The sequence below is a fragment of the Bos mutus genome, chromosome 14, assembly GCF_027580195.1.
Source record: "Bos mutus isolate GX-2022 chromosome 14, NWIPB_WYAK_1.1, whole genome shotgun sequence".
Taxonomy (NCBI): domain Eukaryota; kingdom Metazoa; phylum Chordata; class Mammalia; order Artiodactyla; family Bovidae; genus Bos; species Bos mutus.
In genome coordinates this window covers 60888048-61032226 of record NC_091630.1, presented here as the reverse complement: position 1 = coordinate 61032226, position 144179 = coordinate 60888048, and the positions used below count along the sequence as shown (strand labels likewise).

The 144179-nt window shown below is 43.9% G+C and overlaps 1 protein-coding gene across 1 annotated transcript; it reads right to left on the bottom strand.

Moving 5' to 3' along the window:
• Window positions 1-54053: 54053 nt before the first annotated feature.
• ST18 (ST18 C2H2C-type zinc finger transcription factor) lies at window positions 54054-113635 on the bottom strand. Its single transcript, XM_070382840.1, has 18 exons — window positions 113448-113635; window positions 105164-105958; window positions 99389-99523; window positions 98174-98264; window positions 97120-97224; window positions 93931-94118; window positions 91224-91435; window positions 81808-82053; window positions 72293-72408; window positions 68009-68071; window positions 67178-67246; window positions 66539-66601; window positions 66358-66438; window positions 65289-65510; window positions 60154-60242; window positions 57730-57833; window positions 57481-57624; window positions 54054-56445 (listed from the first exon to the last, which is right to left on the bottom strand). The coding sequence occupies exons 1-18, from the start codon at window positions 113557-113559 to the stop codon at window positions 56305-56307; spliced, it is 2976 nt and encodes a 991-aa protein (XP_070238941.1). The 5' UTR covers window positions 113560-113635; the 3' UTR covers window positions 54054-56304.
• Between the last annotated feature and the right edge of the window lie 30544 nt (window positions 113636-144179).

Here is a 144179-nt window from a genome sequence, read left to right as displayed (position 1 = left end):
ACTTGAAAGGTACAGTTGCTAGGTAATAAAAATGTTGAACTGAAATCATTTAGTCACTTCAAAGACAAGGACCCTTTCTTTAGTCCCATATGATATTTTAAAGTCTCTAAAAGGAGAGCTGTTGAGAAAGGGCAAATGGGGTGGGAAATCTGACTTTCTTCATGGCCATGCCACAACGCACGTGAGGTCTTAGTTCCCACGCTAGGGACTGAACCCCTGACCCCTGCATTGGAAACTCAGACTCTTAACTACTGGACTGCCAGGGAAGTCCCTGGGTGGGAAATTTTAAATGCTAATGATTCAGTTCTTAGTTTGAAGCTACTTTAACCTGGTGAGAAGGTGCAGAAACACTGGGGCTGGCTGTGGAGGTATCCGAAGATGATGCAAAAGGAGATGAGTGGAGAGGAGCATCATGGGAAGGCACGGGAGGATGGATGTGGCTGGAAGGATGTGCGAGTACCAGTCCAACAGCCCTGGGACTTACGTCAGCATCAAAGAACCTAACAGCCCGGGAGAGGGGTAGCAGCTTCCTTTGGGCTTGGTGACCAAAAAGGTAGACAATCCAGCCTGGAGCACTTCTGAGAATAAGGGGAGTCTCTAAGTTTAAAAAAATTGAACTCCCAATGGCTCTATTATGGTGACAGACTTGTAAAATAATTGCATTAAAAATTATGTTAAAATGTACATTTTCTAAAAAATAAAAAATAGCATATATTTGCATATATTAAAGAAAAAACTTAAGCTACTTTATACTGATTATCTGATCATTAAAATGACAACAGCAGGATCATTATTCTTGGTATATATTCAAACACTTCAATTTTTTAGATCTATCTTTTGTTTCTAAATACCATGGCACTGGTACTTCTCTGAAGCATGTTTTACAATTTTCTTATTTTATAAAGTTTTTAAAATGAAAATTGCCTGCAGATGTGGGCACAGAGGAAAGGATTCTGAGTCGCTTGTACCTGAAGGGAAGGGAGGGGATGGCAGAAGGGCCAGGGGACATTGCTCAGGGCCCAGGTCAAAGGGTGGACTGAGTTTCATTTTCATCTCCTTCATGAATAACTTAACTTGGCCTCATTTAGAAACTCATGGGCTTCCCAGGTGGCTGAGTGGTAAATAACTTGCCTACTAATGCAAGAGATGTAAGAGATATGAGTTCGATCCGAGTCAGGAGGGCATGGCAACCCATTCCAGTACACTTGCCTGGAGAATCCCATGCAGGCTACAGTCCATACGGTAGCAAAGAGTCGGACACGGCCGAAGCAACTTAGCACGCACAGAAACTCTTCGTTTCTGCGAACAGTTCCAAGAATGACCTGAGATCGCTTTGACTCTACCTTTGTGGCCGCATCTGCCCTCTTCTCTCTGAGCATCAACCCTGCACTTGGGCAGCCCCTGGCCCAACCCACCTGCTTCACAGGAAGCAAGTCGATTTCCTGATCCCTCTATGGGTGTGGACCCCTCTTTAGACTGTCCCCAGCCTGGGTGCCAGGCTTGGTCGGGATGCGGCTGTCCCTGGTTGTCCCCATGGATATGATCCTCATAGGGTCTGAGTGTCTGGTCACTTTTGGGGCCTAGGTGAGGTCTTCTAGAGGACGAGGGTGGCGCCCACAAGCCCCAGGGTCTCTCCATTGCTTTCAGCATCCGCCAAGTGTGACAGTGGGGCTGGGCCGTGTTCAGTGCAGATGATGGTGTCGGGTATTAACTAACCCAACACCCCTGCAAAGACATCATGGCCCAAAGACAATGACACCAAAATAAACACGAGCTGGAAGTAAGAAAAGGGTAGCGCTGTCCCTCTGATCCTAAAACAGGCAAAAAAAAAAAGTCAGATCTGGCCATAAACCATACAAAATTGAGATTATCAATAAGAAAACTTTGAAAAGTATATTTATAAATGTGACAATAAGCCTCGGCCCAGTATCTTGTGAGGCCCCAACAATAATGTAGAACCATCCCGGAGAGTGGAACATGTACCAGTCAGACACCCAGACCATGAAGACACATGTCTACATCTTTGTAGACAGTGTCTCTTGTTGGCTGTTAGAAAAGGAAAGTTCACATGGAAAACAAAAAAGAAAAGAGCAAATACAAATTCGAGCAAAATAAATGATGATCTTCAATGTTGGGTTTTCTAGACAAACGCTGAGATTCCTTCTGAACAGAAGTTTGCCCATCATAATGACCAGGCCACCCCCTCCTCCTTCTGGAGATTTGGGGGCCCTTTGCTCTTGCAGCTCTGGGAACTGGTATAGCCTGTGAGAACCCCCACATTGTGGGCTTATGAAAAATGCAGCGTTAAGGTTACCTAACTTCTTGCTGGGAAATAATCCCCTTCTTGCAAAGCAGTTCTGGACAGATGACTGTCGATTTTATATGTGATGCCTGCTGTGGCCTTCATCTTCATCAGTACTTAATTCAAACTTAAAAGAAATTATTGAGTTAGATGAACAAGTGATTAGAAGCTGTTTTGCGAGTTTTTGTTTTTAATAACAAAAGGCAAAAGTCTCATGATGTTTGAGAACCACTGAAACCCCTTGGAACACAACAGGGACACACAGGCTGAGGAGGCTGGGTGACTGCTGCTGGCAGCCAGGAAGGGAGCGTGCCTTGGGGAACAGCGGATGTCTCAGTAGGGGTGCTGGAAGAAAGGACTGTGGGACTTGGGCTTGTGTTAGATAATTTGGGAGGAAGGTTTCTGCTAAGGCATGAGGCTGTCGGAAAGCAGGGACGACTCTCTGACTGCATATCCTAGGAAATGAGGTCTTGCTTCTAGGGCAAAGCTAGGGCCGGGATCTGTGCAGAAGCCGCATTACCTATCCTGGCCAGCAGAGAGAGATGTTTGGTCATTTGTGCTTGAACGGCAGATGTTCTAAGTAGACAGTGATTTTGCTTTTGCCTTCTTGGGTCATGGCCTCAGAATGGCTTGTCCGATATTGGTGAATGTCCTGTAAATGGTGGGAGTTCCACAGGACACCAGCCTCTCCGTGAGTGCCAAGCATTGGTTATCACTGTTGTGATAGTAATTGTGTCCTTACTATGAAGGATTTTGTACTTTTAAAAAGTTGTTTATTTATTTATGACTGTGCTGGGTTTTCATTGCTGCAAAGGCTTTTCTATAGCTGTGGTGCACACGCTTCTCATTGCAGTCGCTTCTCTTGTTGCAGAGCATAGGCTCGAGAGAACAGGCTTAGTAGTTGTGGCAAAAGGGCTTTGTTGCTCTGTGTCATGTAGGATCTCCCTGGACCAGGGATCAAACCTGTGTCTCCTGCATTGGCAGGTGGATTCTTTACACAGAGTCACCAGGGAAGCTCCAGGATGCTGTACTTGTTAATGGTTATTTTTTACTGTCAGTATGGAAAATGTATTTTTATACTATGTAGATACATAGTTATATGTAGAAACGCAGGCCTCGGGGCTTATGTATCTATATGTTTCACTTTGGCAACATGGAAACACCAGTCTGCTTCCTGCCAAATGGCTACATTCAGTCCCTGGTCCTCAGCTTTGAGATGATGAGTGTTGATACAGCAGAATAGAACTAGCTCGCTTGTTTCCCTGGTCCCATGTCCCCGATGGTCCAGGAGTGGATGGCTTTACCACCACCTGTTTCCTCAGGATCCCGAGACAGACTTCTCAGCGACCCTCTGTCCGTGTTGGGTCCTGGCCTTGCAGTGTCTCCTCACCCTGTCTCTGTTCTCACTCGCCTCTCCCCTTCCACATGGCCGGGAATATCGTTTTCGTAAAGCACAGCTCTGATCATGATGCTGCTTAGAAAGCAAGGAAGCACACGGGGGACACCACGTTAATCCTGATTCCCTCATGACCTTGAAGACTGTCCCTGGCTGGTTGACATCATCTCGCGTCTGGGCTAAATTTTTAGCCCAGTGTGAAATATTTTTTCTTCCTTTCTCTGCTCAGCACAGTGTGACATTTCCTCCCAGTGGTCAGTGCTTGCCACCTCTCCAAGGGGAAGTGAGTCGCTGGCTCTTCTCAGACCCTCATCATGTGTGTGTGAAGCCTGTGCCCTGCTTGGGTGCCTGGCCCCTCTCAAGATCCTGGTGTGACCAACAAAGGACAGGCCGTGGGGCAGAGGGTTGATGCCAGCACCGCAGCTTGCAGACTCCTCGCACCCCCTCCTTCCACGCCTCCGACTGCATCTCCCCAGGGGCTGCTGTAGTCATAAGAGCAGGTGCATTTCTCTCCACCCTCATGGCCAGACCACAACCTCTTAAAGAACACTTGTCCCAGCAGGCCCAGCACAGGCACTGGTGTATCATAAACTCAAATATTTATAGAATGTATGAAACAATGTGTAAGCAGAAATTAAATAGAGGCATCAACAGAGATTACAATGAAAATACTTATGATACATTCTATTAGTACAAAGTCTTAAAACTCTAGTGGGCTGTAAAGTACTGCTAAAGCGGTGGCCAAGCCTCGTCTTGCCACTTTCATAACAACATATTGTGGATTTGACTTCTGATTAGGGAGGCAAACCAAAAAAGCAAATTCTGTTTCCTTGATTAACTTGTACAGGATAATTTCCAGGATGCAACAACTGGCTTCCATCCTTGAAATTCAGAATTTATAACTCATAGGTCCTCAGTTGTTGGAGATTTGGTTAAATACAAAATCAAACCTAATTCAGACCATTAATTACGGAGCTCCTGATGTTCTATTCATCTCTGATAGCTGTATTCTCCTGAAGAAAACTGCATTTATAAAAGAGTTATTCGTATTGGCTTGGAAATTCCAAGTTCTTTGGGATTTTACCCAACTCCACAGTTATTAAACCCTATTTTTCCCCATGTGTTAAGAACGAGGTCCATTGGGTATTTGCGTGGGTTCGCTTGGATTACCTTGCATTCAGCATCGTCACAGATAGGCAGATCCATGAACCAGGAGGAGAGAACACACGTCGCTGTTCCTGCCCAGCGTCTGTTTCTTCTCAGGTCATGACCCCCCACCCTAATCCCCACTCTGCCTTGGTCTCGCCAGGACTGTACGTCAGTGTTTCCCCATCCTGTGCCATCAGTGGTGACTTGCTGGGCCAACGAGATGCTCTCTCTGCATCGCAGACTCTGCTCCCAGCTGTCCAGGTATCTAAGCATCCCTGGCCCAGGTCTCCAGAGTTGTCTAAAGCCCAGGTCTTCAGCGTCTCTTCCATCCTGGGAACAAACTGAGGGCTTGGCAGGAAGTCCCTTTTTCCCTTGTTATGCAGAATGGGTTCCTGTTGCTCATAACAGAGAATCCTAGCTAACACATTTAAGGAAATTTGCATTTAAGGGAAACTATTTTAATCTCAGCATCATGTTAATCGATGTCAAGTGACCATCCTCCACCCACCATCTCATGATGGATCTCTAACTATAGATGGGTCCTCTGTCACTGGGGGTGATCTGCCACCTCCCCCTCAACATCACCCAGCCTTGACTTTTGCATTTGTAAAATGATAATGGTTAAACATCTCATAAAATTAAAACTATTTCCATTTTCTAACCCAACAATGTCACTCTTGGGAATCCAGCCTTCAGAAAGAAAATCACCATGAATTAAGGAGTTATATTAAAGGTATCTCCTGTAAGACTGTTTGCAGGAAACAACTGGAAACAGAATAAATACCTTATTACAAGGACATGGCTGGACTGCGTATGAAATACTCACACCAAAGGAACACATGCAGCCATGGAAAAAAAGAATGAAAATGCTGTCAAGGGACTTGGAGGAATTTCTACAAGATGAAGAAAGTGTTTAACATGATCTTTTTTGTTAGAACAAATAAAAATAAACAAAAAACTCAAAAAAATAAAATTGATGAAGTATTTTCTTGAGCAAAGCAAAAGCAAAACAACAAAAACAGGCAGTGAGACACCCGTTTTTCATAGACTTGCTGTAACAGCAAGGTTTTTTTGTTTTTGTTTTTTTAAATACAAACTGTTTTTCAAACCACAAAGGACTAAGACTTTTATTTATCTTTTTCTTTTAACAAACATTTCTCAAAAAACAAACTGTTCCTACAGAAAAATCTGCCTTGGGGATAGCTTAGTGTTCACAGCGCATGTTTCAAAGAAAAAACCAACTGTTTTTCTAAAGTGTGCATCTGGGTATCTGAGCACTGACTAGGGGCTAAGCTTGCAGACTTCGGTCTTTCTGGTCTTCTGGTATGGACGAAATTGGACTGCAAATCCACATGATCATGGCTGCCTGGCACTCATGTCACAAATGAGCGGTGTCCTTATTTCTGGGTGAAGGGAAGGAACTTACGAATTCTGGTCTTCAATTCAAGTGAAATATTACAGTTTAACATGATTCACATGGAGATGTTTGTTACATAGTCTCTTTTAAATCATTGTCAGGACTTAGGTAATTAATTATTTTTCCTTTTTTTGTTTTATGGAACATTTTGCATTGTTCTGTTCTTCAAGCTAATGGAGGAAAAACACCCTGCTGGACATGAGCCACGTTGGACCCACACTCACTGGGCTTGGCAAAGGGTGAAGAAATCAGGAGAATGGAGAGAAATTCCACAGGTGGATGGCAATGTGCCACTTCAGCTCTGCCTGGTGCCTGGCATCCCCTCCATCTGGGACATGGCGACCCTTCTCTAAAGAAACCCAAAAGCTTCAGGGAAATATCAAGACCAGGGAGGGACCAGAGGCCTCAGCTCCCTGCTGATTCCACTTTAAGTCCTGTCCATTGAGAAGGGGTTGCAAGAGACTTGTTAATGTCTCTTGTTTTGTTTTTCTTTTTAGTTGCTTTAATATGGGCATCAGCTACATATTAAAAATAAATATTTTTTATTTTTTCGGCCACATCGAAGGGTATGTAAGATCTTAGTTCCCTGGTCAGGGGTTGAACCCACGCCCGCTACACTGTAAGCTTACAGTCCTAACCACTGGACCACCAGAGAAGTCGGAGTGTTTCATTCTTAATTATGAATTAACAACCAGCAACCACCAGTAGGGTTTCCTGGATGGCTCAGCAGGTAAAGAATCTGTCTGCAACACAGGAGATGTGGGTTCAGTCCCTGGGTTGGGAATATCCCCTGGAGAAGAAAACGGCAACCCATTTCAATATTCTTGCCTGGAGAATCCCACGGACAGAGGAGCCTGGTAGGCTACAGTCCATGGAGTTGCAGAGATGGACTAAATAGCAAATCGCCAGAAGTAAGGTCATACACTCAATGATTAAAAAAGTAAAAAGGAGCAAAATAAGAAAATAATAAAGAAATTTAGTAAGAAAATGATAATACAGACGTTAGCCTAAAACAGTAAAACTACACTTAAAACCCTTAGAGAAATAAGAGATGATATTTTATTCAAGAAAATTATACCATAAGGCACAAAGAGGAAACAAGAGCTTTGTACAACAGAATATGTGAGAAATGAAACTAAAAAACTCAGTTGGAAATTTGGAAGATAGAGTAGAGAAAACCTACCAGAAGAAATGAAAATATAACAGTAAAAACCAAAAAACGGGACAGAAAAAATAAGAAAGTAAGAAAAATAGTGCTTAGTTGCAATGTCTTCTAAAGAATTTCATTAGAAGAGAAAGAGTGGGAGTGAGAAAAAGACTCTTTTAAAATGCAGTGTTTTTTTTTTTTCAAAGTTGAAGAACATTAGCTTCTGGTTTAAATGCCTCTCCTCCCACTAACCTGATTCCTCAAGACAATGAGCAATAAAGCGAAGAGTCTAAATATACTGCAAGATTAAAACAGGCGCTGACAGCAAGCATACAGGATCAGAATGCTCTAATACTGGAATTGATAAAGACAGTGGAGACATACCTCCTCAACATCAAAGGAGATCAGTTTCTCTGCCCCAGCAAGGACAGAGAAAATGAACCGCTAAAATGGGTCTCCGGACTCCAAGGAGCTCCGGTTCTCTATGTTTCAGAGCTAGAAGAATCCAGCAGGAGGCAAAGTGAGAGAAAAGAAGTGACTTATTAGAGTAGGACCCTTGTGAGGCCTACAGGCAGATGGGTGGAGAGGGTGCTGCCCCGAGAACTCGGTGGGCTACAGTCTTACAATCAAAGGGAAGTGGGGAAGGGGAGAAGACCGCCTTTTTCCTCCTTCCTGAGTAGATGTCATGCTCCCCTCATCAGCTCCTCCTCCACGCTGGGTGGGGGTGTTTTCTTGTCCTGATGTGGTCACGCCAGGACTGTCACGCCAGGACTGTCACGCCCTGGTGGAAATGAACAAAAAGGCAGTCACATATGCTAAAAGTGGTAAATCACTCAGAAAGGAAAAAAGCTCAAAAAAAAATTTTTTTTTTTGGTTGTGCTGCTTGGCATATGGGATCTTAATTCCCCAACAAGGGATAGAAACTGCGACCCCTCTGGTGGAAGCAGAGTCTTAATGCTGGACCACCAGGGAAGCCCCAAAAGCTCAATCTTGGAGGTCCACTAGCGTGTTTAGGGGGTCCACCTGGCAGGGGGTGCAGGTGTTATTTTCTGACTCAGAAATACCAACCGTCCAGTTGCAGATGTCCCCGGCACCCGCCTGTCTGTCTGTTTCCCAAGCCCTCCTGTGTCCTGTTCTGGGCTTTGGACCTCAGGGTGGGGGCCCAGCTTGGGAACCTGCTCCAGCTGTTGGAGACAGGTGTCGCCAGAATCACACCTGGGGTCGTCATATCCAAGCTCCCTGACTTCTGGGACGATGGGCTGGCGTCTGTTTGGGGTCCATGGATCTCTTTGGTCTTGTGAGCAATATGTATCCCTGGCGTGGTGACAAATCGTCTGTGATCATGCTGGTGGATTATGTTCCTGAAGGATACACTAGAGATGCGGGTTCAATCCTGGGAAGATCCCCTAAAGTGAGAAATGGCAACCCACTTCAGTATTCTTGTCTGGAGAATCCCATGGACAGAGGAGACTGGTGGGCTACAGTCCATGGGGTCGCAAAGAGTCAGACACGACTGAGCAGCCATACGCACATATTTGGCCTCACCCATAATGATAGCTCAGTTGGTAAAGAATCTGCCTGCAGTGCAGGAGACCCCGGTTCATTTCCTGGGTTGGGAAGATCTGCTGGAGGAAGTGGCTACCCACTCTAGTATTCTGGCCTGGAGAATTCTGTGGACTGTATAGTTCATAGAGTTGGAAACGACCAAGTGACTTTGACTTTCACTTCACTTTCATAATTATCAAGTCGGATTCAACACAAAGAGACGGTGAGATGCATAGAAATCATTCATGGCTCCTTCAATCATCCCAGGCTTTTCTTGTCTTTGCGTTCTCACACTTAAATTAGTGTTGGAAACTTTTCATCAAATCATTCCTCAAATATTTGAGGATTAACTATATGCCAGCTCCTACAAGCAGGGGAGAGGTGTTCCCATCCCCCCAGGGCTTGCTGTGACAGATACAAGAACAGCTGTGGGATTTTGCAGGACGACCGCTGTGAAGCAAAAGGGGTGCCAAGACACTGATTCATTACCTGAAAAGTTTTCTCACCTCAGACTCAGAGTGTCTGTGTTTTTCCCTTGTTTATTTTGGCTCCTTTAAAGCTCTGTTGGGATGGTTACACAGTAATCCACATTAATTTTGTGAGGAACAACTAAAAAAATTTTCCCTTAAAAGAGTTTATCACAAATGCTGGTAAGAAGATGGTGACTCAAGTCCTGCACTGGGAAGTCAAGACATCTGACTTCCTGGGTTTTTCAGAAGCAGCTGCAGAGTCTCCTGGAATCAAATAGTTGCTTTTCATTAGGTATTCTTTTTATATTATTTATGTACTGAAATGTGTCCCTTTTAGTTTAAGCAGTAGAATAGATATCTCCACAGTCTTTAAGAAATAATGGTCAGGGCTGTGGGTTCTGAAAACACTGTGTTTTTCAGATTGTAACAGCTGTGGACGGCAAATTGTCCTTGCCTCTGAGGTGAGCAAACAGTATTCAACTACTTAATCCTATTATCAAAGTGAGTTAACAGGATTCAGTTTAAATAGCACCAGTTCATCATTGTTGGTACAGACCTGAATAATGAATGTGCAGGTCTTCTCATGTCTCTGGCTCTAAGACAAATACTGCTGGTTTCACATTGTCTAGTGTGATTCTGGGAAACTGATAACCCACGTCCCTATGTTTTTACATGTGAGTGTGCTTATGTGTGCATGTTGTGACTGGGTGTGCATATGTATGCAAGCACGTATGTGTGCATGTGGGAGCGTGTGTGTGTGTGTGTGTGCATGCACATGTCTTGTATGTATGTGAGTGTGTGCATGGGGGACGTGTGTGCATGTGTGTGTGCACATGTATGTGCATGTTGTGTGTTAGGGTAGTGTGTGCGTGTGTGTATGCATGCATGTGTGGGATGTGTTTGTTTGTTCAGCATTAAATATACCCCTGACATTTGATTGGCTTTCCTTTTTTCATCTCTTTTAAGATAATGCAAGTCCTATTCCAATAGCCAGGTCTGCTCAGCTGACTAGTGTTTAAATTTATCATAGTTTTTAGGAAGCAAACTGAAATGCAGCTATCCACCAGTCGGTATTGATTCTATGCCAATATCTTTTTAACAGACACTTACTTTATTGTTATTGAAAAACAGTATAATATATGAAGGCACGTTAGATATGCCATGTTTGACTATATAGAAAAAATGAGAGAGAATGAAAATTAAGTCAAAACACAGTGCAATAATAATAGTTAAAATACAAAAAAGGGATGATCAGTACATTTTATAGGAATTCAGAAGTCACAATCGGAAGTACAACTTACAGAGAAGCAAACACGTGGCCTAGTAACAAATCTGAACTATATTTTTATGTTATCTTGAAACAGTCATAATTAACTTTGTTTCAAAATTATAAATGAGTCAACATGACTAAAAGGTGTTTCAACATTGAGAGTTCTTTTCTAGAGGAAATAAATTTGCCTAATTTTTGACATACTTAAAATAGAATCAGATTTTAAATGAAGTCAGCAATGACTTGGCATCAGGTTTTGGAAAAGTTTGATCACGTTGTTGAACTAGCAGCAACAAATGAAATATTTTTTATTTTTAAATTAAAAATTAGAGAGTGTATATGAATAAAATGGGAGACCTGTGTTCAATCCCTGGGTCAGGAAGAAGGGTCCATTCCTTCCTCATCCCTTCCATGAGGGTCCATCCCCATGGAGAGGGAATGGCAACCCACTTGCCTAGAGAATTCCATGGACACAGGAGCCTGGCAGGCTACAGTCCATGAGTTCACTGTTCATCCTTCAGGCAAGTGGTACTATCCAAGGCTCCCTTGTCTTTGGATGCTCACAGCCTGTGTTGAGGTAGGAACCCAGACCCCCCCACCACATTGCTGTCCCCTCTGTGGCTCATCTCCACTTGTCATCCTAACACACCACCCTTCTCTTCCTGCTGCCACCGCCCTGCCTGACTCACCATCTCCCACCTGGCGAATCCCCACAGCCTCCAGGCTGGTTTCCATGCTCAGATCCACCCACCCCAGGACTTTTGCTGCAATGCTAGCAGATGAACGAGCTTCTAAAACTCATCCCAAGCATGTTACTCTTCTGCCTAAAATTCTTCAGTGGCTCTCGACTGGGCAAACTCTAAAACCCTTCACAGAAACCCTTGAGAATCGATTTTCTGCCCTGCTTTGACCCTGCACTAGAGCCAGCGCTCCCCAGGGCCCTTCCTGATGACCTCATGGGGGTCTCTCCGCTTGGGGACCTCAGCCTGTCACTGGGAGGCTTGCATGACACCCCTGCTCTGTCCCTCTACAGAACCTCACAGCAGGTTTTTTTTTTTTCATCCCGTACTAGAGTAGATTCTTGTTTCAGTCAGTCTGAATTTCCTGTTAGAGACTAGACACGGAGCCCTGTGCGAATGGACCATCTCTCACTATGTTGCATTTGTTTTTGTGTATTAATAACACAGTAAATTCTCAAAATTTTTAGTAGATTAATAATATATTTGTGAAAATCTGAGGTCAAAAATATTCCCAATATCCTTTCTTTGGTCATCTGATTATCAATCATCATTTGAGTCACTGCGTTATTTACATGTCACATCTTTTAAAAAAATATGGAGTTTTCTAATAAGAAATCTACATCATGTCATTACAGTGAAGCTTACACAGTGGGAATTACACGGCCTGAGATGATGCCATCTCGACCGTTGGGGAAAAGCACGGATGAAAAGGCAAAAAATAAAAATACACAAAGAATTACCTATGGCGGAGTGTTATAGCTTAGCTTTTAAACCTTAAATATCAAAGAGTCCCTTTGCAGCTACTGTGCTTTTTCTATCAACTGTATCTCCACGTCTCCCATCAGACGAGGATGGTGTGAAGATCCTGGTGAGGCGTGTCTCAGCCCCCAGAGTCCACTGGGGTCATATTTAGAACTTGGCCACAGCAGAGACTTGGCGCTCACACCCCCCAGGCCGGCATTCTGCTTGGTGGAGCCTGCCAGGTGCCTGATTGCGCGAGCTGGGATGGGATCGCTCAGTGTGACAGTCGGGGGAGATTTCACAGATCACAAGTGTTTGGAGAGCCTAGTCGCAATCCAGCCATGGACACGAGGCCTGCCATGTTCCCACTAAACGGCGGTGGCCTGCCAAGCGGGAGGCCAAGGTCACAGGGCGACACCGCTCCTTTGGATGACCGCCTTGGAGGAAGAGATGCCTTGAGGCGAACTGCGGGTGGGTACCATTTTTGGAAAAAAAATTTCCAGACTCTTCTTTACCTGATCAGCCGGCAAGCAGAGGGAAATTGGAGTTCAGCATCACTCGGTGGATAATAAGCCTTTAAGTAATGACATTTTTACAGGCCGTCCTCAAAGGAGTCCAATGCCAACTTTGTTGTGAGGCAGATGGTGGGGAAAAAGGTGGATGTGAATCTGATCATTTAGCAGGCAAATTAATTTATGTGACAATAACCAGCCTCCAAATTGGGTTTATTGACTCATTACATTTTCTCCCTATGAAATTTAGTAAAATGCCAAACTCTACATTTTAAAGGAGCTGAAGGTTATTTTCTCATTTTAAAGGGGGCACATTCAACATTTGTTAGAATCTATATTAACAGTATTCCCAGAGCTTCAAGTGAGCTGGTGATTTTTCTGTAGTTTCTTGATAGTATGTGTATAATAAAATTATGGTACCCTCAGCAATCCTTAATTAATCTTAGAAATACTCAATTATTTAATTGCTGGGTCACTTTATTTAGGAGACCAGGTTATTTTTTAAAACTTAATTCTCCTTTTTTAAAAGTTTTTATTTTACATTGGAGTATAGCCAATTAACAATGTTGTGATAGTTTCAGGTAGACAGCAAAGGGACTCAGCCATACATATGGATGCATCCATTCTCGCCCGAACTCCCCTCCCATTCAGGCTGACCTCTGACATTGAGCCGAGTTCTCTGTGCTATACAGTAGAACCCTGTTGGTTATCCCTTCAAAATAAAAGGAGCCCAAGTTAATTAAAAAAAAACAAAACAGTAAAAGCTCAAATTATTTTGATAAGTAAAAAAAGAAAAAATGAAAGGAAAGAAGAGTGAGATGAAATGTTAATATCATTTTTTCGGCTCCTCGAGTTTGCAAGGTCTGCTTTATAATAGAGAGGTCGTCTTATGTGATCTTCTAAAGCCTAAGTTTGAGCAAATTTTCCGGGAGATGGTGAAGGACAGGGAAGCCTGGCATGCTGCAATCCATGGGGCCACAAAGAGTTGGACATGAGTTAGCAACTGAACCACAACAGAAGTCTAAGTAATGAAAAAGAAGGATTTTCTTACTCTAGAAAATCTAGAAGAGAAACAGTCTGTGGTTTGGATGAAACCATGGACTGGGCACTGAGTTCTTCTAACCCAGACCTTGACTCATGGGCTGGCCCTGTAGGACCTCATCAGACGCACCTCTCTGAGGCATCTCTGCAGGTGTCTGGGGCCGGCGGCTTTGTTTTAGTGGTAGCTGGGGGATCCTTTGGCAAGTGCTTCAGCACCCCCAGCCCAGCCCAGCTGCAGATTCTTGGACTTGCTCTTCTTGAGCTTTAAAAAGCCACATCTTTCCCAGACTTTCTCAGTCTACCTTTTGCTCATCTCCTCAAGTCAAGGAAATTTTGCTAGAGGTGTCCGTTTTGTTTGCGAGACAAAAGTAATTGGTATGGGAACCATGCTTTTAAATACATCTTTTTTAAAAAATCACATAAATACACTTTCGTTGGCACCAACGTGAGAAATGTGGATAGATCTAGGCTGCTGAGTGCCTGCTCCCGGTCCTCCAGGGCTGATTCTAGGTGGTGTCTTTGTACTTGTCCACGGGGGTCTGTGGGGCTGAGGCTGCCTGTCTGTTTTCTAAATGTGTAGCCAGTTGCTTTGATGCTGTCTGCTGCCTCGCATGATTCATGTATGCCTGCTCAGTCATGTCCTACTCTTTGTGACTCCATGGACTGTAGCCCGCCAGGCTCCTCTGTCCATGGGATTTTCCAGGCAGGAATACTAGAGTGGGTTGCCATTTCCTTCTCCAGGGAATCTTCCTGACCCAGGGGTAAAACCAGCATCTCCTGAGTCTCTGGCATTGGCAGGTGGTTTCTTTACCACTGAGCCACCTGGATTTTGAGCTCTTGGAATGATGCTAAATCACACAACCTTTTCACAGCTGCATAATATTCCAGGTGTGACTGCATCTGTTTTGTGCATCTAGGCCTCTTGGTTTCCTCCCCTGAGAGGGAAGAGAGAGGACACAGTTTCTTCTGGACAGAAACTCTAGCTGCACCATTTTTCTTATGGCCTTAGGCAAGATCTGCCAGCAGACATGGGAAAATAAGCATAATAAAGCATGACTAGGGTCAATAATTGCTAATTTGTTTAGAAAGCAGTGTATCCAGCAAACTACTTTTGTAAAATGCTCTGAAGCTGGTCCACTCAATATGTCCCCTAAAACACACTCCACTGCTCCCTCTCCCCCCAACCGTGGGCCACCTCCTGGGCCGGGGTCTCCCTAGGGCCCCCTGCCGCTGGTCTTCTGCCACTCCCCAGCCTTGAGCAGGACCCCAGACCCTCGTTCCTGGGACCTGGGTCTTGGAACCTTGTGGGCAGAGATCATTAATGGCTGTGTTAGCAGTAGGGTTAGGGTGGGCTCTGCACCCCTGCAGTGGTACCCACCGCCCCCACAACCCAGCCCCAGCCAGAGCCGGGGGGTGGATATCCCGACCCGCCTCAACCACCGGCCAGCCATAGGCTCATCCATTGCGTCACTGGCCCTCCCCACGTCAGCCCCTCGTGCACAGAAGGAAGTGTCCTGCTGTGTGATCCAGGTGGTTCTTCTTGGTTGTGAGACTCAGCCCATCTCAGTATTGATCAAAGAGCAGGAGAGCTTTGTCTGCCATGCCAGCTCTCAGATCAGCTATGTATTTCATCCTCACTTCAACAGTTTAAGATCTTTTGAAGGATTTTGCTTCTGCTTTAAGCATGTGAGTAGGGATGGTTATTGAAATCCCCAAGCCGCCAGGACCTGGCTCGCTCACACCCTGGCACTGTTCGCCGTGACTGGCAGGAGGTGCTTTGGCCAACAAGGCCTGTTCTAATCAAATGCTTTCATCTGAGATGCAATTCACCATTTCTGAGTGGCAAAGACTCCTTGCCCACAGGATGGACGTACAAAGGAGCAAAGCTGAGCTCTTCTGATACTTCCATCAGGAGGGAAAGAGCCTTCTTCCAGAAAGCCTGCATTCACTGCTCTTCGGAGCCACTGTCCTAAGACTCAGGGTGACTGGACTGTGCTCCCAGCCCCGTGTGGCTTTGGGTCCAGTTGTGGATAAGCCAGCATCACTGCACTGTGATAGAAGACGGCGAGGTCACTCTAGAAGCAGAGAGTTCACAAGGGGCAAGCGTAGTGGTAACCAGGGTGAGGAGACCCTGAATGGAGGTTTCAGAACTCTGATGTTTCCTCCACTAGCCTTGCTCCAGCTTCCACGAGATGGGTCCCCTGCCGCCAGGTGGGCCCAAATCTCCCAGGTAGATGCCAGTACTGGCACAGGTACACAAGCACCTTCTTTGCTCCAGGACCGTGTGGTTCTGAGTGACAAGCCCCTTCCTGCTGTGTCTGCAGCCCCCGTCCTGCCCAGCTGGGTGGTTGAGTGTAGACCTCCAGACATTGTATATAATGCAGGCAGAAGGCCAGCTGAACATGTTCCCAGCAGAGTAAAAATGCTCCACCTGTGATCACTGTGAATCCTGCACACGAACAGATCTCCAGGGAGAGAGGAGAAACCAAAAATACACCTGCCGGGTTTTTATTCCTCTCGACCTCAGCCAGGAAGTCTCCGCCATGACCCCTGGTAGTGGTGCCTCCAAGCTTCATGCTTTCTTTAGCACCTTAGAAGTCTAATCAATCAATTCAAGACAACACACATCTCTCATTGCTTCTCTTCCTGAAGAATCATCAAGAAAGCCTTAGGCCAGGCAGGTTCTATGGCAATAAATCCCCAGACCATGGAGATTAGGTACCCAGGATACAACAGGATTTTCTGAAATACAGTATGCATAAAATTCCATTTTCCCCATTCATGGAAATGAAAACGGCAGAATTATATGTTTTATATGGAATTGTTCCACTCGGATTTGAGGCCTTCTGGAGAAAGTGGCCTCAGAGTGAAGACAGGCGCTGCCCCTGGTCCCCTCCCAGAAGGGACATGGCCTGTGCCTGGAGGTGGCCGAGGGGGACAGCCCGGATGCAGGGCTCCAGTCCCTACCTTCCTTCTCAGGGTTGTGGGGATGCTCCGGGGTCATGGGGACGCTCCCGGCTCGCAGAGGCAGGTCTGTGCTTAGCCGAGGCCTTGGCTCGGCTTGGTTCAGAGACACACTGGGCGCATGCCAGGCAGCCTTAGGGAATGAAGGTGAATGTTTTCTTTTCAGCTGAATAGCCAGTAATTTGTTCGTCTTTCTGTCAATATTTAGCAGATTCTTTGGTTCTGCTGTGCTAGATAACACTGAACCAGAATGGAAAGTGGGGATAAAAATCACCCCCTTGAATTAAAACACAAGGGCTTCCTCCAGCAAGCAGCCCTTGAGCCCTGTCCTCCAGCCGCCCATCAGCAACCAGCTTTGCAGACAGGCTGTGCAGCCGTTGGGGCCTGACTCATGTTCCCAGATTATACGTGATGAGGCCCTAACCGCAGTCCCTGAGAACAGAACTGTGGTTGCAGGTCTTTAAAGAGGCGATCAAGGTGAAATGAGGTCATTGGGTGGGTTCTCATCAACCTGACTGGTATCCTTGTAAGAAGAGGAGATGAGGACACAGAAACTCAGACAGGAGCACCCAGAGGGGAGGCCGAGTGAAGCCATAGGAGAAGAAGCCCCATGGCCGCCCGCCAGCCACGGACAGGCTTCCCGAGAAACCAGCCCAGCCTACACCCTCAGCTCAGGCCTCCAGCCTCCAAAACTGTGAGAAATGGATTTGTGTTTTTAAGTCGAACAGGCTGTGCTGTTTTGTTACTCCCACCCCAGGAAACTAACAGAGTGACTCACATGTTTGATTTTTCATTTTTGTTCTGCGTGAACAACAGGTAGTGAATCTGATTCGACCTTACAATCTCTCTTTGTCTAGGAAACTAAGGAGAAAATTTAGGTTTACCTCTGAGTCCTCTTCTCCTACCAAGTATTATATTTTGTGAGAAACCCAGTGAATCAGTCATAATTCTGGGTCCATTCCAAAGTATAAAAGAAAATATTATGATTCATTCACAGTTCTTTAGAAAATAGACATGATGTATACATTCCGGTAAATGAAAGAATGAAACAGTTTCTTAGTTCCAAAAACAACTTCTAACATACCGAAGCAAAACATACAGAGAAAGTGTTTTCCGAATCAGTCAAATATTTTCCAAGATAAATCAACCCATGTTCATAAATTGGCGTGTAAATACGCTTTGCTCAAACTTCTGCAATTGTTTCTAATGAGGATGATTTCACAAGAGGTTTTAACAGACACTCGAGTGATTATTTCAGCTTTAGAACAGATTACAATCAGAACTTGTGCTGCAAGCTCAAACTTCCAGTCGGAATGTTGGGAGTGCTGGATCCTGAAATAACTCCCTCTCCACTAAGTGTCAATGGCCGGGTCCCAGGGTACCTCTTGATTCAGAAAGCCTAAAAATGACCCAAATGAAATGACTGTTTTCAACATTCCTCGTCTAATGTTATGTGAATTCATAAAAAGAACCAGATGTTGTAGTCATTCATTGTCTAAATAGCTAATGAATGACGAAAGAAGCCTAGGACATTTTTAAAGGTAATTAACAATACCCTAAAAGCTTCTCTTAATGTGCATTCACCTGTGAATGTCAGAGATCAAGGTTTGGGACAGATTGATTTTAAAGGGATTGGGGTGGGGGGCAAGTTTTTGATCGCTTGCTTTTGAACAAGTAAAAATAAAAACACAGAGTAGCCGATAGCAATTATGACAGAAAGTCTTCAGCTGGGCTGAGACACAGGCGAGGGAGGAAGGTCATCTGAGCCAAGGGTGTGACCTGAACTTTGGATTCTAATTTTTGCCCAGGCAGTTTTATCAGACTTCTTGTCATGTAATTAAAATAAAGCCCAGGGAGCAAATGAAATCAATGTTCAAACATCTAGGAGCAGAATGTGTCTGTACTGTCTGATTTCTCAGGCTGAATTCGGGGTATATGAGTGTTTATAAAATTATTCTCAAAACTATCACTGTATCTATCTGAAATATCGCATAACAAAAACAAAATGAGAAGAAATGTCTTCTCGGCACTTTAAAATTTCCTTGGGTTGTGGATGATGACCAGTGAACCATCCCTCCGAATGTGGAGGGTCCCCTTGGCTGGGCAAGCAGGAGGCCTGATGGCCAGTCCCCAGAGCCTTAGAAGGGCTGAGAAGGGCTGCATCCTTTGGGACTGGCCAGACCCTGCAGTGCCCATGACTTCTCTTCTGTTTATGCCGTCATGTAGAAACGCACTTGGGCACTTTCAAGATAGGGAATCTAAAAAAATTTTTTGATAATTGGGAATCTCCAATGCTTCAGGAAGCTCTTGTGAGATTTCAGAGGTTCAAAAGAGGGGATCCTTTGATGCTGAGATGGGAAAAGTTGTCAGGAAGTGCCCTTGTCACTGGTTAAGGCAGACCATTCTGTTCAGAATGTTGGAAACAAAAGCATGTTAAGACTGGAAACCTTCACTCACAGACATAGAGAATAGACTGTGGTTGCCACAGAGGAGGGCTGGGCGGATGGAGTGAGAGGGTGGGGTTAGCAGATGTAAATGTTTATATGTAGGAAGGATAAACAACAAGGTCCTACGGTAGAGCACAGGAAACTATATTCAACATCCTGTGATAAATCATAATGGAAAAGCATATATTAAAAGAAAACACAAAACAACAAAAAAAGATTGCAAAGTTTTACAGAGGTGATTAAATTAAAGTAAGTCATGTAGGTGATTAAAGTGAGTCAGTTCAGTTCAGTTCAGTCGCTCAGTCGTGTCCGACTCTTTGTGACCCCATGAACTGCAGCACGCCAGGCCTCCCTGTCCATCACCAGCTCCCAGAGTTCACCCAAACTCATGTCCATCGAGTCGGTGATGCCATCCAGCCATCTCATCCTCTGTCGTCCCCTTCTCCGCCTGCCCCCAATCCCTCCCAGCATCAGAGTCTTTTCCAATGAGTCAACTCTTCGCATGAGGTGGCCAAAATATTGGAGTTTCAGCTTTAGGATCAGTCCTTCCAAAGAACACCCAGGACTGATCTCCTTTAGAAAGGACTGGTTGGAACTCCTTGCAGTTCAGGGGAGTCTCAAAAGTCTTCTCTAACACCACAGTTCAAAAGCATCAATTCTTCGGCACTCAGCTTTCACCACAGTCCAACTCTCACATCCATACATGACCACAGGAAAAACCATAGCCTTGACTAGACGGATCTTTGTTCGCAAAGAAATGTCTCTGCTTTTGAATATGCTATCTAGGTTAAAGTAAGTCAAGAGGTGATTAAATCAAAGTAAGCCCTAATCCAACCTAGTAAGAAGAAGAAGAGACACCAGGGGTGCACCTGCACAGAGAAAAGACCTTACAAGGACACAGTGAACAGCAGACCGTCTGCAAGCCCAGAGGGGCCCCAGTGGAAACAAAGTATGTTAGCCGCTTCAGTCATGTCTGACTCTTTGTGACCCCATGGACTGTTGCCGGCCAGGTTCCTCTGTCCATGGGAGTCTCCAAGCAAGAATACTGGAGTGGGTTGCTATGCCCTCCTCCAAGGCATCTTTCCAACCGACAGATCAAACTCAGATCTCCTGTGTTGCAGGCAGATTCTTTACCATCTGCAAGCCAAGGAGAGGGATCTCAGTGGAATCAAACCTGCCCACATTTGAACTTAGTTTCCAACCCCCGAACTGTGAGAAAATGCATTTGTGTTGTTTTGGCTGCCCAATCTGTGGTATTTTGTTATAGCATCTCTAACTGACTAATATAATAACTGTTGTAATTATCTTTTATCATCAATATCTTTCTCCAAAAAGTCTGAGCCAACACTATCCTACCTCCTCCTATTACCACTAAAAAAGAGCCAAAACAAAATAAGAGAAATCCTGGCGGTTTTTTTCCCCTAAGTGGAAGTTCTGAGAGGGACAGCTCCTCTTTCAGATGATTTTCTCTGTCCTTTTGGGTGAACCTCCAAAAGAACCAACACCTGCTAACTCACTTCTCCGCAAACTGGATGGTATTCCAGGCTTTTGGAGGGTTTACAAACCACCCTCCCGCCTGAGTGCAAACACAGCTCCTGCAGGTTGAGAAGCAGGAGTGTGAGCTACTCGAAAAGCTTCAACCTCCTTCATCTTTCTTTTTAAAAATATTAATATATTAATATTCGATATGTTTGCATTTACTTCGAACTTTTTATTTTGCATTGGGGTATAGCTGATTGACAATGTCATGGTGGTTTCAGGTGAATAGCACAGGGACTCAGCCCAACATATATATGTATCCACTGTTATGTACCAGCCCGGATGGGAGGGGGCTTTGGGGGAGAATGGATACATGTTTATGTCTTTCTTTTTATTTTTATTTATTTATTTATTTTTATCATTTGTAATATAATTGAAACATTGCTAATCATTTTTAAAGTCTTTCCTCATAAGCACCAAATTTTAATATCTATATCAATTTGGATGGGAAAGAAACTCCATGAAGAACTCCCCTCCAGAAGGAAACAATGATGTTCACTCCTGCAAACAACCAAATTCAGAGTCTACCAAAATGAAAACAAAACAAAACAAACAAACAAAAAAGCCCACAGAGAAAAATAGAAACAAAAATATGTCTTTCTTTTTTTTTTTTATGTCTTTCTTTTTAAATCATTCTCTTTTCAAAGGCACTATCTAGTATGAAGTGTGCCCTTTGCCCTGTGGGACAGCTCCTGAATCATTCAAACTGCTGATAAACATTGTTATTTTGTATTCTGTTCAGTTCTAGAAAATAAGGTGTTGCCTTCTGACTTCATTCTGCCAGATTTCGTCCTTTCATTTGCCCTCTGGTTTCAGAGGGGCCTCTTGAGTGAACGAAAGATGGATCAGGGGTGGGGTTCTGCCAGGAGGCTTTTTTTTTTTTTTAATTATGTGTTTATTTACTTTTGGCTGTGCTGGGTCTTTGTTGCTACGACGGCATTTCTCTAGTTGTAGCGAGCAGGAGCTACTTTTCGTTGAGGTGTGAGGGTTTCTCATCATGGTGGCTTCTCTTACTATTCCTGGAGCATGGGCTCTAGGGCACTCGGGCTTCAGTAGTGGCTGCAAGAGGGCTCACGTAGAGGTTCCTAAGCTCTATAGCACATGGGCTGAGTTGTTCCACGGCATGTGGGATCGTCCTGGATCAGGGATGGAACCTGTGTCTCCTGCACTGGCAGGCAGATTCTTTACCACTGAGCCACCAGGGAAGACCCAGCCAGAAGGCTTTAAAAAATTATTTTGGCTGTGCTGTGGGGCACATGGGATCTCAGTTCCCCAACCAGGGATGGAACCCATGCCTTCTGCATTGGAAGTGCAGAGTCTTAACCACTAGACCATTGGGGAAGTCCCTTGTTACAAGCCTTCGTCCTGTCTGAGGCAGCCCTAGACAGTCCTCAAGCTGGGTCTCTGCATCCCTGGCAGTGATCTGGTGTGAGTGGTGTGAGCATCATCAGATCCCGCTCCTACTGTGGGACAGAAGGTCAGAAATGTGTGAACTGGAAAAAAAAAAAAATGTGTGAACTGGAAACACGCTTCTGAGTGTTTCAAGCCTATCAATGCGATAGGCTCCTCCATGACTTACATCTCATAAATGGAATTAACAGTCCAAGTCTGGTCTCACTGCTGAGCAGCAGTATTGTGCCATGTGCTCCAACACCATAGTTTTGGGAATTTCTGTGTGGTGTGCTGAAAGATTGTTTTAAGGCGAACAGTTCATAGTGAAGTCTACTGAGAGCGCCTCTGCACTAAAACAATTCGATATTTATAAATGCCTGGGAGGCGGATGGGCTCCTGAAATTGCATTCCCACCTTCGGAAACATTTTTAAAGGGCTTGTTGAATATTAATGTGGTGTACAATGACTTTTGAGCTCTTGCCAAGAATGCCGGAGTAATATAGGATACACATGTCCCAGGGTGCCTGAAAATTATTTTAATTTACAAAACCCAACCCAAGCTGCTGTTGGCAGATTTGAACTTGAGGGCAGATTCTGCAGAAGGGGTAGAACATTTGCAAACGTCTGTAAAGAGGCATTGAATGCAGCCCGGGACTAAGAGCACGTCGAAGCACACGAGAGCGCAAGTGCAGGGAGAGAGAGCACGTGATATTCAGAAGCACAAGGTGCTTCAGGACCTGCAGTTTTTGCGGGTGAGTCGCAGGTGGCTGCAAGGAAACGGGAGGCAGGGAGCCCAGATCACCCTGCTCAAGGAGTCCTCACGTCTTCACCTTTTCTCCTGGTCCTGTGCTACTCGACTTCTCTCTTTGGATTTTTCTATCATTTTATTTCATTTGTTTATTTATTTTTAGTTCCCATTGCTTCTTTTTCTACTATTTTGTTAAGCTGAACAATCAGCTTTCTTTGTCCACCTCCTTGGGGACCTTACCTTTCCCCTAAAACACATTTCCCTAAACTGGTGGCTTAGCAGTAAAGAATCCACCCGCCAACTCAGGAGACTTGGGTTCAGTCCTTGGGTCAGGAAGATCCCCCAGAGAAGGAAATAGCAACTCATTCCGGTATTCTTGCCTAGAGAATCCCATGGACAGAGGAGCATGGTGGGCTACAGTCCATGGGGAGGCAAAGAGTCAGACATCTTAGTGATTAAACAACAACAAGAGCCACCTTCTGTACGATATATTAAGTACCTTTCCTCATGTTTTATCAAATAGCTTTTTTCCTTATCTCTACATCATGTCAACATCCTCTCCTGTAAAATGGGATGCTTTTGTATTAAGATCAAGTCCAAAAAATGCAGATTATTATTATATTGAAAGAAGATGACATAACGTTTAAAATATAAATAAGCTAAGCTTGAATTGAAAACTCTGACCTGGAGCACAGGCATCTTTGTTAATTATCTGTTGGGTTATGCAGACAGTGTTTGCACAGGGACAACAGAACGTCAGTTTTCTCTGAAGTTCTGCCACGTATTGGCTAATTCATGCAATAAGAATTTATTCTGACATTCTGACAAAAAGCAACCATCACAAAATGCCTTTCTATTCATGGAACGGAAAATAGTGCATTCTTTGTAGAAAAGGCAAAATTTCAAAAGCTGTCCCTACAACAAATAGATGAATATAAATTTTAGTGCCAGTGCTTGTGGTTTAGTCCCTAAGTCATATCAGACTCTTGCGACCCCATGGATTGTAGCCCGCCAGGCTCCTCTGTCTATGGGATTCTCCAGGCAAGAATACTGGAGTAGGTAGCCATTTCCTTCTCCAGGGGAATCTTCCTGACTCAGGGATTGATCCTGGATCTCCTGTATTACAAGCAGATTCTCTATCGATTGAACCACTAGAAAAGCCCCTTAGTGCCAATACAAGAACAATTACTTTTAGAAATATTTTGTTCTCATAGAAGTTCTGACAGAACTAAAGAAAAATTGAATAAGATTGTAATAAATATCAGAACATTGCATCTGATGAACCAAAAATGTTATCTATAATGATACAGGAATTATTATTATTTTACAGGAAAAGGAAGTAGACTGCAGGGAAGTTACCTCCAAAATCACACAGAGAGTCATCAATGAAACCAGGATTTCTCTCCACTCTTCTCAATTCCAAAGGTCGTGCTCATGCAAACAGGAAAAACTGTGTTTACAGGCCCTGCATTCTCAGCCGTAGTCAAAATAGTCACTTTAACATATAGATACGTCTAAGAACCTCTTAATGAGGGTGAAAGAGTAGAGTGAAAAGGTTTGAAACTCGGCATTCAAAAAACTAAGATCATGGCATCTTGTCCCATCACTTCATGGCAAATAGATGGGGAATAAGTGGACACAGTGACAGATTTTACTTTCTTCAGCTCCAAAGTCGCTGTGAATGGTGACTGCAGTCTTGAAATTAAAAGACACAGCAATCCAGGGCAGCGGTGTCAACAGCAGCCCAGGCTCCCACCTAGAGCGGCAGGCTCTTGACGGTGCTCTCAGAAGTAGAGGCTGTGCGTTGCCTTCTGTATGTCCCTGTCCTGTGTGTAGCAGACACAAGATGTTGTTCAGCTGCTAAGTCAAGTCCGGGTCTCTGTGACCGCATGGGCTGCAGCACGTGAGCCTTCCCTGTCCTTCATTATCTCCCAGAGTTTGCTCAAATGAATGTCCATTGAGTCGGTGATGCCGCCAACCATTGCATCCTCGGTCGCCCCTACCCCTGCCATCAATCCTTCCCAGAATCAGGTTCTTTTCTGATGAATCGGCCCTTCACATCAGGTGGCTAAAGTATTGGAGATTCAGCTTAAGCATCAGTCCTTTCAATGAAAATTCACAGTTGATTTCCTTTAAGACTGATTGGTTTAATCTCCTTGCACAAGATATTATGCAGTTAACCCGTGAAAAACAAGCATTAATAACTTAGTTGTGTTTTTTTTTTTCCAGTTGCCATGGGAGAAGCCCATGAACAGTATGAAAAGGCCAAAAGATATTGCACTGAAAAATGAACTCCCTAGGTCAGTAGGTGCCCAATATGCTACTGGAGAAAAGTGGAGAAATAACTCCAGATAGAATGAAGGGATGGAGCCAAAGCAAGAACAATACCCAGTTGTGGATGTAACTGGTGATGGAAGTAAAGTACAATGCTGAACAATATTGCATAAGAACCTGGTATGTTGGGTCCATGAATCAAGGTAAATTGGAAGTAGTCAAACAGGAAATGGCAAGAGTGAACATCGACATTGTAGAAATCAGTGAACTAAAATGGAGCAGAATGGGTGAATTTAATTCAGATGACCATTATATCTACTACTGTGAGCAAGAATCTCTTAGAAAGAATGGAGCAGCCCTCACAGTCAACAAAAGAGTCCAAAATGCAGTACTTGGGTGCAGTTTCAAAAATGACAGAGTGATCTCTGCTTGTTTCCAAAGCAAACCATTCAATACCAAAGTGATCCAAGTCTATGCCCCAACCACTGATGCCGAAGAAGCTGAAGTTGAACGGTTCTGTGATCACCTACAAGACCTTGTAGAACTAACACCAAAAAAAAAAAAAAAAAATGCCTTTTCATCATAGGGGACTGGAATGGAAAAGTAGGAAGTCAAGAGATACCTGGAGTAATAGGCAAGTTTGGCATTGGAGTATAAAATGAAGCAGTGCAAAGGCTAACAGAATTTTGCCAAGAGAACGCACTGGTCATAGCAAACACCCTCTTCTAACAACACAAGAGATGACTCTACACATGGACAAAAGTAGATGGTCAATTCTGAAATCAGATTGATCATATTCTTTGCAGTCTAAGATGGAGAAGCTCTATGCTGCTGCTGCTAAGTCGCTTCAGTCATATCCAACTCTTAGCAACCTCATGGACTGCAGCCTACCAGGCTCCTCCATCCATGGGATTTTCCAGGCAAGAGTACTGGAGTGGGATGCCATAAGAAAGCTGAATATGGAATAATTGATGCTTTTAAACTGTTGCATTGGAGAAGACTCTTGAGAGTCCTTTGGACTGCAAGGAGATCCAACCAATCCATCCTAAAGGAAATCAGTCCTGAATATTCATTGGAAGGACTGATGCTGAAGTTGAAACTCCAATACTTTAGCCTCCTAATGTGAAGAACTGACTCACTGGAAAAGACCCTGATTCTGGGCAAGATTGAAGGAAGGAGGAGAAGGGGACAACAGAGGATGCAATGGTTGGATGGCATCACTGACTCCATGGACTTGAGTTTGACCAAACTCTGGGAGATGGTCATGGACAGGGAAGCCTGATGTGCTGCAGTCCATGGGATCAAAAAGAGTCAGACACAACTGAGTGACTGAACTGGACTGACATGGGAAGTTATTGAAGTGTTGCATGTTGGGGTTTGGGAGTAACATGATCTGACTTGTATTCTATAAAGATCATTTTGGCTCCTGAGAGCTGAATGAAATAAAGAGCTCTAAAATAGAATCTTGTTAGCAATCTAGGCAGGAGAAAAAGTAGTAAACTGGGGATTTGTCTGGGTTCATGGAGGAGTTCACGATGCCCCTTGGTTTTTAGGTTTAGCAATCAGGACTGAATGACTTCACTTTCACTTTTCATTTTCATGCACTGGAGAAGGAAATGGCAACCCACTCCAGTGTTCTTGCCTGGAGAATCCCAGGGATGGGGGAGCCTGGTGGGCTGCCGGCTATGGGGTCGTATAGAGTCAGACACGACTGAAATGACTTAGCAGCAGCAGAAGGTGCTGACCACAACTGAGGTTGTAAATTCTGTTTAAGGGCTTATATGTAAGAACTGTGCTTGCGATGTGTTAAGTTTGAAATGTCCGTTAGCTAGTTAACAATAGACATCAGGTATGCGATTGAATTTGATGCTGCAGCTTTGGATTACATCAGAGCTGGAAGCATAAATTTGGGAGTCATCAGCAAAAGGTGGTATTTAATGCCTTTGGATTCTGAATGAAACATAACAGGTGTTTGATAACTGTAATTATGTGGTGGGTGAGTGATGCCATAACAATATGAGGTGGGGGGTGGGGAGGAGAAGGAGGGCAGTGCTCACAATTATCAACGGTAGAAACAGTCACTTTATGAAATGCACACTCTGCACAGCTGAGATGATTGGGCTAATAGAAAAGCACAAAATGGAGTAAACAATGTTAGGGATGTTGTATTTAACTAAAAGGGTGAACCACAATCTCTGATTCTAAAATGACTTATTTCACTCTCTTATGATTTATTGCTAGTGTATAATTTTTTGAATGTTATTCATAAAACAAAATTTCAGAAAACAGGCAAGATGCATTTATCAATATTCAAACCAGAAAAATTCATTTTGATGCTGCTTACCTAAGAAGAATGTTTCAAAATGTATTGAAGGACAAAGTTCTAAAATATAAGGGAACCAAAGGATATATAAAGTGCTATGGAAAATTAGGCATTTTTTTATCATTTCAGAAATATTTGCACTCACTTAGGAGAATGAATAAAAAAAAATTCCCAAAGTCTTTGCCATATGAAATTGAATTTTTTTTAACTGTAAAAAATTAGCAGCTTGATAATAACATAAAGGGATGAAACATTTTTTTCTAATGATGTAAAGTGGACTGAAACCATCACAACCACTGCCAGGAAAATTTCTACAAACAGATTGTTCTCCTCTTATTAGATTGGTGTTAATAATTATCCAGGCACCAAATGGCAGTTTGGAGAATTGCTGGAAGAAGACTTTCAGACCAATTCTTCCAATTGAGACATTCAGAGACTAAAAAATGTGTGGAATTGAATTAAAACACTGGTAAAGCAATTTGTTTTCTCTTCTCTGTTACAAATAAGCTCATGGAGTCTGCGAGTGACTCTCATAGCTGGTTGGAGGGACTGGGCAGAGGAGGTGACATTCACCAAGACCAAGCTCACCTGGCCCAGGGCAGTCAGTGTGGGTGGCCCCTCTCAGCTTCTATCCTAGAGGGAAAAACTTTATTTTGAGAAGACTTCTTACCACAAACCCAACGAACAAAGTAGTGTCTGCAAAGAGGTGATTACAGATTGTTGTTCACAGATTTGCAGGTGAGAAAACCCTGACCAAAAGCAAAGGTGTCCTCTTCCAGCTCCTTTATCCTTTAGTCCACCCATCACAGCAGCTGGTAAACTGTACATCACGAGTATCACAGAGACCCTTGAGAGGCAGACTCTCTTCCTTTCTCAGGGAAGCATTCCTATGTGATGGGAAACTGAGACTGTTATCTATTGTCCTGTAAATTAATAACATCAAGGTTTTTAACATCTTTCCCTGAATTGTTCATTGTGCATATTGCAAAAATGAAATTTGAATTTTCTGGATATTTCCCTTTAAATGTTATTAGAGAAGAGGGAGGAATTTGTCCATAAAACATCACCCAAATATGAATGATTGGTTGTACAATGGCTCTTCATTTCTGCCCCAGTGGAGGGAATATATAGGTTTCCCAGGTGACTCAGTGGTAAAAAATCCACTTGCCAATGAAGGAGACACAGGTTCTATCTCTGGGTCAGGAAGATTCCCTGGAGGAGCAAAAAGCAACCCACCCCAGTATTCTTGCCTGGGAAATCTCATGGACAGAGGAGCCTGGTGACAGGCCATCGGTCACAATGACTCAGACACGACTGAGCATGCACACACTATATGGTTACATGTTTCACCCTCTGTATTTGCCCTCCAAAGGAGGTGAGGCTCAGAACCAGTTTCAACTTTTGAGAAAAAAGAAAAGAAGAAATCTCTCTGGCATATGGCTTAAATGAAACCAACAGAAAGCTGGGCTAATGAAAATAATATCTATCAATAAATGTTGAATCACATTTTGGGTACAAGATACATGTGTAATAAAGTCCTGGACTTCTCTCAGTCTCTTGTTATCATAGAATGTCCATCTTCTTGTTTGTTTTCAGAGAATCAATATATTTAGCTTAGCTTAAAGAGTTGAGACACCATCAATTTTGACCAACGCCAAACGTATCTAAGCATAACATTAAAAAAAAAAAAACACTTATGGTAGTTGAGTTGAAATATAAATACTACTTTTCTCTATACAAATAATGTCACAAAACCAAGTTTCTTTCTCATAGTATAAATCAGAAGAAATTTACCATTTTAGTTTGTCCATGGGCTTCCCTGATAGCTCAGTTTTTAAAGAATCTGCCTGCAATGTGGGAGACCTGGGTTTGACCTCTGGGGTTGGGAAGATCCTTTGGAGAAGGGAAAGGCTACCTACTCCAGTATTCTGGCCTGGAGAATTCTATGGACAGTATAGTTTATCCATATTAGTTAGAAAATGCCCACTTTCTAGGCATTTCAACACATATTGCAATTCTTTTCTACTTTGAATTTGAAATTCTAATATAATCAATTGTTACTAGAATGACTTCCCTCAGGTTATCTTACAAAAGAGGCTGAAAATCTGAAATGAAGATGTTTTTATCTGTTTTTGCATAAATAGCTCTCATGTGGTTCAGCTCCAGAGAGAAAATGCTATTAATGTGGAATTATTAGATTAAGTGAATTTACTGGTTCCAAAACAATATTCTTGATGGATGCAGAATTTCTTTTGTTTGTTCCAATATGTTATTTAAGGTAAACTCTAACCTTAATTTCATTTTTATATGCCTTCTTCAATATGAAATGTACCTGGACCTGATGACTTCTATTAAGAGAATTATCTTCTATTACTAGAACTAGTGTTAAAAAGAAAAGTGCTTTTGATTTGTGGTGTTGGAGAAGACTCTTGAGAGTCCCTCAGGCTGCAAGGAGATCAAACCAGTCAATCCTAACGGAAGTCAGTCCTGAATATTCACTGGAAGGACTGATGCTGAAGCTGAAGCTCCAATACTCTGGCCACCTGATGTGAAGAGCTAACGCATTGGAAAAGCCCCTGATGCTGGGAAAGATTGAAGGCAGGAGGAGAAGGGGAAGACAGAAGACAAGATGGTTAGACGGCATCTCCGACTCAATGGACATGAATTTGAGCAAACTCCGGGAGATGGTGAAAGACAGGGAAGCCTGGGATGCTACAGTCCATGGGGTCGTAAAGAGTCAGCAACTGAGCGACTGAACTGAACTGAACTGAACTGAGCAAGAGATACAAGAAAAAATAAAGTAGCAGTAAGATGACTGAAGTAGAAATTGTTTCACTGGGAGTATTTTAACAAAATGTCTTTAGAATAAGGTCCCCAAGAGATCATCTAATCCAACTTCTTATTTTTTTGTTGGAGGAAGACAAAAAGAGATAAAATCATTGGATAAGAAATATCTTGCAGATCAAAGGCTAGAATGTATGTCAAATGAGTTTAATTCAGTGTCTTTTCCACCTTGGCTCATATCAGTTTTACTCTGTACTACGTCTGTATCTATCATGTATCTCTCTATCTATAGATCTGTCTATTGATTTATCTATGGATCTGTTTATCTATTGATCTATCTTCACCTACATCTATGCCTATATAATCATGACTTTCTATGTACATGTGCTTGTATAGTCTCGTTCTCTAAAAGCATTCAAATTTGGAAGAAAGTTCAAAACAGCTTTTCCCACACCATGTCATCTAGTGTCTTGAAATAAACTGAGAATTTTAAATAATATGTAAATGATGTCCTAAGGAATTAAATTGAATTATGCTTAATTGGGGATTTAAGTTATACATCACCCACATTAACTTATTTTATCACTTATATAAGTCATAATTAACTTTTTATAAATATTTTGTTGCAAAGTAAACCCAACCCATTAAAGAAATGAGGTTATAGTGGCAAGGCTGGCCAAATAAGCTTCAGTTCAGTTCAGTTGCTCAGTTGTGTCTGACTTTTTGAGACCCCGTGGACTGCAGCACATCAGGCTTCCCTGCCCATGACCATCTCCTGGAGTTTGCTCAAACTCAAGTCCATCGAGTCGGTAATGCCATCCAACCATCACATCCTCTGTTGTCCCCTTCTCCTCCTTCCTTCAATCTTGCCCAGCATCAGGGTCTTTTCCAATGAGTCAGCTCTTCGCATCAGGTGGCCAAAGTATTGGAGCTTCAGCTTCAGCATCAGTCCTTCCAATGAATATTCAGGACTGATTTCCTTTAGGATTGACTGGTTTGATCTCCTTGCAGTCCAAAGGACTCTCAAGAGTCTTCTCCAACACCACAGTTCAAAAGCATCAATTCTTAAGTGATCAGCTCTTTTTATGGTCCAGCTCTCACATCCACACATGATTACTGGAAAAACCATAGCTTTGACTAGACGGAACTTTGTTGGCAAAGTAATGTCTCTGCTTTTTAATATGCTCTCTAGGTTGGTCATAGCTTTTCTTCCAAGGAGCAAGCATCTTTTAATTTCAAGGCTGCAGTCACCATCTTCAGTGATTGTGGAGCCCAAGAAAATAACATCTGTCACTGTTTCCATTGTTTCCCTGTATTTGCCATGAAGTGATGGGACCGGATGCCATGATCTTCGTTTTTTGAATGTTGAGTTTTAAGACAGCTTTTTCACTCTCCTCTTTCATTTTCATCAAGAGGCTCTTTAGTTCCTCTTTGCTTTCTGCCATAAGGGTGGTGTCATCTGCATATCTGAGGTTATTGATTTTCTCCCACCAGTCTTGACTTCAGCTTGTACTTCATCCAACCTGGCATTTTGCATTATATTCTCTGCGTGTAAGTTAAATAAGCAGGGTGACAAAATACTGCCTTGACGTACTCCTTTCCTGATTTGGAACCAGTCCATTGTTCCATGTCCAGTTCTAACTGTTGTTTCTTGACCTGCATACAGATTTCTCAGGAGGCAGGTCAGGTGGTCTGGTATTCCCATCTCTTTAAGAATGTTCCACAGTTTGTTGTGATCCACACAGTCAAAGGCTTTGGCACAGTCAATAAAGCAGAAGTAGATGTTTTTTTTGGAACTCTCTTGCTTTTTCTATGATCCAGTGGATGTTGGCAATTTGATCTCTGGTTCCTCTGCCCTTTCTAAATCCAGTTTGAACATCTGGAAGTTCACGGTTCATGTACTGTTGAAGCCTGGCTTTAAGAATTTTAAGCATTACTTTGTTAGCATGTGAGATGAGTGCAATTGTGTGATAGTTTGAATGTTCTTTGGCATTGCCTTTCTTTGAGATTGGAATGAAAACTGACCTTTTCCAGTCCTGTAGCCACTCCTGAGTTTTCCAAATTTGCTGGCATAGTGAGTGCGGCACTTTCACAGCATCATCTTTTAGGATTTTGAAATAGTTCGACTGGAATTCCATCACCTCCACTAGACTTGTTTGTAGTGGTGATTCCTAAGGCCCACTTGACTTCACATTCCAGGATGTCTGTGGCTCAGATCATGGACTCCTTATTGCAAAATTCAGACTTGAAGAAAGTAGGGAAAACCACTAGACCATTCAGATATGACCTAAGTCAAATTCCTTATGATTATACACTGGAAGTGACAAATAGATTCTAGGGATTAGATCTGATAGACAGAGTACCTGAAGAACTATGGATGGAGGTTTGTGACAGGCACCGTGATCAAGACCATCCCCATGAAAAGGAAATGCAAAAAGTCCAAATAAGCTACCTGAGGGGAAATGCTTCAGAAAAAAATGCCAGAAAAACTTAAAGATTATAATAAGTTGGTGGTGGTTTAGTTGGTTAGTCGTATCTGACTCTTTGTGACCCCATGGACTATTGCCCACCAGCCTCCTCTGTCCATGGAATTCTGCAGGCAAAAATACTGGAGTGGTTTGCCATTTTCTTCTCCAGAGGATCTTCCTGACCCAGGGACTGCAGGCAGATTCTTTACCAACTGAGCTACCAGGAAGCCCCTATAATAAGCTAGTGATAGATGAACAATCTCCATTTGATTCATACGTGCATTTCGCACTGGCTCAAGTCGAGTTTTATTAATATGCTTTTACTTTAGATGTTGTAAATGATGAACTTACTTCTCATTTCCTAACAACAATAAAAGTAATAAAATATTAGTACTCAATGTGCCAAGCACTATTTACATGGTTATTGTTCAGTCATGCCTGACTCTTTTATGACCTCAGGGACTGTAGCCCGCCAGTCTATGGAATTTCCCAGGCAAGAATAGTGGAGTGGCTTGCCATTTCCTACTCCAGGAGCACTGTTTTACTTATACAATCAATTAAATTAGGAATAAGAGAGCCTTTACTATTTTCTTTTCACTGAGGCCTCTGTTCTGACCGTCCATCCAGGGACCGTCCCCAGCCAAGGGACCCCTTCTGGTCCTGTGCCCTGACTCGTCAGAACTCAGTCAACCCTGGCGGGGCCCTGAGTAACTGGTTCTGCGGCTGCCCGTGCCCTCGCTGGATTCTGGTGCATCTTTTGTTTTTATGGGCCATCCACGTGCTGATCTAAATGCAGTGACGGTTTGTAGAGATCATGCGTCTTTTGGATGAAAGAGGATAAAGAACCTGATTTAATAGTCTCTCCTGTTTGTTTGCTTTGTCTGTCTGGAGCTCAAATCAATTAAGGATTCATACACTTTGGGGAGCTGACTGTGGCTCAGATCATGAACTCCTTATTGCCAAATTCAGACTTAAATTGAAGAAAGTAGGGAAAACCACTAGACCATTCAGGTATGACCTAAATCAAATCCCTTATGATTATACAGTGGAAGTGAGAAATAGATTTAAGGGACTAGATCTGATAGATAGAGTGCCTGATGAACTATGGAACGAGGTTCGTGACATTGTACAGGAGACAGGGATCAAGACCATCCCCATGGAAAAGAAATGCAAAAAAGCAAAATGGCTGTCTGGGGAGGCCTTACAAATAGCTGTAAAAGAAGAGAAGCGAAAAGCAAAGGAGAAAAGGAAAGATATAAGCATCTGAATGCAGAGTTCCAAAGAATAGCAAGAAGAGATAAGAAAGCATTCTTCAGTGATCAGTGCAAAGAAATAGAGGAAAACAACAGAATGGGAAAGACTAGAGACCTCTTCAAAAAAATTAGAGATACCAAGGGAACATTTCATGCAAAGATGGGCTCGATAAAGGACAGAAATGGTATGGACCTAACAGAAGCAGAAGATATTAAGAAGAGGTGGCAAGAATACACAGAAGAACTGTACAAAAAAGATCTTCACGACCCAGATAATCACGATGGTGTGATCACTGACCTAGAGCCAGACATCCTGGAATGTGAAGTCAAGTGGGTCTTAGAAAGCATCACTACAAACAAAGCTAGTGAAGGTGATGGAATTCCAGTTGAGCTATTTCAAATCCTGAAAGATGATGCTGTGAAAGTGCTACACTCAATATGCCAGCAAATTTGGAAAACTCAGCAGTGGCCACAGGACTGGAAAAGGCCAGTTTTCATTCCAATCCCAAAGAAAGGCAATGCCAAAGAATGTTCAAACTACCACACTATTGCACTTATCTCACACGCTAGTAAAGTAGTGTTCAAAATTCTCCAAGCCAGGCTTCAGCAATATGTGAACCATGAACTTCCTGATGTTCAAGCTGGTTTTAGAAAAGGCAGAGGAACCAGAGATCAAATTGCCAACATCTGCTGGATCATCGAAAAAGCAAGAGAGTTCCAGAAAAACATCTATTTCTGCTTTATTGACTATGCCAAAGCCTTTGACTGTGTGGATCACAATAAACTGTGGAACATTCTTAAAGAGATGGGAATACCAGACCACCTGATCTGCCTCTTGAGAAATCTGTATGCAGGTCAGGAAGCAACAGTTAGAACTGGACATGGAATAACAGACTGGTTCCAAATAGGAAAAGGAGTACGTCAAGGCTGTATATTGTCACCCTGCTTATTTAACTTCTATGCAGAGTACATCATGAGAAACACTGGACTGGAAGAAACATAAGCTGGAATCAAGATTGGCGGGAGAAATATCAATAACCTCAGATATGCAGATGACACCACCCTTATGGCAGAAAGTGAAGAGGAACTAAAAAGCCTCTTGATGAAAGTGAAAGAGAAGAGTGAAAAAGTTGGCTTAAAGCTCAATATTCAGAAAACGAAGATCATGGCATCTGGTCCCATCACTTCATGGGAAATAGATGGGGAAACAGTGGAAACAGTGTCAGACTTTATTTTTCTGGGCTCCAAAATCACTGCAGATGGTGACTGCAGCCATGAAATTACAAGACGCTTACTCCTTGGAAGGAAAGTTATGACCAACCTAGATAACATATTAAAAAGCAGAGACATTACTTTGCCAACAAAGGTCTGTCTAGTCAAGGCTATGGTTTTTCCAGTCATCATGTATGGATGTGAGAGTTGGACTGTGAAGAAGGCTGAGCACCAAAGAATTGATGCTTTTGAACTATGGTGTTGGAGAAGACTCTTGAGAGTCCCTTGGACTGCAAGGAGATCCAACCAGTCCATTCTGAAGGAGATCAGCCCTGGGATTTCTTTGGAAGGAATGATGCTAAAGCTGAAACTCCAGTACTTTGGCCACCTCATGTGAAGCGTTGACTCATTGGAAAAGACTCTGATTATGGGAGGGATTGGGGGCAGGAGGAGAAGGGGACGACAGAGGATGAGATGGCTGGATGGCATCAGTGACTCGATGGACGTGAGTCTGAGTGAATTCTGGGAGTTGGTGATGGACAGGGAGGCCTGGCGTGCTGCGATTCATGGGGTCGCAAAGAGTCGGACACAACTGAGCGACTGAACTGAACTGAACTGGACACTTTGGGGAAGAGAATTGCTCTTTGGTTTGAGCAGTGAGTTTCTTAATCCTGTGTTTACCTCTGACCCATGTCTGAAATTCTGCACCAAAGCTAGAAGCTTTTTCATAGGTTTCTACGTCTGTGACTCAGAAAAGCCTTTATCTCTCACTGGTGAGTATGTAATATTTCCCTTTCTTCTGATGATATTACTAAATTAGATTATAAATCCCTTAAAGGAACTATGCTCTGATTGCACCCATATAAGTCAAATATTTGTAAAAATTCCAGAAATGAAGGAAATGTAACTTTTGGTACTCTCAATGTTCTCTAAAACTGTATTCTTATAGCCTGGCAGGAGCCTCTCTCCTTGGAATTCTCTAGGCAAGAATACTGGAGTGGGTAGCCATTTCCTTCTCCAGAGGATCTTCCCAATCCAGGGATCAAACCTGAATCTCCTGCATTGCAGGCAGATTCTTTACCATCTGAGCTACTAGGGACTCCATATTCTTACAGAAATCAACCCAAACAACACTTAACCTATTTAATAAGCTGAATGAAATCATAACTTTCATTGTCCAGTGCATTTTATCCTTGACACCAATGATCTACTTTCTGGAACTGGAGTAGTTTTCATGTTCTGGAATTTTGTATAAATGAAATTTGTCCTTTTTTTTTTTTTCCGGTCTGGCTTCTTTCAGTCACCATTATCGTTTCAAGTATCAGCACCTCACTCCCTTTTATGGCTGAGGAGTGTTCTATTACATGAATAGGCCACAATTTGTTCATCCACTCACCTGTTGCTGGATATTTGGGTTGTTTCTGGTTTGGAACACTCATGCACAAACATTTTCATGGGCATATGCTTTCACTTCTCCTGGGTCAATAGCTAGCAGTGAGAAGGCTGGTTCTGAGCAGATTTCAGTGTTTAGCTCTAATGCTCTTCTGTTAGAATGTCTTGAAATTGAACCCTTCTTTTTATGTGGCCAAGGGAGTGATTTTAAGCAGAAATTTTTCACAAGAGAGATTTTCCAAAGCTCACAGGATGACCTAAACAATACTTTTGACAAGAACAATGAATTTGAAAAATCTGTGTGGCTTCTACAGGTTTTATTCAAAAAGAGAGAATCTAGGTTGCCTGAAATATCTGTAAGTTTCAAATAATATTTCCAATAGCATAAAATTATCCCAATGAGATGCTGTTAACCAGAAATTATACTAGTGATGGTCATAAACACAAAGGAATAGATCAGAAGCTTCATTGATACAGGAAAGTAATATTTTGAGGGTGATTGTGGGGAATGTAAGATACAGAGTTGAAAGAAGATGAAAGAGATTAAAAAATTATTTCAGAACTGTCATTTAAACACATTTCTTAAAAAATTTTTTTGGGGATGTGGACCATTTTAAAAGTCTTTATTGAATTTGTTACAGTATTGCTTCTGTCTTATGTTTTGGTTTTTTGGCCACAGGGCATATGGGATCTTAATTCCCTGACCAGGGATCAAACCTGTATCTCCTACATCCAAGGTGAAGTCTTCACCACTGTACCGTGAGGGAAGTCCCTAAGCACATTTCTTTATAGACAGTATCTGTGCTTCCAATCAGCTCCTTCCTATGGGCCTATAATCATGTTCAAGACTTTTCCCTGAGAAAAAACCAGGACACTTTGCCCCTGCCCTCCCCTATGATCCATCCCCCTTCATCTTGCAGAGCCAGTTCTTTGTCAAGTTCCCACTGGACTGCAGGTGGCCTTCGGGAGAGGATGGGTTTCCATTCCATGTTCCTGCTCAGTCATATCCGACTCTTTGCAACCCCATGGACTATAGTCTGCCAGGCTCCTCTGTCCATAGGATTTCCCAGGCAAAAATATTAGAGTGGATTGCCATTTCCTCCTCCAAGGGAACTTCCTCATCCGGGGATCGAACCCTCAGCTCCTGCATTATAGGTGGATTCTTTGCCCAGGGAGCCATGGAGAAGCCCTGGGTTTCCATTATCAGCAATATCAGCAATTATCACCAACTGCTCCCCTCAATACTGTTCATCACATGCTTCCTGCTTAGCCGTCTGCTGCCCTGATTCTGGGGTCCTGCCTTCTGCCCAGTGATTCTCCTGCATCCTCACCTTTCGGGTGGACTTCTCCCTTCTCATAAACCTCAGGGTCCTCACTGCTCTGTCCTCTCTACACATGCTTGCTCTGACGCCGAGGTGAAGATGTCAACTTCTCGAGTGAACAACAGACTCAGGAGCCCCTGAAAGAGGGTGAATTAGGAAAAAGCAGCCCGCCCCCTCCTCCCTGCGGAGGCACAGCTGAGCCCAGGGCACGAGGGTCCTGGAATCTGTGCCCTCAGGCATCACCCCCAGACACCCGTTTTCCTGCTCCGGGTGTCTCTTTGCTTCTAGCTGGTTCTCACTGTTTCAGGAAATGCAGTTTAAAATGTTCCTCTGCACTGCAGGTCTCCTCCTTTAACTCACGGCCCCATCATTCTGCTCTGATGAAGGAGACTGGCGTCTGTAATTACAAACAAGATTCACCTCCAACTGGCATGTTTTCTGAGAACAGCAGGAAGCACACAAGTACTGATAGTAATGTTTTCTGGATAAAATTACAGGGTTTTTTTTTTTTTCCATTCAGAGTAGCTTATCAGAATAGCTTTAACTAATATGATTCCCCACTCATCTCTTCAATGATATCATTTTAATAAAAATGTATGTGTATATATATGGTAGGAAAATTATTGGAGAAATACTGGGAGAAGGTGAGAAGGAAGTTGCTACCAGGAAATGGTCACTGATGATGTGTTCATTTAAAGATTAATATTTCACAAAATCTCTCTTCAATATTTCTTTGTATTTCTTAATTTTCAGTGCAATTTTGTCTGTGTTGACTTGCTAATGTATTTGTGTGTCAATGAAGAATAATTTGCAAGAAAAAATACAGCCCAATATTAAATAATAACAAACAGCATTGCTGTTGTTTCCACTAGAGGTCAGACAAAATAAACGTGCCGCAGACTTTGTTCCTGTGTCCTTCATGAAATATAATAAAGCTGGGCTATTTCCAGTGCATATTAAACACATGCTTTGTATTTCTCCTAGCTTTTCCATGGAGCCAGAAGAGAATGCATCTATTACTCTAGATTATGTAGTCGAAATCGTATCCGTTTATTACTCTGACTTTTTAAATGAAATGAATAGTTTATGAATTAGTAACGAAATTGTAAGCATTTACAACATTATATTCCTTACCCGACTGTTGCTAGCTCAACTCATAAAGATATATGAAGTTTCATGTATATTTTAAAAAGACATACAATGTGAATCAGTGAAAGGATTTTGCCCAAGATTCTTTTATAGTAACTAGCCTTAGTAATGAGCATATTTTATACATTATACTATCTTCTTTATAAGATATGTTAGAAATGGACTTACAAACACAGAGAACAGACTTGTGGTTGCCTAAGGGAAGGGGAGGAGAGGGCAAGGTGGATTGGGAGAGTGGGGTTAGCAGATGCAAACTCGTATATTTAGGATGGATAAACAACAAGGTCCAACTGTATAACACAGGGCACTACAGTCATTATCTTGTGATAAACCATAATGGAAAAGAATATGTACAAGAATGTATGTATATGTATAACTGATTCACTTTGCTATACAGCAGAAACTAACACAACATTGTAAATCAACTATATGGCAATAAAATTAAAATACAGATATATTAAACACTGAAGCTCAGTAAAATCTCTACTGAGCACCAAGAGAATCTCCCTCTCCACTCCCCATCGCCCAGCCACCTCCTACCCTTGAGTCTTTACTGTGAAGATGGAATGGACAGGCCTGGGGGCAGGAGGACCTGGCTTTGATTTGCATCAAAGCTGTGACCTCAGGTAAGCTCAGCAAATTCTCTGAGTCATGGCCTGTGTTCACAGTTGGATGGAGCCGTAAGGACCAGGGCCAGCAGCTGCAAGGGCTTGGTGGGGGGCGGGTGGTGACTGAATTGTGGAGGCAGGAATTCTTACAGTGACAGGTCCTCAGAAGAGCACAGACCCTCTTAGATCCTAATGGGTTTGGAGAAGGTGCTGGAAAGCCTGTAGATTATGGGGCAGAGACTTGAATTAAATCACAGTTTCCTTTAATATCCAAACAACACAGAAGCTAGAACTTGAGGATGTTTATAATACTTGTAAATAATGCTGCCTCGAACTATTTTACCTTGTGAAAGACAGTTAAGTAAAACACAGCTTACAGGTGAAATACCATTAGCTGCTCATACCTCACTTCCGAGAGTTGTCCACGTGTTGTGGCTGCGCCCTGTGGACCCCACTACCTCTGCATCCCAAGTCTTGCTCGCCCTGCTCTCGTCTACTCTCGTTTATGTACCTGTTCCAGGTGATGCCCCTGTATCACCTCTGCGCTAGTCAATCAATATAGGCCCCCCATCCTGGGCTCCATCCTGCACTTCATGTGTCTCTTCCTTGTCTCCTGCTGGCTCCTGTGTACAGGTATCCATCTCCCATCTCCTCTCTGTGATTCTGTTCATCCTTCAAGTCCCAGCTCAACTATTACTGCTTGGAAGTGAAGGGCTGGGGGTGCACTCTGGCCAAAGCACCCTCCCCAGCTTCTGGGAAATGTGTGCCCCCCACTGAAGGGAGCCCCCTGGGCCTGGCCACACCCTCCATGGGCTGCGGGGTCTCAGGACTCCTTGGAGGTTGGTGATAGGTCCCAAAGGCCCATCCCCTTGGCTTCAGCATGGACCAGCTCTGCAGTGCTAAGCCATCTCACCAGTGGAAGGGCAGTGTCCCAAATACTGGAACTCCAGGGATGTCCCTACTACCAGTATATTTAGAAAAAGCCTTCAAATATTTTAAGGACTATTAAAAGACTTCCCTGGTGGCTCACATGGTGAAGAATCTTCCTGCAATGCAGGAGACCTAGGTTCAATCCCTGGATCAGGAACATGCCCTTGGAGGAGGGTATGGCAACTCACTCCAGTATTCTTGCTTGGAGAATCCCATGGACCCAGGAGCCTGCCAGGTTACAAACTGTGGGGTCACAAAGAGCTGGACACAACTGAGGGACTGATACACACACACAAAGGACATTATCAAAATGAGAAAATTTTCCAAGTCTACAAAATAGAGGCTGCAGGTGAATTGATTATAAATCGACTAAGCAGAGCTTTTGACCAAATTCAATCAGAGAATAAATTGGACTATCTTCAAATAGAATATTGTGTAGGTTTGACGGGAAGAGTATCATGAGTGCAGAAGAGATGGAAGAAAAACAAATTAAAACAAGTTGTTGAAAGTTGTCATGGTCCGTGAGATCCATGTAAACCCCTCTCCATTTCAGTGAGGCCCACCATCGCCCCCCCCGATGCCACCCCCACCGTAGGTCCTGTAAACCAGCCCTTCTCCTAAAGAGTAACAAGTCAGGTGCTGCATGGATCAAGTACAGAAACAGCCTCAGAATCCTGTGGGGACATTCAGGAAGAAGATGCGCGTGATGATAGGAAATGGTTTTGGAACCGAGCGCATCGTGGGAAATGTGTGTAATTCAGCCACAGGAACAGGCTAAAAAAGGCTATTGAAAAGTTGATTCACTCATTGTGTGGGGCCAGATCCAAGTGTAATTGCAGTGGAGAAATTAGCATTCCATTATTGCAGAGCGGTTCTGAAAAACTGTGTCTTGGCCAATTTGTTTCTCAAATCTGTGTAACATTATCGAACGTGAGTCAGGCGGTAATATTTTTCAGGCTCTGCCTACTTAGTGCCAAAACCCCTAGATGCAAAGTTAAAAAAAAATTATTCATACAGATGCAGATGTTTTTAGCTCTATACCAAATATTTCACCTACAGTTTTCACTTTTATGAATAATAATTTTACAGGTTTTGGGTGAAAAAAAAAACCCCACTGATTTGCCTGTTAAGTAGGATTTTTCAGGGTGGAGAGGGGAGGGTGACTGTCCTGCCACTGGGCTGTCTGTGGGCATTTCAGGATTGGAGTCTTTTAGGAATTGGACTTCTTAGCCCCTTCAGATTTAGTCATATCCATAAATACATATAAACTTGGGACATATGCAGTCCTTTTAAAGAGTGTCTAATAATTTCAAATGTCCATTTTTCAGGAAGAAAAAAGACTTATCAGATTATAAAAATCAATAAATTCAAAGTATTTTCAAAATAATGATTTTTAAAATTGTGGTCAGAGGAATGCTATTATTTGAAGAATTCTTGCACCCAATTCTGCCCTGGATAAATGAGTCACAGGTGATGTTTCTACATCAAGTGGGCTCCGAGGTAGAAAATGAGAGCTATCTACCTCAACATCCATTCTCTTCTTTTCACTGAGTGACAAAACTCAAATTCCAACTCTTGGCTACATACGTGTGCATGCTCAGTCACTTCCGACTCTTTGTGACCCCATGGACTATAGCTTCTGTCCATGGGATTCTCCAGGCAAGAATACTGGAGTGGGTAGCCATTCCTTTTTCCAGGGGATCTTCCTGACCCAGGGATCAAACCTGCCTCTCCTGGTGTTTTCTTTACTGCTGAGCCACCAGGGAAGTTCCTTGGCTACATATGTTATTATACAAAATGAAAAACTTCCTCTAGCATTAGTTAAGTCCATGTGACTAATTCTGGTCAATGAAAGTAAAGTACAAGTGTTATACGTGGTATGTAGGATGGACAGTTAAGGGCATATGCTAAGATTTGTGGCTCGATTTTTGCTCTTTTGTCATTCTTGTCATTCTTCTGTTAGTCTAGAACGCAGGTGAGATGGCTGGGGTGCTAGTAGCCATCCTGGCTCCTGTGATGACCCCGAGGATGCAACCTAATGATAGGATGATAGCTCAGAAAGGTTGATGAAACTAGAGCCGCATTGAATTGTCTGCCATCCACCTTCTTGAAAAAAGAGAGAAAGCAGGACAGAAAAGCCCTTTCTATCCTTTGTACTGGGATTCCCAGGTGGCTCAGTGGTAAAGAACCCACCTGCCAATGCAGGAGACACAGCAGACGGGGGTTCAATCCGCGGCTCAGAAAGATCGCCAGAGGAGGAAATGGCAACCCACTCCAGTACTCTTGCCTGGAGACTCCCTTGGACAGAGGAGCCTGGTGGGCTACAGTCCATGGGGTTGCAAAGAGACAGACGTGACTGAGCACACATGCACCGTCACTTGTACTAGAGTTTTACTGTTATGTTCAGATGATCCAAATCTAACACAGTGACTCTCTACATGGCATCTGGTCCCATCACTTCATGGGAAATAGATGGGGAAACAGTGGAAACAGTGTTAGACTTTATTTTTGGGGGCTCCAAAATCACTGCAGATGGTGATTGCAGCCACGAAATTAAAAGACGCTTACTCCTTGGAAGGAAAGTTATGACCAACCTAGATAGCATATTCAAAAGCAGAGACATTACTTTGCCAACAAAGGTCTGTCTAGTCAAGGCTATGGTTTTTCCAGTGGTCATGTATGGATGTGAGAGTTGGACCATGAAGAAAGCTGAGCACCGAAGAATTGATGCTTTTGAACTGTGGTGTTGGAGAAGACTCTTGAGAGTCCCTTGGACTGCAAGGAGATCCAACCAGTCCATTCTGAAGGAGATCAGTCCTGGGTGTCCATTAGAAGGACTGATGCTAAAGCTGAAACTCCAATACTTCAGCCACCTCATGTGCAGAGTTGACTCATTGGAAAAGACCCTGATGCTGGGAGGGATTGGGGGCAGGAGGAGAAGGGGACGACAGAGAATGAGATGGTTGGATGGCATCACCGACTCGATGGATATGAGTTTGGGTGAACTCCGGGAGTTGGTAATGGACAGGGAGGCCTGGTGCGCTGCTATTCATGGGGTCACAGAGTCGGACATGACTGAGCAACTGAACTGAACTGAACTGAAAATAATTATAAGTCATTAAGATAACAGTGATTTTTTTGTGGCTCTGGAAAAAAGCTCTAGATATTCGGATTGAACATGGGCCTAGAAATAAAGGTGAGATTTTTCATTTCTTACTAGTTTCCGTGCTTCAAAGGTATCACAGTGACAAACACCTGACACTCCGACATGGAGGCTTCAGCATTAACTTGGATGGTATCTGGGAAGCTGGGAGTGAGTACCTAATCCATTCCTTGGGTGTGCAAGTCTCTGGAAACCCTTTGGAATGTATTTGATCTTCATTCTACTCTCTGAAATGTTTCCTTGAACTTGGTCTCCTCCCAGTTTCCTGCACGGTCGCCTTTGCTCAGAGCCTCACCATCTGCTCAGCTTTGCAAGAGCCCTGGCATCTGCCCACGCCCGTCCCCACCATGTACTTCACCCCCCATCCAGATCTGAGATTTTTCTCAATCATGGATCAGATTCAGCGTAATGAGGTGGGAGAACCACGGTGTTCAGAGTCAGACAGACCTGAGTGTAAATTCTAACCGTTCTACTTGCCAGCTGGGTGATCGTGGACAAGGTGTTTAACTTTGGGGAGCCTTTGGTAAAATAAAAACACAGTGGCCTGCCTCATGGAGGGACATGTCCTGAAGTCACACAGGTCCAGCATTTGGTGGCTCTGGTTTTCATTAGGCGCCCCTCCCACAGGTTCTGCCCCAGCCCTCTGCTCATCAGTTTCACTGTACTCAGGGCTCTCGTGTACCAAGGGCGAGGAAGCGGTGTGCTTTCTGATCCGCCCATTTCACGGTGTTCGGGTTGAAGCCATTGTCACCGGTGTCCTCCTGCTGTGTTCTGAGAATGTGCCGTATCCCCACACCCAGGAACTCTCGCTGACTCTGGCCACCTGGTCCCCACACCTTCCCTGAAGCAGATTCTAGCAGCTCCAGCGCCTGAGGGCTCCTTTAGTCCACAAGGAAGTCTAAATTTACCCTAGAGAGCAGACCCCACCCTCCACTTTTGTCATAAGAATCACCAGGGCCTTCCTACTGCAGTGTCTTTGTGCATATGGCTTTACTAATCCAGGCACTGCCATCCAGAAGATGAAGCTGCAAATAACTACCTTGTTGGTTTCAGGAACTTCCCCCAAATCCACTTATATGGACATTGGATTGGTCAACTTCAGGTTCCGTTTACTCTCCAACACTCCCTCCACAGCTCTCCCCTCCTAACTGGGGGCCACTGTAAGCAATTACACCCCACACCTTACCCAATCAGGCCCTTGCTCAGAAAGAGTTACCTAAGCCAAGAAGAGCCACCTTCACCTTCCCTTCAGGATCAGAGGTCCTCCTGCAGTGGAAACAATGAACTCAGATTTGAAATGCAAATCAAACCACCAAGAGTTATCATCTCACACTAGTCATAATGGCCATCATCAAAAAATCTGCAAACAGTAAATGCTGTAGAGGGTGTAGAGAAAAGGGAACCCTCCTGCACTGTTGGTGGGGATGTAAACTGATACAGCTGTTTTGGAGAACAGTGTGGAGATTTCTTTTAAAAACTAGCAATAGAATCGTTAGGGGAAGCACACTGATTGAAACCGCCCACCCTGGCCAGGCACCATAGTAACCATTTGCATGAGTTGTTTTATGACAGGAGATCCGGATAAGGAATCAGGAATAAGCCACCACCAACCGGAAGAGTTCGGGAAAGGTCGAAAGGAAACACCGCGTGTCAGTCCACTTCCCAGAATCCCTCTTGCTAGCATCCATCTTGGCTGAGCGATGCCTGCACCACCAGGAAAGACTCTGAATGAGAATGATTGTCCAAAGACCACCCAGAAACTAATCCCATCACCATAAAACCCGAGACTGCGAGCCAGCGGCAGAGCAGTTCTCCTGGGTTCCCTTACCCTGCTGCTCTCCACCCGGGTGCCCTTTCCCAATAAAATCTCTTGCTTTGTCAGCACATGTGTCTCCTCGGACAATTCATTTCCGAGTGTTAGACAAGAGCCCAGTTTCGGGCCCTGGAAGAGGTCTGCCTTGCTGCAACAGAACTACCATATGGCCCAGCAACCCCACTCTTGGGCATATACCCTGAGATAACAATAATTGAAAAAAAACACATGTACCTCAATGTTCATTGCAGCACTATTTACAATGGCCAGGACAAGGAAGCAACCTAGATGTCCATTGACTAAAAATGGATAAAGAAGATATGGTACATATATACAATGGAATATTACTCAGCTAGAAAAATGAATGACTTTAAGTCAGTTCTAGTGAAGTGGATGAACCTAGAGCCTGTTATACAGAGTTCTGTTAAGTCAGAAAGAGAAAAACAAATATCTATAATAATGCAGATATATGGAATCTAGATAATGGTACTGATGAGCCTATTTGTAGGGAAGGAAAAGAGACACAGATACGCTGAACAGACTTGAGGACATAGAGGGGCATGAAGAGGGAGGGGCAAAGTCAGAGAGTAGCGCTAAAACATATACATTACTGTGTGTAGAGTAGCTAATGGGGAGTTGCTGTCTAACACAGGGAACTCAATGCTGTACTCTGTGACAACCTAGAGGGATGGGATGGGAGGGAGGTTCCAGAGGGAGGGGATGTATGTATTATGCCTGATTCACATTGATGTATGGCATTAACCAACACAACTGTATAAAGCAATTATCCTCCAATTAAAGATAAAAATTTTTTAAATAAATTCAAATTCCTCCCCCACAAATTGTCACTTTGCTTAAGGAAAAGAAGTCCACTGGATATTTTTTTGGTTCTCTAATTTCAGACTGGTTCCCTAAACTTCCAGTTCAGCCTTGTAGGCAGATATGTACCCAAAAAATTATTTCAAGGTCTATAGTGATCTTTTAAAACAGAATTTGGTTGTGTAGATTGGTAATTGTTAAGGGAAAAAAAAGCTAAAATGAGTAAATTTTCAGGTTGTATGAACACATTCAATACATTTATAGATTTAATGGTGTGATTAGCTGCTTTGCTTTCTTGCCTGAACACATAAAATTTATAATAGGTCTCAGATGTTTTCATAATTTGGCAATTTCTCCCTCAAAAAAACAGAAAAGGGAGGAAAAAAGCACTGCGACTTCTCAGCTGCAGAAACACACTCATGGTTTTTCTGCTTGAACAGTCTTCTGGCTCCTCACAGAGGAAATGGTCTGATGATGACTTCCAGGAGATATGCAATGAGAGCGACACGCAGACTTCACATTTTCTAGAAGTTACATTAAAAAAATAAGTGTAACAAAATGAAACCTAATTTTAAAACTGTATTTTATTCAAGCTGTTATGTGCAGCATGTGTCACCCCATGGCACTAGCCAGGACTTGAGCCGGCTGCTCCCGCACAGGGAACAGGAGGGGGATAAGAAGGTCAGGTGGGTGAGGGAAGTATGGATAAGCATAGTCTCCAGGCTGGGAAGGGGCCCATGGACAGCGGGTCTCAGCTGAGCTCCCGTGACTCAGCCCCTGGGTGACTCCTCTTTAGAGTGTGCAATGATTGCAATCATTCATAGCTCTCAGAATTGTAGTCAGAGTTAAATCACGTATGCAAAGCCCCTGGGAAACCCCTGGTGAATGTTCAGCACTGAATAAATATTAAAACAGACACGTGTGTGTGCACACATGCTGTAGTGGGCTACAGTCCATGGTGTTGCACAGAGTCAGACACAACTGAATCGACTTAGCATGCACACATGTTGTCCATAAGGAATTTGCATTCACTCTTCATTAATTTTTTCATTAAAATATTTATTTTCATTTATTTATGTTGCTTCACAGGGCCTTTGTGGGTTTGGAAGAGATGCTCCCAGTGAATCAGAGGAGACAGAGGGCATCTTCAAGCGTGAATGGTCATTCTGGGGTGTCAGTTGTTCTGAGAAGGAGTGTTTCCACCGAGAGCATGGCAAGTCCTTCCCGATGTGATATGTGTATAGTTGAGAAGCTGCTGACAAATACTGAAGATGCTAAAAAGACTTTCTTCCTGGACAAGGATTTCCTGGAGTCAGGGAGACACTGGTGGTCTAGGTGTATCAGAGCACGGCATGGCCAGCACTGAGTGTGCAAGCTTCTTCCTCTCTGGTCCGAAGTATTATTTGTTTTTTTATTTATTTTCTTGGTTGCCCTGGGTCTTTGTTGTTGCTTGTAGCTTTCTTTGGTTGAGGTGAGCAAGGGCTACTCTCTAGCTGTGGTGCGTGGGCTTCTCATTGTAGGGGCTTCCCATTGTGGAGCATGGGCTTTAGGGTGCATGGGCCCCATAGATGTGGCAAATGGGTGGAGTTGCCCCTGTCATGTGGAATCTTCCCAGATGAGGCATTGAACATGTGTCCCTTGAATTGGCAAGTGGATTCCCAATCACAGAACCAGCAGGGAAGTCCCCTCAGGCCTTATTTCTGAAATTCAAGGACGCTAGTCTTGGTGAGAAATGTTCACAGCGATTTCCAATGGATAGATGTTTGATCCTTCACAAGCTCTGTTAATGTCTGTCCCCAAAGTGCCATTCTTCCTTCCAAACATCTAAACTATTTCCTCGTACACTCAGTCCCAGATTTCATGCCAGACAGAATAAGGTAATCGGTCACAGAAGGAAAATAGCTGCATTTATATATGATAATACATATTTGAGCGGAAAACTGTGAAACAGCAGATGTTTCTTAGAGCAGGGAAATGTCTTCTCTTTATGTTTCTACATATTTAATCACTGATAAAGGTCGGCACAAAGTGTCCTTTACTCATTGGAGGCCAATGTGAAGCTGTCACTCCTACACAAGGCAGCTTTGAACCCAACTCAATAATTATGTTGTTCTGCCTTAAAAACAACAGCAAATATAAGTCATTTATATTTTCCTTATTTGGGGGCAATTTGAAGAAAGTAGGGAAAACCACTAGACCATTCAGGTATGCCCTAAATCAAATCCCTTATGATTATACAGTGGAAGTGAGAAATAGATTTAAGGGACTAGATCTGATAGATAGAGTGCCTGAGGAACTATGGAATGAGGTTCGTGACATTGTACAGGAGACAGGGATCAAGACCATCCCCATGGAAAAGAAATGCAAAAAAGCAAAATGGCTGTCTGGGGAGGCCTTACAAATAGCTGTGAAAAGAAAAGAAGCGAAAAGCAAAGGAGAAAAGGAAAGATATAAACATCTGAATGCAGAGTTCCAAAGAATAGCAAGAAGAGATAAGAAAGCCTTCTTCAGTGATCAATGCAAAGAAATAGAGGAAAACAACAGAATGGGAAAGACTAGGGATCTCCTCAAGAAAATCAGAGATACCAAAGGAACATTTCATGCAAAGATGGGCTCGGTAAAGGACAGAAATGGTATGAACCTAACAGAAGCAGAAGATATTAAGAAGAGGTGGCAAGAATACACAGAAGAACTGTACAAAAAAGATCTTCACGACCCAGATAATCATGATGGTGTGATCACTGACCTAGAGCCAGACATCCTGGAATGTGAAGTCAAGTGGGCCTTAGAAAGCATCACTACGAACAAAGCTAGTGGAGGTGATGGAATTCCAGTTGAGCTATTTCAAATCCTGAAAGATGATGCTGTGAAAGTGCTACACTCAATATGCCAGCAAATTTGGAAAACTCAGCAGTGGCCACAGGATTGGAAAAGGGCAGTTTTCATTCCAATCCCAAAGAAAGGCAATGCCAAAAATGCTCAAACTATCGCACAATTGCACTCATCTCACACGCTAGTAAAGTAATGCTCAAAATTCTCCAAGCCAGGCTTCAGCAATATGTGAACCATGAACTTCCTGATGTTCAAGAAAAGGCAGAGGAACCAGAGATCAAATTGCCAACATCCGCTGGATCATGGAAAAAGCAAGACTGTTCCAGAAAAACATCTATTTCTGCTTTATTGACTATGCCAAAGCCTTTGACTGTGTGGATCACAATAAACTGTGGAAAATTCTTAAAGAGATGGGAATACCAGACCACCTGATCTGCCTCTTGAGAAATTTGTATGCAGGTCAGGAAGCAACAGTTAGAACTGGACATGGAACAACAGACTGGTTCCAAATAGGAAAAGGAGTTCGTCAAGGCTGTATATTGTCACCCTGTTTATTTAACTTATATGCAGAGTACATCATGAGAAATGCTGGACTGGAAGAAACACAAGCTGGAATCAAGATTGGCGGGAGAAATATCAATAACCTCAGATATGCAGATGACACCACCCTTATGGCAGAAAGTGAAGAGGAACTCAAAAGCCTCTTGATGAAAGTGAAAGTGGAGAGTGAAAAAGTTGGCTTAAAGCTCAACATTCAGAAAACGATGATCATGGCATCCAGTCCCATCACTTCATGGGAAATAGATGGGAAAACAGTGGAAACAGTGTCAAACTTTATTTTTCTGGGCTCAAAAATCACTACAGATGGTGACTGCAGCCATGAAATTACAAGACACTTACTCCTTGGAAGGAAAGTTATGACCAACCTAGATAGCATATTCAAAAGCAGAGACATTACTTTGCCAACAAAGGTTCGTCTAATCAAGGCTATGGTTTTTCCAGTGGTCATGTATGGATGTGAGAGTTGGACTGTGAAGAAGGCTGAGTGCCAAAGAATTGATGCTTTTGAACTGTGGTGTTGGAGAAGACTCTTGAGAGTCCCTTGGACTGCAAGGAGATCCAACCAGTCCATTCTGAAGGAGATCAGCCCTGGGATTTCTTTGGAAGGAATGATGCTAAAGCTGAAGCTCCAGTACTTTGGCCACCTCATGCGAAGAGTTGACACATTGGAAAAGACCCTGATGCTGGGAGGGATTGGGGGCAAGAGGACGACAGAGGATGAGATGGCTGGATGGCATCACTGACTCGATGGACTTGAGTCTGAGTGAACTCCGGGAGTTGGTGATGGACAGGGAGGCCTGGCGTGCTGCAATTCATGGGGTCACAAAGAGTCGGACACGACTGAGCAACTGATCTGATCTGATCTGATAATCCATATGGAGAAGGAAATGACAACCCACTCCAGTATTCTTGCCTGGAAAATCCCATGGACGGAGGAACTTGGTAGGCTACAGTCCATGGGGTCACAAAGAGTCGGAGACGACTGAGCGACTTTACTGACTTACTTAAAATCCATATGAAGATTTTCAATCCCAATTTGTCAAGTTAATGATTAGGGTGTCAGATTTGCATGATGGGTCTGTACAAGGAAAACACATCACAGGGGTGTGGCTGAAATGCAAAAATGATGCTTCTTTGAACAACTTTTTCCAGATTGGTGGTGACACTGACCCCTTCTCCCCTCAGGCTGTTGGGATGTCGGCTGGGAAGTCGGGGGTTGGCCTACAGGAGGGACAGGGGCATCTCTGGGGGTCAGAACTGGGTTGAATTCTGACCCTGGACTTCTCTCTGGCATGTGAGGCAAATTATTGACTCTCCAAGTCCTGCAATGCTGACGGAAACCTTTCCATGCGTTGTGTCTAAGAAGGTATGAGGACGAACTCAGGACCTCAGGACACCAGGAGAGGCTGTTGTCCCATCAGGATTTAGGGATAGTCCACATATCTGGGCTTCCCAGGTGGTTCTAGTGGTAAAGAATCCCCCTGCCAATGCAGGAGACATAAGAGATACCAGTTCGATCCTGGGTTGGGGCGATCCCATGGAGAAGGAAATGGCACCCACTGCAGTGTTCTTGCCTGGAGAATCGCATGGATAGAGGAGCCTGGCTTGCTGCAGTCCACAGGACTGCAAAGAGTTGGATATGACTGAAGCAACTTAGCACACATGTGTCTGGGCCCAACAAATTTTTTTTTTAAACATTCAACTTTGGAAAAGCACATGGCAGTATTTATTAGAGCTGACCCTAAAATCCTATTCTTAGTTTTAGACCTGAAAGAAATGAGTGAATACCAACAGATGTCATAATCTTGACTAATTCTTGTTTTCTTTTTTCCAGTTGAGACAACAGCCAACATGTGAGTAGATAGAGCCCCATGGCCGAGATATTAAAAACAGTGGAAAGTGGTCCAATCTGACTGTACCTTTTCCTGGTTTTCTGATCTTGGACAACTTACCCACTTTCCTGAGCAACAGTTTCCTCATCAGTGTCTTTGGGCCTTGGGATGTTTACTCCATAAATGCGCTTGAGGATTTCAGGACATGACTATATGGGCATCAGTGATGGGATCTGACAGTGTCACCAGTGATTAACCAATTAAATCTGCTTGTGTTGTAATCAGCTGCTCAATCATGACAGGAAATAGCAAGGTACTGCTCCCAGACCACAATAAAATGGATGTGATGGGTGGAAAGAGACGTAGAAAACACAGTTTTAAGATTAGTAGAATATTTATGTATCATGACATCAGTTTTAAAACATTTTCTAGGGAGCCAAATCAAAGACTCATTTACCCTCTTCTTTTTGCTCAGAATTTAGTTACAGAGGAAGAATTTACTTCTCTGCCTAAAGGCTCCAGGACTTTTCACAGGCTGGTGACAAGGTTTTCACCTGAAAACAACCACAGCAAAACTCATCATCAGTTTTTATTTCCTACCAAATATCAGAGGTACAGCACTGAACACAATTGTGTTGCCTTCAGGTAAGAAATTGTAGGACTTCCCTGGTGGCTCAGACGGTAAAGAATCTGCCTGCAGTGCAGGAGACCTGGGTTCAATTCATGGGCTGGGAAGATTCCCTGGAGAAGGAAATGGCAACCCACTCCAGTATTCTTGCCTGGAGAATCCCATGGACAGAGGAGCCTGGTGTAATTGTTTGAATGGATGGAACAAATTGTCTTTAATGGAGATTTGATCCTTCTTTGGTTTTAGATCTTTCTTTGGTATTCTGGAGTCTGTGTGTGGAAATTATAATTCTTTAGCACAGATGTTTATAAAATGGCCCCCTCTCCCACTTACCTGGGCTTCTTGCTTCTTATGGCCTCACTTCTCACTAATTTTTGGATGTTTAAATACCTGTTTGGTGGATGACCATCTCATTGTCATCTTCTGTAGATGCTTCTCCACACTGCCTGCAATGTCCTTCTTCCAACTGCCAGCTCGTCTGTAACCAGCACTTCTTTCCAGGGAATCGGAGTCAGGGTGGTACCCTGCTCACTGCGTCCACAGGAGGCTGTGTCCCTGTCACCCACTGCCTTGTCCCCCGCGAGGCTGAACTCCCTGGGAGCGGGCCTGGCACACACATCTTCTGATAAAACACCCGTCATCTGAACGTCTCTGATTCGCCATCCTGTCCTGTTTCTCCTCTTCTGCCACATCGACTGGGATGTGTATGCGGCTTGTGGATGTAAAACTCCACAGAGGGCAAGGTGCCTGTGCTCTGCAAGGGGTGGGCTAAGAACCATGGAGCAGATTTGTGGCTTGTGATCCTGTTATAGGATGGACCACATGTGCGTCGTAGATACATCAGCTGGTGATTTCAAGCGAGCTACAGGGACTTCCCTGATGGTCCAGTGGGTAAAGAATCAGCTTCTCAATGCAGGGGACACGTGTTCAATGCCTGGACCGGAAAGATCCCACATGCCTCGGAACTAAGCCTAACCACCACAACTACTGATCCAGCACACCTGGAGTCTGGAGCTGCAACTAGCGAGTCCAGAGGCCGCAACAACAGAACCCGAGTGATGCAGTGAAGTCCCCCATTTGCTCCGACTAAGACCTGATGCAGCCAAATAAATAAATAAGAAAATTTAAAAAAATGTATATAAAAATACCAAGCTAAATATATATTTAACTGCTGTGTGCCAACCCCTATGATGCAAAGGTCATTTAGGTATCAGTCTTTTCTCTGGGGACCCAGACTCCCCTTCAGTCAACTTTGCTTTAACACAAGGATGACATGGTTTTTTGTTTTTTTTAAACTATATTGAGTATAAATGGCAACCAACCTAGAGATGTGTAAAAGTGAGCAAGAAACTGTAAAATTAAATTAAGCTGCTTGGAATAAGATAGGAAAAACACATAAGACAAAGAGGTGCTGTGAAGAATTAACTATTTTCCTTTAATCTGAGTTCAGCTGGCTTGTAGGAATACACAGAGATACTCCTCAAAGCATGAGGAGGCTGGGGCCTCTCTCTTACTGCTCACCAGACGTGGGTGAATTTCCAGCAAAGGTTTCCTGACATTGGAGGCAGCCGCCCTTCTGTATGTGCATTTACTGGAACTCAGGCGGGGATAGTGTGGCAGTTGGCAAAAAGTCTTCTCCACTTGGGGTGAGAAAACAATCCAAGCAGACTGGCTGGTGGACCGCAAAGAATCAGAGCGACTCAGAGGTTCAGGGGCACCCTCCCCTTCCCCCGCACTGAGCTCCTGGGGTGGGGGGGACAGTGTTTATTATGGGCTGGCCACAAGCATCTCGATATAGCAGCTCGAGAAAGACCACAGTGAAACTCTTTTCCATTTTTATTTCCTACCATACACCAAATGTACAGCACTGAACACAATCGGTTGCTTTGATGTAAGAAATATTAATTGTTTGAAGAAACGGTATACAAACTACTTCAAATTAAAAAAATGCATACATCATTGCCTTTTTTGTTTGTTTGTTTACAAAAGACCCAATTTACAGTATCGATCATTAACATCATGGAAAGAAACAAAAATTCAGCGCACGTTACAAAACAGACCAAGTACAAAGGAGGCAAATAAAAACAAACATCCTTCACAAAACCATCCTGTTCAAACTACGCGAACACAAATCAACGAACCTGAATCGCAGTAAATTAAGGTAATAAATACATAGGTTGGTAAGAGATTTCTTTTAAATTAAATAAAATATATAACAAACTCATTAAAATATTTAGCAAATTAAACCTTTGTCTTTGTAATAAGTGAACTCATTTGTATGCATCTATCGAGGACTGTATAGCAAAATGTTTGTAAATACATAACTTTAATAGAAAATTTCGTTTGGTGTCCTGTTTATAATAGACAGCACACGCGTTAGCTCTTTTTTCTTAAAGTTGATTTTTAAATACCCACCGCTCCTACCTAAGAACAGACATCTCATTTTCACTAGACTAAGAGTCAAGGATTTCAATGAACGCCAAACCAAAGATAAGCCCCACTTAATAGAGAGCAATGACTAGTGTCACGGTGGGGGGAGTTACCGCGCATGGCGCTTCTGCTGGTGCAGCAGCAGGGACAAGGGCGGAAAACAGCAAGCCCGCGAGCACCATGGCCTCCAGTCCACATACACATCCATGTTGCTAAGAAAAATAAACACTTTGTTACAGCACAGAAATCAAGCCCATTTACACGGAGGCACGTCGCACACCCGGGGTGTGTGCACAGCAAAAAGGCAGTTTAGCTGGTTGTCTATACCTTTCTCTTAAAAAAAATAAATATAAAAAAACTTTTGAAACAATGCTTAACTACTTTACAATCCCTGAAATAGACATTGCCTTTCCTATAGCAACTACTAACCTCTGATCCATCCAGAAACGCGAGATCGAGGGCTCAATCTCGTGTCGGTGAGCGTGTCTGTGTGCCTGTGGGTGTGAGTGTGTGTACTTTGCAGCACTCCTCTGTCTGCAGAAAGACTTCTGTCAAATCGAAAGCTGTCTGTTTGCCTCAGGGGGCTGAGACAATGTTGCCAGTGTTTAGAGCAATGACTCAGATCCGGGTATCATTGGTGCTTGTGTGACTGTATTTTCCATTCCTTTCCAGTCAACCCAGTAAGATAAATGCTATTTCAGGGGATATGGTATCTACACAGTTTTCCATTTGGGTGCGTTTACATTTGCTAAGTACAAATCTACAATGGTGTCCCTTGCGTATTGTACCGACAAGTGGCAGGAAAGCCTGGCCAGTTACATCGAGTCTTATTTCTCGTCTGGGGTAAGAGCCGCCAACTATCTGGTATAATCTGAAAAACAAATAGACAAACCTGCATCGCTAAAAAGCTTGTTTCTTGAAATAACTTCAAATAAATAATTCATATGAACTGAAACCGGACAGCCAAGTCAAATACTTTGCTGATTGCTCTATTTAATTATTGCTAACAAATTTGAAACAGGCTGGTTTTCAGTCAACTGTGCTTCTGTAGGGCACACATCCTGTGAGTGAGCGCCTTTTATCTGTGTCCCTCCACGCATTTTACCCAAGCCCGTTCAAAAACACAAAGCTCGTGAAAGGGGTTGGGGGTGGGGGGTAGAGTGTGCAATAACAATTAAACTGGTCCACAGTGCAGTCCTTAGACAAGGATTTTCCTTCATATTTTTTTGTCTTCTCCTTTAAACCCAGCCAGATATGTGATTTGAGAATAGCATTTCTAATATTTAAATTCTATTGGAAAATAAATTAATAAACACACTTGTAAAAATATGGCAGACTTCAAAATGCAGTTAAAAGATAAAAAACTCTTTGATTAGAAATAAATAAAATATAAAAATGTCACATTTATTTTACATATACTGTACAAAAAAAAACCCAAAAGAGTGCAATGAAGGAATAAAAGGAAAACATATGAAAATAAATAAGATCTAATATTTGACTGCATTGCTTTTTCATCCAAAGAGTCTATCATAGTTTTTCTTTCCTTTTCACGTCAGCTGGGGGGAGGGGGGAAATTAGTGCAATGTTGCAATTGTAAATGCAGTATGGCCACTGCCTGCCCGGGTGGCCTGGAGCCCCTCCAGGTGCGTCTGTGAGGCTGGCAGGGCTCCCCAGGGCTGGGGCACTGCGGTCTACACGTGGATGCCCTTGACCGCCTGCTTGATGCTCTCCAGCAGAGCTTTGCATTCCGGCGAGTAGTCCCGCTCCAGGTTGCTGTACATGTCTGTGAGCGTGTTGACATACGCCTCGAAATTCTGCTCGCTGATGGGCCCCTGAAGGAGGACAGAATACGGGGCTCCAGTCACGGGACCTGGGCTGCCGGGAAAGGGGAAGCAGGTCTACGGGGTGTGGTATTCTGACCCTGGAGCCTGGGGAGGGGTGAGGGGACCTGTGAGGCGGTCGGAGTTCAGGGGGAGTCAGGGGTGAGTGTGTGGTGCGCTGGTCTGCTCACTCTTCACTCAGCTAGCGGGCTGAGTGTGACCACTTATCTGTGTCTATGTGCCAAGTCCCTTCAGTTGTGTCCCACTCTTTGAGACCCCATGGACTGTAGCCCACCAGGCTCCTTTGTCCATGGGATTCTCCAGGCAAGAATAGTGGAATGGACTGCCATTCCCTACTCCAGGGGATCTTCCCAACCCAGGGGTTGAACCCACGTCTTTTACATCTCCTGCATTGGCAGGTGGGTTCTTTGCCACTAGTGCCATCTGGGAAGGCCGACCGACTGTCTATACTTTGGGAAAACTTGGAGCCACATAGGGTGGAGGTCTGGCTACCGGGTCAGGCCCCTCCCAGCTGCACCCCTTCTGCACCCCTTCTCCCGAGGAGGGGTCTCAGCCTCAGCTCCTGTGTGCATGAGCTCAGCACAGAGACCTCGTCTGTGGAAGGGGGTGCAGGCCAGGCAGGGGAGAGGAGGCCCTGCTCGTGCCAGAAGCTTCCCCAGACCACCCTGAGCTGGGACGGAAGGGATGTGGGGGTGGGGTGGCAGCTGTCTGGTGGGAATTGTCCTCTTTCATCCTCTAACCCCTTTGTCCACATTCCCCTTCTGAGAGTCAGAGGCAGGCTCTTTTCCCCCTTTCTCTGTCCTTCCAGGTGATGATGGGATCCACAGTCAGGTTTGTTCACCTCCTGCTCTCTGTGTGCTGGGGCACCTCCTCTCCCTGACCTGATGGCTCAAACTGAACAGCCCCTGGACATGTGGAAACTGCACACGAGTGGAAGGACTGAGTGACCAGCCCGAGCCACCCCTCTGCTCTAGCCCTGGGAGGGAGCCTGGGGGCATGGGGAGAGAGCCGTGGCCTCAGACTGACCATCTGTGGGAGCTGGATGTCTGCAAGGCTGGAGATGAGGGCCTGGCTGAGCCCCGCCAGCTCCTTCAGCAGGCTCTCATTGTTCTGTTCTATCAGCTTGTTCTCCTCCTCGATGGTCTTTAAGTTGCTCTCCATGGACGTGATCTGAAAGGGAGAGAACTTGGGAACGTGGAAGCAGATTTCGGAAGGACAGGGCACCAAGTGGGTCTTGTCCCATCCTTATCCCCTTCCCTCTTTATTTCTTTTTACCTGTGTCTGGAGTTTCATCATATCGGCTTCAATTTTAAGGTTGGACTCGTTGAGTTCCTTTATTTCTTCATCCAAATGCCTAATTTCTTCATCATTCTCTATACCTGTAAAAAGTCAGATTGTTTTAGTTCAAAATGAAAAAAGAAGACTGACAAATGTGAGTCCATCTATGTTTAATGTGTGGTTTGCTAAGTGAAAGCTGGACCGTAAAGAAGGCAGAGTGCCAAAGAATTGATGTTTTTGAACTGTGGTGCTAGAGGACTCTTGAGAGTCCCTTGGACTGCAAGGAGATCAAACCGGTCAATCTTAAAGGAAGTCAACCCTGAATACTCATTGGAAGGACTGATGTTGAAGCTGAAGCTTCAATACTTGGGCCACCTGATGCGAAGAGCCAACTCATTGGAAAAGACCCTGATGCTGGGAAAGATTGAAGGCAAAAGGAGAGGGCAACAGAGGATGAGATGGTTGGATGGCATCACCAATACAATGGACATGAACTTGGGCAAACTCCAGAGATGGTGGGGGACAGGGAAGCCTGGTGTGCTGCAGTCCATGGGGTTGCGAAGAGTCAGACATAACTTGGCGAATGAAAGTGAGACTTTAACTTGAAATGTTGAATTTTTACCCAAATCCATGTCCAAGATTCTAAGAAAGTGGGTTCAAAGTGTTGTAGGATGGACTCCCTTGGTAAGAAATGCCCCAGCATTCAATGTAGCTCTGCTGTGTTCCAGGTCTGCTGCCAGATGGGTTCACAAGTAAGGTCTCATTGGAACTTGGCTGGACCCTGTGGGGCAGGTGTCATCACCCCTCCCGCAGAAGAAGGCCAGAGCCTCACAGGGGCTAAAGGAGGCTCACTGACCACCGACACGACCACATCACCTGGCTGGGGCCAAGGGAAGGGGCAGGGCGGACCTGAGATCCAAGGCCTGTGAGTCCTCTTGTGCACAATGCTACCAGGACAGGAGCACCTGGACTGTGCTGATTAGCGACCAAATGTAGGGAGCCACTATTAGAGGCAGAGGGGGTCCTGGCAGGTGGGTTCGAGCCCAGGGACCCATAGCTTGACTTCTTCATGGACTTTAATCAGAAGCAAATGTGGTGTGGGGGCAGTGTGGCTTTGGAGTCTGAACACTGTCTGACCCTTGTTCTTGAAGTTGAGTCACTTCACCTCCTCGTGCTTCAATAAAATGCTGTGAGAATTAACACAAAAAAACATAAAGTGCTGAACAGACAACAGGTTCTCAATGAACGGGGTTCTTCCCGTCATTCTTTTATAGGAGGAATATGAGTGCATTTTAAAGATTTTAAAAGTTAGGAATAGTGGCTGATATTCAGATACCAGAAGCAGGATTTAAGGTCATCTCAACAGTCCAGAATGATGACTCTAAACCAGAAGACGACAATTCAGCAGGATAAATGTGATCACCAGCGTTTAGATTTAGTAAGATCAATGCCTGGAAGTAGGCTGGGTGGGAATCGACAGCTTATGTGAAGAGGTACAGGCTCTGGGACCCTCCTGGGTCACTGCTCTGGAACAATGGTGTATCACCTACTGAAGCTGGGCCTCACAGGCTCCACGGCCCAGCAACTCTACTCCTAGGGCCGCCCCTGGGGCAAATGTTACACACCTACAACAGGAGGATGTGCAAGGTGCAAGAGGCATATTGTGCATGGAAGCACAGCCTGGAAACAAGCCACTGTTTCTAAGAGTCATGCAGGGATTTAAAAGATGGAGCAATGCTTTCAGACTCGTGTAGAACTGAGTTCCAAAGATGCCATTGACTAAAATCGATAAAGCCAAGTAATGACTTCGCCTCTGTTCCCCAGATGCCTTAGGATGATCTTGAAAGAGAAGAACACAAGCCTGAGAAAACACTGATGAGAACTCAAGAAAAGTACTTGGAAATCAGAGGGACATGAGAAGATTCCAGTAGGGAGGATGGCTTAGCCACTGTGTCAGGGGTCGATCACGGGAAAGCATGCAGGGAAATAGAGACAGAGATGCTGAATTAAACCATCTGGATTCACCATGAAAATATCATTCTGGGTGTAGGACAAAAGGTAAGGAAGGATTCAAACATGGGTGCCCAGACCTTGAAATTTGAAAGAGGGCGCATACCAGGAACACACACACATGCAGGCTCATACAAAAACTGTCATTTTAAGATTGAAGGACAAAAGTTCAACCAGTGTACCCTAATTCATCCAGCATCATTGCCCGATTTTCTTTGTTGGACATCCTTATTAAAAAATAAGGAAAAAACCAAGACATTGTTTTGTAGAGAAAGTTATAGCTTAGTTCAAATTTCAGGGAAGCGTCTTTCTTGCCCATTCAAATAGCACTTCCAGCATGGAGCAGGGTTTGGATGTGGGCCCCTTGGGGGGCCAAACCTTGGGGGTCGTGGCCCCACCCTGTCCTCCTACCTCCAGATGCTTTGACCTTGATGGTCATTAGTTCTTCAGAGACCTTGCCCTTCTTGATGGCTTGTGCATTGAGAGGACATCCAGACAAGCTGTGAAAGTGAAAATTACACCAGTGGGTGAAACCCATACTATTTCTTAGAAAAATTAATATTTTGTATTCACTACATACTCTTTAGGTCTTTGCCTGCCTATTCATTACGTTACAATCTGCAGTCTCCGTGCAGATAACAATATCTCCTAAAACAAAAGCAGTGAAAGTGAAAGTCGCTCAGTCCACGTTTAACTCTTTGAGACCCCATGGACTATACAGTCTGTGGAATTCTCCAGGCCAGAATACGGGAGCGGGTAGCCGTTCGCTTCTCCAGGAGATCTGCCCAACCCAGGGATCGAACCCACGACTCCTGCATTGGCAGGCAGGTTCTCTACCGCTGAGCCAGGTACCTGACAGTAAAATAAAAGGAGGGGCTGCCGGCACCTTTAGGTGCCCTCACTGCTCGCAGTGTACTGTCCTGTAGACTGTTTATATATCTTTCCTACAAAGCTGTTCCATTCAGGCCTGCTTCTTTCATCTGTTTTATTTAAACTGCACCAAAATGATAATGACAACATTGAACAAAACATGTTTTCTGTTGGACATGATGAGATGATTTTTTGTTCTAAGCAGCCATTAATTTTTTGTCATTTGTTATATTTTTGGATCAATAACTTTGAAATAAAATTTAAAAATTATAATAATCAACCATTGAAAATATTTTTTCCCACGGAAATTTGGTTACTAATTATTCATGAAACAATCATTTTCCATCCAAAGATTAGGACATTTGGTAGAATGAAAGAGGATATTTCTGAAGCAAAACCCTTAGTAAACGCTTGTAGAGTGCATGCATTTTTTGAAGAATTTAAAATTATTCTATATTAAGATGATACGAAATAATACTAGATATGTATTTTACTACATGTAAAAGGAAGGCTGTGTGGTTTTCCGAGACTTGATAAATTATGAAATATTTTACACGGGAAATAAAATAATGGAGAAGCAGAAACTGAACTGTAACCATGATATTCTGTTTTGGAAACTGCTCATGTAAACAGTGGCCTCAACTGGCACAATATTATAAAGCAATTATCTTCCAATAAAAAAAAGAAAGAAGATGTGAAAAAAAAAAAAAGAGTGGCCTCTATAAGCTGCATTGTCTTTCTTTCTTTTTCTGGGAAGTTTTTGCCAGTCTGTCTTGTTTTATGTCACCTACTGTGTTCTGAGAAAAGGGTCACAAACAGGATTACTGTCTCGCTGGTAAATGGGACTTTAAAAGTGACCTGCGGGAGGCTGGGAACAAGATGGATGTTAACGCCTCCAGAGAGTTCTCTGACTCTTCCCTTGAGGGTCTGGGTTATCCAGACAACGCGGGGTGAGAGGAGCGGCTGTGTGGATGGTCAGTGAAGCCCCACAGCCACGGGACTGACATCGAGTAGAGTTCACGAAAGATGCAAGACTCCGGCCTAAAGATGCCACTGGGGCTTCCGTGGTGGGCCAGGGGTTAAGAGTCCGAGCCTGCAACGCAGGGGCACAGGCTCCATCCTGGTGGAGGAACTAAGATCCCACATGCTTGTGGCGGGGCCAAGAAAATTTTTTAAAAATGCCACTGGGTATTTTGTATCTCCAAGGATATGAAACAAATCCTAAATTTAAGAAAACTGGGGCTTGAAAATATTTTTAAAGTTCCTTTTTCTTTTGAGGAGGCCAGGTCCTCCACAAGGCTCAGTTCTTGCTGCTCAGGGAAAGGGGAGGTTGGCCAGCTGTCACCTTCAGGGTCTGGGCAATGTTTTGTAAAGGCAGGAAAGATGTGCTTTATATGGCTTGGACCAAATTCACAGAGCTATGAAAGTACAGGAAGGCAATTTTAAACTTTATCTTTGCTCTGTTATAATGAAATTGCAGGTGACACATTTGTGTGAGGGACGTCCCTGTATAATAAATTTATAATCTTCAATAAAGTGACAGTTATATCTAGTAATAAATGAGTTATATTTAGTCCCAGGACTTCTGGTTTTCAGCTTCGAACATCCATGAGTGTGTGTGTGTGTTTGTGTATTTAATACAACACCATTCGTCACCTCAGTTGCCATTCTTTCAAAGTGGAGGTTTGTAACATGAAGACGCAAAGCAAGGTTGTAAAGTACTTATCATGTAATCCTGATGCTGGGAAAGATTGATGGCAGGAGGAGAAGGGGGCTGCAAAGAATGAAATAGTTGGATGGCACCGCTAACTCAATGGACATGAGTTTGAGCAAACTCCAGGAGATAGTGAAGGACAAGGAAGTCTGGCATGTGGCAGTCCGTGGGGTTGCAAAGAGTCAGACATGACTTAGTGATGAAACAAAAACAACAAACACAACACTGACGTCATGCACAGGTAACTGTCCTTCATAATTGTTCTCGTTTTGCTAAATCTCAAATGGGAAAAGTTACAGACCGTGCCTTAGAGGATGCCCAAGAGGAATCTGCAGGAGTGTTTGCCTGGTGGTTGGAAGGAGCCAGGAAATACCAGGGGTGAGCTGGTACCTAGCTCAGGAGAGGAGCTTTGTGTCCTGATGCTGTGAGCTGTGCACGGGGGCAATTCTTGAACTTCCCTGCACAAGGATTTGTCTGTCAAAGGAGGCAACCACAGCGCCTGTAGCTCATGGGGTTTGTGAGGGTTTAAAGGAATAAACAGTGTGAGGAACTTAGTTGGAACAGGCTCTCTGCCAGGACAGAGCAACCTGGATGGCGGCTGGCCTTTGGCAGAGATGGGAAAGACAACCGAACCACGTCAGGATGTTAGGGGCGAGAACAGGACAGATAAAGGTGCATCGTAGGCCAGTAGTGTGATCCCAGCACAAGTCATCCCTACTGCAATGAATTATTGCATATATGCACATATATTAATACAACTGTTCAAAAGGGAAAGGAAATAGTCTGTGTCAAACACTTATGTGCCAGGCAATAAGCTAGGCATTTTATTGTATTACTTGTATGAAATCCCATACAGCGTAAAAGAAAAGCATTCCACCTCAAGGAGAATTTCCCCAGGTGACGTTCTGGCTCTCTGAGTAGCAAGACTGAAAAGCAGTGCAATCTGAATTATTCATTTGTCTAAACTCTTAATTGTTTCTCTTCTATAAAATAATATCTCTGCATTAATATTGCAGCCTATACTTTTTGAGCTCCTAATTTGTTTTTTCACATTACAAAATAAACAGCCTGTACATAGAGACACACAATGCATATCTACAGTTGAAAGAACAGCCTTGAGGGGTTTACCATGCGTTTACCTGCAAACACAGAACACGCTTTCAAGCCTCACCAGCCCCTTAGCAAGAGCTGTCTCCTGGCCCCCAGAGACGGCCACTGACTCCAACTATAGAGGAGTAATTACCTGACTCTTTAAAAATGGGATTTTGCTACATGTTTTTTCACTTGGTGGAAACAAAATCATAACATACGTGTCCCTTGGCGCTGTGTCACTCAGTACCTGCTCCAGTCCTCGAGGAGCCTTCAGGCCCACACGGATCAGCAGCCCCGCATGGGGAACCACTGCTGTTTCCTGTGCTTCGGGGACCGTGGTGGGGGGCGGGTGGGGGGCACATGGGCCCCGGCCTGGAGTCAGGGGAATAGACCTCCTCGGACATGTCTGTCTCTGCCTCCAGGTTCAGGGGTGTCTCTGGGGCTGAGCCAGCAGCTGGATGGCAGGGCACCCTCGCTCGCTTGCCCCATTACACCTGATACATCAGCTTCCCGACACAGTTCTTCCAGCTCCTCCTCCTCCATCCACAGCCCTGATCAGGCCTTGGTGTCATCATGTAAGACTATCCAGGCGTTTACAGAGAATTCTAACTGAGGGATGTGCTCCCCACTGTTCAGCATTGAAGTTTCATTATTGATGTCAACATGGATATTACGGTGTCTGTGATAAGGAAGCATGGCCGCTGTGGAGCCCGTGTGCCACTGGGCTCACCTGATTTGTGACTGTCCTTCCTAAATAGGATATGGCAGTGTAGACCCAGCAGAAAACAGTGTGGCTGCTGTGAACGTGATCAGGCATCTGAGAACCATCAGAAAAGCAACCATCGGAAGAGTTCAGGGGCACTTGGGCCCAGGTACAATCCCTGGTCAGGGAACTAGATCCCAAAGGCCACCACTAAAGATCCTGTATGTTGCAACTAAGACCCAGCATAGCCAAATAAATCAGTAAATAATAAATAAATGTTAAAGGATAAAGAGTCCAGGTTCCTCTACAAGCAGGTGTGACTCTCAGAGAAGAGAACCTCATTTCCCAACATACAGACACACACCTGGGAATGGAATCAGCTTTGCTGTGTTTGCATCCTGCCCATGAGCAGAGCTCCAGGACTCCCTCGTGCTTCATCAGATCTTAAATCTGCATCATGAACCACAGCCCCACGACGGAAGGGCCCAGTGCCCGGAGAAGCATGCAGGAACCCTCCAGGTCCTCTCCTTGAGGTGGAATGAGGACGACACCTGGGCTAGGATCAGTGTTCCTGGCCACGGGTGGGGTGAAGTGCATGCCACTGAGTGAAGAAGGAGCTGAGTACTTGGGAAGCTAGAAACTTTTCTGAACCTCTCTCGTCCTCTGTGTACTTATCAGTGGCTGTGTCCTTTTCTTTCTGGCTGCTGGGACAAGTCATAGCTTCCCAGCTGCAAACTATCTACCATTTGGTCTGAAATGGAGCCAGTTCGTGAGCAGAAGGGAATGACATCAATGAGTAAAATGAAGCTTCACAACCATACGACATCAGAGAGTCGTTGGGTCACCACCTTCTGGCTCACCACCCAGAAGTAAAACAAACCCTTGAAAGATAGAACCATCCGAAAAACAACGGCAAGAGCAACATTTGAGGACAAAAGACACAAGTACAGTTTTGAAAGTACCTGAAAGTCGAGCAGTGAGTTTCAGAAATAGAGAAAAGAACATTTTCCATCTTTCAAACTGGTCTAATATCTCTCTGGCAAGACTTATTGCTTGAAATCTAAGGTGCTCATTGCTCGAACATTTCTGACCTTGGGGGGGTCTCTCCCTCCGACCCAGCAAGTGACAATCAATCATAGCAACCACATGACAAACAGCAAAGCTCACCTCCTGTGGGTGACGAACACATTGTTGACGTGGCCCAGCCCATTGCAGCCTGGCAGGGGGCAGTGGGGAAGTTCCTGTTTGTTCAGCTTCCAGGAGAGGGGTGCCCCATTGAGCGGGTTCTCCTTCTGTCTCTTGGCAGCCAGGGGACATCCAGACGCCGTGCGGTGGGACGTGTATTTACCTGATATGTGACCTTGGCCGTCACACCCAATCACAGGGCATCTAGAGAAACATAACACAGTCATTAGCTGCTGGGGGAGATGAGATAACCCAGGTGAGGCGCTGTGACCAAATTGAGGAGGCGATGGTGAGTTCAAATCACACAGGAATCAACTAAGGGAGATGATAGGGTTTACCAGATGTCTGGTAGATGCTGTCTACCTTTGACCAGGGAGACAATGGGTCCCGGCAGTGACAATGGTCCCCAGGCTCTGAGCTAAGCAACTGTCGTGCATTATCTGGAGGAGAGAGCTGTCATCCCACTTTATCATGTCATTGTGCCAACTCCCTTCAGTCGTGTCCGATTCTTCCTGACTCTATGGACTGTAGCCCACCAGGCCCCTCTGCCCATGGGATTCTCAGGTGAGAATACTGGAGTGCATTGCCATGCTCTCCTCCAGGGGATCTTTCTGACCCAGGGATGGAACTCACATCTCTTAAGTCTCCTGCATTGGCAGATGGGTTCTTTACCACTAGGGCTACCTGGGAAGCCCATCACCCAAGGCTTGAGGCATATTTCTCAGAGGAGGGAATTCAGTTTAGATAAAATTGTGTCTTAGGCAGAATGGAAGTTCCAGGGGAGGTACAACCATGTTGATGACACCAGGGCACATCCCCAGGAGGCTTCCTTTTGAAACAGACTGAAAAAAGAAACCCCGTACTCCTTCTGCAACATCTGAGAACCGAGCGAGCACAGGTGGGGAAGGGGAGGTTTCCTCCTGCCCCTGACCGCTCTGTCTGTGCTGTTCCAGCACTCGTGATGCTGGGTCCCCAGCCACCTCCCAACCTGGATCCCAAGTCCTGCCCGCTGACCCTTGTTAGGCTTCTGCCCTAAAGCCGGGTCACTTACTTGAGTTCAGGGTCTTCTTTTTCTTCCTTGGTAGGAGTCACCTTGACACCACCTTTCCTAGCACGAGGGCAGCCGGACAGGCTGAAGCAGGGACCCAACAAAAAGCAAGAGAGAAGTGTGTGATCTCATGGTATGCTGCTGCCCCTCTGATCTCCATCTTGGGGGCAGGGGTCTGTCCTACCTGCGGTGGGAGGCATAGTTTCCGGTCACGTGCCCTGAACCGTCGCAGCCTGGGGTAGGACACCTGGAAAAATGAAAGCAGAGCTGGGCCCCTGTTGGCGTGGCAGAAGCGTGGGTCCCAGAGCCAGGCATTCAAAAACAGGATGAGCCGATTATGGGGGGCTCTTTTTGCTTAAATACAACTGGTTTTGGCTAAGAATCCATTCATGCTGATGTATGGCAAAACCAATACAATAGTGTAAAGTAATTAGCCTCCAATTAAAATAAATTTATATTAAAAAATAATAATAATAAAAGGAAATGCTGATATGTAACTACTTCCCAGTGCTTGCGAGAAACCGTATCTGTTGTTAGCCTGCACTCTTCTTTTCTTCTTTTTAACCTTATTTTGGAATAACCTGAGATTTGACCCACAACTTACCACTGGGCGCCTGTCAACATCATGCAAAATTCTCATCTTTTGTTCAAGGTCAGTACATTTCCAAGGCCAGTAAATGAACTAAACTAAATTTCAGGGACTTGATTTTAGTTGTGGACTTTTGGTAAGAGGGTACGTGGCTGTGGTTTACTGAGGTGCCATCTGCCCCTGGTTAGGACCACCCTGGCCAGACACAGGTGCAGAGGCTGGGTCCACACTTACTTGAGCTCCTGAGAGTTGGCTGCCATGAGGGATTTCAGGGTCTTATCCGCCAGGGGACATCCAGAAACACTGAAGAGGGAGGAGAGAAGCAAAAATAAGAGACATGCTGCCACACGCAGGCCTGACCCGGGGGCAGCCTCAGATTCTGAACAAACCCACGTTCAACCCATGGACAGGGGTCTGGGAAAAAGAACCAGGTCTGAACCCGGGTTAGCTGGATCAGGCTTTGGACACCTGAACTACTTCTCGTAGACTGTGGTTTGCTATTTACCAAGCCAGGGGCTTTACCCAGGGACACCCAGACCCTAGTGAAGACCGACCCAGAGAACCCTCTGTCTGAATCCTGAGGGATGGTGCTCAGGGTTAAAGCCACAGCCAGAGGGACAGCGAGCCACACAGTGACGCAGGAGGGTGGAAGGGCCGAGCTCTCACTATCTGCTCCGCTGTCTCTTTACTCCGGCACCAGCCGCGGGCCCCGGGAGGAAGTCCCCACAGCGTGAAGGGTCAGCCCGGTCACTGCTGTCCTTCCTACCTAGGTTTCGTGTAAAGCTAAACGGGACCACAGTCTGAGGTGAACCCTAGCTTCTGGGTTGTAGCCTGCACCACAGGATCAGAAAATCATTTTTGATAGTAAAAGTATAATTTCTTTACAACATAAGTAGAAAGACTGAAGATTTAAGTTAGCTTTATTTCTGAGAAACAAAATGAGCCAAACACCCAACTAACTCAGCCTCCAATTTCCAATGGAGAGAATGTCTTTCTAGAAGGGCTGAGGACAAGTCCTTGAAGAGGACGGGATGATGGAGCCTGACCCAGCAGGCGGTGAGCTACCTGCGGTGAGATGCATAGTTGCCCGTGACGTGGCCACTCCCATCGCATCCTGGTGTCGGACAGCTGGGTCAATAAAAACACAGAATCAGGATTAGGTGCATTCATGGGGGAATTGGCTCTGCCTGACTGGTTATGAATGTGGTAGCTTCTCTTTTAAGACAAGTTAAAGGCAATGGCAACCCACTCCAGTACTCTTGCCTGGAAAATCCCATGGACAGGGGAGCCTGGTAGGCTGTAGTCCATGGGGTCACTAGGAGTCAGACACGACTGAGCGACTTCACTTTCACTTTTCACTTTCATGCATTGGAGAAGGAAATGGCAACCCACTCCAGTGTTCTTGCCTGGAGAATCCCAGGGACGGGGGAGCCTGGTGGGCTGACGTCTATGGGGTCGAACAGAGTCGGATACGACTGAAGTGACTTAGCAGCAGCAGCAGCGACACATGTGAGATGTGCAGAAGCTAAAGGAAATAAGGAACTAAGGATGTAGCTGTATAAGGACCCACAAACTCACTAAGAAGAAACTTGTATGGGCTTAGCTGCTCAGTCATGTTCCACTTTTTGCGGACTGTAGCCCACCAGACTCCTCTATCCATGGAATTCTCCAGGCAAGAATACTGGAGTGAGTTGCCATTTCCTCCTCCAGGGGATCTTCCCAACCCAAGCATCAAACACATATTTCCTACATTGGCAGGTGGGTTCTTTACCACTGAGCCACCTGAAAAGCTCAAGAAGAAACTTATGGTCCTAAATTACGGGTTTCCAGCCTTGTATCAGTTCTCTGATTCAGAATGATGCCAGAAAGTGATGTTAAAACATGTTTTCTGGTGATGGGTGAGAGTCAACAGTCAATGCTGTTCTATTTCTTTGAAAACACGGGCTAAAAAATAATTATTATAAACCCATGCTTTATCATGATAGTGGCTCTTAGGATTACTGGTACCAACTACATCATAGATTTCAGAAAGTTTTGTAAATTTTTAAAGAGAAAGATAACGTAGTAGCTTCAAAAACATGTTAGAAATCACCTGAAAAAGATCTTTGAAAATACTACCTATGGCTGACACATAAATTGACATTTCAGATGGGAAAGCTGCTGACAGTACAGAAATAGTTAAGAGGTCTAGTTAATAAAGCTTGTGATCAGTTTCATCCTAAGGTTTGAACCCACCAAAGACACTCACGAATCAACAACCTAAGCAGTAGTCTCTCCCACCCACCTGCCCAGAGTCTGTCCCAGACACTTCATTCATCTGAGAAGCTGGTCACATTCTGTGTATCTTATGTGTGGTTTAAAAATAATGAAAGAGGATAGTTGTTCTGAACAGGTTTACTCCCATAGTTAACAGGGAGTAACTGTTTTCTCAGCCATTTATTTTTCTCTGACACTGCTAAAATGTTGCTGGGGGTGAGCAGATTGACCCCGCCCACTCAGTGGCCTTTATGACGGTGCCAATAATCAGAGGAAGCATCAGCTACGTCAGTCATGCCTTCTGATGTTCTAGGCACCCTGCCTTATGGAGAGGTTTACCCATGTGTGGAATCAGACTCTGTCCCTTTAGAGGAGTATCTGGGGATAGTCTCATGACATTCAAGATTTCTGAAATGTCACCTTCTCAGTATATTTTTCCTGTAAGCTACTTTCCAATCATTCTCAGGTAGTCTAAAGAAACCACAAGAGTAGAACACCTCCATCTCTCGAGAGATGCCTAATTTTCAGAGCTTGATCTGAGCTAAACCAGCCAGCTCTCTGCCCACCACCTTCTTAGAACATCAGGAAGGAAAATTAAAAACTACAAATATATGCAAACAAAAAAAAGAGAACAACAATTCACATCTGAGCTGAGTTATCCTGCAAGTGCCAGTCGCCCGCTCAACAGAGAAACAGTCTTTTCTGATCATTATGCAGCTGGAATATTCAGAGCGTGAGGGATGGCTTAATAACAGCCTGGGAATTCCCACTTTGGAAATACATCGCCACCTGGTGTGCCAAAACAGCATTGCGTTTATTTTATTTCACTTTAAATTTTATTTCTATTTTTTTTAATCATCCTTATTAATACTGCCAGGAGAGGCAAAGAAGTGCCAATGATTTTTAAACCAGACAGTGATAAATTACTTAGAAAGTATAATGATAAAGCGTGCATTAAGGAAGTATAATGATAAAGCTTGCGTTTAAATAGTGGCTAATTATTTTGTTGAAGCTTTGTGCTTTAAAGAGGTCAAGCAATAAAGCAAAGGCTGAAGGAGTGACATAGTAGGAAAAATTGATGCGTTGGGCTCTGATGGCTGGGTTAATTTACAGATCTTTGATGAGAAATCTTACACAGCAACATGTGCCAGTTGGGTGATATGTTCTGGGAAGATTTGCAAAGGAAAGCGTCACAGTTTAGAGAAAGGAAACCAGCTAGTTCCCTCAGTAAGTGGCGCTCAAAATCTAAATGAATTTATGTTGATCCCATAGCATCGAAAAATCTACTCTAGCCAAACAGTTTCTGGTAAGCAATTAAGGCACATTTACCGGTTAGAAACATAAAGCATGATAAGGACTGGGTGAGTTGTTTACAGAACCTGTGTGTGACACAGGTTCGTGGGAGTGTGTGGTATCCACCCCAGTGCTCACCTGTCCTGAAAAAAGAGGAAAACCACAAGGCCTCTAAGGAGTTCTTGTCCTAGGAATTCATGACTACATTCTGAAAATCGTTCACTGCATTTTCGGAGCCCTTTCTCTTTGCACCAATGAGAAGGGCCCATGACAACATAATTGTACTTCATCTTTCTCTCCAACATGGTGATGCAGGTTAATCATCAGTTTTTCACACTACATTTAGTTTGAAACAACTATGGAAATTTCCAAAATCTGCCTTCAAAGGATAAACATTGGCCCTTTTTGAGGATCTTTGAGATAACATTGCAGAAACAAAATCCATACAAAAATTTTAGAAACTTGACTAGCAGGCCATGAGGATGTAAGTACCTGGCTGCCCAGGTCACCTCCCAGGGGGTACAGTGCTCAGGGATGCTCAGGCATCAGGAAACACTATTCTTGTAAGGGAACCCGATGCTTGGACATTCTGCCTTTTCTGCTTTGACTTCGCTGAACTTCCTGTGGCATTTGAAACCACCAAAGGCCCAGGTGGGAATTTTCTGAGCTCTCAGCTCCCATGACCATCACTTTCCTCCCTGTCCCCAGGTCTGTATTCTTTGTGGGCATCTCTGACCCTCTCAGGTCCCAGCAGGATGCGTGCTTTCAAATTCTGGGATGAGCACTCTGTCCTCTTCTTTCTATATGTCTTCCCCAGAAGCACCGTCTCCCAGGCCACACCTCACGTCTGCATCTCTAGTTAATATTTTAGAAGATCTTTCTGACCCCAGACGGTCCCCCACATGCATACGGCCTCAGAAGAACTCTGCACACTGCTCTTCCCCAAATAGCCCAGCACTAGCTCATGTTTCTGCTCAAACATCCTGTGGTCTGTTCACGGAAAACTTGAACCAGGCCATCTTCTCAGGGCCCTTGTCCTGCCCCCGCCTTCTGACTCTGTCTCTCTTCAGGCTGCCTGGTCCTGGGGCTCGGCGTAGGGCCTTCTGGTCCACGCAACCCTTTCTGATGAACAACCCATGGCAGCTTGACCAGTATTACCTGCCTGGGTCTTTCAACTCTCCTGAGTCACAGAACTCCTTGAGAATGTAACAAAACCCATGAACTCCCTTCCCAAATAACATTCTGCAGGAAGTTTTAAAAGTTTCTGGGCTTCCCTGGTGGCTTGGACGGTAAAGAATCTGCCTGCATTGTGGGAGACCTAGATTCGATCCCTGAGTTGGGAAGATCCCCTGAAGACAGGAATGGCAACCCACTCTAGTATTCTGGCCTGGAGAATTCCATGGACAGAGGAGCCTGACAGGCTACAGTCCTTGGGGTCACAAAATGTCAGATACAGCTGAGTGACTACCACTCACACAGACTACCTCTAGCCCTAACTTGGCTCCTCTGAGGTCAGGGAATGTCTGATTAAGATCTCTGACCAGAACATAAACATTTCTAATTGTTTTGCATATTTTGTCTTTCAATTTGACTTTTAATTCCCTTAGCACGAGATCAAGTCATGCACCTTTTTTTCATAATCCTCTTAGTTCTGAGTAGAGGTCTAGGTACACACAGCATATTTAACTACCGGTCAGTCGAAATTGTCCTGAAACAGTGCCAAGTCAACTCCATAGGCCAAGGTGTTATTACTCAAGGCTTTGATCAGGAGTCTCCATTCTAGAACCACAGGTCACTCACGTGATGAGTTCTTTCTTGAGATCTCTGGTGTGGAGCTTGGGTTTAGGGCTTGGTATGGAGGCCTCTCCAGAGAACTTCTTTTCCTCTAAATTTTCTAGAGAGCTCACTGGGTCTTTCTGGAAAAAAAAAAAAAAAAAAGCACACAAGATGTTAGGAAACCCTGGAAAAACAATTGTATTTGAAGTCATCAGGGTCAAATCTGAGTTTTGGCTTAAAGACTTAGATGACATCCCCTCACCGGATTTGTACACAAAATAAATAAAATAATAAGGGTACACCCGGACTGCCATGGACTTTTATCCTTGGTAAAGAATGAGAAATTACAACTCACAGGCACAATTTTTGAAAGTTCACATGTTGGCAGATAAAACTACAGAGGAATTTCTTGAGCCATGTAAATAAGTTAATATTTTAATATATTAACTTCAATATATTTCAAGCTTTACAGTATAATAAACATTTCCTGGAGAACATGGAAATAGTTCTTTATGTACATAGTGTGCGAGTGTGCTAAGTCGTTTCAGTCATGTCTGACTCTTTGTGACCCCACATACTGTAGCCCACAGGGCTCCTCTGTCCTTGGTATTCTCCAGGCAAGAATACTGGAGTGGGTTGCCATGTACACAGTAGGCACTGGTAAAACAAAAGAAATTCTGCAAAAAATGAATCACACAAATTTTTAAATAGAGAATGAAGAAGTAAATTTAGCTTATTAGAATGTCCTTCCTGATATGCAAATAAGATTTAAACTATTTGCTTAAATGCACAGTGGTTGAGTCCACAATGTCTCAGCAGCGTTTAGCTTGATTTTTCTGGACACCTGTTTTTAGTCTCACATCAATCACTTCCTGTTTTCCTTTACCTCTTTTGCTAAGTTGGTTTTTTCCTCATGTTTTTACTCTCTGGATGGACTATCTTGTTGGATTATCATTAATTTTCATGGTCTTCTTTTAAGCTTAGTATTGATCCTGATTTCATAAGGAAATCTCATTGACCCTTTCACATCACTTATTTACCATCTGATATATTACTGTCAGGCAACTCATGATGGTTTCACTCAAACACATAATTAGTTTACTTTTATCGTTAAGCTTATATTCAGTAAATGTAATACTTTCTGGATTTAATATTAAAATGAGGTTAACTACTTTGCCAACAAAGGTCCATCTAGTCAAGGCTATGGTTTTTCCAGTCGTCATGTATGGATGTGAGAGTTGGACTGTGAAGAAAGCTGAGTGCCGAAGAATTGATGCTTTTGAACTGTGGTGTTGGAGAAGACTCTTGAGAGTCCCTTGGACTGCAAGGAGATCCAACCAGTCCATTCTGAAGGAGATCAGCCCTGGGATTTCTTTGGAAGGAATGATGCTAAAGCTGAAACTCCAGTCCTTTGGCCACCTCATGGGAAGAGTTGACTCATTGGAAAAGACTCTGATGCTGGGAGGGATTGGGGGCAGGAGGAGAAGGGGATGACAGAGGATGAGATGGCTGGATGGCATCACTGACTCGATGGACGTGAGTCTGGGTGAACTCCGGGAGTTGGTGATGGACAGGGAGGCCTGGTGTGCTGTGATTCATGGGGTCGCAAAGAGTCGGACACGACTGAGTGACTGAACTGAACTGAACTGATCTATTAAAAAAAAACTGTCTCCTAAATCTCAAAAGTATTGATCCATTTAAGATGAGAAAATGATTTTGAGTTATTGAAGGCAAATCTCATTTAAATTGCATGGACATGACATTGCAAGGGTAAATACAATTTTAATCATTCTGAGTTGACACTCAAAATCAATGGAAAACAAAATCCGTGGATTTTCCCAATCTAAGAAGAATTCTAAGCCTTGATCTCAGTTATAAAGGCAAATGTAATTTCCTTAATTAATTACCTAGACAACAGTTCAATCGATTATTTTACACAAGACCACACAGTGGTGAAAACATGCATGAATGACCTCAAGGAACAGGATCTTCAGAGCAAATTAGTAAAACCTGGTTTGGTCTAATTTCTTTTTTCATATTAAATACTGAGTATTCCATTTTGAATTATTGATAAATGTTTGAAACTAGTAGCAGAAAATCATATATCATTAAAAAACAAAGAGAAATGGGTGCTTGATGATCGTTGTCTATTAAGGTACAAGGAGAAGGGTTATTTTAATGCTGCTTCTGTGAAATATATAGAAAACAAGTGAATGATGCTTATGCTTTCACATTTCACAATGTGACTAGAGCAAAGCAATTCCTAATTATAAGAGTTTAAACTGGATACACTATTTAAAAAAAAATATTATTTGCTATTTATTTGCTGTGCTGGGTCTTCATTACTGCCTGGGCTTTTCTCTAGTTGTGGCGAGCAAGGGCTACTCTCTAATTGCGGTGCGTGGACTTCCCATTGCAGTGGCTTCTCTCGTGGAGAGAAGCTTGTGGAACACAGGCTGTAGGCGCACAGGTGCTTCAGGAATTGCAGCTCCTGGGCTCCAGAGCACAGGCTCAGTAGTTGTATCGCACGAGCTTAGTTGCTCCGAGGTACGTGGGATCCTCCCGGACCAGGGATCGAACCCGTATCTCCTGCATTGGCAGGTGGATTCTTTACCACTGAACCACCAGGGAAACCCCCAGATACACTATTATCCATTTCATTTGGAGGTGCCTGGATTCAGCGTGGGTACTGTTTTTCACTATAATTTATAAAACGTCTTGGCCTTTTACAAATGTATATCCAATGACCTCTTCTGCTAAGTTGATATTTTGTAATGCTTTTACTCACTGGATGGAATCGCTATTAATTGATCCAAAAGCAATGTTGGATCATTACTAATTTTCATGGCCTTCTTTTCAGTTTAGTACTGATCCTGACTTCACAAGAAAGACAAAGAACAGACTTTGTTTTTCTGTTCAGATGTTAGATTTTTCACAAAAATGGCATAAAGCAGAAAAGAGCTATTTTATTATTTTCTTTGTGATAGGAATTAGCAAAGTATCTCTAAGAAGGCATGTACAGATGAACATATAAAGGTTATCAGCTGTTGTTTGTTGAATCTGCACACTGTAGAAGACAAGGGAATAAGAGATTCTGAAAGAAATAATCATCTATGAAAGCTTAACTTACTTGACTCAAATACATTCAAAATTAATTCTTGCAGAATATATGGTATTTAACTTAGCAAAGTAAAATGTGTTGCTGTTTCAACAGAATAATTTTATTGGATATGACCTTTTAAATATTTTGTAACTTCCTTAAAAAATTATGGAATCTTGGATATGCAATCGCATTATGAAATAATTGTCTCTCCCTTCCTCCTTTTTTTTTTCTTTTGGCTCAGCATTCTACCTCTAGAAACTTGCAGAGAGCATATGTATTAAAATACAGGTGACCCTCATTATAAGAATGTTTAATTTTGTTACTGAAGCATTGTATATCATATAAACTCCTAAATTGCATACCATAAAAAATATGTCAACATCATTTGTCAGATTTTTTTTCAAAATTTATAGCATCCTTTTGAAAATAATAATTTATATTGGAGATACATAAGAGAAAATGTGGCATACATATATGTGTGTTTAGAGAGTGCATGGGTGCGATGAAATTCCTTTAATGTACAATAGGAGTTTATATTGATTTTAGTAAAAAGCAGAACATAATGAGAGCATGAATAACAGATAATAGCATCTGGCACTTTCAACATCTGAAGTCTTTGGAGAACTGACAGTTGAACAAAACTGACAGCTCTAGTTATTTCTCAGCACTTTCCTTTCGAGATAGTTTGAGTTTTTTCCAGATTCAGGATTTTTTTTTTAGGGGGCATCTGGACAGGCTATTTCACTGAGAGAGACAGACAATATTTTCTGAAAATTACCACCAAAATTAAGCAACTGTTGTGCATATGAACAAGATAACAATGAATTAGAAATAATCACCCAGTTTCTGGTCATGAGTATAGGCGTGAGTGTTGTGTGGGGTGGGGGGTGTGGGAGGTATGGGGGGGTGTGGGGGTATAGGGGGTGTGTGGTGTGAGGGTGTGTGGAGTGTGTGGAGTGTGTGGGGTGTAGGGTTGTGGGGTGTGTGGAGTGTGTGGGGTGTAGGGTTTTGGGGTGTGTGGAGTGTGTGGGGTATGAGGGTGTGTGGAGTGTGTGGGGTGTAGGGGTGTGGGGTGTGCGGAGTGTGTAGGGTATGGGGTGTGGGAGTGTATGGAGTGTGGGGTGTGAGGGGGTGTGGAGTTATGGGGGTGTGGGGTGTGTGGAGGGTGTGTGCAGTGTGTGGGGTGTGGGTGTGGGGTGTGTGGAGGGTGTGTGGGGGATATGTGGGGTATGGGGCTGTGTGGGTGTGGGGTATGAGGGTGTGTGGAGTGTGTGGGATGTAGGTGTGTGGGTTGTGTGGGGTGTAGGGGTGTGGGGTGTGTGGAGGGTGTGTGGAGTGTGTGGGGTGTGGGTGTGGGGTGTGTGGGGGTATGTGGGGTACACGGCTGTGTGGGTGTGGGGTATGAGGTTGTGTGGAGTGTGTGGGATGTAGGTGTGTGGGGTGTGTGGGGTGTAGGGGTGTGGGGTGTGTGGAGTGTGTGAGGGGGTGTGGAGTGTTTGGGCTGTGGTTTTTGGTGTGTGGAGTGTGTGGGGTGTGAGTGTGGGGTGTGTGGAGGGTGTATGGAGTGTATGGGGTGTGGGGTATGAGGGTATGTGGGGTATGGGGTGTAAGGGGGTGTGGGGGTGTATGGGGTGTGGGGTGCAGGGTGTAGGGGTGTGAGGGGGTATGTGGGGTATGGGACTGTGTGGGTGTGGGGTGTGAGGGTGTGTGAGGGGGTGTGGAGTGTGTGGGCTGTGGTTTTTGGTGTGTGGAGTGTGTGGGGTGTGGGTGTGGGGTATGTGGAGGGTGTATGGAGTGTATGGGGTGTGGGGTATGAGGATATGTGGGGTATGGGGTGTAAGGGGGGTGTGGGGTGTGAGGGTGTATGGGGTGTGAGGGTGTGTGGGGTGTGGGGGGTATGAGGGGTATGGGGTTGTGTGGGTGTGGGGTGTGAGGGTGTGTGAGAGGGTGTGGAGTGTGTGGGCTGTGGCTGTAGGTGTGTGTGGAGTGTGTACGGGGTGTGGGGTGTAGGGTTGTGTGGGCTGTGTGGGGGCATGTGGGGTCTGGGGTTGTGTGGGTGTGGGGTGTGAGGGTGTGTGAGGGGGTGTGGAGTGTGTGGGCTGTGGCTGTAGGTATGTGTGGAGTGTGTATGGGGTGTGGGGTGTAGGGTTGTGTGGGCTGTGTTGGGGGCATGTGGGGTCTGGGGCTGTGTGGGTGTGGGGTGTGAGGGTGTGTGGAGAATGTGAAGTATGTGGAGTTGAGAGCAGCCCAGGTTCACAGAGCACCCTGGGACCCTGAGCAGCATCTCGGCAGAGCTCCCGGGAAGCACAGCCAGGACCATCCGTCCCTGGTTTGCATGGTCACTGGCCATGTTCTGCACCCGGGCTCAGAACTCTGGTCCTGCCATCCTGAGATGGCACCTGGTCCTGCCACCCAGGCCCATTACTTAATTTCTATATGACCAAAGAACAGCAAGTTCACTCCATCTGGCTTCAATTTCCTTCTCTAGAAACTTTGGTAATAATCCTGCTCTTCAGATTAGTCAGGAGAATCAGACACTGTGGAGAAAGAGCCATCATCCTTATTCCGACTCAGTGTGGCCACCCTCTGAGGGGTGTTGCGTTGCGTTGTACCTTCGCAACGAGCACATTGACTACCACCGATTTCTACAAAATAATAACTATTGAGCATCACATTTCTCTTTCTGGGTCAGAACAGAATGTGAAAAATACTCTTTCTTTCACACATGTAAATCACCTTGGCATGGACTCAGGAACAAAGAGCAGGGGTAAGGAACTGTCCCAGGGCTTACGGGGATTCAGAAGCACTTTTGTGTGTGTCCCGCAGGGATAGCGCCCAGCAGTGAACCACCCCCGCTCAGACCCTGACAATAGGCACTGAGCTTAAAAACTACCTTGTCAACTCAAACCTAGTGCAAGCTCTAGGACTCCAGGAACTCAGGATCTCCAAAGCCGTCTTTGTTCTTGTTATAACATCGAACTTCCAGTAGCTTGTCAATCCCAGATATCAGATGTGTGCTGTGTGCTAAGTCACTTCAGTCATGTCTGACTCTTTTCGACCCCAGGGACTGTAGCTGGCCAGGCTCCTCTGTCCATGGGATTCCACAGGCAAGAATACTGGAGTGGGTTGCATTTCCTTCTCCAGGGGATCGTCCCAACCCAGGGATCGCACCCATGTCTCTTATGTCTCCTGCATTGGCAGGTGGGTTCTTTGCCACTAGCTCCACCTGGGAAGCCCAGATGTCAGATACTTAGGTTGCAAGTTGTAGCAGTGAGCCTGCACTAGCAGACCTGAAGGAAGTAAGCCACTCTGAAAAGAGCAGACGTCTAATCAAAATGATCCATCTTCCCCATGACTGCACTGGGATGTCAGCTCCATCAGCATTAGATAGGAATGGACCCCAGCTGAATCCACAAAGCTGCCCAGATGACTCCTCACATGTTTCTAAGGAGAGAATATTTGTTATGAGACTTTACTTTCTGCTAAGTGTTAAGAAGTACACATAGCCAAGGAGGTCCCCAAGGGACCTACTCAACCCCTAAGTGGCAGGAATGCCCAGAATATAAGGAGTACCCTGCAGACATTGCTACAGACATTATGGTGGTGGTTTACAGCTAAGTCATGTCCAACTCTTGCAACCCCATAGGCTATAGCCTGCCAGGCTCCTCTGTCCATTCCCAGGGATTTTCCAGACAAGAATACTGGAGAGGGTCACCATTTCCTCCTCCAAGAGATCTTCCTGACCCAGGGATCAAACCCACATTTCTTGCATCTCTTGTGTTGGCAGGCAGGTTTTTTACCACTGAGCCATCAGAACCTGTGTCAAACGACACAAAGACCCTGAAAGGGAGCAAGAACCCACTTTGCTTTGTTACTGGTGGGGACTGGACCGGATGTCTGACCCTGTGCAAGCAGAAAGAAGACTTGGGGTGAACAGTGACCATGGCTGGTATACAGAGGGGTTGCAAGGATGAGGAAGAGAAAGTCCAAGCCCCCAGCACATGGCACCAAGCCTCTCCAACGTGGGGGGTTTCATCCCAGTGGACTCGCCTAAGAACAAGGATGCACTAACGGTCACTCTGTAAGGGACCATCCTCCGTGCCACACATTTTTGACTGGACCTCCAGGTCTCATAGCTGGGATTCAGTTCAGTTCAGTTCAATCACTCAGTCGTGTCCGACTCTTTGCGACCCCATGAATCGCAGCACGCCAGGCCTCCCTGTCCATCACCAACTCCTGGAGTTCACTCAGACTCACGGCCATCGAGTCAGTGATGCCATCCAGCCATCTCATCCTCTGTCGTCCCCTTCTCCTCCTGCCCCCAAGGCTTAGGTGCCCTCATTTGGGAGTGGTTTAGGCAGGAGACTGATTGGCAATAGAGGGGGTCTTCTGGACTGGGGGTGTCCCTGACTCAGAAGAATCACCATCCTTGCTCTCATCTGGGCTGTGCTTCCAAAGGATCCACCCCCACCACCTCATCTCCACCTCGGACCCCAGTGTGGAGTGATGGCAAGTGTGAATGTAGGCACATTTCTGGATTATACGGCAATGACAAAAACAAGGTGTAACCTTGGGGACTTTGCACAAGCTGACTAGGGAATGCAGAGGAGGACAGAGACACATGTTCACCAATTCTCAATCACCACCTGAGGCAAACCAGCTTCTTACACTTTGCAGGGTCTGTTTTACATTAAAGTTGGATGTGTGTGATTTAAGAAAATTTTTCTAAAGTAGTGTTATGATAGATTAACTCAAACCATCCCTAAATACTTGGGTGAACTTTTAAAAGCCAAAGAAAGGACAGTGACTAAGCCCCGCATGGCATAATCTAACTGGAACCTGCTGCTGTAGGAGATCCCTGCCCTCCTGGGAAGGTGTGGCTGGTGGTGACGGAGACGCAGAGCTGCCTTGGGTCCTGGAGGCTCCTCCAGGCCACTCCCCCTCCAGCTATTCTGCATGCCTGCTTGACTGCTCACTCATCCAGGAGCTTGGCTACAGGTTGGTTCTCCTACCAGACGGGTGTCCCACGTCCTCGGGGCCAGTCTTACTGGACATGGGGATGCCAATGAAAGTGTGTGTGGGGGGAGGGTGGAAGGGAAGGACAGAAGGGGAACAGAAAACACCCCAATTTTTTGATCACTGCCATTGACACTGACTCATGCCCAGAGATGTTAAGGAAGATGCTCAAGTCACACAGGGAACTATACTCAGTATTATGTAATAATCTGTAAGGGAAAAGAATCTGGAAAAGAATACACACACACATACACATATATATGCAGAGTGAGTAGGGTTAGTCACTCAGTCGTGTCCGACTCTTTGTGACCCCATGGACTGTAACCCGCCAGGCTCCTCTATCCATGGGATTTCCCAAGCAAGAATACTGGAGTGGGTTGCCATTTCCTCCTCCAGGGAATTTTCCCGACCCAGGGATCGAACCCCAGTCTCCTGCATTGCAGGTAGATTCTTTACCATCTGAGCCACCAGGGAAGCCCATATATATGTATATATATGTGTATGTATATGTATCTGAAGCACTGTGCTGTACTCTTGAAACTTATATGATATTGTAAACCAACTATACTTCAATAAAAAATAAAGTATATGTTAAAATCAAATTAGCCTCCCTCCAAAGTCTCTGAGCTTCACATATCTGAAAAAAGGGGGGTGATGCTTACTTCCAAATGTCTACTTCAGTTCTTCAAACGTGTCAGCTGGCAAGCACCAAGCACTTCCCTAGGACAGACAGCCTTGCAGGAAGGCTGGGGTCACATGTGCAGTGACCCAGAGTCTAACCAGTGGAGGGTGTAGCCGTGAACTCTTTGGAATGACACTGAGTCGGGGCTCATCAGACCCACCCCAGGGGGCTCCAGCCATGAGAGGAAGCTGATGTCTTCCTGCACAACATCTGACTTCCGGGGTGACTCCACCTCCAGGGATAACCCAGCTCACAGCTCTGGGGTTGCCACAGCTTGGACACCCGATAGCCAGGATCAGTCCCTGGACTACAGCTCTGCATGGAGGGATGCCCACACCATCCCTCCATGAAACCACGGAAGGGAATTTGACAAGAAGCATCCCTGTACAGATTTGCTCTCGTGTTCCAGCCTCTGGTGCAGAGACACATGGGCTCACGGCTCACAGGCTGCCGTGTCCCAGGATAGATGACACCACCTCTCAGTGCATACAACTCAACCCTTAACGGTGATATGACAGACTCTAATGACATCTCGTTTTAGGCAAGGGATGGGAAATGTTGAATTCATTTGTAAATATCTCCTGAAATTTAAAATCATCGCTTTACCAAAATCAAAAACCAGCTACAGAATTACGTGTTATCTAAATAGGATGGTGAGAAATGTGCAGGAGGAATAAGTGGACCACACTATCCGATCACGCTCTGTCTCCAACTTATTGACTGACACTGGAACAGTACCTCTTTCTCCTCCTCCGTCTTCCCGTGGGCTTTGCTATAGTTGATGGGCGTGTCCCAGCCTTCGTGGTCACACAGGGCCTGGTAGAAGGCAGCGTTGACCAGAAGGCTGCTGGTTTTGAACGGGGAAGAGGAAGCAGTTGGAACAGAAGGGTTAGTGGAAGTTAGGGGTGCAACTTTGTCCAGGATTCGAGCTTTTTTCATGCTTAAGTCCAACGTGCCATTCTCATCCACTTCTATCTCGGCCCCCTGTGTATAACAGGAAACAAAAAAAAAACCATGTAAGCAGTTTGCAGTGGTAGCCTGGCCATGTGGGGCTTTTAAGGGATCATTTTAAATGCAAGCTTTTATGGAAGTATATCTGATTTTAAATCTCGCTTTCTGATTCGCTTTGGTTAATGTTCAATTCTTAGGCAGACTTTTCAGAGCAGCCCCATTAGGGAGTTTCGTGTTTCTGGGTTTAAGCAATGTAAGCCTAAATATAAGTAAGATGGTCCAAATACTAAATGTACTGGCTAAACATATTTTATCTTTTTTAAGTTTAGCTTTAAATCTTCCTTTCTAGTTTGCAGAATTATCACTCCCAATTCATCCTTTAAAGCATTAACACTGGAGTTAATAAAGAGACACACTATCCCCCTCCCAACATGAAAAACATGCAGAAAATAACCAGCTGGGAGAGAATTTTTATTGGGAAATATTAGAACCATATTAGATTACTGTGACAGTGACATTTTACCCTGAGTGACTTGAACCAGAAAAGCTTGGTTAACTCATGGGGGGTGGGCTGGGGGAGGTGGGCAGTGCACGCCTAGTTCCCCCTCGGGGACGTGAGGTGGCAGCTGGCAGCATGACCAGGGTGGGGGTAGGAGGTTAAGCTCTACACTGAAAACTCCAGAATAAAGGTGATTATTTTCCAGATACTCAGTATGAGACTTTAATTCTGCCTCACGACATTTCTCCTCGGGAGACCTTGGCTGAGCTTCGTTTTGTTTTTAAGGTTCAAGTGCCAACAAGGTCCCCATGCATCCTGGCCCTTCTGCAAGTCACGTGCCCGAGGATGGTGTGCATGGTCCTGAATCGTGAACGCTGCCAGACAGTAACTCCCAGGACTCTCGGAGAGTGAGCTTTTTACCCTCCTAAGTGGGTCAAAGGAATACCTTCCCAGGGTTCTCATTGCCGTCCGTCAATTCACAATGAACTTCTAGACAATGTCTCTCCTCTGTTTCTTTTGTCTGGAAAAGCAGGAGACTTCCCTGAATATGTTCCTAAGATCCCTAACAGCTACTTCCCAGAGGTTTATTTTAACCCCCCAGTTACACTCTGCCCTTATCCCCTCCCCAACGTTCCCACTGAGATGAGGTCCACTGTACTGTTGCTGAATTAAAAAATAAAAGCATCTCTTCTGTCTGCTTGTTTTACCTGCAAAGTTTTTGTTCTCAATCTCTCAGGTAAAGATGCTTTACGATATCTATGGGAGGTAAATACACTTCTAATGTATTTGTACTAAGATGCTTTCGTCCTGTCTTTCTGTCCTTTTTAGTAAATAGTTTAATCTCCTGTGATAGTTTTAAGCCCTGAATTTCACAGTAGAGCTTATCCAGGATAATAACTTAGTAACCACCACATCTTATGCCATCTGTATAATATCAAATACATTTTTATACCAGCATTAATAAACCTTAGTTACAAAAATCCAAGATATTAACCATATCTGTGCTGCACACTCTCTCCACAATACAGTGCAGTCTGCCACAAGCACATCAAAACAACTTTTGGCTTCAATGCTGATATGTAACTATAGCAATGAAACAGAGCTATAGCAATCAAGTTTAATGGCCAATGTAAAGTAAAATGCTAAATATTGTAGTTGCTGACATTTTTTCATAAAAAAATTAAAAAAACTTGGGTTAAGACTGCACAACCAACATTCACATAAAATTCCAGACCTCTGTGACAGATGGCTTAGGAAAAGGGAGCCACGTGACTGGGCTGCAGCATTTTATAGTGCAAAACCCATAAATAGTGCAGATTCGAGCTTGCTGAAAAAAAAAATACCAACTATTCCAAGACAACACTAATATATATTTTAGTTTCTACAGGGAACTACAAAAAAAAAAAAAAAAAAAACTTCCAATGAGTAAATGAGAAAAAAAAAACAGAGATTCTCAGAGTTGTGGTGGTTCTACATGTTGAGTAATCATAGGTTGATCGAAAAAAAAAAATCATTCCTAATGTTTGAAAGAGGTGGTTTTCTGTGCCCCGCGCCCCAGCCGGCTGCTCTGAGCACCTGACCGTGCTGGGGAAGGGGAGGGGGTAGCAGGCGGCCATGCGGGTACAGATGGGCTTTAAGTGAGCTCACAGATGCACTCGACAATTACACACAGCACCAGAGAAGGGCCCCTTTCTGCCCATGGATGGGTGGATCACACGTTTACTGCATGGATTTCATTCAGAGCAGTATCAGTAGACATCATTTCTCTCTGTGCTTGAAACTCCACATGGCAGGGCAATGAGGAGGGGGTGGTGGTGGTGGGAGAGGCCATAGGAGGGGGAGAGGACAGCCCTACCCAGACAGGGATCCCCAGCCTGACTACTAAGATGCTCATTTCTCAAAGGGCTTAGATCTTATTTGAATTTTAAACTTCTTGAGCCTGGTCTAACACTGCTCATATACTCTCCAACTTCGGAGCAACATCAGTGACCATGTAATTCAGCCACTTCTTGGTTAGAGATATTCCCTGTCAGATGCTGATTTTCAAAAGGATTGAGAAAGCACATAACATTTTCAAGCCAGTATATTTAGGGCAAAAGAAAATGGAGAAATCTAGTGTCGCTGCCTTCAAGAAGCTTATTTGATGCATATAGGACATTTTTAGTGAAATTGACTACAAATTATTATTTTACTTTATGTAATGTATATATAAATTATACAATTATAAATTATTATTCAGCTGAAAGTTGAGGTGATTATCTATTATAAGCCTTATCTGTACTATAAAATCAGTAGTGACTCAGATGTCTGCCAAAAGAGGGACAATATTACACTGTACTTATTAACTGGCACATTATGTGATCAGTAAAATGATAATTTCAAGGACTTTGTTTCAACAGGGAAAAGACTTATGTCACTGAAAGCAGGAGACAACCTGGAATTTTGATTACACTTACAACTAGAGAAAATGGGAAGAAAATCGTTTTCTGAAGAAGAACAAAAGGGAATCACATAAATTCTTGCAAGGATAGGCTAAGGGCTCTTTTCCTCAAATATTTCCAAGGAAAATGATAATACTATATTGTTTCAAAAATAAAAAAATTATCTTACATTCAAAGATGGTGACAAAGTAAATAAAAAAACAAAACTGTAATTTTACTTTAAATGTTCTGATTATGAAAAGCATTAACTTCCAAGGTGTTGGTAGAATAAGATAGCCTTGTTTTCCTCATTTGGCATATTCTCCGTTGTTAATAAGGAGAGGTTGAACCACCTCCTCGTTTTGTGACAGCGCTAAGATGAGTGCAAGAGGAGGGGGTCTGCAGACGGGTTTCTGCTCCATCTCGCCACTAAGGCTCTTCTGTTCCTGATTCAGGGGGCGGAAACATCTTCTTCATATTGGAAGTCCTCTGAAACATGTTTTCAAAGTAGGCAGGGTACTGAATACAGTTCACTGTGCTATACAGAAAGTCCTTGTTAACGATACCCTGCCTACTTTGAAAATATGTTTCAGAGGACAAGTGTGTATATGTTAACCCCAAGTTATTTATAGCACAGGGCACTCTACTCAATAATCTGTAATGACCTATATGGGAAAAGAACCTGAAAAAGAAAGGATATATGTGTATGTACAATTGAATCAGTTTGCTGTGTACCATGAACTAATACAACACTGTAAATCAACTATAATATAAAATAAAAATTAAATTAAAAATCGAATTAATATAAAAAAATAAAATCCTCTTGCTTATCCTCAAAAAAGGGTAACCAGGTACTAACAATAAACAAACTGGGACTTCCCTAAGGTCCAGTGGTTAAGACTCTGTGCTTCTTCTACGGGGGGTATGGGTTTGGTCCCTTGTCAGGGAACTAAGATCACACATACCTCAAAAAATAAAATGAATAAATGAATAAAATAAATGAACTGAAAACATCTTATTCTTACTAAATAGCAATTGAATATTAATATTAATGCTATTAAGAGTATGACTCGTGAGATATACTAATAGAAATCCTGTGATGGAATTCAGAAGAGAAGTAAGTGACTGAGAGAAGGTATAAAATTAAAGTGTTATTTAGTCTCTCAGTCATGTCTGAATCTCTATAATCTCATGGACTGTAGCTCACCAGGTGCCTCTGCCCATGGGATTGTCCAGGCAAGAATACTGAGTGGGTTGCCATTCCCTCCTCCAGGAGATCTTCCTGACCCAGGGATTGAACCCAGGTCTCCTGCATTGCAGGCAGATCCTTTACCACCTGAGCCACCAGGGAAGCTAAATTTACAATCTTTTCCCCTAAATCTTTGTCTGACACTTAATGTCATAGTGAAAACTCTTGGTAGACCAGTAGTTTGTACACCAGGGAATGATAAATTCATCAAGGAGATCAAAAGTTAGGCAAGAATTCAAGTTTTATCTCCAACAGTTGTAGCTGTGCCATTTAGGAGCAATTATTTAATATTTCTGCACTACTTTCTTCACCTGCAAAATGAGATGCCATTCAAGTATTCCTGGACTTCCCTGGTGGCTCAGACAGTAAAGAATCCACTTGCAATGAAGGAGACCTGGGTTCGATCCTTGGGTTGGGAAGATCCCTTGGAGAAGGGCATGGCAACCCACTCCAGTATTCTTGCCTGGAGAATTCCATGGACAGAGGAGCCTGACAGTCTACAATCCATGGGGTCGCACAGAGTCAGACATGACTGAGTGACTAAGCACACGGTACATTATGTGCAGAGGGCTCATTTATAGTGCCTGACACATAGTAGGTATTCAGTAAACAACACAACTGATAATAATCATAATTTGATTGGGTTTTTGGACTCTAAGAGATCTCCCTATGCCGTTCTACACGGAAGCAAAGAGGTGGTTTCCCCACACACAGCACTGGTTCTCTGAGATCCTGACTACAGTCCCTCAGAGCAGTTCACTCACGTTGTGCGCAGCATCTGACTTCACATTAAAGTTACTGAAAAAGGCTGATTTTGGATTCTAACCATCCCCAGAGCCGCCGGGCTATTTCTGAGAGAAGGCAGCAGGAGTGGAGATGTGATAGCGTGTTGTTTCTCGGCCTTGTTCAAGCACAAAACAGACTTTGAACTTTAAACATTTCAAGCAAGTGTCAATTTTTTGTTTTCTTTTAAGGCACACTGTGCATATGCCACTTTGTCTAAACAGGTGGGGAAAACACCAAAACAAACAACAGAACACTTGGCAAGCGGCAGGGATTGGGATAAAGATAGACTGTGTGCCTGTTCCTACCTCTGCTGACGAGGGAGGAGGAGCAGGAGGAAGGTGGGGAGGAAGGAGGATGGCGTGGACCCCGCAAACCCCCGCTGCTCACTCCTCCTGCTGCCTGGTTGTCCTCAGCCCTGTGCTTATCTCAGGAGCACCATCTCCAGACTCAAGGGGGAATGTCTGAAGCTGTGGTCCACCTATGTTTTGCAAACTCACAGGAATTCCACATGGAAATGAAGCACAGGCTACAAATCTCAGGACCAAGGACAGTTCCAGTATCACACTATGGCTCATGCTTCAAACAAGTGTCTGTAACCACAATGATCTCCACTTGGTATTGCTATTACTAATTTTTCTCTGACTTGATTTCTCAAAGAGATACTTAAAACACCCACAGGTGATTTAGGCAGTGTGGACATGCTGTGTAAGTGCTGGATTGGATTTTAACAGGAGCTGTTCTTTCTAAGATCTACTTTTAGGATGTAGTGAATGTGAGCTCAGGCAGCGACTGAGAGCGTTTGCCCTGGCACCTCCACCCAGGGCTGGGCGGTGAAGGAGGCGTGTGGGGTAGGCAGACACTCAGGCTGAGAAACTCGGAAAGGAGAACACTTCAGAATGTTCATAACGTTCTTCATTGTTTTTGGAAGAGGTTCTCTTGCCTCCCTGAGGTTTGCCTCTGCTGTCTTATCTTACACATGAGTAGGGATTTTGCATATCACGAATTCAGTTATCCTGCCAAACTTGGGGTGAGTTATGACTTTGCACATAGCTTGAAAGAACTTGTATTAGCCCTGATGAGTGGGTATGAAGCCAGTCTCAAGGTCAGTGTCCTTTGGCTTGATTTTAACAAAGTCATGCCCACATGCAAGATTCGTAACTTGTTCTCCTCTCGGGCTCTTTAAACAACTTCCAAGAAGCTCACTGGAGGAAGGAAAGGACCAGACGGAGGCAGAAGAAAATAAATCCTTTGTCAAAGTTCTGGTCAAATTCCCTATAGAATCACCCACACCTCCCGGGACCTCAGGAAAGGCCCCTCTGAAGACCTTGCTCTCCTCCTGCAGTGACAACTTATTTTGTCCTTCTTTAACCGTAAGATCCTTGAAGACAGGGTCTCTGAGGGACTCTACTCTGTTGGGCAGCCCAGCACCTACGGACTCTCCAATTGGGACAGCTGAATCCTCCTGCCAGAATCTCTCTAGTCCATCAACAGTGCTTCTATGCTCAGCTCCAGAAGTTGAGAATGGGGGAAAGCCATGTATTTCTATATCCTGTTTTCCGAACTAGGAACTCAAGAGGTCTCTGAATTCTAATCAGCAAAAACAAACACACCAAACACCCACCATGAAGGAAGCCCCGCATCCTGGTGGAGAGAGAATCAGGCTAGTATTCAGTGCGGAGCGAGACTGTTTACACTTAATCCTACGTGAAACAAAGGGCACGGAGCAGAGGGCATTGTGGACAACAGAAACGGCAGGCACAGGGCACTGCTGCATTGGAGCCCATATTTCAGGGTTAATTACTTTGGCTTTTTCTCTCTCTCTCTCTTTTTTTTTTTTTTTGCTACAATAATTACTTTTTGTGGTTTCGGGAATGTATGAGATTCTCTTTTAAGGTCAGAAAATAGAATCCAACCAGGATAGAACTCTGCAAATCGTTACAGTCGTGTGCAAATGCAGGCGTGGAGGAGGGTGACACAAGGTAACCGTGCAGGGGGCCACACTGATCCTGTTTACCACCCACGATGTCCAGCGAGAAACGTTCATGGGAAAAAGGTTTTGAAAACTGCCAGCATCACAGGTTCTCTAAAAAACCGACTGCCACACTTTCTGGCCCTTCGACTCTTAGGGTCTCATCCGTGGCGGGGCTCCTGCAGTTAAGGTGTGGTTGACAGTTTGGGGGCTCAGACATTTGGGGGGTTCCTGTCATCTTTGTTGGATTCACTGCTTGACTTCAGCAATTGATAGAACGTGGAGAATACAAAGGTAAAAGGTGAAGGAACCAAACTGTACCTATCCACGTAGAGCCTTCACCCTACAACCACTCACTTAAGCAAAGTTAAGTAGCGTTAACCATTATAACGCTGGCGCTTTTATTATGTGTGCATGTGTGCTCAGTTGCTATAGTCGTGTCTGACTCTTTAAGACCCCATGGACTGTAGCCCACCAGGCTCCTCTGTCCATGGGATTCTACAGGCAAGATTACTGGAGTGGGTTGCTATGCCCTCCTCCAGGAGAGCTTCCTGACCTAGGGATCAAACCAATGTCTCATGTACTACAGGTGGATTTTTTACTGCTGAGTCACCAGGGAAGCCCCTTTTTTCTTACAGGACAGCCTAAACTGACAATAAAGCAAATAAGAAGGAAGACAGTTTAGTATCACTCCAATGAGCTGCACATTAGAATATCCCTTTAAAAAGGAGAAATGTATTCAGGTTTTTAAAATTTAAGAATTTAAGAATAACCAAAGTTACATTCTAAAGGACCCAAAATCATTCATTTATGTAAATAATCTCTGACTGTGATTTCTGGGGAAATTGGAGTTTTCTTTATATTTTTGAGGCAATGTGTTTTTCTTTGTTTAAGGAACTCATTTGTTTAAAACGATTTTTGAGTGGTTTTTGGCCACCAACTCTTCCTGGGGTTTACTTGGCTCAGACCTGTCCAGAAGCTAATTCTGATTCTTCTGTCAAATGCGCCATGCCACTGTGCGCCCTGCTCTCCTGAAGGCCTGGCATGCACACAGGTGAGCAGCTGACTGCACCGGGATGGGCTGAGCTTAAAGGGAAAGGGGAACGAATGCCTGTGCTCACTGAGTTTGCGTTAGAGTTTAACTGGGGCATCTTCCACCCAGAGCAAGGGGAACTCTCTTCTCTAATCACCACTTCTTTGGTGGCTCAGACGATAAAGAATCTGCCTACAATGCGGGAGACCCAGGTTTGATCCCTAGGTCTGGAAGATTCCCTGGAGAAAGGAATGGCTACCCACTCCAGTATCTTGCCTGAAGAATCCCATGGACAGAGGAGCCTGGCAGGTTACAGTCCATGGGGTTGCAAAAGTTGGACACAACTGAGTGACTAACACTTTGACTTTTCTCCAAACCAGCCTGGGCATGCTCTGTCAGCTAGCTTCTCCCAGCTAGGTAGGAAAACAATTTCTTTTAACAGCTTTCCATGTAGACAGAAGTTGCTGGCTCTAGCTGCCTGCAGCCAGTTCTGGCACCCCATCTGATGGTCACTGTTACTCTGAAACATCACGACTCCCTCCTCAAAAGCCAACACACAAAGGATCTTTGGTTTTTATTTTCATCAAGACATCCTAAACACAGATGTCTACTTCTCCTTGTTAGTTGGAGAGGAGAGGTTATTAGAGAAAGGTGATTAATTTTGTGAGCTCCAGAAAGATGGGGATCTTCAGAAACTTCCTAGAATTTGGTTCTGGATTTGAATTTGGGCCCTGAGCTCTCAAGAGCCCTTGATCCTTCTCTTGTTGACTTAATGGACCCAGGTTTTATGATGTCCTTTGAGAAAAACGACAGCATCTCAGACCATTTTATGTTCTATGATGGTTCCACACACAGTAATGAGACGTCATGAATTTTGCCATGTTTTACAAGTGGCGGTTTCATTAAATACATCTTACCATCTTTGATTCTCAGACAGCGAACAGTCTCTGCTGTTCAGACAGATTCTAGTGCTGTCTGTGTTCATGCCGCTGTGGCCAAGACTCCAACACAAAAAGAGGTTTAGAATCCACTGGGCTCCCCAGCCAGTCTCCACACCCCCCACCCAGCTTCCTTGCACAACCTGCAAATGAGCCATGGTCTCCCTGCTCCTTGAATCCATCAGGCTCACCCCTTCCCAAAGACAAAGGGGGCCAGGCCACGGAGGTGGTGAGCATGGCCAGGATTGCGGAGGCAGCCTATCCTCACGGCGAGCCGCTGGCCCCCCTCCGGGCTCTTGGCCTGCCTACCTTGGCGTGCAGACCCTGCTGTCTGTTGGCGAGGATGTCGGCGGCTTCCCGGCAGCGGGTGGACAGGTTCAGGATGGCCGCAGCTGCTGCGATGTGGGTGTCTTCACTGCGCTGGCCGGAGCCGTAGGAGCTGGCACGGCCTGGGCTCTGTGTGTGGGCGCCTGCACTCGGCAGCCGGGGGGGAAATTTCCCTGGACTGGAAAAATGCTTCGCTGTTGAAGAGAGATTTGATTAGCAATTGCACAAACATGGATTTACTCATTAAATAGACTTGTTTGAAAGACAGAACTTCTTGCATGAAAATACGTGAAGAATACACAGAAACACAATCCATTCTCTCTGTGTACCTTAAATGAATGTTATTCAGATTGGTTTTCACTGGAGTTCATATATCAAACAAGGTGACTGCGGAGAAGGAAGGCCTATTCTCTTAATATTTTTTGTATTTATACGTTTTATGAGAAAAACTCTAACTCAGGTGACTGGGCACGTGCTCTGGCAGCACAGGTGGTAAAAATGGTAGATTCAAGTCTACGCTAGTGAAACTTATCAGGGACTAGAGAGGCTTAAGGCCACAACACCCACAAACAGTGTAGGTACGAGAATCAGCGATCCCTGCGGAGGAAATGGACTGCTTCATATTTGTTCTCACACCAACAATTTATACTTAGATTCAGAATTGCATGCTTTGCTATTTGTTATGCGGGTTTGTTTTGTGCTTAAATCAGTAGCAGTTTCTCTTCCTCCAACTTGGTGGACCTGAGGAGATGATGAAGCTTTTTTTTTTTTTTACTTCATTTTTGTGTTCAGGCGCAGGGCAGCGAGTAGGGGATGGACTGAGCCCAAGTTCTCAAGGTGAACAGAAAAGCACTGAGTTATCAAGGCTGAGTCTTCCCTTATGCTTCTGCTATGGGTACCAGGGTGTCCCTGAGAGAATTAAAGATGTTTCTCTTTACTCTGGGTGTTTGCAAACATCATTCAGGGACCGGGAGGCACATCCAAAATTTAATGTGGGCTATAAAGGCATTTGGCTGTTTTACTGAATGTAGTGTTTATTTTAAATGTTTGATCATTATTTTTCATAAAATATAGTTTAAAGCATTACCAAATGTTATTCCTGTAGTTATAAAAATGTCACTGAAAATTCTACTTTTTAAACCAGTATCCATATTATATGAATATTTAGAAGGCTCTTATTAACTAGTTTCACCTGAATTAAATATATATGTATGTGTGTCTATTTTATATATATATAAAAGAAAACTGTCTGCATATAGATACAAAACACTGTGTGTGTATTTGTGTGTATAATTTTCCCCTTGAATCTAATAGGTTGTCAGTGGTCACCTATGTTGGTTATACTTTATTTTTAGTAAGAAGGTAAAACAATCTTTTAGAGTACAATATATTCTAATTGATGGACACACTCCTCCCTAGTCTGTTTAGCCACTGTTGGGTTTTATACCGCATTCAAGTTCTTTGAAAAATTTGGTGATTCATATCACAGAAGGGAGAAACATTCTGTGTTCCTAAGAGCACCACATCTAGGTAACTATGTGTCAGATCAAAGGGAGCCCAGGGACCTGCACAACACTGTGAAAAATTCATGGTCTATGGAGGACTCCAACTGGAGGATTATTTCCCTTTGTAGAAATCATTCCTAGATTTATCCCCAGGTGAAAAATCTCACCTACTCATTAGAATATTCAAGGACTCTAAACAACTGGAGAGAACTATTAGTAAAAACATCAAGTTTTATGTGTTACAAGTGCCTTTGCATTATGACCGTCCATACAAATGTGTCATTGTTAGAGAATGAACACATTTCTGCATTAATTCTTAAATCTGTGGGTGAACATCTCCATAGCCACACTTTTTTTTTCCTAGTAAAATCTTGATTTTTGAATTATGAGTTTCCTCCTAGACCTTTCACTTTTTCTCCCACCTTAAGCCTGAAAGCTTTTGCTAATGCAAGTAATACTTTAAGTAGTATTTCGCTATTTTACCTATTGCTGCTGCTACTGCTAAGTCGCTTCAGTCGTGTCCGACTCTGTGCGACCCCATAGATGGCAGCCCACCAGGCTCCCCCGTCCCTGGGATTCTCCAGGCAAGAACACTGGAGTGGGTTGCCATTTCCTTCTCCAATGCATGAAAGTGAAAAGTTAAAGGTGAAATCGCTCAGTCGTGTCCAACTCTTAGTGATCCCATGGACTGCAGCCTACCAGGGTCCTCCATCAATAGGATTTTCCAGGCAAGAGTACTGGAGTGGGGTGCCATTGCCTTCTCTGATTTTACCTATTAGATTTTCATAATTTTAATATGAATTAAAATTACTGTATTATAATAGCTATTGCAGTTTTCAGTGTACTAAACCCAATCCTGGCTAAATGAGAATTAAATATTTTGTCAGAATTACTGTATTTAGATTCAACAATGGCACCATATTTGTAGAATAATTAAAACACAAACTATTCACCATATTCAGTGTAACATCATGTAACATCAATAGTACTGATTAACTTATAATTGTTATTCTTATTTTATTTCACTATATATTTTCTCTCCTCCCAGAAATAGTGTATTACCTATTAAATATTGCTAAATATTACCAATAAATAGTATATTACCTATTTAAATGCATCCCCTCCCATAACACACACATACACAAGATACATTTTGGGGGATAAGTATTGGAATTCAAGCTTACATTCAGGAAATGGTGGTGTTTTCCGACCTGTTTGTACAAGGGGGCATTTACCAAAAACCTGGGCATCAAAACTGGCGTAATCGAAGGGTATTTTTCCAAACTTCTCTTGCTCTTTTGACACCGTGGCTCTGGGAGACGTGATGGCTTGTGATCGGAAGTTGAATTCAATTTGCTTCACCAAGCTCGTCCTGAAGAGAGAGGCACAGAGCTTGAGAGAAATAGGAGGACACTCTTAGTGAGCGTCCCAGAGTCAGAATTTAAAGCAGGTTGGATATGTCACACCCGTGGGTGCTACAGAGATACGCACTGGGGAAAAGCACTGTGGTCACAGCCAGACAGGGTGGAGGGACAAGGAGGTGCTTTGGGCCCTGGGTGGCCTAGTCGGGGGGTGTGGGGGGCAGTTGTACATGGCTTGTCTGAGTCTCTCATCAGTAACAGAGGGAGCATCATCCTCCACTCATTAATAAAGATGGTTAAGGAGCAAGTATGTGATGTCTATTTGCACTCTGATCTACTTAGAGAAAAGGGTCATGTTACCACCACCAGGGTACTGATAAGGTGCACGCATCCCACTGTTCATCAGAGTAGCCGTGAAAGTCACGGCCGTCGCTAGTGAGGAAATGTCATCATATTCCGTTTGGCAGAGCCAGCAGGACCCTGACGTCCAACAGGGTCAGTGTCCGCACCAGAGACTAGATTTCTGAACCAGGAACTTCTGAGCCTTTTTACTTTTTTCCCCCAAGTTCAGATTAAATGCTTTTGCTGTGTTAGGTAGTATTTCAATATTTTATCTATTAAATTGCCATTGCTTCAATATGAATTGAAATTACTATAATAGCTATCACATTTTTCAATAGAGTTATCTTAATCCAAGCTAAATATGACTTAAATATTCCTTTAGAATTACTGTCTGGATTAAACCAGGGCATCATGTCTGTGCAGCACCAATGTCAACTAAGGAAAACACAAATGTTGTGGTGCTGTGGTCTAAGGCTAAAGAACACAAATATACCTTTCACAATTTAGTAGTATCAAAATTTATTATTTTGCTTATTTTTCCCACCAAAACATACTTTGCTCATCAGAATGTCAAAGTTTCTGTGATATTTCTTGGATTAGGTAAAAACCTTTTGAGTGCTACATCAAAATATTTAAGTGATTAGTTGATCTTGTTATGGCATAAATAACTAGATTTATAGCCCTAATATTGCAGCAGTGTTCTAGCCTAAAATAATACGTCTCTTTTAAGTAATGGGCAAAATGAAATAATGCTATTTCTGCGTTTGATAAATAACCTCCTTAGGGAACTTCCCTGGTGGTTGAGGGATTAAGAATCCAACTCCCAATACAGGGAAAACAGGTTCAACACCTGGTTAGGGAAGATCCCACATGCCATAGAGCAACTAAGCCCTTTTACCACAACTACTAAAGCCCTCAGGCCTAGAGTCTGTGCTCTGCAACAAGAGTGAAAGAAAGTTAAAATGTTAGTCACTCAGTCATGTCTGACTCTGTGCGACCCCATGGACTGTAGCCCACCAGGCTCCTCTGTCCATAGGATTTCCCAGGCAAGAACACTGGAATGGTTTGCCATTCCCTTCTCCAGGGGATCTTCCCAACCGAGGGATGGAACATGGGTCTCCTGTATTGTAGGTAGATTCATTACCATCTGATCCACCAGAGAAGCCCCTGCAATAAGAGAAGCCACTGAAACTGGAGAGCAGCTCCTGCTTGCCACAACTAGAGAAAGCCCTGGAGGCAACAAAGACCCAGCATAGCCAAAAAAACAACTTACTAAGGGAGAAACTAGAAAATACAGTAATACTGACAAAAACTCTTGTTATAAGATTTTTAATTGATAGCTACTCAGTAATTCATCATGATCTTTGCTTGACTCATCTTTCTCACTCATGTAATTTTGATTCTTGGCAAAGTCATGCCAATTGACCCTTTAATTAAATCTACAGAAGCCAATATTAAGGGGTACCATATCTTAAAAATGTTCCTAACAACTGTTCTTCTCAGCTCAGTGTCTCAGTAACAACAATGAAGATCTGGTTATCTGTTGTAATCCTGAAATCGTTTCTTTCCTGCATGTGTGATTTTTGTGTTAACAAGTGCATCATTTCACACTGTCTGGTCCTCTGTCATTATTTAGGTGTATGTAAAGCCCTCCAAAGTGCTTGAGAATGTAGAGGACCCAGGACCAACAGGAGGTATTTTATTACAAGTTACCAGTTTGGAATGAATTTCTGTTTTAAAGAAACTATATGCATATCTGAAAGAGAAGGATGAATATACAGCATCACATATTTTGAGTGATGAGATTTATGAGATGGAAATGAAATCATTCAGTCGTGTCCGACTCTTTGTGACCCCATGGACTGTAGCCTATCAGGCTCCTCCGTCCATGGGATTTTCCAGGCAAGAGTGCTGGAGTGCATTGCCATTTCCTTCTCCAGGGGATCTTCCCTACCCAGGAATCGAACCCGGGCCTCCTGCATTACAGGCAGACGTTTTGCCGTCTGAGCCACCAGGAAAGTGGTTACGTCAACCATAAGGTGGTGCCTGCCTGACTCATGGGAGGGCTTGCATTGAGTGACACAGAACTTTGATTAATACATGCTATCATATGAAGTGAAAGTGAAAGTCACTCAGCCATGTCCGACTCTTTGTGACCCCATGGATATACAGTCCACGGCGTTCTCCAGGCCACAATACTGGAGTGGGTAGCCTTTCCCTTCTCCAGAGGATCTTCCCAACCCAGGGATCAAACCCAGGTCTTCCGAATTGCAGGTAGATTCTTTACCAGGGGAGCCCAAGAATACTGGAGTGGGTAGCCTATCCCTTCTCCAGCAGATCTTCCCAACCCAGGAATTGAACTGGGGTCTCCTGCATTGCAGGCAAATTCTTTACCAACTGAGCTATCAGGGAAGCCCATGTTATCACATATTTCATATCTTTTTGATTCATCCACATTACATAACTCTGCACACAGCTTAATTTTAAGTTGAACTTCTGGAGGGTCTAGCAGTTCATTTCAGTGACATGATGATGAACTGGGCCGGCCTCTCAAGTGGACAGTGGCTGCTGTGCACTGAAACGAAGGTGGCCCACGGTGCTGACACGTGGGGGGCGAGGGACCCTCAGTGTAGGATCTCCGAACACAGGGAGCATAGGGGACTATCATACCTGTGACCCTGCTCAGGACACTGTCCGGTTTTGGGAGAATCAAGCTGACTTTTGTCCTGGGACATTGCCAGTTTTTCAGCTGCAGCAATTGGACAACCAGAAAGACTGTTTAAAAAAAAAAAAGCAGATCTGAGTTAAAAAGAGAATGTAATTTGCTTGGGCACCTACCTCACTCATCCTTGGCGTGCACCAAATGTTGTCGTAATAATATTAATAGTTCTCTTAGCACCATTATCATCCTAAAAGATCCCAGAGGGCTTTGCAAACTACTGTGTCAACATTTGTCACCAAACCTCATCTCAGAGGTGATAGAAAACAAACTCATTTAAAAATCAAAATATTATGTAAAGGAGATATAACAATTATTTGGAAACTTGGTGATATTTTAAGTATTAACAGAATGCACTCATCCAACGGCAATTGTCCAGTTATAGCTAATTTCATGATATAATAGCTTAGAGTCTATAGGCAAAATGTTAGGAACTTAATTTTACATCTTAGTTTAAATGGAGAGTACAGAATATAAGTTTTCTGGCAATATGCATATGCATCAAATAGTATCTCATGATTACATAATCTATACATAATATATGTAAAACAATAAGCATTTTACCAAAATATTTACATGTATGCAATACATAAATGCACATATGTGTTTTAAGTTAGTTGCGATCTCTGTGGAATAACTCTCAATGAAATGAAATGATGTTTACCTTCAGTAATCTGAAGTTCTATGGTGACTGCTTTAATGTACATTGGATGGGGTTCAAGAGAACCCCTAAGTCATTCTTTCCAATATCAAACAGCTCTGGGGATGTTCAGAGCAGAGGTCACATTCTGTGTGTGTCCCTATGTGAGTATCTACCCCTGGTGTTCAAATATGACATTTTTTGTTGGCTGCTCTATGAAAATTTCTAGGGAAATAATGAGGTATTTTATTTTTTACTCTCCACACATTGAGAATTTCTTATCTATGTCAAGTGCTAACACAGTTGACAGTGATCCAGCAATAGTGATAACACAGGTTGAGTCCCTGGAGTCTCATTCGTATTACCTCCTGTGTGTGTTGCGGTTGCTGTTCACATGCCCTCGTCCCGTGCATCCTGGGGTGGGGCACTTGAGCACATTTTCATGCATGGCAAGAACTAAGCACAAAATAGCAAAGAAAAGAGCAATTTACTACCAGTACATGTACAGTACCAGTACATGCCAAGAAACTGATATCTCAACTTCGCATCCAAATGAATTTAGTTACAATCCAGCTTGCTCCCTTCCCATACAACTTCGGGTTGAAGACCAGAAGCCCATGCGGATGTCCAGTATTAAACGTCTTTGGGGCGGCTGGCACTGAGACATGCCCATGAGGGCGGGCTGTGTGGCCTAAGAGCTGTTTCAATAAGAGGCTCCAAAATAGAGGACGGAGCCTGCAGGTATTTCAAAGCTTAGGAGCAGCTCTTCCCTCCCCTCTCCCTCCAGTTTTGGGGCTCATGGGGACATGGGTGGAGGGACCAACAGGCCCTCACTCTGCAGGAATGTCCTGGGCGACGCCTCAGATGCCAGGTGTCCCTGCTGCCAAGGAGGTGGGGGACACAGGTGATGCTCCGGAATCTCAGGTGAGAAAGGACCACAGGGCACACAGAGCATCACTCAGGCCTTTTATCTTCTGTATATTCTGAGGCCTTGACGTTGGGGCTTGCTGACTCTGGGGAGATGGCCCCACCTGGGGCTCCCTAATTCCCAGAGGTTGTAAACACTTTTCAAATGCAAACCAGACAATTGGAGTTCATGTCTGACATCCTCCCCCATCTGATTCTCACTCCAGGACACTCTCCACCTGTTCTAATCCCCAGGCCAGGTCCCAGACAACCACAGACAGCCCCCAAGCTCCAGAGCTCCCAGGAAAAATTCCAACTGGTTGATCGAGACCGGCTTACTTCAGCGAAGGCTCTTGCCAACGATTCTTCCCCACTCTCAACTCCCCCACCTTCCCTGCTGGCCCTGGTACTTCCCTGGAGGCCCTGCCTGGCCTGAGGAGCCCCCTCCTCTTGGGAACTATGAGAAGCAAGTTATGTTTTCAACGTCAGTCATCTCTTGATCTGTTGGCCTCACTGCACCCCAATTTTTTATGAATATGCTGTATTTTAAAACACCCGGCTAGATGGAAATTGTCTTGACACAGAGAGAAAACTTGGTGTTTTCATGTCTAATCCCAAACTGGAGGAGAAAGTGGCGACCCCATGGACTTCTTCCAGGGCCAGGCGGCACTCACTCTCCAGGGGGACCCGCACTTTGTGGGGGCACCCCGAAAGGCTGCGGTGGTGGGGGTATAGTCCCGTCACGTGCCCTGTGCCATCGCACCCGGGGATGGGGCACTTGGTCTCCCTCTTCTCAGGCCTCGGTGAGTCTATGGAGGAATTAAACGGAAAGACAGCTGGTCAGTCCTCGCCCTCCCTGCAGAGAGCAGCCCTTGTGGGGGCAGCCTTCTCATGCTGCTCAGCCTCCACATAATAAACACTCGCCTTAAATCGCCCTGAATAAGACCCTCCACTAAGACCTGCGGAAGCAGAAAAAGTGCTTTCTCTCTGATTTTTTTGGTATCTTAAGCAGAGGCTGAGATAGGGCGAGGGTGTGTCGAAACACAGTGATGATTTCAAGTTGTCATGTCAGATCGTAGTTGAGAAAAGTCAGCCCTACACCAGAGGATGAGTAGGCTCCAGAAAAGCAAAAGAGAAGGAATTTATTTAAACCCACACTGTCTCTTATTGAGGGAATCTGGAAAAGCCAGGCTCAACCATCACACGATGAAGAAGCTGTTCTATTTGAGGAGGGACTGCCTGGCCAGCCCAGCAGGTCCTGGTGGCAGGTGCAGTGGCCCCAGGGCTCTGGGTTCCAGCCACGTTGGGAGGCTGACCTGACAAGAGGCCACCTCTCGCCAGTCCCGGCTGGTGGACAGGGCCGTAGGGGTCTGGGAGGCCCAGACCCCTGTGGTCGACAGCCCTGGATCAACTCGCAGCAGCCAAGGAGGAGAAGGGGCTATGGTTTCACTCCTTGCGCAGAAACTGAAGACAGAGGCTTAGCAAGGATGCGTCCTTGGGGGAGACCTGCAAAGTGTGGGAGCACAGAGAGTGGGGCAGCCTGGAGTGGTTCACAGGGCACTGTCAGAACATGGTGGGGGGCGGGGGTAGATCACATGCGCAGCTGTAGAGGAAAGGGACACCTAGTAACCCACGCAGTCAGGCGGCCTAGAGGGCGCGGGCAGAAGACAGCTCAGGGTCCTCATTTCCCAGCACACCTGAGGCTGGGGGTTAGACAATATGTGTGAGTATGTGTCTGTGTGTGCATGTGTGCGCCGTCATGTCCGACTCTTTGCGATCCCATAAACTGTAGCCCACCAGGCTCCTCTGTCCATGGGATTCTCCAGGCAACAATACTGGAGTGGGTTGCCATTTCCTTCTCCAGGGGATCTTCCCGACCCAGGGATTGGACCTGTGTCTCCTGCATCTCCTTCATTAGAGGTGAGTTCTGTACCCCTTAACAACCGGGGAAGCCTGAGGGTTAGATCAAGGATTACATCAATACATAAAATAAGTGAGGACTAACATGAATATGTTTATACTCATGACTGAGGGTAGATAAGCTTAAAAGTGAAATGCATTCTCAGAGGTGAAACTGCACTCTTAACTAGTGAGTGAAGTGACAATGCCAGCTTGGGACAGGTCTGCCCCTCACACTGGGGCTTCTAGAGAACCAGGACCAGAACGGGCAGAGAGGGCCTCATAGAAAGGACCAGCGTGGTGCAGAGACTGCGGTTATCAGAACTCCATCATTAGGAATTGGGAACACACAGTGCTGAGAGTGAAAGTCAACAGTCCACGAGGTCCTGCCGCAGGGAAGCCACAGGCGAGGGGTGCGGGCACGGTCTCAGCTGCTAGGACGCAGAGGGCCATATGCTCCGGCTCCAGAGGTGGCACAGAGCGCCAGGCAGCACTGCCCGATGAATATCGTGGAGAGCAGACGTGCCTCAGTGTGGCCACGTCACCCCAGTTTTCGAAGGGTAAACGGTCCTGGGCAGATGGGCACAGCAGGTTGTGTGTAATGCAATTATTGGGGGGGGGGAAGGGGGTGCTAGTTTTAACAAAGCGGGAGGAGCCAAGGACCCTTGGAGTTAGAAGTGCTGCCTGGGGTGGGGGGCCAGGGATCAGCAGGGAAAGGACGCAGTTGGTGGGAAGGGACACTGGAATAGCCACTGTGCGTGTTTTCGGAGACAGGATTTAATGCCAGGATGTGGAGACTACACTGTTTTCTGTGAGAGACAAAGGGACATATGAAGAGTTCTGACATGTTGCATGATTTTGTGGGGCTATTTTTCACTGAGTCTGAAAATGCTGCCAAATTTCAAGTTCGTTTGGGTACAGAATGTCTGCAAAAAGCTAGTCAAAACCCTTGACGTTTGATTAACATGAAATCGGGATGGGGGGTGCCAACACCCCAAGAGAGCGCATTGGAAAGAAGAAGCGACCTGAATTCTGATGGCCTCCCTCCCTCGGATCTTGGCCAGGTGAGGCTGCATTTCCAAACCACGGTGAGAGGTCTGGCCACGCTATCTGCCTGCAGGAAGCCAGAGGGGGTGTGGGAGATAAGGGAGGCTGGCCCCTGCCCAGGTGGGGGCCGTGTCTGCCAGCCCCTCTTCGTGGGAACAAATATGCCCACAGTGCTCTCTAGGGCCAGCCCTGTGCCTGAACCAAGCGCAGCAGCAGCTCTGGGGGTGGGAGGGCTCTCTGGCCTGGCTTTTCTTTCTTCATTTTCTTTCCTGGATGCTGCTTAATGAAAATGACCTTGTGCTCTGATGACCTGACATCCTGATGGACTCGTGGGCTTGTTCCCATGGCTCCCCTTCACCCTGAAAATGTCACAGGCCGTAGAATAAATTATATGGTGACTCTACTTACCCTGCAACCCAAAATCTCCCTGTGGCTGGTGGCAGCAGGACAGCCAAACCTGGTAACTTAAGACCTGGGTGAAATGATACTTTAAAATCCTAGTATTCTTGGAGAGCAAAGTCCCATGCCCGAGGCGCATGGGAAATTAGTGCTAACTTATCATTGTTTAATCACTCAGTTTGTGTCCAACTCTTTGGGACCCTATGGACTGTAGCCCACCAGGCTCCTCTGTCCATGGAATTTCTCAGGCAAGAATACTGGAGTGGGTAGCCATTTCCTCCGCCAGGGGATCTTCCTGACTTAGGGATTGAACCTGTATCTCTTGTTTTGGCAGGTGGATTCTTTACCACTGAGACGCCTGGGAAACCTGGTGTTAACTTAGGTGCATGGAATATACTCTCAAGAGAAAAAAAAAAAAAAAAGCTCCTCTTATGATCCCACACCAGGGATGAGAGGAAGAGTATGAACCTGGACATCCTCTGAGAGAAGCCAGAAGCCCCAGCAGTCGGCTTCACTGTTCTGCCTGTTTCTTCCTGTCTGGAATGAAGTTCCCTGCAGGGACTTGACACCCCAAGGCATGACCTCACCCCTTCCACACACACACACACACACACACAGGCTACACCGTGGACTCATCTAGTCCCATCAGCGATTCTCTAAGGCTCCACCATGACCTGTATTCCCTAACTCACATTCTATTGCCTTGCTAACTTTTGTAAACAAAAAATGTTTTGAAAGTTCTATAGAAGAGACCAAAGTATTATCATGTGTTTTAAACTGTGGAACAGACAAAGTGTCTCTGAAGTCAAGATATCAGTGGCTGAAGATGCCATCAGTTGCAAGAGGAAACATTATCCTGTGTGCCAGTGAGAAAGGAGAAACAATTGAAAACTGAATAATGGCACACCCTTCCAATTTTACAAAGATGCTAAAATGGGAAAACTGTGTCTTAGAAGGGAGGAAATAGAGTGCTTTCGAAATGATGGGGTTTGGGAATAGGAAGTAAATCTCATCTTTTTTTCTGATTTTGTTGTTCATTAAAACACATACACATGCACACACACAAACACACACACACACACAGGTAAGTTTCCAAGCTGAGTGTGAATGGAGTGCTCAGGGCTGCTTATACAGCATCCTACCCCAGACTACATGCTGGTCCTTAATATTCAGCCCTTACAGTATGTACCCAAAGAACTACTTATCTTATCCATCACCAAATGACATTATTTTATTCTTTTCTCCTCAGAGATGAGTTGCAACACAGTATTAGACAAGATTTCAGATGAGTACTAAAATGGATTTAAAATACCCACCTGATTTCTCGATAAATTTCAGTGATCAAAACATCTTGCCAGATAGCACATTATTCTCATCAACCCTGTAAGTCCCCAAACTTGACCTTCTCTAGTATATTCCTCCCCTAATTCTGTGATTCTCAGATTTTACGGTGTCCAAGAGTCACCTCAGGAACTTGCTTTAAAAAAAGCAAGTTATGCACATGAAAAGATGCTCAACATTGCTAATTATTAGAGACATGCAAATCAAAACTACAGTGAGGTACCACTTCACACCAGTCAGAATGACCATCATTAAAACGTCTATAAACAAAAAATGCTAGAGAGGGTGTGGGGAAAAGGAACCCTCCTGCGCCACTGGAAGAATGTAAACTGGTACAACCACTACAGAGCACAGCAAGGAGGTTCCGCAGAAAACTAAAAATAGAGTTACCATATGATCCAGCCACCCCACACCTGGGCACATATCTGGAGGAAAATGTGGTTTGGTTCAAAAGGACATATACATCCTAATGTTCATCGCTGCACTATTCACAATAGCCAAGACATGGATGAACCTAAATGTCCACTGAAAGAAGACTGGATAAAGAAGAGGTAGTATGTACATACAATGGACTATTCAGCCATAAAAAAAAAATAATAATACCATTTGCAGCAACATGGATGGACCCAGAGAGCATCATACTAAGTGAAGTAAGTCAGACAGAGAAAGACAAACATCGTATGATGTTGCTTATATGTGGAATCTAAAATAATGGTACCTATCCATGAAATAGACTCACAGACATAGAAAATGAACTTAAGGTTACCCATGGGGAAGAGTGGGGTGGGAGAGATAAATTAGGAATTGGGGAATGACATATACACACTACTACATGTAAAATAGATAACTAACAAGCACCTACTGTATAGCACAGGGAATTATACTGAATATTCTATAATGACCTACTTGGGAAAAGAATCTGAAAAAGAATAGATATATGTATATGTATAACTTAGGGCTTCCCAGGTGGTAAAGTGACGAAGAATCCACCTACAATGCAGGAGATGCAGAAGACACAGGCTTGATCCCTGCATAGGGAAGATCGCCTGGAGGAGGATCCAGTACACTGGAGTAGGTTGCCCTTAAGGACCACCCCTTGGGACACCCCACTTAACTGAAGGACTCATCACCAGGCCCACACAGTGCAAGACTCGGTGGTGGGGTACATCTTCATGGGAGATGCAACTTCCCAAAGTCTGAGGATCGATTTTTAGATCTCCTCCAAGCACACTGACTTTCTCATTCAAGTTTGGTCCAGATGTTTCCAGACCCAGAGTCAGAGAGCTTGTTTAAAGCATAGGCTTATAAAGGAATTAGCTCCCAGTCTCCTCCCAAGAATGATGAGAACATCTTGCCTGGCTTTGCAAGTAGCCTGACGTTGATGAAACTCCAAGCTAGTGAGATGATCCCAGAAAGAGGGTGGGAAAGAACAGTTAAAATTCAGTAAATACTAATGTACTTCTAACGTATCCAACATACCATTTTTTAAAAAAAGTACCATATATTTAAAAAAAAAATCACATTACGAGAAATATAGTCAATGATTTTTCTTGTGTGTGAAAACCAAATAAAACCAACCAAGCTTGATCTGGGAACAAGCTAGAGAATAGGAGAAATTTTGGGTAATTTTATAGTACAAATTAGATTTTTAACTGTGTTAAACTGTCAAAAAGATATCTGGAAGAAGCAATCAAATCTCACTCGTTCTCCACCCCCAACTATAAAGCAATTTTAAATGAAGTAAAAGCAAAACCGGGTCTTACGTTTATTGGGAAAGACTTGTCTTCCACCCATGTCGATGACTTTGGTTTGCCTCCTCTCCCCGGAGAGATGCTCCAGCAGAAAGCGGTCCAGCTCTTTGTAGGTGTTGTGGAAGACGCAGCCTCGCTCAGCCTGCAGGGCAATCGCCTGCTCCAGCAGACTCAGGTTCCCCTTGGCTTTCTCCAGGGCAGTGGCCTCCTCCGTCCCTGCGGCTGGACACCCACGACCGTGGCCACGGTCCTCACTCCCTGGGAAGGAGGGCTGGGCTGGGCCATCTGATGGGTCCAAAGGAGTGTTCTGAGGGTCTTTCCTTTCTGTTTCTGAATCACACACATTTTTGCAGGAGATAAACTTGTTGCCTTCAGTTTTTATTTCGGGAACTTCCAGTAGGTCTTTCCTATCATCCACTAAAACATACTTTGGGACCCTCGGAGGTTTGGCTTCTTCTGAGAAGCTGGAGCCACTGTCCCAACCATTCTCCGCACTTTCAGAGTTACTGTCGCTGTCGGAGGAGGGCGAGAACCGCAGCCGGGAGTTGTCGGTCTTATCTTTTCCGTCGTCGGAAGGAACCATAAAGCACTCATCCACTTCGTCCCCCTCTGCTTTTAGAGACTGGATGCCACTGTCGTTTAAGTTTTCAATTATGGTCTGAGCAGATGCACTTTTTTCCAGTGTCCCCAAGTGCATTAGAGATTTGACCACGAGTTCCTGATAACAGCCGTATCTGTCTTCCTTCCCATCTGAGTTTTCTTGTGCGGTTGAATGAAACTTCTCATCCATGGGTTTTATCATGATTTCTTCAAGGGGAAAAAGAAAGCCATTATTTGAAAAACAAGAATAAAAATATTTTAAGGAAATTACAATGACCAATAAATAAATAGATACATATACAATGGGCTTCCCTGGTGGCTCCGCAGTAAAGAATCCACCTGCAGTGCAGGAAACACAGGTTCGAACCCTGGGTCAAGAAGATTCCCTGGAGGAGGGCATGGCAACCCACTCCAGTATTCCTGCCTGGAGAATTCCATGGACAGAGGAACCTGGAAGTCTACGGTCCATAGGGTTGCAAAGAGTCAGACGCAACTGAAGTGACTTAGCACACACACATATATAATAGATGCAATATGTGAATATGTGGACTCTATCAGTTTTATAAACATAGGGTAGAAAAATATACACTCTCAACAAAACAAAGTAAAATTCAGACCTTAATGTTCTTAAGAATTACCTTTAAAGAAATGAGCTATTTGAATTTTCAACATGTCAGAGCTAAGTGTGTTTAGTTACTGAAATAAATGCTCAACCATCAGAGTTCTGAATGTGAAATTCACATTACTGTACGTCTTATATTTGCAAGTCTCAGCCAACTGGAAGAAAATCAAATATATGTCCTATTATACATTTTAAAGGAAGTATTCATTGGTTTTCTCTGCTCCCTGGCAATATATTTTCAAAGCTTATTCAGTCGATTTTCTCTACTTCTGTAGTGTCCCAAACAAACTTTCAGATTTTATGGAATGTTAGCTAAAATACACAACACATCTACACAGAGATGGTAACTAAAAGAAGCCCTGATCACTTTCATACTTGTAACATGAAAATTCCACACCAAGGGAAACACAAGTAAATGGAAAAAGCGTAAGACAGAATAACGCCTTGACCAGTAGCACAGTTTCTGGCCTGGTACCCATGTACACTTATGTGAAAAGAGAGGTAGGGATAGTTAGAGGATGCTGAATGTCAGCTAGTTGTTCCCAGTCCTGATGGTCAAGAAGGCCTGGGACTGAGGACAGGCGCCCACGTACCCATCTGTCCTTGTCGTATCCACATCCAGAGCAGCCATCAGTGTCACCCCCTTCCCTCTTGGCAGTGGCCTAGTTGGGGTGACAGACTGTGTGTTTATTTATATACACTGTTCCCGTGCAAACACACCAACTGAGGTGCAGGTCCGTGGGTGCCCCAGCCCCAGCCTGGCACCTGGGGAGGGGTTGCCCAGGGATCTCAGCACTTGCCAGCCTATGAAATACACCAGACAACCCAGCAGTGGTCCCTGGCATTCATAAAGACAAAAAAATAAAGCAGGACCATTGCTGTGTCTCTACAGGCAGAGTGGGGGATGGGAAGACAAAATAATAAGCCTCCTTAAAGACTGTTAAAGACACCAAGTGCAGGGCATTCTGCATTAATGCACGTCTTGGGAGGAAAGAAAAGAACAGACGTCCCATGGAAGGGCTGCGGGAGAGGGTGTCTGTGCAGAAGACAATATGCCTTTTTTTGGGTCCCATTTAATTTTTTATAAACATTGTCTCTGACAAGGACACTCAAAAATACATCTCCATCATCTTCCTTTCTGGTAATTATCTCCCTAAATCAACACTGGACTGCCAGGATCAAGTAAATATTGCCATAGTAACTAAAAGCATTTTTGGATGAAGAGAAGAATTGAGTCACAACACTAGCCCCTTTAAATACCACTGATTATAGGGTGCAGTCCTTTGTTGGGATCTATTCAACATAAACTGAAAAATTTAACATTTTACTTCCTAGAAAAGAGGCTGGCAAAACCCAGCCCATAATATTTGAGAGGACGGTCTATCCTCTCCTGAATTCATATCAGAGGAACTCCAGGTTTAAATAATGTATTAAACATAGTCTAAAATGCAAATGAAGTTTTTCTCAATATCACGGCTGGCTATTAAGAGAAAGTGTAAAGGGTTATGATAATTTTAGAGTATTATGAACTACAGAAAACAAATAAAAAGCGTTTTCCGTGGATATGCTCAATTCATTGAACTATTCTCTCAACTCCACTTAAGTACCCACATGTGTACAATAATGATTTATAGACATTATACCTAATTATGCATATTTGGGCTGTGTGAGAGTGCTAACAAAAGCTCTGGAAAGCAACAATTACCTCTGTTGCTTAGCTACATAGTTTAAAATATTCCTATTAAGTGCAGATCGTCGGAGAGGCGGGGTGACAGCCATGCACGTGTGCCCGACAATGCGTGTCACTGAGCCGCTGCCAATGCGAGCGTTTTGGGTCACTTCCAGTTTCCATAATTGTTTGGTTCAACTGTTGGTTATATGCTAAAAGAAAATATTTATTAATTATTCTTTAGAAAGAGAGGAGCCCTGCCTGGAGAGGTGCCGGCGAGCGGTGTCCGGGGGTTTCCAGGCATGCTCAGCAAACCTGCCAACCAACCTGCCACGCGCCCACCCGCTGCTGTCAGTCATTGTCACAGAGAGAGACCCTGAGTTCACTTCGAGCCTGACAGATCTGTGATGGGGTGCCCAGACTCCCTATATTCTCTATGCTCATGCAATTTTACTTTCTGGGGTGGCTCAGTCATCTATTTTGTGCTTCTGCCCCTGAAATAATCCAAGAGACCTGTGTTGGGGACCTCATTCGAGTCTGGGCCTGGCATGTGTCTGTGTCAACTGCGGTGGCTCCTCAGCCTCATGGGAGAGCAGGTGACACCCTACGGGTCATCAATAAAGGATGGACACTGTCCCTTTCCTGACGCTGCAGCAGAACAAGCGATGGCAGAGGAGACATAGGAGCCTCCATCTGGACAAGGTGGGGCCTGTCTTCTTTCAGAGTGAGTAGTGACCTGCCGGCCGTGGAAGGGCCCAGCCTTGCATCTGAAGAGGACTCAGCCCTGGTCGCCATTGTCTACATCACACACACTATGATCACCAGCTGCCTGGGGGACGTGAGGAGTCCCCCTCCTCACGTGCACAGTGTGGAGGGAGACTCCGCCCCAGGTTTGAAGTCCAGAGACTGGGGGTCATGACCTGTGTGATCTCAGGCAGGCCACTGTCCTTGGAGTCCTGGGTCCTCATCTTTAAAGCAATGATAAGGTGCTCCCCTGGTAGTCCAGTGGTTGAGAATCCACCTTTCAATGTAGAGGACACGGGTTCGATCCCTGGTTGGGGAACTAAGATCCCACATGCCTCGGAGCAATGAAGCTGGTGCACTGCAGCTACTGAGCCTGGTGCTGCCAACTGTGGAGCCCACAGGTTCTAGAACCTGTGCTCTGCAACCAGAGAAGTCCCCTCGTGCTGCAACTAAGAAAGCCCTTGAGCCACAACAAAGACTCAGCACAGTCAAAATTTTTTAAAAAAAGGATGATCCGATATCCCAGTGACCAATGAGCCAACAATAAGATATCCTGACAATAAACTGGTATGTCCTTGATATAATGTCCAGTTACTTATTTCATTTAATCTTCACAATAACTCCAAGAAAGGCACTTTTGAATCTCTTCTACCAAAGGGAAACCAGGGTTCTAGAGAGCTAAGGGCTTGCCCAGTTCACATGGCCAGCCAGTGGGGGGCTAAGAATCAACTCGGAAGCCGGGTGCCTACTGTTTGCCCAAATCTGGATACTTTCAAGACTGAATTATAGGAAAATACTAAAATACACCTGTCAGCTAACTGGTGATGAAAAACAACACAACCTAATGTATAAATAAAAATACAAAAAACAAACACAACAACAAAGCAAAAACTAACATAGTGCATCTCACAACAACACGTGATGGAAAATTCCTCTGGTACACTCCTGGGCTTGGAGAGGGGCAACACTTTCCTCGTAGAGCAAAAAATAAATAAACTGTTCTTTGGGGGGGCCTGATATGTAAAAGCTCACATTTGTTGATTTACTTTACATCAAAGTCTCTTCTCTGAGGGGTCTGGTAATCCTGAATATACAGAGCAGTGATCACCCATGCCTGTCAGCTGTTCTGCATCAAAACGGCTTAAACAAAAGAAATCCTCCTGGTGGTCCAGTAGTTAAGAATCTGTCTTCCAATGCCGAGGACACAGGTTCAAGTCCACGTTGGGAAACTAAGATCCCACGTGCTGTGGGGCAACTAAGCCTGTGCGCTGCAACTAGAGAAAGTGTGCGCTGCAACTAAGACCCCATGCAGCCAAAAATAAAAATAAATATTAAAAGAAAGCAAGCCTCCGAAAGTCACAACACGTTTTGAGTTTGATTCCTTTAGTATAACTAAGTTTCGGATTTTAGTTCTGTTTCTAGCTGAATGATTTTTACAGGCAAATTAGTTTTCCAGGCCTCCTGAGTTATGTCAGTTTTGCTGAGAATAAAAGCCCTAAGAAATGAATTCGTCTCTCAGAGTTTTTAAGTGGGAGTGGCTTATCCCTTACTTGCTGTTTCTTGAGAGATAATATGTTCAAAATGTCACCCCAGCCCTCAGAGCTCCCATGAGTGTGAGGAGTTTCTCAGATCCACGAGCTAGTGCTCACAGCCTGGGAAGGACTCCAGACAGTGGTTCACCCCACTTCTTTCCTTCATCTGCACTGGGAATGCATGAGCTCAACCTGCCTCCTGATGGTGCTTTGAGCTCACCTTCTGTTTGCCCCGGTGGAAAAGGTGCATCTGCATTGTTTTGTCTAAATTCTCTTCTATCTATCGCTCTCTTCCTAAAAATGTTTCTTCTGTGGCACTGGGCTTTTGTCGTAGCATACAGGATCTTTAGTTGCAGCATGTGGGATCTAGTTCCCTGACCAGGGATTACTCCCAGGCCCCCTGCATTGGGAGCTCAGAATCTTTGTCACTGGATCACCAGGCAAGTCCCTCTTCTGTGATTCTTATTGCCCACGGGCAGCTCTTGGAAAGACAACTGGCAGAAGGTGCACGAGGCACAGTTTTGCCATTAAAGGGACTCAAGTTCATGACCTTAGCTTTCATGAGCTTGTATCCTCTCTCATCACCTAAACTGCCCACTGAAGACACAGTCAGGCACACACCTGGTCAGGTGAATACCTCGGGGCACCTGGATGGTAGATAAAAGCCCTTAGGCTGGGCTTGGATGAAAACCCAGCTCTCTTTCTCTCTGGGGGACTTGCTTAGGAGGCTAAAGACCACTTAGAGTTTTCCTCTCTCAGCCAGGGAAGGGAGCACCTGGGACTGGTCATTTCTGGACATGTGACTTTGTGACGTGACATGGGGGGGACTTTGCCCAATCTGCCTTCTAAAGATACTCAGAGCATGAGGACTGGATTATGGAGCATGGTTAGCTGAGAGATCAGAATCTTGCTTGTCCTTTGATTGTCTCTTAATTATCTTCTTTCCAACAGCTACAAGCTGCATCACCTTCAGCATTAACTCGTTTGTCCTCAGTGGTCTCATCTGCACACCTGTGGTCACAATTACACAGTCATGTCACCATTGGGTGGGTTAAGTGATATGATTTATGTGTTCAAGATATAGTAAGAATCAAAAGTAATGGCCACCACAGTGTAAGTTTAGCATATTCATTATTAGTAGTGATGGTTCTAAAATTGAATATAAAAAGAATGAACCTTTCTGAAGCTGCAGAGAGATGTCCATCAGTGCTTATAAGTGAATATTTAACTGAGAACATTTGACAGTATATTTTCCTGGTCAATATCAAGCACCTACAATGATCATTCAGCGACAACAGAAGGTGGGAAGCCAGTGGGCAGGTACAGACCTGGTCTTCCTGGCACCTGCAAAATGTGTTGGTGTAAAAGATGCCCATTTTCTTGAATACTTGGTACATTAATGTCAATGGTATTAATTATTGTGTGTGTATATGCTGTGCTCAGTCATGTCTGACTCTTTGTGACCCCATGGACTGTAGCCCGCCAGGCTCCTCTGTCCATGGGATTTCCCAGGCAAGAATACTGGAGTGGGTTGCCATTTCATACTCCAGGGGATCGATCTTTCTTACCCAGCGATCAAACCCGTGTCTCTTGCATCTCCTTATACCTCAAGTCTAACCATACTAAATCAAGGATTTTCCCTGACACTAGATTCAACCTGCAATTTTCAGGAATCAGCAAGAAACTGACCAGCCCAAGGAAACAAACAAACAAAAAAGTCAAGGATGATAATTTACAGATGAGCCATGAGGCTTGAAGACGTATGTTAAATACAGAAAAGCCAGGAAATTTGCTCCAACGCTAATAAATAAGAATACAATTGTTTAAACTACAGAACCTCACACTACTTGCAAGTGGAGATTACTGGAGACCGATGACTGTGCTCCAAGATTTGCATCCACTCAGTCAATACACTTTGACACTTTTTCTGTTAACTCCTATTGCGATTACTACCATTCTATATGCAATAGGTTTTTATGACCTAAGAATCTCATTGCCTTAGGCTTGTATAATGTATATTTCTTCCAAAGGACAATTTATTTGGTATACATTGATTACTTAAAAACACATTCAAAAAAATGTGTATGTAATAGCACATGAAAGTGAAAAGTGTTACTCGCTCAGTTGTGTCCAACTCTTTGCAACCCACGTACTGTAGCCTGCCAGGCTCCTCTGTCCATGGAATTCTCCAGAAAGGAAAACTGGAGTAGTTTGGTATATCCTTCTCCAGGGCATCTTCCCAACTCAGAGATCAAACCCGGGTCTCTCACATTGCAGGCAGACTCTTGACTGCCTGAACTACCAGGGAAGCCCATACTTAGGTCTAATAGCAGATATGTACATTTAATTTCACTTTCTAATTAAGTCAAGGTTTAGATCTCCATGTATTTTTAAAAACAAACTTTTGAGATACTTCGCATGTCCTTCAATGTCAGCCTCATGCACAAAGTGGTCTGTGATGGTCTAGCTCCTGGAGGTACTGTGACAACCGGGTCTAGTGGGTGTGACCATGAACTGGGGAGAAGCACATCCTAAAAATTTCAAAATAAAATTCAGGATGGGGGATTAAGAGATGCAAACTACTATGTGTAAAATAGATAAGCAACAGGGTGTATCATACAGCACAGGGAATTATAACTGTTTATGGTATACAGAAAAAATACTGAACACTATGCTGTACACCTGAAACATGATATTGTGAATCAATTATAAACATCAGTAAAAAATTAACAAACTAAAATTTCAAAATAGAGACTGCATCTCATATGTCATTTGGAAATGTTGTAAAGCTTATTTTGAGGTTTTCTCTTTTAGGGATTGGACATCCGCCCCATTGCTGAGTCAAGGTCTTTTTCAACTGCAAGGCTGAGCAGCTTTTACCTTCTGCAGAAAGAGGCACAGTCCAAGCTTGTGCTCCTGCAAACGGCCCACGGGCAAGGATGCTCTGTGGCTTGCGTTTGACCTCCCTGCTGTAACAGAGGAAAACTGGTCCTCGTTAGCAGATGCTGAGGGAAACCAGTGTCTGGTTTTGATCCCACGTTGGACACGTGGCATGTTCCCCCTAAGGTGGGCCTGGGTCTGTGTGCTGGGGAGGAAGTGAAGTAAAGCTGAGGCCAGGCCCCTGGCTACCTGTGCTGGGGTGATGGTTGGTCTCCAGGCGGTCGTCCTGCCCCTCCGCCTCCGCCTGGTCTGCACGTCCCTCCTCGCAGTCCACGCTGGGGCTGTAGTGTCGGGGCTTCATGAGCAGGGACTTTCTCTTGTTCACCGGGACCCCCAAAGCCTGCTCCCCGGCTCTTCTCTTCTTGGCCGTGGTGCAATCGTGTGCAGCACTGCAGTAACAGACACAGGCTAAGAACATGGCAAAAGAGTTCATGGCTCCCTGACCCTTGACCATCACCAAGTAAACCCAAAGGAAGTTGTAGCCCAGTTTGGGATTAGTTGTCGGCACTAACAAAAACAGCCGGGGAGTTGAATCCATTGAACTGTGTAGATTCTATTTTACTGCTGATCAGAAGAGTTAAAAAAAAAATCATCCTTAATCCTGAGTAAGCATATGTTAATCTGAGCTTTGCCTGGCACTAGACTAAATACCCAGGGACGGATGAAACAAGATTTGCACTGGTTTGTTAATCCCAAGAAAGAGCTAATGTGAAAAATATACCACCAGCTACGAGAAATGTGTCCAGTATGGATAAATCACAAGGTTTTTTGGATAGTTGTTTGCTACTGAAACTGCTTATCTCCGCCACAGTTGCATGTCAAACTTGAGATGCCATATCCTGGGCTTTGACTTGAAAGATGGGGCATTAAGTGTGTGTGGGGCAGGGGGTGGGTGGGTAGGCTGTGAACATTTGATCAGCCCATCTCCAGGCACAGAAAAAAGTGGAAGGATGCTCATGGCACTCTGCCGTTTGAGTCTCACCCATTTGGCACACAGAACAAACAAATAAAAGGAGGAGAAAGGAGATTGGATTTCACAAAAATGGACCACAGTTTATCCTTACTCCTGCTCTCATAGCGTTTTATTTGGAAGTCCTCCTGAGGACGGCCCTTTGAAAACACATTTCCTACATATAGCTCGCTTGGCATCAGTGCAGCTCACTCTGTGCTAAAGTTAAAGCAAACATTCTCTTGGTGAGATCTAGGAAGACCAGAGGGTTCAGCCAACACTGAGTCTCTGACACATATTTATTAAATGCTCTTTGGAGAAAAATGCGAGAGCTTAAGATGAAAAGATCCAGAGGAGAGAACCCTGGTCACAGAGTAATGAGATATTATTCATTCTATCTCTAAAAGAAGGTTGAATATTCAGTAATATTAAGACAAGGCCCTAAACTGTTCTCTTAAAAACATCAATACGGAGAAGTACCCATGGTGGCCCGTTTGTGAAAATTATCTGATCATCATCATACATGAATTCTTGGGCTTCACAGGTGGTGCAGTGGTAAAGAACCCGTCTGCCTAGGCAGGAAACTCAAGAGACTCAGATTCTATCCCTGGGTCGGGAAGATCTCCTGGAGAAGGGAATGGCAACCCGCTCCAGTATTCTTGCCTGGGGAGTTCCATGGACAGAGAAACCTGGCGGGCTACAGTCCATGGCATCACAAAGAGTGCGACATGACTGAGCACAGGCACATACACATGAATTCTTGAATTTAGAAGGGTAGCCTTTAAAATCTCAGAAGAAAATAAGTGCTATTCTTATCTGGGAAATAAAAGATTCTAGAAGGAGGGATAATTCAAGAGGGTTAGAAATCCCTCAAAAAAAAAAAAAGATTAAAAATTGAGAATTGAAGATTATCCTGATGTGGAAGAGAAGAGCAAGTTTCTGAGACAAACTAATGTGCTTTGGCAACATTTCTTTGATGAGCCCAAATTTAAAGTGACCATGTACAGACGATGGGGTAGAATAGAATCTAAGCAAATGAGCAGGAGAGCAGACAGGGGCCTTCAGGAGGAGACTGCATGGCCCGAGCCTGGCCAGTCAAGCAGCACAGTCTATGACACATGTGTCCTATGTCACGGGAGCAAACACAGACAGAGAAGCAGACCTCCCGGGGCCCACGCCTTCTCTGGCCAGGAGGACGACCTGTGAAAGGGGAGGGACAGGAGAAGAAAGCTCCCAGGAATGTGAAGAGGGTTCAAGAAGCCCCCTAAACCAAGTCTCCTAAACCAAGAGAGTTTCCATCAAGATGCTCACAAAATACACAAGTAAGACCACTTAACCACTATCCAGAACCAAGAAGACTTATAGAAGATGAAAGAGGCTTCCAGCAAATGACATTCAGATACTAAAATGGGGAAGGAAAGTGGACTCTAAACATCAATGTAAGCAGAGCATGGGCTCTGGAAAAGAGGCTGGGAAGGTTTATTCAAACAAAGCTTCGTCAGCACCAGGACAAACACTGATCACGGACACCTGGCTGGAGGCCTTGGCCAGTCCGACAAATACCATTACTTTCTGATGGTTGAGGTGATGGATGAAGTGGAACATCTAGTTCCGGTGGGATTCTTACAGATTTTGCCTTGTCAGTATATATTTTTGAAAATAAATTATCTCCTGGAGCTACATAATTTGTTCTCATTTTCTTTTTTTTTAATATAATTTTATTTATTTATTTTTGACTGTGCTGGGTCTTCACTACTACACGGGCTTTACTCTAGTTGCAGCAAGGGGGGTCTACTCTCGACTTGCAGTGCGCAGGCTCCTCGTTGCTGTGGCTTCTCTTGTTGCGGAGCACAGGCTCTAGGGCACACAGGCAGTGCATGGTCTCTACAGCACAGGCTCAGTAGTTGCCACACATGAGCATCATTGCTCCACGGCATGTGGGATCTTCCTGCATCAAGGATCAGACCCATGTTTCCTGCATTGGCAGGCAGATTCTTTACCACTGAGCCACCAGGGCAGCCCTGTTAATATTATTATCTTGTTAATGTTTTTATCCGAGTTTATTTAGGAAGACAAGGAACTTCTCAAAATCACATGACCTGTAACTTGTGGGGCTGATATTTGAATCTGGCCTGCTGGTCCCCAAAGTTCATGTTCTCCCTATGTGTCGCCAAATCAGAATAAGGAACCTGGGTAATTTCCATCTGCCTTTGGCAACTAGGTGGAGCAGGCCCTGTTAAACCAGTCACCACTCTAACCGAAGGAAGCCACCTGCCACAGGGCTGATCCCAATGATTCAGGTCTCATTAAATCAGGAGATGACGCTCAGTCAAAGCAAAGAAAAATGCCGCAAAACGTGGTTAAGACACAGGCTCCCCCCACAATGTCCATAGTGCAGAGCAGTAGAATGAACATGAGGAGACATTAATAATAATAAAGATCAAGTTCAGCATTTGGGTCCAAACAATAACTTGTGGAAGGATGAAAAGGATATTACGGTTCTATCAAAAAATACAAATATAGCTTCAAATAAATTAATGCATTTGATATTAACAGTGCGTGAAGCTCCTTATATAATATTAACTGTGTCATCTGCAACGAGCAATTGAATCTTCTGGGATGCTAAATTCCTCATCCAACGAAGAGGGATAACAATTCCCATATCACATGTTGTGGGCTTTGGTGCTCTCCGTGCTGCTGGTGACAAAAGCAGGTCAGGGCAAGGCAGTCCTGACCCCCGGTTCTGACTCTGTGTGCCTTGGACTCCACCAAAACTCGGCTGAAGGCGCCACCCAGCAACTCCAAACTCTCCCCCACCGGGTGCCCTGCACAGACTGACGCAAGCTTCCATGTCTGTAAATGTGTTCTACTTTTTTACGTCGTATTTGTATTTACATAAATTACATTAGATTTATATACAACATTTGCTTTAAATCTCACATTCTGTGCATTTCTCCACTGCAAAGTAGCTGTGGCCCAGGCAGCATTTGGAGCTGAAATGAAAGCCTTTATAATAAATATTACCCTTTGTGTGTGCATGGAGAATGGTCCCTCTCCCTCGTTTTCCCCGAGGGCACACTGTTTTGGCTTTATTGTGACACTTCACTGTGACACTGCAGTGAGGGAAAGCCAGGCTTTACATGTCACTGAAAGAAATGCCACAAAATGCTAACATATCTTCTCAAGGTTGCCAGAAATCATTTCCACTGGGTTGTGTTTTCCCATCTGCGGAGCTCTGAAATGTTAAGGAAATAAATGAGCTCTATTATCTATATTTTTCTAGTAGATGAGAAAGAAAGAGAAAAAATACACTCAGCCCTGCATTTATTGTTCTATTCAATCAAACTGTTGCTTTAAACATGCAGAGTCCTCCAGGGAGCGTTACCGATGCACCGAATGCCTTTCAATGCCATATTTCATATCTGTGGTTTTGATTTTATTAAAATATCTTTAGAAGATCTGTATTTTTACCTGAAAAATTTGGTTACATTTTCAGAAAATGCTTCCATTTGGTAACCTGAATTCTAACTTGAAATGGTGCTCCCTTTGATGACAAGATATAGCTGAAATTTTATTCAAAAATGATGGAGGACAATAGCAATCAGATAACGCTGATGATAGATTCATTGCTGGAGGTCTGTTTGATGTCAAATTCACTGACCTTTCAGGCTTAGGAAACTGCGAGTCCCTCAAATCTGTGCAATGAACACTGGGTTCTAGAATAATTTTCCAGCTTATTTTAACAGTAATAAATCCTCAGTGCAAGTTAACAGAAGATATGTAACACATTCAAAAACACAGGTTCATATATGGGAATGGGCTTCCCAGGTGGCACTAGTGGTAAAGAATCCTGCCTGCGAATGCCTATGTAAGAGACGCAGGTTTGATCCCTGGATTGGGACGATCCCCTGGAGGAGAGCATGAAACCCCACTCCAGTATTCTTGCCTGGAGAATCTCCATGGACAGAGGAGCTTGGCGGGCTACAGTCCTTAGGGTCGCAAAGAGTTGGACACGACTTAAGTGACTCAGCACAGACATATAGTGGGACATCTATTTCCCACATATATGGGAATAGAATCTAAAAAAGAGTGGATATATGTATATATATAACCAACTCACTTTGCTATACACCTGAAACTAACACAGTATGGTACATCAATTATTCTCCTATAAAAATTAATTTTAAAATGTAGGTTCAGCAATAGCTATATTTTGAGTACATCCCACCAAAAGAATAGAACAGGAAAACAAATGGAAGTTATAAATCCCTGAGTCCAAGAAATTATTTACGTGCTCCAATATTTCCAGAGAAAATTCATATTGGGTATTTCTGTTGTTTTCTTCTGGTTAGAAAGAAAAGCACAGACTCATAGGAAGGGACCCAGAAGAATGAATTTGAAGAATGACTGGCAGGAAAAAAATGCAGGTGTGATGTTTGAAAAAGAAAAAACTTATACTATATTTTCAGAGACATGATATTATTTGAGGAAACCCCCAAAGACCCTACAGATAAAGTACTAAAATAAGGAAGCAAATTTAATGAAGTCACTGTTTAAAATGATTTGAACTTCTATAAACCAGTGATAAAAAATGAGAAAAAATTAAAATAAAACCATTTATGATGCATGGAAGTATGAAACACTGAGGAATAAATTAATACAAGACATGTAAAACCTATAAAAAGCAAATAACATTTTGTGAAAATTAAAGACAATCTTCATAAAGGAAGAAATAGAAAATGTTCATGGAATAAAAGATTCAGTACTGAGAGATTTCAATTCTTCTCAAATTTTACCTACTAATTTTAATGCAACCCCAAACAAAATCCCAAGAAGAATATTTTTCTTTTTTCTTTTTTTTTTTAGCAATTGACAAGTTAACTCTAAAATTTGGATGGAAATGAAAAGAACCAAGAACAGCAAAAATGGTCTTGAAGAAGAACAGTGAGGAAGTTGAAAGACTTACAGACCTGGATGTCAGAGTTTATCATAAACCTTTAGTACCTGAGACAGGTATTTCTGGTGCAAACATAAACAAATAGAGAAAAAGAACAGAGTATACAGTCCGTCTACTGGAACCAGAAATAGACTCACACAAATACAGGCAATTTATGGCGAAGGTGTCACTGGGGAAAGAGTTGTCTCTTCAGTGGCTGGCACCGGGTCAACTGAATATTTATCTGAAAAAAAAGTCTTGACTCTAACTGATGGTGCATACAACAAACTATTCATGACAGGTTATGGATTTAAACCATGTGCTATGAAACAATAAAACTTCCAGAAAAAAAATGTGAGAAAGTTCTTTCATGACCTTGGCAAAAACTTCCTAAGCAGTTTACAAAACATAATGATTTAAAGGAAAACACTGGTAAATTAGAACATCTTAAATTTAAGAACCTTTATTCATCAAGAGATACCAGCCAATAAGGAGAGCTTCCTGTCAATATTCTGGTTTTTAATCTATTTACACAAACGTGTTTAGGTCGTGAAAATTCATTGAGCTCTCCTCTTATCATGATAAGTACATGATTCTGTAGATATATTACACTCTTCAAAACAATAAAAGGCCAATAAGACAAAGAATTCTTTCAAATAAACAGGAAAATGACAAATAACTTAAAAGTGGGCAAAAACATGGCAGAAAAACTGACATGCAATTGAAGAGGCACTCAGGCTCTTTCCTCTCCAGGTAAACACAAAAGCATAACTGGCTTCTTGACAAGTGAAGTGGGAACTGTAAGTGGAATCCTCTAAAACTTCTTCGTCCCAGCATCAAAATAGTAACCCCCAAACATCATAGTCTAGAAGAAATGACAGTGATTAGTGTCACTTAAAACTTAGAGGATGCATGGCTGGTGGGCCCTATGTTCTTTCTCTTCATTAAATTTAACAGTGTGAGTGAAGGAAGTTAGAGAAATAGCATATGACATCTTTTATCCATGGGATCTAAAAAGAGGTGATACAAAATAACTTATCCACAAAACAGAAAGGGACTCACAAGACTTCAAGAAGAAACTTGTGGTTGCCTAGGGGGAAGGATCGGGGGAAGGGATAGTTAGGGAGTTTGGGATGGACAAGCACACACTGTTGTATTTAACATGCATAACCAACAAAGACCTGCTGTACAACACAGAGAAGTCTGCTCAATGTCACGTGGCAGTCTGGGTGAGAGGGGAGTCTGGGGGAGAATGGATCCATGTGGATGTATAGCTGAGCCGCTCTGCCATGCACCTGAAACTATCACTACACTGTTAATCGGCTATATTCCAAAATAAAATAAAAAGTTAAAGTGCAGACTCTTAGTAAGACTGATCCTCGGGGTTAACAGTGGGCAACCACAAACTCAAATAATAGTTCTAATTGCAACTGCTAGACCAAAATAAAGGATATTTGCTTTACAGATTAACATAGATGCAACTATGAGTGTTTCGCAGTCACTGATGTGGCAGATACATACTTTCCATCAGCGAGGGGAACCAGGACTGTTGGCATTCCCCTCACTGGCTCAGCAGTAGAGAGTCCTCCTGCCAGTGCAGGAGACGTGGGTTTGAGCCCTAGGTCCAGAAGATCCCCTGAAGAAAGAAACGGCAACCCACTCCAGTATTCCTGCCTGGGAGAATCCCAAGGACAGAGGAGCCTGGCGGGCTACAGTCTCTGGGGTCACAAAGAATAGGACACGACTGAGCGGCTAACACACACGCAACATGTATTTGAGTATGGATTCTCCTGGCCCATCTTCAGCACTTCAGACAGCACTGCTATCTGAACATTCTGCCAACAAGCATTCTCATGCGTCTCTAAGAGACCCAGCTAGGAAGACAAAGAAAATAACTGGATACACCTCTGGTATGACTTATAGCATATCCTGGCCTGATGGAGTGACAGAATAACCTCTCAAAGGCAAAGCTGAGATGCTGGCTTGAAGGTGCTACCCTGCCGAGAGGGCATGCCTTCTTTGGGGCCAGTATGCACACATGATGACCGTTATAGTGCCCTGCCCTCCATGGTTTGGATATTTGGGCCCAAGAACTAACAAACAGGTGGCGTTAGGAATGACTTGGTTTACTATGATTCCTAATGACTAACTTGAAGGATTGTACATTACTCCCCCTAAATCTGTCCTCTGAGGGTCTAAAGATCCTGGTCCCTTAAAAGAGGGCTTCCACTGGGGGACACCTGAGAGTCCGATCAAAGTTCCAGCTCTGCCTGCCTCTCAGTCATGTGGATATCTTGGGCGGGGAGCCCAGCAGGCAGGAGAGGGTTGCCATCCTGGCAGGAGTATGGATCCTGGCTATCAGGAACTGCAAGGCTGCCATTAAATTTGGGGAACAGAGAAGAACACGTTTAGTGACCCTCTTGGCCTCTCCTCGTTCTTTCTGGCCAGACTTGACAGCCAATCAGCTGGGCAGCAGCCAGAGAACTTGAAGGTCGTGGTGACCAGGGCTCAGGTCCCTTAGGGATGAAGGTCACCAGGTAAGCCATCTAGGCAAGCAGGGATGCTAGGCAAGAAGGAAGATGTGGATGGAGGGGTATGTAGGCAACGAGAGCTGGGAGCAGCCCCCACAGCTGAGCACCCGGGAGGAATGGCGAGACTTTGGAAGCAAGTCTCGCCCGGCTACTCAGCCACCTTCTACGGAATCAAGAGACAGGCGCCTGTGGGAAAGTTAAGTCTGTGTTCACTTGAAATGGGCCTCCTGATTCCACGTCACAGGCTACCGCAAACACAAGTTTACTTTTACACAGATGAGCCTGGGGGTCACTTTTCTTTCATGGAGGACAATCCCCGAGTCCACGCCCAGCTTGCTCAGCCACATGGTGGACACGCGTGCCCACGCTGTGTGAAGCACAGCACCCACAGAAAACCTATAATTTAAGCTTCTCCTGTGACTCATGTCATCAATTCAGCAGCCATGTCGTTGCTATTTATCGATGGTTGGTTTGCTGTCATGGAACACTGATTCCATCAGCAAGGTTACTTGATAATATCAGGTTTATAAGAGTGAGAGTTGTTTTCCCATAAGGCCAGAGCTAATAGATGCTTTTTCCTCATTTAATTGGGATTAAGTTTTATGAATGATCAATTACTTGCATAATGTCCACAACAGTTTTTTCATAAAATAGTCAAGCCATTAAAAGCCACACTGCAATAATAATAATGATAACAACAATAATAAAAACTTACTCTGAATCCTGAGTAACAGTGGAGGAAGCTAAGAAGACTCTCTGAACCCTCCTGCTCCCCTCGCCCCACCATGCTGGTGGACACACTCTCCCAATGATATCATTTTGGCAACACTGTCAGAACACACTCCTTTTGTGCCACCATGGGGGTCTGGAAGTTTCCATGATTGTAAAACTTAACTCCCTAATTGCCGTTGTCTCTCCCAGTAACCTGGAACTGTCTAAAAGGGAACAGAGTGCTTCTTGTTCATTTCTTATCTCCTGTACATCTATAGACATCCCAGGCGGCACGGTGGTAAAGAACCCGCCTGTCAATGCAGGAGATGCAGGAGACAAGGGTTTGATCCCTGGGTTGGGAAGATGCCCTGGAGGAGAAAATGGCAACCCACTCCAGTATTTTCGCTCCATGGAAAATTCCATGGACAGAGGAGCCTGGAGGGCTACAGTCCGTGGGTTGCAAACAGTCGGACATGACTTGAGCATGCATGCACCAGCACCAATGCATCTATGAGCCTGGGTCTTGGTATCACACTTCATAAATGTGGCCTGAAGCTGAAGTCCATCCATATGTAAGCGTATGAAGATGACTTCATGCAAACAGGAATTGCCTTTCCCTGGGAGAGGCATCAAAACTACCCAGTGACTGTTCAGACGATGTGGCTGCCCATTCTCCTTGGAACAACAGGTCGTTGATCCACATGGGCTTTTGGTTCTAGTTGCCCTCTCCACCGAGGAGAGCCAAAAGAGAGATGGTGGTGGGTGGGGTTAACAGGAGCAGGTTAGTCAGTAAATCCTACTTTATTTATTCACAAAGTAAAACCATGAACTAGGGATGGGTTTGCAGCTTCTTTGTGATCGTGGGGCCATCACTCCCGGAAACACATCAGGACCACACAAGTAAACCCTACATTTGGTGGCTTTAAATGAAGATCAGGAAGCATAAAGTACCACCTATTTTAGTACTGAATGACTAGAACACAGGTGTCCTCTGTTCTCTCCTGTGAACATTTACTGACTTTTTCTTACCCCAAGATGTGCAGACTTGAACTCTTTCTAAAGAGCAGGCTCTGAATGGCTCTGAATATTGAGAATGACAGAGAGTAAGGCTTAATTTGTTTAAAAATTTGATTTAAGAATGAAATGTTTTGGGTGCTTCCCTGGTGGTTGAGTGGCTAAAACTCCACTCTCCCAATGCAGGGGGCCCAGGTTTGATTCCTGGTCAGGGAACTAGATCCCACATATCAAAACTAAGACTTTACAGGCTGGAACTAAAAATCCCCCATGCTGCAGTGAAGAGCAAAGATCCCATGTGCCACAACTAAGACCTGGTACAGACAAATTAGTTAATTAATTAAAAAATAAAAATATTAAGAAAGAATGCAATGTTTTTACATTCAAAAGATAATCATAACCATATTTGGCATATTAGCAACTAACATAGTGGCTTCATGCTCTTTAAAATATAATTAATTCACTTCTTCAGATGACATTTATATACACATACTTCTTTCAGGCAGTCTTTATATTTGATTATTGTGTAGTAAGAAGGAGAGTCACATCATTTTTCTCATCTAGAATGGATTTTTATCAATGTTGCCCTTTTTCATTATTTGCTGATTTCTTTTCCTGGTTATTCCTGGTGTGGTTTCTACTATAGATATTTCTCAGTGTTCAAAAGAATGGTTTTCTCAGGTTCAAGAGGGGTGGGTCTAGTAGAACATTGAAAGTAGACATTTGCAAAAGAAGAAAAGGTAATGTGAAGAGAAGGAAAGGGGGAGAGAGGGAGAGAATGTGAGGTGGAAACACCAGGGAAGGGGAGCTGGGAGGAAACTGTGTGTACCCATGTCTGCGTGTGCGCCTGTGTGTGTGCACTGTGTATGTGCCTGTGTGTGTGTGTGTGCACCTGTGTGCACTGTGTATGTGCCCATGTGTGTGTGTGCACCTGTGTGTGTGCATTGTGTATGTGCCCATGTGTGTGCGTGTGCACCTGTGTATGTGCACTGTCTATGTGCCTGTGTGTGTGCGTGTGCACCTGTGTGTGCACTGTGTGTGTGCCCATGTGTGTGCGTGTGTACCTGTGTGTGTGTGTGCACTGTGTGTGTGCACTGTCTATGTGCCCGTGTGTGTGTGTGCACCTGTGTGTGTGCACTGTGTATGTGCCCGTGTGTGTGTGTGCACCTGTGTGTGTGCACTGTGTATGTGCCCATGTGTGTGTGCGTGTGCACCTGTGTGCGTGTGCACTGTGTATGTACTCATGTGTGTGTGTGTACCTGTGTGCGTGTGCTCTGTGTATGTGCTCATGTGTGTGTGCGTGTATACCTGTGTGTGTGTGCACTGTGTGTGTGCCCGTGTGTGTGTGTGTGTACCTGTGTGCGTGTGTGCATTTGTGTGTGGGTGTGCTGAGGGCACAATGTCAAAGACCAGCAGAAACAGACACCAAGAGTGACCAACATGAGGGAGAGGCTCACCCACTGGTGGAAACAAAACAGACCAGGGCATACACAAACACAGCAACACAACTCCCTCAACTAACATGGTGATGTCTGGCTTTTAACACGACTGTGACAAAAGACACTTTTAGAGCATGTGGCTCTTTTATGACTATCATCGTAAATGCCGATTTTATTTCTTGACATTTACCTGAATGCAGATATTTGGTCCATAAATCTAGTTTACTTTCTTAGTTCCCTGAACTAAAAAAGAAACTAGAAACTTACAGATACACACAAGGCCATCGGTATGAACAAGAGTTGTCTGACATTTGGATGGCTTCCATTTATCCTTCTCCACTTCACCAAAACATATCATGAATCATTTCACAGAACTTGCTGCCATGCAGGAGAAATATTTAAAATGAGGATCAAGCGTTAAAATAGTCAAGTGAGTGCTGAATTAGCAGGGATCATCTCCTCCGATGAATTATTAAAATTGGGTGTATGTAAATGTACGTGTCATCTCACTATATATGTGTATGTGCAAGTATATATATGCACACACACAAATCTGTGCAGTGCTTTGGCAGCCAAGTATTCCACTGAATCTGAAATAACTTGCTTTTAGAGGCTGTCCCTGATTTAGAAGCTCTCAACTAAAGATTGAGCCTGCAAGTCCACAAGTCACTTCCCATCAGAGTGAGTCTGAAGTTCAGGGAAGAGCGGATTTGACACGCAAGTGGATTGAAAGCCTGGAAGAGCTCACCAAGAAGTCACCAGCAAAGAGGGTCAGGGACACACCTGGGGTGGGGCTCCAGTGTTTAGAGACTGGGGAGCTGAAGGAGAACCAGAGCTGAGAGCTGAGATAGAATCAGAGAGGCAGGGGAGGTCAGGAAGGTGAGTGGGCCTGCCAGTTCTTCCTTCCTGCAAGGAACTTGGAGCCCCTGACCCCAAGAGAGACAATGGGCTCTGTGTCTGCCTCTGCCTCCAAGGACACAGGCCCTCAGAGGGCTGAGGGGGTTTGAACTCTCTCAGCTTTCACGGGGTACCCAGAAGAGCAGAGCTGACTTCATGGTCACCCCGGGCATATGAGATCGTTTCCCTACAAGTGTGGCTCTCCTGGCCTGGATAACATCCTGCTCCATGAGCAGCATGCCATGGAGTGGAGGCATGTCCCTGACCTCAGGTGGGGACCACGTGAGCACCTTCATGAATCAGACGCTCCAGGGCTCACCTTCCTCCAAGGGTCCACGCATCCAGTAGCAGCGGTTCCACCTGCTGCCCTGTGACCCCAAGCCTCCTGTTCACAGACTCACTGGCTGATTCCTTACAAAAGCATCTCAGAAACAGGCAGTAGGCACTTATATTCTCGCTGTGATTTCTCTTCCTGACTGAAAATGACCAAAGGAAATGAAGGGCGAAAGTAACAGAATTAAGAGCACCTTGTTTTTATGTTGGATGAAATAGACTGTAGAGGAAAATAGGTATTTATGGGAGAAAATAAATGAGAAATGATTATTACAGTGAGAGTGGCCTGGTTTGTAGTCAAGGGGCTGGTGGAAGCTTTGCCAGCCAAACAGTCTTGATTTTATTTATTTTTGTTACTTTTTGGGGGCACTTTTTAATATTTTATTACTATGGGAACTTAACCCTTTTAAATAGTCTTGACTTTGAAGGGACAGAAGTAGGGAAAGAATTTAAGAATTTGAAAGCAGAGAGGTTATAGGCACTATATAAAAGAGAATCAACATATTAAATAAAAATTCCTTCATATGAGTCACTAATTACATCAAGGTAAAGGTGCTTGCTCAGTCGTGTCTGACTCTTTGCAACCTCATGGACTGTAGCCTACCAAGCTTCTCTGTCCATGGGATTTCCCAGGCTAGAATACTGGAGTGAGTTGCCAATAATCGCTTTGCCAGGTCTCCAGGTCTTCCTGACCCAGGGATTGAACTCGGGTCTCCTGTGTCTTCTGCAATGGCAGGTGTATTCTTTACCACTGTACCACTAATTGCATTACTTATTCTCTAAATGAACATTGGTAGACAATAAGAAAAAAAAAAAAAACACTCAAGTAAGATCATGTACTAAAGATACAATAGTAAATAAAATAGATATCTTGTTTCCAAAAAGTTAACAGTATATCAAAAAGAATTATGTATGATTCATTAAAGTTTTGTTCAATAGTTTGCTCTTTTTTTGATGTCTCACCAACCAAATTCTAAACTTGAAGGCAGGGGATCTGCTTTCTTCTGGATGGGTGGACAGATGGATGAATGAATAATAAAATAGCTATAATTCAAAGTAATAAGTGCTTTAAAACAGACAGGAAAAGAAGTACTTTGGGGACACAATGGAAGAAAGTATTAGTCAGCCTGGGAGGTCATGGGGACAGCTCACGGCGGAGATGACATTAGTCATTAGCCTTAAAGAGTGACTACAAATCCTACAGGGGGAAAGATAAAGGAGAGAATGCTGCCAGGAACAGATGTAGTAGAATTGAGATGGAAAGAGAATGATATAACATAAAATAAAATAAAATAAGAAGGAGTTTTAGGCTTGGGGTTTCCTGCAGAAAACAGTCTGGTGATGAGACTGGAAGAAGAACATTTGGAAGTGGATGTGATACGAGAAAAGCACTTTCTGTTTCAAGGAGGATGAAATAAACAAGGAGAATGATCACACAAGGAAAAAAACGAAGTGAAAAGGCAGCAGAGAGCTTTAAAGGCGAAGACAAGTCAGAAGGCACATCTGCATAAAGCCGGAGGCCAGTTAAGCTCTGCTTGGAGGTGGGGGACAGTTCGTGGGACCCAGAGGCCAAGACTGAAAATACTGCACGGAGCAGCCTTAGTCAAGAAGGCAGAGGGATGTGACATCTGAACTTGGCTCCGAGGTCCCACAGAGGGTCTGACCCACTACGAGGCCCCCTGGATCCAGGGTGGCGGTTCACCCAGTTTCATCCCAACACACTCCCCTGACAAAGTCCCTGTCTGCGTTAAGAGTTCCAGGAAGTCACGCACAGAGAGAAAACACTGCAACTAAAGCACACACACGCTTTAGGGGTAGGGAGTTCACATGTCAGCATGTGGGACACGTTTATCTGGGTTCACACTTCCAGCGGGAAAAACACAACAAAGCGTCAGAACTCTTATGTTTGCCAACACATACTGTAATTGAGAGGAGACTTCCAGTGGGTACATTAATAGCTTTCTTGAGAGAGAACAGCAGATGAAGAACCTGCCAGTGATTCAAGTCAATTCTTCCTTCTCAGAAGATGAAGGAGAAATAAGAGATGGAATGAAATACTTCTACATTGGGTTAGAGATGCTCCATGGAACAACTGGGTGAGAAGACAGTGACTGCATCTGAACTCTGATGTGCCTGGGCAGGTTGAAAGGAACCTCAGTGCATTGGTTACCTACACATCAAGGTGACAAGGCAGTCACGTGATCCATGGAAGCTGAAAGAGACTCTGGATTTTGTCTGAGACATAACCAAATCCTCTGAGAATACATTGTAGATGCCTGTGAAAAGTGAAAGTGTTAGTCACTCAATCGTGTCTCACTCCTTGCAACTCAACAGACTGTGGCTCGCAGGCTCCTCTGTCCATGGGATTTCCCAGGCAAGCATACTGGAGTGGTTGCTATGCCCTCAGAGACCTCATAAGAATGCAGGTTCAGTCTGGAGTTAGCCTGGGAACCTGCACTTCTAATAAGCACCCAGGGGTGCTCTGAGCAGGTAGGCTCTGGGTGACACCTGGTCCCCGAGTAGGAGGGGACGTCTCCCTCTACAATGTCACCCACAGGGATGTTATCATATAATCCCCTGGTTTATTATACCAATGTGCTAACTGGGGCAACGCTGGTGCAGAGTAAGTGCTGAACAAACACCAAGGAAGGAAATATTCTTTCCTCAATCAAGAGTAGCAAATTGTGCTGTGTAAAAAGGTTTGTGTATCCAGGTGGCGCTAGTGGTAAAGAAACTGCCTGCCAAGGCAGGAGAGGCAAGAGATGCGGGTTCACTCCCTGGGTTGAGATCTCCTGGAGAAGGAAATGGCAACCTACTCCAGTATTCTTGCCTGGAGAATCCCATGGACAGAGGAGCCTGGTGGGCTACAGTCCATGGGGTCGTACAGTCGGACACAACTGAAGCGAGCAAGCACCAGAGAAAGAAGAGCTGAGTGAATAAACAGTGATCTCTGTGGTTGAGTTCTGCAAGACGAAAGCCTCGGTGGGTACATCTTCATGTGTGGCCCACAAGGGTGGCCTGCATCATGGCTTTAGAAAAGGTCTGGTTTCTGGAGATGTTCACGCCGTATGTCCTAGAACCATTGGCTGACCTGTACCACCCACATCCTTGTGATACTATTGGAACATGGAAAGAAAAGGTAGAGAAAAGAAAGCACATTTGCTTGTTCTTATTTTTTTCTGAGAAACTTTACTTGGAATAGTTATGTATAAGCCCCATGCTGTTTTTCCCAAAATTCAGGCTTTATGATGGAAAGTAAAACATACACAACTAAGCTGGGGAGCACCCGCCCCACGCAACCGTCACATTATAGATGCAAACTGGAGAGCACTGCTCTTCAGTCTCTCAGTTCTGCCTGCTGTGTTGGCCCCGTTCTAAAGGCCCGTCCTTGACCTCAGGCCAATGGCAAAAACAACACACACCTCCTGATGTGTAAAAATCCATCTTGGAAGGACAAGGCCCACACCAGTTCATCGCCTGGGAGACAGCGTTTTGAAAGGAAAACAACTAGAATGAACAGAGATTTGTACGTACTCCAGGTATTTTAACACAGACTTAAAATCACATCACTCATTCATGGAATACAAAAATCCGGAAGGAAGGAGAGTGATCTCTAATCAGCAGTGCTGTGAATCAAGAAAACGTGCTAGGCTTGGTTTGTAGGTCTGATATAGTCCACCTTGATTTATTCATCTGTTGATGAGGTGTAAGTAAATATTCCCCCAAATGCGGATGCTGAGATGGGATCTGAACATGGCAGTGCAGGTTCATCCGCTGTAACAAAGATACCACCCGGTGGGGGTGCTGACGGTGGGGGAGGCTGTGGGGGGTCTGTGTGGAGTTCTGCACCTTCTGCTCAGTTTTGCTGTGACTCTAAACTGCTCTAAAAAGTAAAGACTATTGGGGGAACAAAGGAATGCTAGGGTCTGCAGTATCGGGGCAATACAGTGGCTACACTGTGTCCAGTGAGACATGGAGTACACTCTGGACCACAGACAGGCCCACAGTTCTGACTCTGGTCCAGTCTCTTTCAGTCAAAGACCCTTGCGGGAATAAAGCACTAACTTCCCCCAACCCAGCTTGTCAGTTAGACCTAGACAATGTCACTTGAAATCAACACTGAATATTCATTGGAAGGGATGGTGCTGAAGGTGAAGCTCCAATCCTTTGGCCACCTGATGTTAAGAGCCAACTCATTAGAAAAGACCCTGATGCTGGGAAAGATTGAAGACAAAAGGAGAAGGAGATGGCAGAGGATGAGATGGTTGGATAGCATCACTCAATGGACATGTATTTGAGCAAACTCCAGGAGATTGTGAAGGACAGGGATGCCTGACTTGCTGCAGTCCATGGGGTCACAAAGAGTCAGACACGATTTAGTGACCGAACAAAGTAAAGAGATAACTAAATTAAAATTTTATTACAAAACTTCATCTAACTAGGAGGCAGCAATAAGACCATGAAAGGACAGTGGGATTTACCTCTAATATAATTAAGAGCCTTGAATTCACTTGTGCCTCTAAAGAGTCACATAGAAAAGCCATTTCAGAGGCTGGAATATATTTTCCTAATGAGAGAAGAGGGGCTGGACTGGTGTAAAACACTTTACAGACGCACAACACAATTACCAATATTAGCAGATGCAATTGCAGGAGGATCAGATTAAGGATAACAGTAATAAAAGAAAAGAGCATAGAAAATCCAACGGTCATGATTTAGATGGACGCATGAGAGCCCCCTCAGCACCACATGTAACCTGAATTGTGCTGGAGGAAAAGCTGGAAATGCTAATAAGACACATGATTAAAGGTGGGTCTGGGGTTATAAATTGCTTTTTTAATGGTGAGGATAGTAGCTGACATAGAGGATCATAAGAAGATGAGAATGTCAGTATCAATTTTTATTAGTGTCAGGAACAATATGCAGTATATTTAAATCAGCTTCATTTGTATTAGTGTTTTTGTAAGTAGTAGCTGTAGAAGCAATAACATGTCCAATACATTCTAAAAGAAAGAACTAAATAAAGTTGCCAAGGTTCTCTGCAAAAGAGCCACAAGTTTTACACTGGGGAAAATCAGCCACATTTCCTTAGATACTCAGAATTCAGGAGCAACAAATTCTGGGTTCTGGACTAGAACAAAGCTGCAGAATCAGTCAGAGGAACAACTGTAGCAAATGGATGAAGTTGGACAAAATTAAAAAGAGACCAAGACTATAATTTTCCATACAAATCAGACTTTTTTCAGGGTTTATATAGAATGGCAATTAGGATTCATACCTGGATCAACTTGAGCCATTTAAGAAACAGCTTGAGACCTATTTAGCCTGAGCATGATCAGGCTGTTGAAAATAAGTAATTATCAAATTAACAATAATCAGTAATTTTTATAAAATCATTCTCAGTAAAGAAAAAAATAGGTGAATTCATTTTGCTTATGAATTTTCCAGCAATTATCACAAGCTTTCTGAATTGATTAACTAATTTAATGACAAGTTAGGTAAAATTGAATATCTGACAAACATTTATTTAGAAAATTAGAAGACTAGGAAATGTTATTTTTAATTGAAGTGTATTCTTTTTTGAATTTCAGAAAACTAGGCTTTGAAATGCAAGTTCGATCCCTCGGTCAGGAAGATCCCCTGGAGAAGGGAATGACAACCCACTCCAGTATTCTTGCCTGGAAAATCCCATGGACAGAGGATCCTGGCAAGCTACAGTCCATGGGATCACAAAGAGTTGGACACAACTGAGCAACTGAACACCAACAGGCTTTGAAAAATAAACCATAAGGGTTACACTACAAAACTGTAACAATCAAGATTCTGAGGACATGGATGGCAGACTTTCTTTTTGATTCATATGCTGGATAGTCAGCATTAACTGCACAGGAGAGAGCACGCAGCCAGGGTGAGGAGCTGGCCTGAGTTAGAAGTCTGAATTCCTTATTAGTTGTTTAATCTTAGGCTATTTATGTAAACTATTTATTTTCACTTTCTTCATCCAAAAACTGGAAAAATAATAGTTTCTACCTTGTAAGGTTCTTGGAGAATTGATGAAATAAACTGCTCCAGGACACTCAGGACTCTCTGGCTCTCAATAAATATTAGTTTGACTGTAATTATTGATGTTAATAAATATTAACATATTTAATTATCACTTAGATAGTAATCTCTATTTCTCCATTAGTTAAGTTCAATTCAGTCACTCAGTTGTGTCCGACTCAGTTGTGTCCGACTCTTTGTGACCCCATGGACTGCAGCACACCAGGCTTCCCTGTCTATCACCAACTCCCAGAGCTTGCTCCAACTCACATCCATCAAGTCAGTGATGCCATCCAACCATCTCATCCTCTGTTGTCCCCCTCTCCTGCCTTCAGTGTTTCCCAGCATCAGGGTCTTTTCCAATGAGATTATTTAAACAACGCTGCTTCTCTCACAAAGCTGTTTCTTTCTGCTAAAGTCCTCTTTTTTTCTCTATGAATTTAGGTCAAACATAAAATATATTCATTTCTCCAAAATTTTCCTTTGTTTTTCACATTATTCTTCAAGACACATTACTCAAAAGGCCTTCCCTGCCTCTGAGTAGTTTAACTCCCTACAAAGAACCCTGCTGGAAAACACACTTAGTTCTTCAGCAGTGAGACCCCCAAGAATCCCCCCTGGGAGGGCACGTATCACAGACCCCTGAATCCTTGAGCATTGTCCACTTCTCTCCTCTACTCCTCAGAGACATCATCTCCAAACAAACAGGAATTGTCAACAAGAAGAGATGCAAAAGCAAGAATTTAAGGGAGCCAGATACTTCAGCCATTTAATCCTGTCCCTATGTGTGGGTGTATTCTGGACTCTACTCTTATAAAAGCAGTTTAAAATGTAAAATTCTCAATGACAACATCCATGATGAAGGGGCCATGGCTTTCCTACAAACACATTTCCACAGAGAAAAGCACCAGCATGAAGGCTTGTACCCAATTCTGACAGATCCCGTCCCATTCAATTGATGAATGGACCGAAGGTACTCCTTCAGGGAGACACAGGGCACAGCTGCCTGGAAAAATGAGGATGTAAACTGTCAATGCACACACTGTAAATTTCCAGGTGTACCAGACACTGTTATAGGTTCACACACCAGTGCGTGTCCAGACACTGCTGCCCGTACTCCAGTTTCCTTCCCCCGAGGAACACGCATACTATCGCTGCTTCCAGAAAGATGGATTAGACCCTGAGTTTGGGACTTTCTGGGTTTGCACACGTAGAGAAGAGATAAGGGGTTCCTCTTGCTTGACAAATCTTGTTAAAAAATAGCACCAGGACAGAAAACGTATCGGCAACATGCGTTTCTTTTTAAATATGCACTTTAAAACAAAACAAAGCCAGACCTTGCAAAGACCCCATGAAAGAAAACCTATGTATTGGAGTTTACTCTGCAAAAACTAGTCAACTGGAATTTCCAGAGCATTGCCTGAGGCCCATATCACAGTCTCTCAGTCTGAAGTGCTTAGATCCACCCCGAATTCCATGTTACATTCAAATACCTACAGTCAAAAATTCACATGATTATCTGGTAATTTTTTAAAATTTTTTAAATTGAAGTATGTTGATTCACAAGGTTGTGTTAATTTTTGGTACACAGCACGGTGATTCAGCTACATATATATTGTATATAATTTATTTTTCCTATTCTTTTCCATTAGAGGTTATTATAAAATATTGAGTATAGCTCCCTGTGCTATACAGTAGGATCTTATTTATTGATTTTATATATAGTAATGTGTCTATGTTAATCCCAAACTCCTCATTTATCCCCCTCTTCCTTTTTGTAAGGATAACTTTGTTTGCTATGTCTGTGAGTCTACTTCTGTTTTGTAAATAAGTTCATTTGTATTAGCCAAGACATGGAAGCAACCTAAGTGTTCATCAACAGATGAATGGGTAAAGAAGATGTGGTACATATGTACAAAGGAATATTCCTCAGCCTTTAAAAGGAATTAAATAATATACTTGTAGCAACACTGGTGGACCCAGGGATTATCAAACTAAGTAAAACAAGCCTGACAAAGAAAGACCTATCATGTGATATCATTTACATGTGGAATCTAAAAAACAATTATCTGATTATTAAGGAGAACCATCCTGGGCTTATTCCTCAGTCAGGTTCTCAGATGACCTCAGTTCTCTGTTTCCATCAGCACGAAAACAAACCACACATGGGGTGTGCACACAGAGGCAGCACACCCTATGAGGAGAAAGTGGGAAACCGCTCACGTTACAGAAAAACGGTGTCTTGTTATCAGAATATTAGCTTGGATTGCTTTAGATGGACAGTCCGTAGTTTCTCCCTTTTGTCCCTTTGGTGCAGAGACAGAGGCACACGAGATAGGCCCACTGGCTTAGTGCTCACCGCCAAATGAGGATCTGAGGCTTGAAAAGTACAAAACATTCTAATAATTAAAGCCAATCAATCTTAGAAAAAGTAAAGTAGGGCAACTCTTACCTGAGCTCCTGGATTAGAGAATCCATTGGTGCTACTGACAAAAAGAAAGACAGAAAAGGAAAATCAGTGCATAATTTTGTAAACTGCATGAGAGCAACCTTTCACCTCCTCGGGATAACGGCCAGTGCATGGTTAGTGCATTACATGCGTGCTAAGTCACTGTAGTATTGTCTGACTCTTATCAACCTCATGGACTATAGCCCACCAGGTTCCTCTGTCCATGGGATTCTCTAGACAGGAATATTGGAGTGGGTTACCAGGCCCTCCTCCGACCCAGGAATCAAAAACCCAAGTCTCCCACATCTCCTGCATTGGTAGGTGTGTTCTAGCGCCACTTGGGAAGCCCTGATTAGTGCAGACCCAACAGTTTCCCTTTGTGCTGATTCATCTTTCCGGTTCTTTGGACACAAGAAGACAGGTGACCAGGGCCCAGAACAGATAGTTCTGGATCAGGCCTCCAGTGACCCTGGGACTTTGCAGTCATGGATCAACTTCCAAATACCTGTCTCTAAAATCTCACCAAAAAAGTACAGGAGCACAGAGGACAAATTACTTTTTATTTTAAGGTTTTTTTTTAATGTGGACCATTTTTTAAAGTCTATTGAATTTGTTACACTATTGCTTCTGCTTTATGTTTTGGTTTTTTGGCTGCAAGGTATGTGAGATCTTAGCTCCCCGACCATGTATTGAACCCAAACCTCTGCATTAGAAGGTGAAGTCTTAACCATTGGACTGCGAGGGAAGTCCCTGAACTACTTTTTAAATCAATTTTGTTGTCTCTACGAAAATTTTCAAAAGAATCTTGTTTGCATTTTATTTATATTAAACAAGGATTTAAATAAAATGGACAATATTTTATTAATAAATATCCTAAGATTCTGTTCCATAAATTTTATTCCTGGAGAAAGAGGAGAAGTTTGAGTCATGTTAATTTCAACCTCCAATTAAAAATAAGACACTTACAGAAAGAAGAGCTTTGATTTTTCCGAAGACTTACGGACATGGGGAGAGGGGAGGAGAGGGTAAAATGTATGGAGAGAGTAACATGGAAACTTACATTACCAAATGTAAAATAGATAGCCAATGGGAATGCTGTATGTCTCAGGGAACTCAAACAGGGGCTGTGTATCAACCTTGAGGGGTGGGACAGGGAGGAAGATGGGAGGAAGGTGAAAGAGGAGGAGATATATGTACACCTATGGCTGATTCATGTTGATGTTTGACAGAAAACAACAAAATTATGTAAAGCAATTATCCTTCAATTAAAAAAATAAATAAATTTGCAAAAGAAAGCAGTTAGAGAAAAAAAAGCAATGATGGGAACTAAAGAAGTTCATGTTTATAAATACCTGCCTACCACAGAATAAGCAGCATATTGAGAGAGACAACAGGTGGTTTTAAAGATGACTCACGCTACATGAGAAACAGTTGTTTCATTTCTCCAACAACATTTTGGCTCTGTTTAAGAGTGCTTATGTATGTGCCAAAAGGATTCAAAGTCCAAAAAGAATGGCAAATTAAAATGCATTTGAAGTACGAGAGAGTCGTGTGCTTTCAGAAGCCAGAATAAGAGATTTGAACAATCCAAATACAGTTCCTAGAATACTGATATTTATGGCAGACGTGAGCCTATCCTAAACAGTGCTAGGATATTATCACTAAACTCTTATTCCATGGAGAACTTTGCTGCCTAAAACTTTGATGTTTCCAAAACTGCATTCCAAATATTAGGGACTGTAGCCCACCAGGCTCCTCTGTCCATGGGATTTCCCAGGCAAGAATACTGGAGTGGGTTGCCATTTCCCTCTACAGGAGATCTTCCCGAGCCAGGGATCAAACCTGTATGTCCTGCCTTATAGGCAGATTCTTTTCCACTGAGCCACCAGGGAAGTTGCTCCAAATAATAGGATATATGATGTAATTACTTTTAAAGTAACTTTAACTAAACCTGGGAAAGAATACTGCACAACTTCAGTTTGGGTACAGAAAATGTCCATATCTTGGACCAAATGCAAATGCATGATTCTGCATTTTGGTTATCATGCCTAATGATAGTCAGGGTTCTATTTTAACTGAAAAAAAAAATCATCCTGGAATTTTAAAAAATGGGTGATTCCATACTTCACTGAAATGGGGATTATGTACCTTGACTACACAACATAAACACAGCTAACAAAAGCATCGAATTTGATTAGATGCTTTCAACTGTAAATCTCAAAATGCTTCCAAACGACTGTGTGATCACTCCCCAGCCCAACCCTTCCTCCACCAGGAGGCCAACCTGAGGTGGGTCAGGCCAGGAACAGCTACTGGCTCCCTCCAGAGGCCAGGCTGAACCTTCCGTTTAGAATGGAGGGTCACACAAATATAGCTAATTATAATAAAAGTTATTTTCCTTAAGGGGTATTATTGCCAGTCAATCCTGTTTTCCAGATGTTTCGATCATCAAGGGCCTGTTTATATTTCAATATTACATTACCATCTGTTGGTTACAAAAAGAGAGGGTAACCGGCAAGTTAAACCTTTCAGACATGACTTTGCAGAGCTGCCGGAATCCCTGGCGGGGACAGTCTAAAACCAAACATCGTCATTTTACTCACATGAAGTTTAGATTGGGAGCCACTAAACCAGATAACATAAAAATCAAAACCCACTTTGGCAATAAATGAACGGTTTGGACTTTTCCCTTGGATGTTAAAGGTCACGTCGATAATTTGAGGTCTCCACAAAGCCTTCTTCCCTTGCTGACCCTTATACTGTTTTGCAGGATGTTTAAATCTACTCATGGTTGCATTTCGTAAACATTAGCATCCTACATTATTTGGCCTTTTCCGGGTCCTTCAATTCCTGGTTCATATTCTTTAGCCACAGAGTGCCATGATGCAGCGTCCTGGCTTGATTTAAAAACGGGAATCCTAAGGAAGCTGTGATCCTCCTGACAACCCATCAGGGACCAAGCATGGGATGCCCACATTTCATGGTGTGCTGGGCACAGGGTCACGGAATCTGCACGCTAACTCACCCTTGGTTCCTTTTGCACGGGTACGAAGCGTTTTATCTTCAGCCTCTGCATCCATCTGTAATGTGAACACAAAGTCCTGGGTCATTCCTTTGACATTGACTAAAATACAAACACAGGCCACTAGAAGATCTTTAGGTCATTATGAAGAGCAGAGGAGCTTTCCCATTGCTGAACAGCATCTGACTCTGTGGAGACAGAACCGTGACTGCTCTTACAGCCCGCAAGTTCTGGAAATACTTCTGTAGATGCTGAAACCAGAGGAAATGGACAAGAAGGCAGATGTTCTTGTCTGCAAGTGTTCACTAGCGACTCAGACACTTTCAGCATCATGAAGATGGAAAGAAGAATGGTCTGACTAACAGTGGTTGTGAAAGAGACAAAACCTCAGATACCAAACCAAAATGTTCCAGACTAAGTTACTCAACCAGATTCCCTTGTATTTCTAGAACCTTTTGGATACAGGCCTTTTTTTTAAAGAACCCGCCTGCCAATGCAGGAGACAGAAGAGATGTGGGTTCTATCCCTAGGTCAGGCAGATCCCCTGGAGGAGGGAATGGCCACCCACTCCAGTATTTCTTGCCTGAAAAATCCTATGGACAGAGGAGGCTGGCAGGCTACAGCCCATAGGATCACACAGAGTTGAACAGAACTGAACACACATGCATAACCAGCTTCGGATACGGGCCTGTTTCTAAGTTAGAAAAAAAAACTCCCAGTGTAAAAAACCAATGTAGCACAAAACTTCAAAATGCCCCTATTGTAAAATACCACTGGAAATGATGATGACATTTACTCTGGTAATTCCAGAATAGAGGTGAGTTATAATCATCCACATCTATAAGGAGAGAAAACTTTGAGTGTTGTTTCAGTCAGCATCAATTCCCTAAAATATCATTACTAATGATCTTAAATATAACCAAGTGAATTATCAAAGGGATGCCAAGACTTAAAAAGTCTACTATTTTAGTCCACATGGAGATAGATTCTGACCCGACTACCTCCAACCATTTCACTAGGATCTGTTAAGCATCTCAGTTTAATTCACATTTGCACTTTACCAGAAGAATTCTGAAACAGAAACAAGTTGTTTCGCTGGTTGGAAATCAGAGGCAGGCAGAAGGTGCTCTCCACGGCTTCCATCCTTAAATCCTGACACAGGCGGGGATGCGGTGTGCCTGCAATGAGGATGGGAGACGCATCTCTGCTCTCCGAGGCTGAGTTGTGATGGAAAGCGCTGACCTGCCATAGACTTATAATAGGGGAGCAGGTGTGGCAATGATGGGCTTTAATTTCCTTTAATAAACCTTTTATGTGCCACACTTTTACTGCCATTCGACACTCTCCAAGGTCCTGCACATAATAGGTTCATTACTTTTGATTACTATAGTCTATTGAGACAAACAACTCCAGAACACACTATATATTATGTTCAGTTAAACCAATATAGACTATTTATCCATTGTGCATTTTTTCACCTGCAACACTACAGACAAAATTAACGACAGCCCTCGTAAGCTAAAACTATTAAAACCACCAGCACCCTTTTGTCATCATTTTATAATAAACACCACACCAATCACTGAACTGTTTTGCAAATTAGCCAACAAAAAGTGTCCACTGCTTTTTCGAGCAGCCATGGCTTTCACCTACATAAAAACGGTCTATTGTTACGACTATTTTAAAACTACATGATAAGAGAAGACAAGAAAACAGAAGTGTTTTTTTTCTCTCCTGTAGATGTCCCTTCTTTTAAAACCACGCGGATTTATGACAGATGTGACACTGTCTGGGATTACAGTGGCTTGGTTTACACAGGATGGTGAGCCCTGTGTTGTGAAATCCTCCTCTGTGAGTGTCCCTGCTGCATATAAAGTGGATCAACTCGTGCGAACCCCTCTCCCTGCGTGCTAATTGAGTCGCTTGATTATAATAAGGGAGATCAGCAGCTTAAGGGTTAAAATGGTCAAAACCATCCATTTTGCTTCTGCTGCTCATGCGGGGGCGCGGGGCGGGGGGGTGGAGGGGTGGGCGGTGAGAATCCCCTCAGCGTGAGTCTTAAGGTTATCCTGCACATAGGCGCTCTTAGCCTCCAACCACTCTGAACATTGCCCACTCAAACACAAAGCTTGAATGGGATGGACTCCCATTCAATGGGAAGTGAAGGCTGGACTCCACGGATTTCTTCATGAAAACTGCAACGCTGTGTGAAGAGGAGTGCCAGCAGCGCACAGGAAAGTTTCAGAAATCTGCTTTAACCTTCTCTCTAACAGCTTCCAGACGGATGCTCTTTTGCAATCCAGCTGTCTGAGCACCTGACGGCTCTGCCTTCCCCCTGGGCAGCCGCCTCCCTTTCACAGTCCCGGGAAGCTAGGCATAAATAAATATTCATGGATCCTGGCTTGAGGGTGCCTGGACTGCCAGCCTCAGGACGGCATTTTCCGATGCTATTGTCCTCTGGCTGGACAATAGCGTCATACTGGAGCACATACATCCCATTCAAGCTTTGTAAGAACTGGTAACACATCCACGAAGCTCAGTTCAACGTAACATGTGGGCCAAGTGATGGGCATGGGAGGGATCAAGGCCCCCACATACAATTCACCCATTTCAGCTCTCCCTCCTTTCACACCTGAAGGACAGTTCCTAAGTTCTGGGTTTAGTTACGTCTTGCAGCAACTTGGGGATAAGGATATAAGACATCTTGGGCTTTCTTTTGGGGCAAGAAGTTTTAACATTCATGAGAAAATTTGATCTCCTGGGAGACCTCAGCTTGAAAAAAAGCCTTTGTTCATGAAAACCTTACACCTGGGAACAGAAACCTCTAAGCATTCTTCCTATGGATTATGTTCATGGACTTCAATAAACTGCTGATGGGTAGACTTAATTTTTGTAAAATGGAACCTTGGATTCAGTGGGCACCACATTCCAGGGATGGTTCCTTCATGGGAAAGAGGTCCTACCTCATTGCTGGTGCTCAGACATGAGGGGTGTGTATGCGGGAGGGGACCAGCTACCCGGTCAAGTTCTCCCGGTTACAGAAGCAGCCACCACCATAACCCACATGGGCGGCATCCTAAAAACTCCACTTCTTATGGAGAACATTATCTTTTTTTTCTATTGGAAAAGGAGGCTTGATCAGCCTTTCTGCCTACACCCCAAATGCTATGGACAAGCCTGCAATTGACTTTGTAAAACTTAATGAAGCATTTCTTTCCTCAAAACAGAGCTTTGATTTTCCAAACAGCTGTCCTTCTTCCCATTTCTTAGGGCCTTTATCTGCATCCCATTGTTTATGGATGGGAATAAGACATTTTCTGAGACTCTTACCATTTCCTCCTGGCTATATCAATCTACTCAATCGAGATAAAACAGTAAGGGCAAATTTTGCCACTCTTATTTTTCATGAAGCTATGGGAAAGTTCTATTAACCTGTAACTATGGATATGTTACATATAATATTTATGTTGAAGGGAAAAAAGGGGTTCCTTCTTGGTATCCATTTCATAATGAAAAATATGAAATATTTTCATGAAAAAATATTTTAAGGAGCTTCTCCCCCAATTCTCTGGGGGAGATTAATTAATACAAGGATAAATGGCAAGAGGGAAAGAAACTTATAAAATAAAGGAGGCAAAGAAGCAAACTTAGAGGAAGGCTATGCCAACCAACAATGGAGATAAGCAAAGAGGCAGTGAAGAAGAAAGATGACTATAAAATACATTCTTATTATTTACTTGAATTTGGAAAACTCATGTAACATCTTCAAGGGATTTACAAAGCTATGTGCAGGTGTCCCTAGTGACATGAACTTGACCACCTTCTCCTCCTGGCACTTAGATACGTCAGGGGCTATCAGAGGATCTTCCTTCTGCATCACTCCATGGCACCAACTAGGTGCCGTCTTTGGGGTTCAGTTGTGTCCAACTCTTTGCAACCTCATGGACTGTAGCCCACCAGGCTCCTCTGTCCATGGGATTCTCCAGACAAGAATACTGGAGTGGGTTGCCATGCCCTCCTCCAGATGAGCTTCCTGACCCAGGAATCGAACCTGGGTCTCCTGCATTGCAGGCAGAGTCTTTACCATCTGAGCCACCAGGGACCCCTGGAATTGCTGATTTGTGGAAGGGAGAGATTCAAGAAGCAGGACACCAGATTGATAAACTCAGTTTTGCTTCCATCACACATGCAAATGACTGGTATGTGAGGAGATTTAGTTCCCTTTGATTTTATTTTTCACTTAAAACTCTATTTTGATCAATGGTTAAACAAAATTGTTTGTCCACAAAAACAACCTCCAAGTAAACATTTAATCACTTCTTAAGATTTGGGTAAAACAAATCTCTTGGTAATCTTTAAGTTTTATTTCTCCTTTCAACAGAATTCTATCCACTGTCATCCTTGATATAGATTTATAAGTAGTCTCGAATTTCTTAATATTAGTAGAAAAGCCATGGTGATCATAACATTTTGAGGACACTCTCAAAATCCTTATACAATTAATTGTAATCTTGTCTGAAAATGAAAGTGTTAGTCGCATAATCGTGTCCAACTCTTTGTGACCCCATGGACTATAGCTCCTCAGGCTCCTCTGTCCATGGGATTCTCCGGGCAAGAATGCTGGAACGAGTTGCCATGCCCTCTTCCAGGGGATCTTCCCGACCCAGGGATCAAACTAGGTGTTCTGCATGGCATGCAGATTTTTTACCATCTAAGCCACCAGGGAAGCCCTGTCTAGTTACATATAACTTCACGCCAGTAGCTACTTTTAATTTGAGAGGTCTTTCACTACATTTGACTTACAATAAGTCCCACTTTAAAGATTTCGTAGTGTTCCTCTCCTGGGAGTTGTAAACCGACAAGGCAGTCTGTCTGTTGTGTCACGTGACTCTTCCATTCCTGAGAAGCTCACGGTGATGGCGAGAGGAAGTTAGTCCCGTGCCTGCCGAGAGGAGGTCCAGGGGTCCTCCCCACCAGGAGCCCCCCATCCTCAGCGGATGCTTCCTTAACAAAAGTCAGCCTTTTTTTAATGACAAAAAGAAACTGAGGAAGTTGGAAAAGGCTAACCTCAGAAAATGGAACAGCTAAATGATGTCTGTACCTTGGGACAGAACTTGGCCAGATCGAAGAACAAAGAACCCTACACTGAGTGCCCTTCCTTTTGATGAATCTGGCATCATTTTGTTTTCAACAGAGCTTTGAATCGACGGAAAATAGCAGCAGAAGATGCTTCCCTGTTGTACAAGGAAAAGATGGGGGAAATGAGCTGTGATCCTAAAAGCACAGTTGACTCGTTGAGAAGGAAACCAAGATTGAATGATCAAGTATATTTTTGCTCTGTTCTTACCCTCCTTTTAGTTTCCTGGTTCTCTTTTCATACATTTACTTATTTCTCAGGGAGAGTAATTCAGAAAATAAATGTAAGGTCTTCCCTGGTGGTCCTCTGGTTAAGACTCCGTGCCTCCAATGCTGTGGGCAAAGGTTCAGCCCCTGGTCAGGAAAGTTCCATATGCCATGCAATGCAGCCAAACATAATAATAATTTGTTTTTAAAAAAAGAAAGCAAACTTTAAAACATCTAAATGAATAAAATCAGGAAGTTTGACAGCATCCTTGATGCCATATTATTAATTTTCTGAAACTTTTTTGAATCCTTTCTCCTAAATGAAATGAAAAATTTTCCAAATCTTTTATTTAGGGCACAGGATCCCTGATTTCAAATCTCTGTTCCGGTCCAGCTCTATCTGTACTGCTTCGTGTTCTGCATAAAAAGCTGAAGAACCGAACGATGGCATCCTGCACATTGGTGACCCATCTCATGTCCTTTCACCCCTGATGGGGAAGCAGGTTCAGTCTTCTCTCAGACCAAGGACAGCTGTCTGGGGAGAGCTCTTCCTGAGGCTGAGGGCATGCACACCCCCACAGAAAAGCTGCCTTTGAAAGGGAATTTCTAGAGTCGAATGGAAGAAACCTCAGGCCTGTGAAAGCTTGGGTGGCTTTAAGAGGAGGCTGATGTGTTTGGAGTCTCACTTTTGATGTCTGAGTTGCTGCCGCTCCTCTGTACCGACTAACCCTCTAACTTTGCACAACTGGCAACGTGACCATGAACCAAAGCCATATGTCTGTGTCCTTTTGCCAAACGACTCCAGCAAATAGTTCTATCATTCCCTTAGGTGGACGCCGGGTGCCAAGGATTTCTATTAGTCTCTGTACCGCGGCCTCCGAGTCACAGTTTTGTGACCTAAGGGGGCAATCACCAGCTTTGTGTTTTCATAGACTTAAAAATATTTTTAATATGCTCTGATTAAAGAGAACTCAGTGAAAGTTAACACCCTGAAACCATCTAAAAAAATTTTTTTCTTGTTGATATTTTGAGATGCATGTGTTGAAAAATGCATAAATGTTAGAAAACAAGCTTCTTCATAGAGGGGTAAGCCATTTTAAACAGATTTTTCCCAAGAATGTCCCAGTTCCTTACTTTTCACTGTTTGTAGGAATTAACTGCAGAAATCAGCTACAATGCTTTTAAAAACATGCTTTTAAAAATCTCACTTATTTACTCCTGATCCTTAAATAAACTAATTTCTAATACAAATGAA

What these genes read in the sequence shown, in the direction of transcription:
- ST18 (XM_070382840.1), bottom strand. Translation starts at nt 113,559, where the DNA reads ATGAAGCCCCGACACTACAGCCCCAGCGTGGACTGCGAGGAGGGACGT. An exon ending in ACAAGTCTTTCCCAATAAAC is followed by an intron (nt 99,524 to 105,163) that starts GTAAGACCCGGT and finishes ATTCCTCCATAG; the next exon opens with ACTCACCGAGGCCTGAGAAG. An exon ending in TGTCCTGAGCAGGGTCACAG is followed by an intron (nt 94,119 to 97,119) that starts GTATGATAGTCC and finishes CTCTCTCTTCAG; the next exon opens with GACGAGCTTGGTGAAGCAAA.